This window comes from Sorex fumeus, unplaced genomic scaffold (genome assembly GCF_029834395.1).
Source record: "Sorex fumeus unplaced genomic scaffold, SorFum_2.1 ptg000002l, whole genome shotgun sequence".
NCBI lineage: Eukaryota > Metazoa > Chordata > Mammalia > Eulipotyphla > Soricidae > Sorex > Sorex fumeus.
In genome coordinates this window covers 40,385,585-40,529,763 of record NW_026606059.1, presented here as the reverse complement: position 1 = coordinate 40,529,763, position 144,179 = coordinate 40,385,585, and the positions used below count along the sequence as shown (strand labels likewise).

The window sequence follows — 144,179 nt, the reverse complement described above, 5'->3', positions numbered from 1 at the left end:
CTTGGTGATCCCTTCTTTATCGCAGCTGCCTTCTCCCCCAGCCCATAAGGCAGGCTGCCAACTCTGGAGCAATCTTCCTGGCCCCTGTCTCTACTGGCCTTGAGTGTTAGTCTCATATTATGATAATTTATATTCCACAAATGAGTGCAGTCATTCTATGTTTGTCCCTCTCTTTCTGACTCATTTCACTTAGCATGATACTCTCCATGTCCATCCACTTATAAGCAAGTTTCATGGCTTCATCTATCCTAACAGCTGCATAGTATTCCATTGTGTAGACATGCCAAATTTTCTTTAACCAGTCATCTGTTCTCAGGCACTTGGATTATTTCCATATTCTGGCTATTGTGAACAGTGCTGCAGTGAGCGTACAGGTGCAGATGCCATTTCTACTGTGCTTTTTTTGCACCCTCAGGATATATTACCAGAAGTGGTATTGTTGGGTCAAATGGGAGCTCAATTTCTAATTTTTTGAGAAACATTCATATTGTTTTCTAAAAAGGCTGGACCGGTTGGCATTCCCACCAATAATGAAGGAGAGTTCTTCCCATATCCACACCAACACTGGTTGCCTTTTTTCTTTTGGATGTGTGCCAGTCTCTGTGGTGTGAGATGAGATAAAACTCATTGTTGTTTTGATCTGCATCTCCCTGATTACTAGTGATGAAGAGCATATGCCTTTTAGCCATCTGAATTTCTTCTTTGCAAATGTTTCTATTCATTTCATTGCCCCATTTTCTGATGGTATTGGATGTTTTCTTCTTGTAGAGTTCAACCAGTGCCTTTCATATCCTTGATATTAAACCCCTTATCAGAAAGGTATTGGGTGAATATCCTTTCCCATTTCCATAGGCTTTCTTAGTATCCTGGTCGCTGTTTCTTTTGAGGTGCAGAAAATCATGCACTTTAATCCCTTGTAGTTACATTCCTGGTGCCTGGGATATGTTCATATTATAGATGAGACAATTAAGGGATATCTCCATTTTATATATGAGACAATATCTTCATTTTATTGAGAGAAATAGACTTGTGTTCACATGACCAATGATTGCAGGCTCTTTTTGCATCTTTGTGTAAACCTAAGATACAGTTGAGATGGGAACTGACTTTACATGAGAAAAATCTAAGGCACATATTTAAAGATTTCATAGCTCTATCTTAAACTAGAAACTAGAAGAATTGTTTCAGGAGATGCTAACTGTTAGTGAAATTGAGATCTTAGCTTGATCTTTGCATCAATGTAAGTGGTCCAGCAGGGTAAGGGGTGATGCATTCTCTTCAATGCATGGGATGAGAAACATAGATACCAAAGGAAAAACTTTGAATGATGTTGCAGCAATATTTTCTCTAGGGTTTCCAAAGTCTCTAAAGTAAAAGTTGTTAAAGAAGATATATTAGTTGCAAGAGAGAAGTCCCATGAACTTTTGTGTTTTGGAATCCAGCACAGCACAGCATTTCTTATTTGACATTTGATTTGATAAGTTATTTCATTTGAGTGGGTAGCTACATTCTTTTATTTTTAATAACTAACTTCTGTTAGAATATGTAACACTGATACCAAAACCAAAGGTGAGGAATAACTGAATACAAGAGTCAAGACCTTCTGGGATATCCTAGGATGATAGCAAGCCAAAAAGAATGAAATTCCTCAGAATTACTTAGAAAGAGTACTTTGTTGTTAAAGATTGCTCTGTATTTCAGAATGCACTTTGTAAGCATTTCAGATGTATTGGATCATTGTGTCCCCAAAAACACAAAAACTAAAAATAGTTTCTATTTCAGAGGAATGTGAAGTTTGTTTATAATGTGAAAAAATTATTAGAAGAGAACATTAACTACCAGTGTTTGAAATGCTTAAGATAACTTTTCATAGTTTCTATATACTTTCCAATTTTTGGTTTACCTCTTCTAGTAGAATTGAGTACATAGTTTCTAACTGTTAGTGTGAATTTGTATATCCCTTACTTTGAAATTCTATATTTAGATACACACATGTTTATGAGTCAATGTTTTTATGCTAAACTGACTCTTCTAAGATGTAAAGCTCCATCATCTCTAGGAATACATCTTATCTTGAGGTGTATTTTTACCTGATGTCTATGTAGTCTCATTTCCATGGTTAATACATGTATTATATAAATATACACATATATACTATATGCATGCTCTGTAGCACTGTCCTCCCGTTCTTCATGGATTTGCTCAAGCGGGCCCAGTAACGTCTCCATTGTGAGACTTGTTGTTTCTGTGTTTGGCATATTGAATACATCATGGGTAGCTTGCCAGGCTTTGTTGTGTGGGTGAGATACTTTCGGTAGCTTGCCGGGCTCTCTGAGAGGGGCGGAGGAATCGAACTCAGGTCAGCCAAGTTGGTCTCGTGAAAGGCAAATGCCCTACCCACTGTGCTATTGCTCCAGCCCTAATAATAATATATGCATATTAAATTTTATTGCTTATTTTATTTATTTTGAAGTGGGTTGAGAACACACCTACACCTAATTATGCTTGGAGCTTGCTGCTGGTACTGTGCTCAGGAGTCAACCCTGGATGAACTTAGGAGGTGATGCCAGGGATCTGACGGAGGCACCATATGCAAGACAAATGCATTCACTTTTCTACTGTCTTTCTGTTCCCTATTTATTTAATTTTTAACCTGCCTAGTCTTCACATGTATAGTACGTTTATTTAGTTAGGGTTGACTTTATTTCCTATACTGTATGGACAGAATCTTCCAGGGGTATATAAGCTCTATTTTGTTTCATTTTGTTTTGTTTGGGGCCACAACTGACCATCCTTAGGGCTTTCTCCTGGATTTTTGCTTAGGAGTCACTTTTGACAGCGTTCAGGGACCATATGCAGTAAGTACGACGAATCAAATCTTGCTCAATGTTTGCAAAGCAAGCACCTTAACTACGATGCTGTCTCTCCTGCTCCATGGGTGCATTTTTATATAGTATAACTGCTGTTGTATTTTAAGTCTGCTTTCCTATATTGGTCTATTTCATTTTTCATTTTGTCGTTTAAATTAAGAAAATATTTTAGTATTTTGCTTACCCTATTTCATTTATTATTGCCAAGTTTTTAGTTTTATTATTCCTGAATGCTCTAGGGAGAGAAATCGAAGAGTAGATGGGTGAGACAATAGATGGAATGATGGGTAGTTTAGCAACAGATGTTCTTCTTTATTGAATTAAGCTTCATCTTATATTTAAACTAGGGTCTTTCAGAAGTACATTTTAATTTGTTCTACCATCTTTTGTATTATTTCTACATATTACAAAATATATAGTGTATTAATATTTAGAATAAATTATATATTTTTAAAAATGAACACTTTGATATGTATTCTCAAATTTACTATTTCTTCATTCTTACCTATATGTTTATTCATTTGATAGTAATTCCCTTAAATATGAAAATTTTTCTGCATCATTTATTATAATGTGTCTACAAGTGACTTTTTTAGGCTTTTATTTATCTGAGTTTCTTTAATTTGCCTTTTATTCTTCATTTCTTTTTTTTTTTCCTTTTCTTGCTTTTTGGGTCACACCCAGTAATGCTCAGGCGTTGCTCCTGGCTCTGCACTTAGAATTACCCTGGCCATCCTCTGGGGACCATTTGAGAATGATGGAGAGAAACCTGGATGGGCCGTGTGCAAGACAAACACTCTACCTGCTATACTGTCACTCCAGCCCCAAATTTGCCTTCATTTTTTTTAATGAGCTTTCTATGTCAGATTCTCAGTTTACAGCTTCTTTTCTCCTTTTAGTATTTAGTATTCGGTAGACTGGGAACACCTGCAGGGACGATTAGAGATCGCCCCAAAAGCCTCTATCTCCCTGCCAGAGAGTCCGGCAAGCTACCGAGGGTATCCAGCCCGCACAGCAGAGCCTGGCAAGCCACCTGTGAAGTACCAAATATGTCAACAACAGTAGCTAAAATGGATCTTATTTCCCTATCCCTGAAGGAGTCTCCAGCTGAGTTGGGAAGAACGAGAGAACTTGTACTAAACAGATGGCTTAAGTCAACAGGCGGGAAGGTGCCCCACAAGCAGCTGGCCACCTGGCCTGCAAGAGTGCGCCAGCCACTGGCGTAGTGAAGAAGCATACCAGTACCGGCTTGACACCGTGGCACTGCATGAGATCTGCCGCTACCAGAAGTCCACCGAGATGCTCATCCACAAGCTGCAGTTCCCGGGGCTGGTTCATGAGATAGCATCGGACTTCAAGACCGACCTGTGCTCCCAGAGATCGGCCTTCATGGCACTGCAGGAAGCATACGAGGCCTCCGTGGTGGGGCTCTTCAAGGACACCAGCCTCTGCGCATTCCCCGCCAAGCACATCACCATTATGCCCAAGGACATCCAGCTGGCGTGCCACATCCATGGAGAGAGAACATAAAGTTTATGATGCTAAAATCTCAGGGCTGGGACAAATGGAGATGCTACTGGTGCCCGCTTGAGTAAATCGATGATTAACGGGATGAGAGTGACAGTGACAGTGACAGTGACAGTATTCTAACACTTCTTAACATTTCTGATCCCCTTGTTCCTAATAAGTTGGCTGTCATTAGCTTTGTTCTTTAGAATGTAATGTCTTTCTCCCATCTTGATGAAATGTTGTAGTGATTTCTTTTCCCCACAGCAGTTTAATTGTTATATCCTGAGACAATGTTTTCTTTGGATTTATCTGTTTGTGATTCTTTGAATTTCCTGGGTTGGTGAATTGGTATTTTTCATGTTTGGTACATTTTATTTGTACTTCTTGATATAATTTTATTCCTACTATCTTTCCTCTCCTTTTCATTAGTTCATTATAATTATATCAGTTTTATATTATGTCCCAGGTCACTAATACTTAGTTAATGTTATATATTTAATAAGATTTCTGACTTATTTTGTAGTATGCAGTTAGCAAATTCATTCAACAATTTGTATCTCAAAATTGTAATATAACTATATTTTATTTAGTTTTACTTTAAGCTTTCATTCTTTTATAAAATATTTATCTTTATTTATTGGCATGGTAATTTTCTATGTGTCTTTTACATCTTTATTATAATTGTTTTCAGATAATCAATAATTTTATTTATTGAGGATTTGTGATGGTCTGGAGTGATAGCACAGCAGTAGGGCATTTGCCTTGCACACGGCCAACCTGGTTGACTGGGTTCGATTCCTCTGCCTCTCTGGCAAACTATTGACAGTATCTTGCCCACATAGCAAAGCCTGGCAAGCTCCCTGTGATGTATTTGATATGCCAAAAACAGTAACAACAAGTCTCACAATGGAGATGTTATTGGGCCCACTCGAGCAAATTGATGAACAACGGGAGGACCAGGACAGTGACAGTGACAGAGGATTTGTGATGATCTTCATACCAAACATATTAGTTTCTAATTATGAAGTTTGGATTTTCCTATTTCTTTATATATTTCCTACTGGGTGTTATGAATGAAGGAGGGAATTAACACTGATGCTGGGACTCATTTGCCTAAAACTCAGTTATGAATAACTTTATAAATCATGGTCTCTTAATATAAAAAAATTTAATTAAAAAATTTTTTTCTTCATAATAGAATTTGAATGAAGAGTCAAACATTTAGAACTCATGGGGCTGGAACGATAGCACAGCAGGTAGGGTGTTTGCTTTGCACACAGTTCACCCTGGTTGGATTTGCAGCATCCCATATGGTCCCCTGAGCACCTCCAAGGATAATTCCTGGTGCAGACCCAGGAGTGACCCAAAAAGTAAAAAATAAGTAAATAAATTCAGAACCCATTTTAAATTTTTTAGCAGACTTTTGAAGTAATTATTTTAATTTGATTGAATTCATATAATTTACACATTTAAAAAAACTGTGTGTAAATATTTCAGCTGGGAGACGGTAAGAGTCAAGTTTTAGAGATTCTTTTTATTTACCTTTGGATTTCAGAGATTGAAGCATTTTGTGAATGAATGGGTACTGGAATTTCTCTTTCTAAACTCTCTACTATAGTTTTCTTGTCTAATTTTTGGAGAAGTTAGTAGAGGAAGGAGAGTTGGAAGAATTTTTAGGGAAGGTATTATATATTCTTCAACTTTGCTTGACTAATTCACACTTAACTGAATGGCATGTCCATCTCTCCCAGATACTGTTGGATCTCTGGGCTTCTTTTGATTTAAACTAGGTAGACTCAGTCTTTAGATATAGAACCTGCTTTGGCTTTCAGCTGTAGCTTACGGAGTACTTGTTGAAATCAGAACCATTAGGGTATAGTTGTCTTCACTATTCTTTGCAAGATCCTGTTTACTAGAAATTTCTTGTTACCAAATTACTTGTTATCAAAAGTAAATTGAATATTTTGTGCCCTGAATAGTCGTAAAATGCATGTTCAAAGCCAATGCCAGAACATTTGTAAGTTCTCTTGTCCTCTGTATTATGTTTTGATTTGGCAAGATGATCAGTGCTTATCATATGTATTGAATAATACTCTGAATTTTTCATAATTTTTATACTTTTGGGTGGGGTTGGAAGGGGCACTTGGGCCACACCTGATATTTGGTGGACCATATGTTCCCAAATATAAAACCAGGTCAACTGCATGAAGGCAAGTTTTTTAACTCATGTAGTATCTCTCCAGTCCATGTTGTATATAAAATTATTTCTAATAAGACAAGTGTTGTTACTTATCCTACTAACAAAATAGGTAATTCTGAAAGGGAATGAAAACAAAACATACATTGTTCTCTAGGGTTTGCCTTGAGACAAATTCATTTTGCAAACCATAATACCCATAAGTTGAGAGAGTAAGAGGGAAATTGTCTGTCAGAGAGGCAGGGGAGAGAAGGGATGGGGGGAGGGATACTGGGGACATTGGTGGTAGAAAATGTACACTGGTGGAGGAAAATGTACACTGGTGGAGGGATGGATGTTCGATCATTGTATGACTGAAACTCAAATATGAAAGTTTTATAACTGTGGTTCATGATGAGTCAATTAAAATATATAATAAAAATAAAGAAAAAATGTCAGAACCAAATTAATGCAAGTCAAAAAAAGGGGGAGGAAGGAGTTTAAGAATCATATATAAAATGATTCGCAGCCACGCGACATTTTATTATGACATCTTATTATCTCATTCCTACTTTGGACAAACTTGCAGGCTATCAAATGTAGCCTGCCCACACGGCAGAGTCTGGCAAACTCCCCCTTGCATACCCAATATGCCAAATACCAGTAACAATGATGGGTCTCTTTCTCCTAAAGAGCCTTGAATATAATCTTAGGGCTTGGATGAAGGAGACGTTACTGAGGCCTGCTCGAGGCAATCGACAAATAACAGGATGATTTGTGATTGTGATTTGTGATATAAAGTGAAATCATGGGTAACTTAGACTGGGCTGCTAGAAAAAATCTACAGTAAACTGGGTAGCTTAAGCACAGTTATTTCTCGCACTTCTGGAGTTACAAAGTTCAAGAGCATAAGAAGTAGATTCAGTGTATCCTGCAGACCTGTTTTCTGCTTCAGAGACGAGGGTCTTATCCTACTGTGTTTCAGATGGGAAGAGAGAAAAACTCTCTGGGTTTGCTTTCATAGGGCGCTACTCTCAATCTTGAGAACACCATCCAAGTGATCTAATCACCTCCCACCGAGCCCACCTCTAAATACCACGACATTAAGGATTGGGATTTCTAAGAATTTGAGGGTGAGCACAAATGTTTAATCTGCTGAAAAATATGACTATTGGTTGAAATGTAGTTCATTATCTACTTTGCTTCAGATTCCATGTCAATACTGTTAAGTGTATTGCTGTTTAATATTCACAGCCCCGAGTATAACTGAGATTCATTTTAGGGGTCGTTTGAGAGCACAACAGTTACCATTAACAATGGAGCTATTGATACTGCCTTGTTTTAATCAGCTTCATTATGATTAATCAATTGAGTTTTTCACTTATTAGTTTGTCCTATCAACCACTTTTTAAACAACCAGTAGTTCTTATTTAATATCTACTTATTGTGAGCATCGATTTAACAGTGAAACATGATAAATGAAAAGATTTCAAAAACTGTATTTGTGAAATCTATTGTTTAGTTGGCAAAGAAAGGCTTACCTGGTATAGTTAACCATAAAGATACTACCTTAGGTCATATAACAAATGTTATATTTTATGTAACAGTTTTATATGTAATCATAAGAAAATTGATATAATCATTAAAATAGAAAAGTTGCATTAAAGATAATGGAGTCATCCATTAATTTGATATTTACTTACAGTGTCCATGTTTCCTGGGAAGTCATTTATATTGACATTAATGTTCCTGTAATCCTAATAGTAGTCTATTTCTAGATATGAAATATGAATTGTTCAATCCTCTGGGCTGAATTTTACAAGCATGTTGTGGGGGATGGACTTACACATTCCACTGGCCATGCTGCACTTTTCAAGGTGCCCCTGCAAGCTTTCCCTGTAAGCAGCATTCTCTGCTGCTTTGTGAATCCTGTTTGTGCTGTCAGACTCTTTGATTTTATAAACATGGTTTATATTTAACCAGGTTGTTCACACAGCCTTCCCTAGGTAGAAGCACCTGGATCTCCATTTCTCTTCTTAAACCTTTTCTTTTAGGATACAAGAAATAAGACCTTCCTTGTAAGCCTGCTACAATATGGCTGTAACTAGACGGTGCTGTGCTAGGTGAGATAAGCAAGTCATGTAAATACCATATCAAAGGCTTTATATGAAGCACTTTCATATTTCAAATTTATAGATACAAAAAGTAGAATGGTAATTGATAGAGTGTAGAGTTAATGTTTAATAGGTACAGAATTTCACTCCTGCAAAATGAAAGGTTCTAAAGATTGATGGGTGGGAAACATTGTGAATAATTTAAACCACTGAATTCCACATTTAAATGTTGTTAATGGTAAGTTTTATATCATATGCATTCTGGTACCAAAAATATAATAATATAAATTGAACATTTCAAAAAATCATCTTTACATGTTGAGACAAAAGTGTTCAATATATGCATTAAATATTTTTTTATGTTATGCTTAATTTCTATAGAAAGGAAGAAAATAATGTTTTTGTGGGGTGTGGTACACAAGGTTTGATCAGGAGACCCAGGGTCCACTCCTTGGAACAGACTGCCAACCTGACCAAAGGTTCAAAGCTGACCAAAGGTTCAAAGCTGGGGCCTGAGAATATGATACTTCTTGAGTCCTTCAGTGCAAGGGATCACCAGGGCCATATGGGCGGAGCTTGGGAGCCTTTGTGGCTGCACCCATCGGTGCTCTGTTGACCTTGTGATGATGAGGAGCAAATTCACGTCTTGTTACATGTTAGACATGTTCCTTAACTTGCTGTACTAACTTCTGTTCCTAAGATGAATGTTCATCCCTTACCCATTTTAATTGAGGTACAACCATGACTTACTGTTAGTTATAATTCCTGGTTAACATTGTTTCAGTATCCACATACTTCCAGAGTGCCACTTCCTTCCACCAGTCTCCAAAGGATCTCTCCCACATTCTCCACATACTAGCCTCCAGGTAAGCTGAGTGCTCTTCACTCTCCAGTTCTGTTGCCTTTGGCCATTTGTTATTCCCTTTACTATGATTCTCTATATCCCATGCATGGGAGAGTTAATTCTGCATTTGTCCCTCTCCTTAGTTCACTCAGCATGAAACCCTCTGGCTACATCACTTAGTAGATTGCTAAGTAGTTATTTAAAAACAAAGCTAAACATAAGGGTTCTTTGACCCGAAATCACCATCACCACCTACAAAGCTATGGAAGCAGATTCCCAGTTATATTTATTCCTTTTTATGTTTCATTGGTTTTTTTTCAATTATTTTATTGAATCAATGTGAGATGCAGTTACAAAGATTTCATGTTTGAATTTCAGTCACAATGATTGTACACCTATCCCTCCACCAGTGTACATTTTCCACCACCAATCTCCCGAGTATCCTTTCCACACCATCCTTCCATTCCATCCCTCTCCCTGCCTCCATGACAGACAATTTCCCCTATACTCTCTCTCTACTTTTGGACATTATAGTTTGCAGTACAGATTCTGAGAGGTTATCATGTTTGTTCCTTTATCTACTTTTAGAACACATCTCCCACCTGAAACTATCCCTCCAACCATCATTGACTTAGTGAGCCCTTCTCTATCCCAACTGCCTTCTTCCCCAGCTCATAAGGCAGACTTCCAATCATGGAGCGATCTTCCTGGCCCTGTCTCTACTGCCCTTGAGTGTCAGTTTCATATTATTTTGTATTCCACAAATGAGTGCAGTCATTCTATGTCTGTCATTCTATCTATGTCTTCTCTTTTTGACTCATTTAACTTAGCATGATACTCTTCATGTCCATCCACTTATATGCTAATTTCATTATTTCATCTCTTCTAGCAACTGCATAGTAATCCATTTTGTAGATGTACCAGAGTTTCTTTAATCAGTCATCTGTTCTCGGACACTCTTTTTTTTTTTCAGAATCTGGGTATTGTGAATAGTGCTGCAATAAACATACAAGTGCAGATGTTATTTTTACTGTGTTCTTTTGCATCTCCAGGATATATTCCCAGAGGTGGTATTGCTGGGTCATATGGAACCTCAATTTCAAGTTTTTGGAGGAATGTCCATATTTTTTTCCAAAAAGGCCAGACCAGTTGGCATTCCCACCAACAATGAATGAGAGTCTCTTCTCCCCGCATCTGCACCAGTACTAATCTTATTAATGTGTTCCAGTCTCTGTGGTGTAAGATGACTTCTCATTGTTGTTTTCATTTGCATATCCCTGATGATTAGTGATGTAGAGCATTTTTTTTCACGTGCCTTATGGCATTTGAATTTCTTTTTTGAGGAAGTTTCTGTTCATGTCGTCTCTTCATTTTTTGATAGGGTTAGAGGAATTTTTCTTATAATGTTCTACCAGTGCCTTGTATATCCTGGATATTAAGCCCCTATTTGATGAGCACTGGGTAAATATTTTTTCCCTTTCCGTGGACTCTTTCTGTATTTCAGTCACTGTTTCTTTTGAGTTGCGGAAGCTTCTTAGTTTGATATAGTCCCATTTGTTTATATTTGCTTCCACTTGCATGGTCGGTGGTGTTTCATCCTTGAAGATACTTTTAGCTTCAGTATCATGGAAGGTTCTGCCTACATTTTTTTTCATGTACTTTATGGATTCAGGTCAGATACTGAGGTCTTTAACCCATTTTGATTTGACTTTTGTGCTTGGCATTAGACCTGAAAGAAACACATCAGAACAGGCAGAGCAAACATAGACTCAAAGTGAAAGGATAGAAAACAATCCTACAATCAAACAACTTCCTCAAAAAAGCAGGAGTGGCCATACTAATATCAGACCACATAGAATTCAGACTGAAGAAGTTTACAAGAGGCAGTAAAGGACATTTCTTAATAATCAAAGGATCTGTACACCAGGAAGAACTCACACTCCTAAGTATATATGCACCTAACAAGGAACCAACAGAATACTTAAAATGACTACTCATAGACTTGAAGAAAGACATTGATAGCAACATTATATTTATTTCTTAGGAGAGTCCCAAACCTCAGCACTATTATACAGTTTTGTTTCATGAAGACAAAAACAATGTGGGGGACCCTTAGTCCTGTGCAATAATAAGAAGTCCATGTGTCTTTCTTAAGTGATACTTGTAGCCTCTGTAGTCCAACGTTAGATGTGTTGTAGAGGCTAATTTCCTAAAGGAACAAAAAGGGATTTTATTAATACTATTTTGTATCCCCTATAAGTACTCAGAGTTTCGAGATGCCTGGACAAACAAAAAAATTGCGTTTATAATTATAGAAGAAAATGAAACTGTTGGCATCATGTCTTGGTATGATATTCTAGAGGTATTTAAGTAATACTGCACCATTCTTTTTTATTTAAAATCAATATAATAATTAATTTAAGGACAATTCTTAATAAAGTGTAGGATTTTCCTATGATATACCAATTTTACTTCTGGCTCTAGGCCCCAAAGAATTGAAAGGAAGAACAAGAAGATATATTTCTATATTTAGGTTCATGGTACCATTATTCTCAGTAGCTAAAATGTGAAAGCACTTTAGATATTTATCCAGGATAAATGAATTTGTAAATGTGGTGCATGCACTTAGACAATACATTTTCAGCTTACAAAGGGAGACAATTCTAACAGATACTGGAAAATGGACGGGCATTGAGGATATTATTTTCAGTGAAATAGGCTAGTCAGAAAAAAGACAAGTGTTATATAACTCCACTTACATGAGGTATGATGAGTAGTCAAATTCTTAAGAGGCAGAAAGTGAAATGCTGTTTGCCAGAGGCTCAGAGAAGGCAGAATGGTGAATTGTTTCATGAGATATCCAGGTCTATGGAATGGGGAGTTCTGATGGTGCATTAGTGGTGATGGTGGTGCTGGTTGGACATTATTCTTTCCCCTCTTTTTATTTCCCTTTTTATTACTGTTCCGAAGTCTGGATTTGGGGTGGTGTGGGGGAGGGGGGTGGGTCACGCACAAAGTTATGGTGCTCATACACTTGTTTGTGATGTTCATGTGGTTGTGTGCAGGAGGTGATACTTTGGCATTGAGGATCACAGAAGCAGTTCTGGTGATTGCATTTGATAGGGATAGTGGGAATCGAACTTGTAGTCTCATGATTGTAAGCCAGGTTTTCCTCCACTGAGCCACAACCTCATGCATTCTTTATGTTTTTAATACTATTATACTATGTACTTGGATATATTAATATGACTAATTATATATTAGATGTGTCTTACCACAATAAAATAAATTGAAAAATAAAAAACATTTTAGAACAACTTCCCTGTACATTTTTTTTACATTAGGTTGTAGTGAGGTCTGTGTTCCTAACATTTTTTTCTTGAAGCAAACATTTTTCATAATATCACATGTAGATATTTAAATAGCATGTAGAGAACATGTTTCTTGCAACCATTACTACTGGGGCCAAAAAAGAACTTTGGCTTTGGAAAAACACTGCTAACCAGAAGGAAATATCTTCTGATATATTTTGGATTTAGAAATCTCTTTCATTCTATAAGTTAAAAATGTTTAAAGAAGAAGGGTCTTCTACTCTTTCCCCAGAGTAACTGATTAGTTACACAGAATAAATCAAATCACTTTTATTTGTGTTGATGTTCCTCCTAAATAGTATTTCCACTCAGCTGTTGCAAGCATTTAGACAAAGGTTTCATTAAAAACTCTTGTTTGCTTTGTAGTTTTATTAATCTTTTCTAGTGCATTATCATTCCCAGCTACTGATTCACAATTAAAGTCTTAGAAAAATGAATTAGTAATTGAATCAAAGTCAGTTAATACTGTATTGATTTCAAAAACATACTTATTTAAGCCACATGTCAGAATTTGAGGGTACCCCTGCCCCTTTTTTTTGTGTGTGTACATTTTCGGGCCACACCTGATGGTGCTCACATCTTTCTCTGGGCTCCATGTTTAGGGATCACTTTTGATAATGCTCAGGACACCATATGTGCTGGGATTGAACTCGGGTCAACTGCATGCTTGGCACCTTACTTATTGTCCTATCTCTCCAGCCCTACCACAAATGGTTTGTTACAGTGTAAGGCACTCAGTGACAGGGATTGTATGTGTCGTACTACTTCAATCTTATCCTGTCTCCCAAGTTATACTTTTCGTAAATGTTAAAAAAAAATGAGCATTTGAGATGTGCAGTGCTTTTTAAGGTACTATTTATAACCAGATGCATTTCCTTAGTTTGCAACCAAGAACATTATCCATAAAAATGCAGTGATACTATACTGTAACAATTACAGATTTTACCATTATAGCATTTTTCAGATATTTCTGTTGGATACTACTTTTATTTAATTATTATTGTTTTTGCAGAGTGTTATTTATGGAGAATCAATGAACAAAAGTGATGAAATATATTTGAATAAATTCAATAAAAAATGTCAGTGTACTTTTTTTCCTAGAGGAAAACAGTGTACTTTTCAATCTACTTCAAATAAATAAATCATTGAAACATAAAAAGCAATCTTTAAGATGGCCTTACAGCTTGGGAGAAGCATTTCTGTAGGATGATTCTCATCCTTTTAGCTTGAAACTGTACCTCATGGTGTCTCACTAATAAAAATTAAAATAAAAAGAAACTGGAGATGTCCCTGGGTTATGTAATCTTACCTTTTGGAGTGAAACTGTAGTTAGGCAAATCAGCAATCTATTATTAAAAAGAAGCCATTATTAAGTGACCCCTGAATGGCTGACATTTTTAGACATTTTTGGCTAAACACATTACTCCAAAGTTAATACGTTTTGAATGAGTTGCTAGTGTTGACATTTAAACCTTCACATTGACTTCTGGGATAAAGACCATGTTATTACCTCCATTTTACATACAAGAGACACTCTTTGATGTCACATAGTAAAGGCATGAAAGTAAGATTTGAGACCAAGTTACATAGAACACCCAAGAGGGTCCAATTTGATAATCATTTTTTGATTCCTTTCCTGTAATAAAAAATAAGGTTTCCTGGATTCTGTAGAGTACCTCATCTTTTATCTTCTGTAGTCTCAAGATGAGGACATTTACCTTAGTGTATTCAGTACCTCCACACCACTTCAAACTGATAGATTAATAAGTGATGGTATAGGACATGCAGAATTCTGCAGAATTCCTCCCTCCTAATTATCTATATCTATATCTAATCTATATCTATATCTGTGTATGTGTTTACGTAGTGTTGTGACCTTCCTGAGTCCTGGAGTTCTAGATAACTAACCAGGGGTTTAGAGTTAATTAGAAAGATAGCACCTTAGCTAAACTTTTTATCTGGAATGCATGTTTCCACGAAAATGGGCATGCTGAGAAGGAAATATAAGACCTAAGTCAAGATGATACTTTTCAAAGGAGGGATTTATGAAGCTATACTAAGGATTCGTGGGCTGATGTTTCCAGACACACATTGGGAGATATAAGGGATGTTTCAGACAGTGAATGTTATGTGAAGATGGAAAACATGAGCCCGTGAGAAGGCTCAGTGATTCAGAGTTGTTGAAGATGGCATAAGAAAAAGAGTGTCAGAAGAGGTGAAAATGAAGTGGGGATTCAGTGTGTTAACCTGTCTTGATCCTGGAGGTAATGTAAAATCATTGAAAGATTGTGAAACTTGTAAGCATATAGAATACACTGAAGAAGAAAGCAGGGAAAGATATGACTTTGGTTATAGCTGAATGGAAAACAGGCTGGCTAATGAAATAGTGATTTTTGTTGCCACATGGAAAGTTGAGAATCTGGGTATTGAGAGACTATGGAGTTATGGTAATGATTCAGGTAGTATATTACAATGAAATACCAAGAATCAGTTATAAATCAATTCTTTTTTTTTTTCTTTTTGGGACACACCTGGCAATGCACAAGGGTTCCTCCTGGCTCTGCACTCAGGAATTACTCCTGGCATTGCTCTGGGGACCATATGGGATGTTGGGAATCAAACCCAGGTAGACTGCGTGCAAGGTAAATGCCCTACTCTCTGTGCTATGACTCCAGTCCATGAATCAATTCTTATTCCTGCTACCAATTCTACCTACTTTGTGAAATAGTTTGTTCAAATTTCAGATGGTTCAGTTGCTGGAATGCCATTGTTTTTAGTTACATTTAGCCTCTCAACCTTAATTAACTCAGAATGGTGTCTCTTTCTTAAGATGAGAGTCTTCCTTTTATTCTGAGTTAGCTATTATTATACTGATTATATTTCTAGGTCCCCTACCTGTTTGCATACATACCTACATTTATTAAGAACTTACAGTTATTGGAACTCTGATTGTCTTGGCTCATGCATCATTTTAGGGACTTAGTAATGTATCTATGGAAGAATTATAGAATATTGTGTCCCAAAACTGGACTTTAGAAAAGGATTTAGAGTGAACGCATCCAGGACATAATTGAACATTAATTAGATCAACCATAGATTAACCAATTTAGACGAGTATGATGTGTCCTTACAGAAATTCTATTTTTTTAATAAAGCCTTCAATTTCATTGTTATTTATGACTCTGATAATAGTTGAATGATAAGCTCAGATGTGTAGGTCTTTTTTAGACAAATTAATTTATAACTTCTACCATAGAGTAAAATTCTTACTTTTTTGAATGGTAGAAAAATTGTTGTAAAATTCTTACTTTTTTTGTAAGGGCAAAAGCCCTTTCTCACTTAACCTGGGTGTCTTTTTCATGTAGTGAAGTAACCAACATATGTTAATGACTTAGAAGATGTTTGTTCTGTGAATACAATTGGTTGTCATTAGTATTACTTGACATTAACACCACAAATTGTTCTTATGCAAACAGGTATAGTTATATTTCTATTTTGCATATTTCAGTCTTTATTCAGCTATGATATATGTGATTTCATCATATATCTTGATTTATTTTATAGATAAATATGTCTGTGAACTAGAGTCAAAGCCCTATTGATAACTTAGAGGTCTTTTTCACTTATTATATTAAAGGCTTTTAACAAATAGTACTGATAGCACAGCGGTAGGGCGTTCGCCTTACAAGTGGCCAACATGGCCGACCCGAGTTCGATTCCTCCGCCCCTCTTGGAGAGCCCGGCAAGCTACGGAGAGTATTCGATATGCCAGACACAGTAACAACAAAGTCTCCAATGGAGACGTTACTGGGCCCGCTCGAGCAAATCGACGATCAACGGGAGGGCCTTTACCTTTACCTTTAACAAATAGTACTAAAATTGATTTATTATCTAGCTCATCTTTCTCCAGGTTCCCATATTTCATATTTTTTCTGACACATTTCTTGGTTTGACAGTTCTGTCTCATATGTAACTCTCCCTAAGTCATTAGTATTTTTAGAAAAAATATATAACCATTAGATTTTTCTCAGATAAAAACACGCTAGGTTTCAGGGTTAGAGAAATAGTACAGCCTGTAAGGTGTTTGCCTTGTACCGCAGCCAACCCAAGTTCAATCTTCAGCACGCCATATGCTCCCTCGAGGCTATGCAAAGTAGTTACTGAGTGCAGAGTCAGTTACAAGCCTTGAGCACGCCGGATGTGGCCCCCAAAATAAAACAAAACAAAAAATAGTCTATGTTTGGAAATTTTTATTAAGCTAAAACATATTATAAAATATGGAAATAGAATAATTTTGTTTCCCTATAAGCAGTATGATGATGATTGTATCTCTCTCCTCTTCCTTTTCCATCTCTTCCTCCTACACCTCTTCCTCCTTCTCTCTCTCTTTGTGATGGTGGACTCTTGGTACTTGGTCATTATTGGTTGCTATATTCCTTATTAAATATTTGAATACACTGAGTCCCAAATGTCTGAGTTGCTTAAGGAGTTACAGATCTATAATTCATAAGACTTTTTTTTTCAGGTTAAATGAAATGGTGACACCAAGATAAAAACTGATACAAAATTCAGTGAATTCTCACAAGCACACCCAATCAGGTGTGTAGGTCTTTTATGACTCACTACTGCAGTCATAGCACAAAACATTTCCATCCCCAACATGTTCTCTCATGCCTCTTTACATTCAGCCTTGCCCCTTTATTCCTTGACTTTTGGTAGTAATTGATAATGCTAGCTATAGTTATAGCTTTATCTTCTCTAATATCATACAATTGGAATCATAGATTTAGTTTTCTGTTTGACTTTCTTCCTAGATTGTAATTTTTTTCAGGTTTATGTATATTGTTTCATTTTATTTACTTATTTATTTTTTGCTTTTTGGGTTACACCCGGCAATGCACAGGGGTCACTCCTGGCTCTGCACTCAGGAGTTACTCCTGATGGTGCTCAGGGAACCATATGGGATGCTGGGAATTGAACCCAGGTCACCCGCATGCAAGGCAAACGCCCTACCCGCTGTGCTATCACTCCAGCCCATGTATTTATGTATGAATTCTTTTCATTTTATAAATAGATAGTATTCTGTTGCTTGGTATACTACAGTTACTTTATCCATTCTCAAATCATTAGGTATTTAAGTTCTTTCAAGACTTTCACCATTGTGATTAAAGCTACTCCAATATTTCTGTTTTTATTATTGTGTGAAACATCTTTAAATTTCTCTGGAGCAAATATAGTGAATCACTGAGTTATAGGATGAATGTGCTTTTAACTTTATGAAAAAAAAACTGCCATACTATTTTTCAAATTTTTATAGTATTTAGAACTATATCGGAATCATATGGAAATTTCTGTTGTTTTTTAATTTTGTGATCACTTGATATGTCTTTCTTTTTAGACTTAACCACTCTAGTGAGTATTCAGTGACAGTTCTAGATTTTATTTTCCTACATTGAAGATATTTTCCTATATTTGGCATTAATTTCATTTGTTCAAAATATTTGTGTAGATAATGTCTTTCTGTTCATTTTATTTTGGTGGCTATACCTGGATTTGCTCAGAGTTCACTCTTGGCATGGTGCTCAGGGATAACTGGGCAGTACTCTGGGCACCATGCCTTGTGCTAGGGATTGAACCAAGGTTGGCTGTGTGCAAGGCAAGCACTTAGCCTTGTACTATCTTTTCAGTTCTTAAATCATGTCTTTTATAAAATAAAATAAAATAAAATAAAATAAAGCACATATTAAACACAGCTCAGGCAGGCATAGGTCGGCAGGCTGTGCTTTAGCCAGTGGTGCTCAGAGGTCATCACCAGGGCCATAAATGATAGTGTTCGTGGTGCCTATACAGTACCTGAATGAACTCAGTGCCTTGCACAGGTACTTTGCCACATGAATTATCTCTCTGTTCCCTTGTCTTTGTTGGTTTGTTGTTTGTTTGTTTTATTTGACCTTGTTTGTCTCGTGCAGAGTTTCAATATCATTTGGGTATTCATGTGAAGTAATGTATGAAAGGAATTTTATTGAAAAGAGATTTTTAAGAAAGAAGTCCCTTTCAGTGGATTTTTTTTTTGTTCTGATTTTTGGGAACTCACCCCTGAGGGTGCTCAGGGCTTACTCCTAGCTCTGTGCTCAGGAATCACTCCTGTAGGGCTTCGTCATATGGTGTGCCAGAGATCACTCCTGGGTCAGTCACATACCTTGTCTGATGTACCTTCTCCGGCCCTGGATCCACTTTTTTTGGTGGAGGAAGGGGGTTAAGTTTGTGTAGAGGGATTCTTCTGTCATCTATTGGCCTGTTTCAATTGATATGTACTGCTTGCTTACGTATACTGTGTACTGAGTCTATCTTCTCATATTCTCTGGGGAAAATGATGCATGGTTTTTCTAAGCACTCCCCACCCCAAACTCATTCATACATTTGGGAGGTGAAAACTTTGACACAGTTGGGTGAATGCCTTTGTTGATGATCTCAGTCTTGGTCTCCACAGGCAAGGACATCATCTCAGGCTTCTTTTTCCCTTTGCAGCCAGCACTATACAAAGGGGATAACAGGGGGACTCTTGATAAACTTCTGAATTGGGTGAATGAGAAGCTCTTGAATGATTTCAGAATTTTAAAAAGTAAGATTTCTGTCTGAACTGATGGCTCTAATACTAAAAGATCTTGAAAATTTTACTTTAAGAACTGCTTATGTAAGCTTTGATGGTAGAATGCCTACATTTCATTTGATAACTATCTTTTTTCTTTTCTTTTCCTTTTTTTTGCAAAGCTGGGATTATGACTTGACAGTGACTAGAGAGAGCAAATTTTATTTTTAGCTTTTTAAGCAGTAGGTCGCAACACCATATGGGGGCACGTAATTAAGTGTGGGTGACTGGAAAATTATCTTTAAAATTTCTCTTAAAATATATTTTTTAAAAATATTTATCACTGGTAACTGTTTGATTTGTATACCTATTTTTATATATCTAGATACCCAGAATCACGTAGGAATTTTTCAGTTGAGAAGGTTTGGAGTGGGAAAAGTTCCAGATAGAATTAAGAAAAGTAGAATAAACTTACTACACCTCAGATTTTGTTTTAGCTATTTCTTGTGCATTTTGGGTTAATATCTATCAGTGACTCAAAAAGTAGAATATGTTCTTTCTAATTTTAAGTGATGTTTCATATTAATCTACTATTGAGTTGAGTCATCAAATGTGATTGTAATACAAAGAGTAATGGATATGAATAAAAGTAGGTGGCAATAATCCCTCAAGAAATTATATTTGAAAATTGGAGGCTGCTTATGATATAATAGGGTACTGAATTAGTATCTAGGAAACCTATGATCTGGAACCAGTTTTAACAGAGTCATTTAGAGAGATCATGACCCACTGGACTTGCATTCTCTCAGTTGTGAAACAATCATACAGTCTGTTAATTTCAAAAATATGCACTATAAATTATTTTATTTGGATCAATTTGATTTCAACAGGAAAGACTGAAGATAAATCCAAAACCTGAAATTCTTCAAATGTGTAAACTTTATTGTTTCAAGCGTTAGAGTAAGAATTCATCATCTCTATTGCTTTCTCTGTTTAGAAGTGTGAAAAGGCAAAAGTAATGATAAATTTGAGCAGTGACAATGATCTCTGAAAGATCACAAGCAAGAAGGTAGAAAAATACAGGAATTTCTTTATCGAGCTGACACTGGGCTTGATGAAACTAAAATAGAGAGACAGCAATATTTAAAAGGAATTATAGATACAAATTTTGGGGTAAAAATTACTGATTGCAAATAGTAAAAAATAAAACTTTTGAAAACCTTTTTTAATCATGGGTGCAGTAAATTTAAATTGGGTGCAATGGTATTTTGGGTTAGATTTTTAACATATTTAATAAGTATTATTTTGTCTGGGCTGGAGCAATAGCACAGCAGGTAGGGTATTTGCCTTGCACGTGGCCGAACTATGTTCAATTCCTCTGTCCCTCTTGGATAGTATCTCGCCTGCAGGGCAAAGCCTGGCAAGCTACATCTGATGTATTTGATATGCCAAACACAGTAACAACAAGTCTCGCAATGGAGATGTTACTAGGCCCACTTGAGTAAATCCATGAACAATGGGAGGACAGTGCTACAGTGCAGTGCTATTATTTTGTCTAGTATAATTTCTGTAGGGTTGGAACGATAGCACAGCAGGTAGGGCGTTTGCTTTGCACACGGCCAATGTGGCTGACCCAGGTTTGATTCCTCCGCCCCTCTCGGAGAGCCCGGCAAGCGATTAAGAGTATCTTGCCCGCACAGCAAAGCCTGGCAAGCTCCCCGTAACGTATTTGATATGCCAAACACAGTAACAAGTGTCACAATGGAGACATTACTGGGCCCGCTTGAGCAAATCAATGAACAATGGGAGGACACTGACAATGACAGTGATAATTTCTGGAATTCCATATACTTCATCAGGCAAATAAAATTTTAATAGTAAGTAGTAAGTGATCAAAAAAGAATCACAGAACTTGGAATTCATATTTCTATTGTAATCTAGTACTAATTCTTTACGTTTTTGTTGAATATTGTTAGAGACAAGGAATAGTAGGTTCTTTTAGAAATGTTGTCTGTGAAAGTGGGCACTGTCTGTCATAGTATCATTACTTAAATAGACATTTTCAGACTTTCTTTTTATTTTTGAAGCTAGACAAAATCTAGGTCAAGATTTTCAGCCTTTCTAATAAACTTCAAGCATGTCGCTCTAGAAAAGGGATAATGATGACCGGAAAGCTGGCATCAATGTTAATGGAGTAGCACTGTAACCATGTAGCACTGTCCTCCATTGTTCATCAATTTGCTCAAGCGGCCACCAGTAACGTCTCCATTGTGAGACTTGTTGTTACTGTTTTTGGCATATGGATACACCACAGGGAGCTTGTCAGGCTCTGCTGTCTGGGCGGGATACTCTTGGTAGCTTGCCGAGCTCTCCGAGATGGGTGGAGGAATCGAACCCAGGTCGGCCGCATGCAAGGCAAACACCCTACCTGCTGTGCTATCTTTCCAGCCCATTAATGGAATAATTCTTATCAGTCATCTGTTGAGGTCACAAGTTCTGCCCTAAAATATTTTACTGATTACTCTTGAAAGCTTGCAAAATATGTCTCAATTAAAAAAAAAATATATATATATACACATATATATAGCTTAACTATTCAGCACAAGATGCAACTATTTGCCCTGATGGCATACGATGAGACCAAATGCAATAGAAAATAATGGTGAAATTTCCCACCATGGTACTTTCCTTTAGGATGCCAGATATCTAGATGACAATTACTTTCATGATTCATTCAAGTATCTTAAATATAGCAAAAATATTTATGTATCAGACAGCTCTATAGACACTGCTTTTCTCAAAGTCTGTTTCATTTACCTTTGTTAAATGGACTTGTGTTCTGGATCAGAGTCCATACCCAGACTATGTAAGATTTTTTTGTTTGTTTGTTAAAAATGAAATATTGCACACTTGGAGTGTGACTCCAATAACTGTGCCCAGGAGAAAGAAGATGCAGGACAACTAGAAAACAGGCATTTTTGTACTAGTTGTCATAGGCAGCTCATGTCTGATCTTGAGTGGCCAGACAAGCTAAGGTACCTATTTTATAATATTACTAATAGAGTTTCTGAATTTGAGGTATCTACTTTCCTCTCCAGCTATGCTATTCTTGTAAGAACCTAATCTTGTTTACTGGGTGACTTTGTGAACCAGTTGAACAGCAGATCCTGTTGGACATTTTGATTTCGAGTATGCAAAATCATGCCTGGTGTCTTGAGCTAATAGAGACTGAGCACTCTCTTTTTGGTTTGTTTTCCATTGAATGGACAAAGATGACCCTTATTTGACTGTAGAGTTTGCTAGAATGGTGATATTAGAAAGAGAATTGCCATCTACTTTGCCCATCAGATATATTATAAAATCTATTGTTTCTGTTATTCAGTGAAAACCAATTGCTTTATAGTGACATATGAATGCTTTTTTTGTAGAGTGGTCCCAGCAATGTTGGGAGCCACTTGGCTTCTGACTAGCGTTGTCACAGAGACTACACAGCTCTGAGTGTTGAATCCAAATCTCTGCATTATAAGAAGGCTCTCCACCCTTTGAGCTATCTCTCTGGACCACTGATGATACTTAAATGTTGATCATTTTTATTGTCCAGAATAAGTTTCAGTCTTTTTTTTTTTTTTACTTTAGAAATTCCTAGCTGGACATCCAAAGTACAGATCTTGACCGTTTAAGCCTTTGGATTCGAAGTAAACAAGATTCCAGAAGTCCTGAAAGGGAAATATAAGGTAAAGTACACATATCACAATGATAATATTCAGTCATATGTAACTTGCTGATGATCATGATGTAAATCCAACTCTTAATTTTTTGAGCAGAATTTTGGATATTCCTCTCCCCTCCAGATCTATTGGTCCCTCTTTCTGCTCTTCTGCCTGAGTTCTATTGCTACTTTCTCCCTCTATGTTTTTTCCTTCTCGCTCTCTCTCCTTTCTCTCCCATTCCCTCCTTCCCTCCTGCCCTCCTTTCCTCCCTCCGTCCCTCCCTCCCTCCCTCTCTCTCTCTCTCTGACTCTCTGTCTCTGTCTGTCTGTCTGTCTGTCTCTCTCTCTCTCTTCTTCCTCCTGCCTTCCCTTTCTTTCATTCTGGACACTTTATCTCTATTACTCATACCTGCCGACTGATCTGGTCAAGAGGCTACTCTCAGCACCCCTCCACAAAACCCCACCCTATTGCCCCCATTTTTGTTGATTCCCAAATGCTTACTCTTCCCCTAGACCTTTCTGAACTCACCTGGGTATGTGCTTATAGTGAGTAGTGAGTTTTTTTTTTCTAAGTGAGAATTCTTTTTCTAAGAATTCTGTTAACATTTAACCTCCTCACTTCAAATTATTAAAACCACAGTCATTGAGAGGGATAAATAAATCAGTGACAGAGAACCAGTTTCCAGAGAATATTTGTAAACATTCTCATTTGGTTACAAAATGTTTTCATATACTGGTATAGTTTTTCTTATCATACATTTAAAAACATGAAGTGTTCCAAATTCAAAACATAGCACATTAGTCTCTGCTCCCAGATATTCCCTAGGTGATTTCCAAGCATAAAACCAAAAGAATGGTAAAAGGAAGATATCATTAAATAATGGAACAAAATGACTATACCTGAGTACTATAATCAAAGGCCTGTACAGGCTAACACATACCAGTGTTATTCACTGTCTCATATCTTTTCTTTAATTTTTAATTCTCATAAAAATCAAGCAATAACTGCCCTTTAGAGTTAGAGAATTGACACCAATAAGAATAGAGAAACTTTGGAAGTCTAAATCTCTTAGCTATTCACTACATTAGTTAAATGTAGCCTTATTCTTTGGGCGTGACCAAAATATAGACAATTAATGATGATAAATTAATGATAAATATAAATGATAAATAAATTGGATAAATAAATTATGATGAGACTTTAAATAATGTCAGCTATCAGTATGTACCTACTGTCTAACAAACTGAACACTCCTACCAGTCCTTTTACCTAGTGGCCAGCCATCCAGGTCGATCTATCCAACATATTTTTAACACAGACTCTGATAATGTTATTGCATCACCACTGTGCACTACCACTTGTTTTACCCAAACTATATGCCTGGAAAAATCTTTGTTTTTCTGGAGGGCATACCTCATGCATTAACAAAGGGTTACCCCCCAAGGTATGCTGGATATGCACAAACCTCAACAACAATAGCACAAACAGACAGGCAGACAAAAAATGGGAAGAATAGCTGAAGAGACTTTTTCCTGAAGAAAACATACCAATACACAGCAGGCACATAAAAAACAGATCCTCATCATCACTAATGATCAGGTAAGTACAAATTAAAATAATATGAGATAAAACCTCACACCAGTTAGAATGACCTCTATCAAAAATGTCCAGAAACATTTTGATGCTGGTGGTGATATAGAGAGAAAGGAACTCTCATTCACTGTTGGTGTCAATGTGAACTGATTCAGTATCTATGGAAAATAGTATGGAGACATCTAAAAAACAAACAACATGTTATAGGACATGGTAATTCTACTCTTACGTGTTCTATCTTAGAACACAAAGCATTCCTTTGAAAAATACATATATGTATGTTCATCGTGGTACTAATTAAACAACCTGAATGTTCAACAACATGATAGTGAATTTAAAAAGTAGAAGAGTACATATATACAGTGGAATAATACTCAGATATATGTGTGCGTGTGTGTGTTTCTGTGTATGTATATATACATATATGTATGTATGTACATATATACATATATACATATATATATAAGATGAAATCTTTCCTTTTACTACACATGAATGGAATTGGAAGATACCATGCTAAGTAAAATAAGTCAGAAGGAAAATGACAGACTAGCTCACTCATATGTGGTACATAGACAAACAGAATAATAGACTAAGTCCAGTTAAAATAAAGAAACATAAAACCCTCACTCTCTGACAGCAGGATTGAGTTTACCACGAAAAAGGGGGTAGGCGGGAAGAGAGCTAGGAATGCGTGTAAACAGAGGTGGAGAAAAATAGCACTTTCCTGGTAGATGTGTCATGGTAATATTATTCCCCTAATTCATGTAAATATTTATACTCTTGTAAACATGTGTTGCATTATTTATTTATTTATTTATTTTAAAGAAAGTGAATGCATCCAACCTTTTGGTGGTAGAGACCAGTCTCCTACCTCTGCCCCAGTCCTGGAACTAGACTTACTCACTGATGATTAGAATCAAGTTGAAAGGCAGCAGGAGTTTTGGAGAACTATAAACACTTTTGTTGGCATGTTAGGAATGTGAGGCTGGAGAGATAATACAGTGGATTGGGTGTTTGCCTTGCATGCAGCTGACCCAGATTTCAACCCTTGGCATTTCATATGGTTCCCCCAGCACTACCAGGAGTAATTCCTGAATGCAGTCAGAAGTATCCCCTGAGCATCGCCGGGCATGATATATATATATATATATATATATATATATATATATATAATGTGAATGTGATAAATCTTCCATTTGTCTTTAGTATTACTGCAATATAGATTGAAATAGAGATAAAGGCATTCAGTGGGGGAGAAATTGCATATGTATTTGACCATAGTAACTTGGTTGTTGTTTAGGATGCTAAGGAACTGAAATCTGATAGCTGTGCCTTGCCTTGAGCTGTAATGTAACCTTTTAAGACCTTTCTAATGGTCTGACCTTGGCCAGAAAGCCCCTGTTTAGGAACTGCACCCGACCACACCCAAGCTCTCCAGAGCCTTGGCGTGCTTGTCTAATACTGAGGAATTCAGACCTCAGGGTGTTTTTGCCCTGAGCTGCATTTTCTCTCAATTTCAAAATTTTCTAATTTGGAAATTAAGAATTGTACTTGGATGAGCGTCATGATTTTCAGGCAAAGGACAGTCTCATGATTTCACAGGAAAAATTAGGCTCAACTAGTTTTATATTCCACATGAAGCTATTTCCCATTCTCTTCTCTGTACTTGTTCCTGTACTTGTTCCACAGTGCCAGACGTCATGGCAGACGTCTGGCACTGTGACTCCTGAAAGTCCCTAGTGCTCCTCTGACAAAAGATATCTTTCCATTATAATTTAAAAAGAAACAATTCCCAGTGAAAAAAATTGGTGCATGGTTGTATGTAGATTATGGTTTTCCTAACATTAAAATTATCATCTAAAATAATACAGCTACTTGTCAAAGTTTGTAGCATCACCAAATAAAAGTTCCTAAAAACTAAGGAAGTTTTATTTGACTTGCAGTTGAGTTGTAGCCTTGATTACATGCAGTGTGATAAGTGAGGATCCTCCTCCATTCGTACTCCCTGCCTTCTGGGTAACCTTTGGTCTACATGCTCATTGTTTGCCTTATTACTTGCTCTTACTATCCATCTCCTGTGAGTACCATCAGAGTGCAAAATTGGAGCCAGAAAGATAGTATAGAGGGTAGGGTGCTTGCGTTCCACATGGTGGACACCGCTTCAGAAATCCCTGGCACCCATATGGTTCCTTGAGCCTGCCAGGAATGATTCCTGAGCACAGAGCCAGGAATAAGCCTTGAGCACCACCAGGTGTAACCCTGGTTCGAAAAGAGTGCAAGTTCTGTATGTGTGTCTTATACAGATTCTTCCAAACCTATTTAAGTTTTTCTTCTGTCTTTTTAAAATGAATATTTGTCAGATAAACTTGTATTTTCCTACACTGAACTCCTATGACTGGTGGGAGCGATAGCACAGCGGGTAGGGCGTTTGCCTTACAAGCGGCCAACATGGCCGACCCGAGTTCGATTCCTCCGCCCCTCCCGGGGAGCCCGGCAAGCTACCGAGAGTATTCGATATGCCAGACACAGTAACAACAAAGTCTCCAATGGAGACGTTACTGGGCCCGCTCGAGCAAATTGACGATCAACGGGAGGGCCTTTACCTTTACCTTTACCTTTTCCCTGTTTAACTTTTTAATCAAAGGAGAAAAACATCTGATGATGTGTGTTGATTTTTTTAATGTTAGTAGCATTAAGGTAGGTTTGACTTTTTTTTTTAAGTAATCTTCTATAAGCTTCTATAGAGGCTTATATCTTAGGTAAATGGATTCTTTTTGTAATTGAGGATTCTTGAAAAAAAAAGACAACAGCAATTACACTTAACCCATTTTCAGGTTTTGATATAGAAATATGTAATTTGGCTCTCCTTCTCTACTTGAAAGTGTTTCATTGTATTGACTTAAACTGGTTCCAAGTTGTATACAGAGTCTTAGGATAAAGTTTTTTCTTAATGAATTGTTTTGTTCAAAATCTTAAAAAAAATTTTTTTCAGTGTATTGCTCCAGTGAATTGTGATCTGGGCTACATTTCCTAACTTGCTTCCTAAGCTAAAGAGAATTGGAATGTATCTTATCTTTCTCACTGTTGTGGGGACTGCCTGATCTTGATTTTTCTCCCTCCCCACCCACCTCAGGTAGCATTTCATCTCTGAGGCTGCCCTCTTTCTTTGTACTCTGTCAACAGGACAGATAGGCATCACCAAAACCTAACACAAGCTCCCTCTGTCTGGGTCTGAAATGCAAGGGGTGTGGGAGCCAGTGAATTGTAAATTGTTCTGACCTGGTAGCTCACCCAACTTTTGTTTCTTACGCTTCAAGAGGTACTACTAGGAGGATAATTGTGCTGATTGAATTGCATTGTCCTCTCCCTGAGTGAGCAGATGACAAGTAAGTGCATTGTAGCCTCTCTTTGCTTAAATTTTAAAACTCAGGTATTAATCAGGATCTGGTGGTAGAGCTGCTCTCCCCTTTGCATACAACTCTGAGAGCTCTATTGAAGGTTCTTTTCTCAGAACTGGGTTATCTTTCAGCATGAAGTGTTTAAGATAGAGATGAGATGCTACAGAATTAACTTTGTCTTTTTTTTTTGCAGTGGAGGAGAAAGGTATTGAGACAATTTTATAGTTTCCTTCATGTGTTAATTTAATAAGGGTGTACCCAAGAAATGTTTTCTATTCTCCTTTTAAAAAATTGTATTAATTTTTTAATGAGGCACCATGATTTACAAAGTTCTTCATAATTGAGTTGCAGGCATGCTATTTTCTAACAGCAATCCCATCACCAGTGTCATTCTCCCTCCTTCAGTGTCCCTTGCCAGGTCATGAAAATGTGTTTGGACTATGACTAGTGCATTAAAGCATTTGGAAAGTATCAGCCTCCAGAACCCACCAGTGAGACAGCACAGCTTTTTCTGGCCTCTGTAGGGTAAGAGTTTGGCCTTGGAGTTTCCTAAACAGCCATGTGTTTGCATTTGCTTATTCAGTAGTTCACTGAACAGCCTAGTCATGCGTATCTAGAGTAGTATGAAAGAGAGGGATCCTGCCTGAGAGAAGCAGTTACTCCGAGCCAGAGTTGTCTGATCTCATCACTGTCACTGTCACTGTCAGTCACTGTCACTGTCACTGTCCTCCTCTTGTTCATCGATTTGCTCGAGTGGGCCCAGTAACATTGTGAGACTTGTTGTTACTATGTTTGGCATATCGAATATGTCACAGGGAGCTTGCCAGGCTTTGCGGGCGAGATATTCTCAGTAGCTTGCGGGACCTCAGGAGGGATGGAGGAATTGAACTTTGGTCGACCCAGTAAGCCTCATGCAAGGAAAATGCCCTACCTGCTGTGCTATCTCTCCAGCCTATCTGATCTCAAATGATAAAATAATTTTATCATTAGACTGGGCCACAAAGCCTTTTTGACAGAGAGTCCCAGAGGGAGCTGAGGTAAGTATATCAGAGCTGCATTCATATGCCATGGCATTTCACCCCACATCCTTCAGTTCTGTGGGGTGCTGCCTGCAATACCTGAGATCAAGTTACAGTTAACCTGGTTGGTTGGAAATTCTAGGACAGTCTCCATGGGGTGAACTTGTCTTCCTCTCACTGAGGATAATGTGTTCAATAGTTGTCTGTGTCTTTGCTGGTTTGAAGAGGGATCTTAACACCATGGTGTAATGTTTCACTGAGCTGGAAGGAGATCTTTTGTCACCACCTCTGTTTTCTTTCTGGTCTGTTTTGAACTCACCATTCTTGGAGAAGAAAAATTCTGCTCTCTAGGGGAGCACATTGCATTGTACATGGTCTGGAAATTTTATTCCCTAATACACTCATCGCTCAGATTTTAAAATGGCAATTTAATTCAGTAATTTCTGTGTAATAGACTATGCAGGTGCAAAACTATTGGACAGAGGGACATATGGCAGGAATTTTAGAATTGAATTCCTTCTAATAGTGGTTGAGTCACCTGGAGGGAAGTTATAGCTCAACAGAATAGCTGCCCCATTCACCTTGGCTGAACCTTTCCTTTTGTTTTCTGCAAACCCTTTACCTTTCCTACGTTTGATTTGGGCACAAATTAGTGCATCCCCAAATTTGGAATTTAGTAATTCTGCATTCTGCATTAGTCTACCTAATGAACATAAGACATGTAAGCATTATAGTTTGCCATTATCTGAGTTAATGCTCACAGAAAGAAACATTGCTGCATGTATGTGGAAAATCAGGTGCTTCTGGACAGTCTCTCCGTAGATCAGGTCCAAAAGTCTTTTGTTTCTTCTTTTATTAACTCGGATTTCAATTACACTTATGTCAATTTAAAATATTTTTCCTTCCCCTGCTATTATAACTTCAACTTTGTTGGCATATTGATGAAATCTATTTTAGTGATAAATTAGGTGACATTAAAGAAAAAACACAATAATTTAGACATGAAAAAAATCTTAATTATGAGGTCACACCATAGTAACATAACCATGTGAATAAACACTAAGTGGAAATGTATGTTTCAGCAAGCAGAATGGACCTTTAAATCTAAAATATTATTTCCTTTTCCCATTCTTTTCCTACTGAAAGCCAAAATTTCCTCTCAATTATTTTTGGTTCCCTATTTCTGTAAGACATAGTTTTCAAACGTTACATGTTCTTACAGTCAGCATATTCTTTTTTAATGCAGTATACTCTGTACTTGATTCAGGGTATCATATCATTGCAATTATGATAAAGACATTTCAAAATCAAAGATTTTAATTGATTAAGACACATGTTTTTATTAAGCTTTTGAGAAGCATGGTTAAATACAACAGTAATGAGGATGGGGTGAAATGTCAATGGTTTACAGAAATGTAAAACATTAAACCAACCTCCCTCCCTCCCTCCCTTCCTTCTTTCCTCCCTCCTTTCCTTCCTCTCCCCTCTGACTCTCCACCCCCCACCTCCTCCCTCCAGTTTTACTGTTCTATCTCTCTGGTCCAAATTCATGGGTTTTTGACTACCTTTATGCAGATAACTTTTCTATAGTCTGCCTACTTCTAGTTTATTCAGACTTATAGTTTTCTTAGTGTTTTTACTATGAATTTTGCATTTTATTAGTAAGAACTCCTTTTAGCATTTCTTTCCGTCCTTCTCCCAGTCCCCGCCCACTGCCATTTGTTTTTGTGATAACCAGAAGACCCCACACACTTTGGCACTGATGCTTCTCATGGGCATACACCTGGTTGTGGTACCATCTGCAGTGGTACACAAGAGAGCTCGCTCTCTTGTATAGGTGGTGTATTGCATGAAGTGATATCTCAGTCAGTCGGAGGCGCAGAGACAAGACATGCGAGAGAAATGTAGGGAGCACAGAGATAACGGAGGGCCATGGTCCCTTGGGGACCGCCAGAAGTAATTCCTGAGTGCAGAGTCAGGAGTAACCCCTGAGCATCACTGGGTGTGACCCAAAAAGCAAAAAAAAAAAAATCAGAGTATCAGGGTATACATTGTCTTGTCAAAGCTATGTTCTCAAAGCTATGTTGTAATGATTAAAACGTCAGAGGAAGATATGGAGCTGGACATGTAGGCTCTACAGATTACATCCCCCACATTCTTGTGGTCAGTTACACAAAAAACAAAGAGAAGGCTCATACTGATGCTTGAAGGTCAAACCAGATTAAGGATGTGTAAGAGAGGGGAAAACTGCTGCTTCGTACTGCCAGGATAATGTATGACCAGGAGGGCATATGAGAGCAGGCTGTACTTTCCCAGATCATCCAGACTCACAAGCTTAGCTTGCTCACTAAACTCAAAGTGGGGCCTCCGATATGTTTCCTGCTTACAGGGCAGCAGCCAGAGGCTCATCCTAATGTCCTGGCTTAGCACTAAAAGTGGTGCTTGTTCAAGATCTGGTTGTAGTGCTCAGAGAAGCTCATAGTCCTGACTGTGATGTCACTGTTTGATATTTATGGTGCTCATTGAAGATCTCACACCTTTGTTGCAGTATGTGCCAGGAATCCCAGTCAGCAAAGCTGAGGACTCTGCTGGATGCCTGTGGAGAGCACCAGGAATTGGACTCATAGGTTCAGGCTTGCTTAGCAGGGGTTTTCTGCTACTGAGCTGTATCTGAGATCTGAATTGTATTTCTTCAGAGGGGGGATGTAGTTTGGTCATGCTCACACAACTCTTAAAGGTCTCAGAGGGACTCTGACTATTTCTGTCCTCCTAGATAATGTGTGTACCATCTGTATGCCACCGTTTTCTGGGCTGCCCTTTCCTAGCTGAGGGAGATGAAGCTTGAGAGAAAAAAAAAATTGTTAGCTGGGTTGTACAGTTTTGGTTCCCACTGTCTAAAAGCTATGCTTGCCATCAAACACATTTATCAAACCTCCTTGGATCCTGGGAGAAGAACTGAAATAGATGAAAAGCATGCTGTCATTAATATGCTAGAGCTTTTCTTGATTTCTTGCTGTTCCTGATTTCCACACTGGAAACGGGTCTGGCTCCTGTTAGCCTGGGAGACTGCATGACACTTTCATCTTCGTAACACATTCTTCTACCACTTCTTCCTCTTATCACCAGGAGTGGATGCTGCTTGCTCTGAAATGAAGGAGATGATTTTTCAAGGTGTGAGTGGAATATATCAGGTATAGGCGGATATTTAAAAAATGAAGTGAAAGCAGTGGGTACCTCACCAGGGAGAGATCGCAGGAGCTTTGTGACAGTTCTTTCTCCAAGGATTCAAAGTCTTGTAGATGGCTGATTATATAAACTGAAATTGTTTGTCCATTGAGTGAAACATCTGCTTCAAGGAGAGGCAGCTAGGAAATGTAAGCCTGGGATGAGCAGTGTAGGGGTTTATATCACCTTGTGCATTAACCTGGGTGGGGTGTCAAAGCCCTCGGACATATGGGATTTTGCTTTTCTGTTGTATAACTCAAGTCTTGGGTATTACCTTTGTTAGAAATTGAGCAGATGAAACTGCAGTCTTTCTGCCTTCATTTACATTCTGGAAAATAAATCCCGGACTGATTCAAAAGCCCACGACAAAAGTTTTAATAACATTGACGGTCACGGTCACGTCCTCCCGTTGTTCATCAGTTTGCTCAAGTGGGCCCAGTAACGTCTCTATCATGAGATTTGTTGTTACTGTGTTTGGCATATTGAGTACGTCACGGGTAGCTTGCCAGGCTCTGCCGTTCGGGCGAGATACTCTCGGTAGCTTGCTGGGCTCTCCAAGAGGGGCGGAGGAATAGAACTCGAGTCAGCCTTAATAACATTAAAATTTATTTATGGGGCTGGAGCAGTAGCACAGCGGCTAGGGCAATTGCCTTGCACAGGGCCAACCCGGGTTCGATTCCCAGCATTCCATATGGTCCCCTGAGCACCGCCAGGGATGATTCCTGAGTGCAGAGCCAGGGGTAACCCCTGTGCATCGCTCGGTGTCACCCAAAAAGCAAAAAAAAAAATTTGTTTATCTCTCATAGTACTGATACCAAATATAAGCTCACTGTTTACTACAGCCAAGCTCTCTGCTATTTTAAATGCATTGCCTTATTTGATCCTCATAATAGTCATAGATTAAATTCTCTTTGAGTATCTCTATTATATAGATAAGAAAGTTAGGCATAAGTGAAGTGGAAAGGCTTGTCTAAGGTTTCACAGCTGATGAGGAGTGAAGTAAGATTTGCACTCAATAAAACTCTAAATAATAGACCCTACAGTCTGAAAATTTAATATGTTTATTTATAACTTCTTCAAATTTGACTTAATGTGACTGTGTTAAATATATATGTTCCCTTTTATGAAGGATATTTGAACCAATAAACATCGCTACTATTCCTTGGCACTTACATCTGTATTTGGGGGATTTTCATAAAATACTTTGTACAGTTTGGGAATTAATTCTGTAATAAAAGAATATCCTACTCAAAAAAACTGAGTACTTAGAAGATATACAAAATACATTTATGTCGTGAATTGTGGAATTCCTGGGGCTATCTACACCACACATCAACCACCACGCTGTAATATCCCCAACATGTGTGCAACATGTATAGCAGTATGTGTAGCCCATTGTAAGCTGACTGCAACTCGTTTAAAACAAAGTCTTTTCCTCTTGCATTCTTATTTTTCTCAAGAAATGTTAATATAACCCTGACCACATAGGTGCATAAAACAGGTGTATAAATCAAACATTTCTTATAAATTTATTTAAAAACGGATTCATTTTTTCTTTTGCGTTTTTTGGTTTTTGAGCCACACCTAGTGGTGCTCAGAGCTTACTCCTGGAGCTGTGCTCAGGGATCACTACTGGTGGGTCTTGGAGGACCATATGCGATGCCAGGGATCCAATTCAGGTCTGCTGCATGCAAGGCAAGTACGATTCTCACTGTACTATCTCTCTGCCTGCCATTTTAAAACAATGTTTTTTAATGATTTGTCATGATCCCCACATTCCCATACATGACATCATCTGAGATCAGGTGTCACAGTTTAAAAAATTTTGTAACCATATACAAAATTAGAACATTTCACTCATGATAATAGTTCATGCTTTTTAAGCTTACCTTAGTGTATGAAACCTCTGTATACTAAAATATCAATAGGAAAGATAACAGTAAGGCAAATGGGCTATTCAGGCTAACAAATAAATTAAAATAAATTTCCCAGGCATATTTCCATTGTAAATGGGCAGTAGCTGGCCAGAGCAGGGCTATTAAATTTACAAATAGGGTACCAGACAGATAGTACAGGAGTTAGGGCACTTACCTTGTTTGACCCCTGGCATGACATGTGGTGCCCTGAGCACCATAAGAGTGAATCCTGAGCAGAGAGTCACAAGTGAACCCTGACCATAGCCAGATGTGACTCCTAAACCCAAATTAATAAAAAAAATTACAAAATAATCAATTTGATAATTTTGAAATTACTGTTATGACTCAATAGAATCACAAAATAAAAAGCCAATTTGAAATATCCTATCTGTCATTGAACTTCAAACCAGTGACACATTTAATGCATTGGATTTTAGGGATTAATGGGTAGTTTGTAGTCAAGTAACAGTCAATACCCAAGTAAAAATTGGGTATCTTCTCATGAATTTCATATGAGAGATGAAAAAGTCCTCTGTGCGTGAATTGAAACAATGACTGCAAACTATTTTATAAACCAAAACTTTTCAATATTAAATATGTTTTTTATAAATGTCATGGCCATGGGCCTCCCATTGTTCATCAGTTTGCTCGAGCGGGCCCAGTAACGTCTCCATCATGAGACTTGTTACTGTGTTTGGCATATCGAATATGTCACGGGTAGCTTGCCAGGCTCTGCCGTGTGGGCGAGATACTCTTGGTAGCTTGCCGGGCTCTCCGAGAGGGATGGAGGAATCGAACTTGGGTCGGCCATGTTGGCCGCTTGTAAGGCAAACGCCCTACTGCTGTGCTATTGCTCCAGCCATGTATGCTTTATTTTTAAAAGTCTTCCCATTCTTTTTTCCCAGATTTTTTAAAAATAAAATTAGTTAACTGCACAAAATTTTAAAAAACTCTGTTTAATCAATTGTAATTAGTTATAAATCAATGTTTGATAGCCTGTTACAGAGATTTTAGAAATTGGTGAATTGAAATAAATTGTAATCTGATAAGTAGTGGGTTTTGTGTAAGTCTGTGTAGTTATAATGGCTTTTACCATTTTTGTAGCAAGGAGATAGCACTGGTCTATCATGTTGTATGATGGGATTTCTCTAATATGCATATATATATATATATGATTGGGGCACCTCAGGGACACTACCAAGGATGCTCAACTTGACCATCCCACACTGTCAGTGCTACGGTCAAACTCAGAGCCACCGATATGCTAGGCATGTGCTCTGCCATTTTAATGACCCTCTTGCCCTCAAATTGTATTCTCTTAACTTCTCAGTGCTGGATATGTCAGCAGTAATCATGGATGCATGGTTATGCTTTCCTAGTTCTGGAAGCATAATCACGAGTTCCTTTATTTCTTCTTCACTCTTTTGTTAGATAGTTGAGTACCAGAATTTCTATGAGGGTAAAAGTTTTGTTTGATTTTGGACTGCCATATACTCTAGACCCAAAATTCCCAGGAGTTCTTCGTAAATTGTCACAAGTAAAATTAAGTGAACTGTTAATTAATTACCAGTTGGTCCCATCAATGGCCAAGACGCAGAGACTATAAAACCCAGCTCCTGGAGGAGAACAGCGCAGTCTTCTGCCCCCCTGCCTGGCTGTCCTCACCGGGGCCCCTTGGAGGGGGGAGGGTTGAGTTTCTCTCCAACATCCCCACGTCCCGCCCCAAGCAGAGCCCCAGCAACTGAGGACCTCCAGAGCCAGCCACGGCCATGCTGGGACCACTCTCCACACGTCCTGACGGACCTCATGCATGAACGAACTGGCAGAGGAACGCAGACATGTGGTCCTGGGGCTGAGGTCTCCAAGCCTACTCGGATTGGGACTGGGCCTTCTCCACCCAGACCCCCCATCTTCCAGTAGGTAGGCGTCACACCCACCAGCTGCCAACAGCGCGAGATTGGTCCCATCAACGGCCAAGACGCAGAGACTATAAAACCCAGCTCCCGAAAGTGTGCATGCAGCTGCGTGACATCTTATTATCTTTCCTTTGGAGAACCTGGCAGGCTACAAAAAGTATCCTGCCCACACGGCAGAGTATGGCAAACTTCCCGTGTTGTACTCAATATGCCAAAGACCAGTAATAGTGATGGGTCTCATCCTCCTAATCCTGAAAGAGCATTGAAATGGTTCTTTTAAAATCTCAGGGCTAGGTAGAAGGAGACATTATTGGTGCCTGCTCGAGACAATCGATGAACAACAGGATGATCGTGATCGTTAATTAATTTTATTAATTCAAAATTTACCTAAATTTCTTCCCCTACACTGCTAAGGACTCTTGAGCACCACCAAGTGTGATTCCTAAATACAGAGCCAGAAATAAGCCCTGAGTCCCATTGGGTGTGGTTCCCAAACCCAAACCCAACCAAACAAAAACAAAATTTTATTTATTTATCTATTTATATTTTGGGTCCAACTGAGCAAACTATTGCAGTATTATATTGGGCACAAGCCATATAGTATTTTTATCTTGTGGGGAAAAAAAGTGAATTATATTATGACTATAATACCAAAATATGAACATTCCTATAAAGAGAACATTTTCTTTCAGCTAAGAATACTTTATTAACTAAGAAAAGTAAAAGTAAAAGTTTAATAATTCAACCTCTTTAAGACTTCTAGATTCTCAGAAGTTTTTTGTACATTGTACATTCTGAAGAGTACCCATTTCATTCAAAAACAGGAACCAGTAGAAGTTGTAGAGCTGCAGGTATTAACTATCAGTTATAAACTGGACTCTCAAATTCATGTATTTTTCTTGTTACTGTATGTATACCAAGAATCTTCTTCAAGTATATAATTACTTATTAGCAAATGTGTTAACAACCAGAATAATCAGAATGTCACATATTTTTACATAATTTTTTTTCTTGGTGGTTCAACTTTAGGAGCTCCTTTAAAATCAAAGATATGAGCAAGGAAGTCCATGCATACATCGCCCCCTGAATGAGCGTGTAGACAGGTGTTGAAAATATTTATTAATCTTCAGCTTGTATCATTGCTCACATTCACTTCTCTAAGAATAACGATCAGTGCTGAGTTAGACAACCGTTGCTTGTAGTGTTTTCAATACATCTCTGATCTTAAACAAGGTTGTACCATTCTGCTAAATGATGGCTAGGGTCAAAATTTACAGTACTAATCAGAGTTTAATTGGACTATGGTTAGTTAAGTCCAGTATTTGGTTCTTTTACAGATGCTAGAGATTTCATAGTAAAGTTCTTTCTTATGACTTCAACAGAGGAGCCTTTAACATCTATGACAGATTTCTAAGACTGATGTAGTTGATAGCCAAAATATTAACATACTTCCAAAGCAGGAGGAAGTCGGGTGGAAGACTTGTAAAGAGAAAACGCTGGTGGCAGTAGGAAGCATTTTCAAGCAATATTGAAAATGTATTCCAGGAGTGAAGCTAAATAAGTGGAATATGAAAATGCAACAGATTTCATTCTTATGAAAACATACTGTGTACAAAAATCAAGGTAATGTAATTTTTTGGAAGTGGTGACACAGCTATTTGGTAAGATTTCAAGCAGTGAAATGATTCTTTTTCTTTAATCTAGAAGTCCCAACCCATCTATAGGAAAGAGCTAAGTATTAAGTATTGGATGTTGTCATCGTGGTCTGTGTTTGGATGAGATGTTTGTGGTAAGTTTTGAGGAAGACAGAGTTTAGTCCTAAACCAGCTCTGTATGGGATGTCCTTTGAAAGGGATATTTTTGTTTCCTCTGGAATTCCCACTGGATGGGAGCCAAGTTGGCTTCTTTTGCCCACTGACTGTTGCCTCAGTGTTGTCCTTGGAAACCATCTGACCTTGGTGATTCTTTTAGATATTGAGGCATAAAAGTTGATGGGAGACACCAAAAACACCTGGAGATTGTGGTTCATTGTTAAATTTTCTTCCCTTCTCTTTTTTTGTCTTATTTGAATCTAATACTGATTAAGAGGGATGCTAAGTAAATATTTAAGGGTACATTTCCTATTCATCTGTTACAGAGGAATACTATCTTTGTATAGTTTATACTTGTTTTGGTAACTGACTGCTCTCCTGTAAAACTTGAGAGTTTTTTCAGAGCTGTCTGATGTGCATAATGAATATTGAGATTTTAGAGTTTTTAAAAATAGCTTCTTCACGTAGGAGGTTAGTGTGCTTGGCGACCAATTTGAGAATTTTGAAAAATTTTAATGTCAAAGTAGGACCTAATTTAAATGTTAGTTTCTTTCAACTTCTCCAGAACAGTTATTAGCATAAAAGCTTAATGGATTCATATTCCCTAGGTTATGTATGTGCTGTTGAAATTCAGTGCTGACAAAAAAAGAAAGAACTTCAGTGTTGATTCTAAATACTTGCTTAACAGTCGTTAAATCAAACCTGAAACTCTAGACTGCTTTAAGCATAGTTCATTATTACAAAAAGTCAGTCAGTCAGCAATCAATCATTTAGAAAATGGCATTTTTATAATGTGATTTTTTTTCTATTTAGAAGCACCTGCAAGTTCTTTTCAAGAAAACATATGTGTTTATATTTTGAAGATAAAAATAGAAGCATTTTTGAATGCTTCTTAGTGCCACTTTGATTTGGAGTCATTTTTAATATTTTTAACTTAAAAAATAATATTAAGATGGGAACTGGATCCTGGTGCAGTTAGCAGAGTGCTTGCTTTGCACGAAACTGACTCAGTGTTTGATCCCTGGCACCCTATATGGTCTTCAGCGCCCTACTAGGTGTAATCCCTGAGCACAGAGCCAGTACTAAGCCCTGAGAACTCCTGGGTGGGTCCTAAAACCCAAAGCATATAATTATAGTAATAATATTAGTCACGTGTCACTTGTCATCCCCTTGATCATTGATTTGCTTGAGCGGGCACCAGTAACGTCTCCATTCATCCCTGTTTTGTGCTAGCGTAGCCCAATGGTGTACTGGGGGCTCTTTCAAGGTCAGGGTAATGAGACCTATTATTGTTACTGTTTTTGGCATATTGAATATGCCACGTGTGGCTTGCCAGGCTCTGCTGTGCGATAATATTATTAATATTTTAATAATATTAACATGGTTTTTATTATTGTTTGCCTTCCCTTATAAGTCCTTTTACCCTCACCCCTGATGTGGAGTTCTCCTGGGATTACTCCTTTTCTCCTCACGTGTCTGTGTTCTGCTAAGAGGCCTGTAGCCATCCTGACCCTTCCTTCTTCTTTGCCTATCCTCGACTCTCTGCTCTTCTTTTTTATTTTCTCTTGGTTGTTGCTGTTATATTCTTTGATATTTCCATACTGATGTATAAATCACACTTTTTATTTCTTTTATTCCCGACCACTAGATCTGACTATCTCATCTCCCCTACCCATCTTTTTTGTCTGTCTACTTCCAGATGTGGGCATTAGATTCAGCCACCTGGTTATCCTTCACCCCAGAATACCACCACACCACATACATGGCGGCTTCTATCAGTGCTTTTCTCTCACTGATATCAATATCTATGCCACTTGTTCAATCCATTTTGCTGATACTCCACTCCCAACTCAAATTCAGAATGCCATGAGGGTTCTCCCAATCTTCGATTTCTACCGGTATCTTCTCCTGACTTTTATCCTAGAGTACCATGGAGCTTCTGTGACTCAAGAGCCATCTTTAGGAAATCTTCATGAATTGTCTGAATTCCTGGGCAGTCATGCATTAATTGTGTTTTTCCATTGTTGCTTGGGTTGGAGCAAAGAACAGTGGATAGGGTGTTTGCCTTGCACGCGGCCAACCTGGCTGACCCAGGTTCAATTCCTCTGCCCCTCTAGGAGAGCCCAGCAAGCTCCTGAGAGTATCTCGCCCACACGCCAAAGCCTGGCAAGCTACCTGAGACGTTTTTGATATGCCAAACACAGTAATAATATGTCACAATGGAGATGTTACTGGGCCCGCTCGAGCAAATCGATCAACAACAAGAGACATTGACAGTGACATTGTTGCCTGCATATTTAATTCTTTCCTGCATGTTATGATGACATCTTCTATCATTAATTGGTACTGATTGCTAACGCCGCCTGCGATTGGTTGCCTTATGCTTTGGATGCTCACTGTGCCATGCAATTGATTATAGATAGATCTTCATTAAACACTAGCTCTACTTCACTATAAAAAAAATTCTCATTGACTAGATTCGGGGGTGGGGGGGGCATAAAACATGTGATTAACTGTGCCCACCCCACCTTCACCTTCTACACTTAAGGTATTTTAATTTCCTTTCCAGCCATTACAGTTTCCTTCTGGAGTTCCTCTCCTTAGCAATCTTGATCTCTTTGAGTTATTAAATGCTGTTTCACAAAGTCCCTTCATTTCTTTTGCTCTATGCTTACTTAAATTCCATAACATTCCTTTCCCTTAGCCAGGTAATTGTGATACTTGCCATTTGTTAATCAGGTATTGTGCCTGGCAATATGCTTATAAACAATACATTTATCTTATTCCTCACAATGACCTTAAAATCATTAGTATCTTTAGTATTAGTATCTTAATTAGTATCTTAATATTATTCTGTTTTTACTCTGATTTTGTTGTTCTCCTGGTACCTACTTTTATAAGGTTCCAGTGAGAATTACATGCGAAAATTCCAAATCAGCTAACACGCTCTTGTCAACATGCTAGACCTGTAGTGTGCTCAGACATTCTTTCACTGTCACTTGTGCTATTCCCCGTTGGCTGATGAGGACACTGAGCTGGCTGCCGGCTGCCTCGGCGGTGGGAGGGCGAGCTGGCATGGGCTCTCCTCAGTGCTGTGTGAGGGATTCTCGGAACTTGGCTCAAATGGCTTCTTCGATTCTTACTGACGGCCAAGCTGAAAGTCTTTAGACTTTGACTTTTTCTTGGGCATAATTGGTCACTCATTAGTAGTTAATGGAATGGAGCTAACTGAAATATAGTATTTATAAACTTAAAAAGCCCTGTTACTAAAGAAAACGAGCCCTCCACTCAGCTGGACCCATCTTCTCCCAAAAAGCACATGGATCTGGTTTTTATATAGCTTCTGAATGCCCTGTGCAGCAGAGAAGCTACAAGAGGCAGTTAGCATTGGAAGAACTGCCCTTGGGATAGTGCTGTTAGCAATGGATCTGCTGTCCTGAGCATCGCTCTTGTGCTTTTCTTGTGTTACATCTTATTTGATTTATAATACATATAAAAATAATACATCTTGTATTATTTCTGTTGGGTTTGCTCCTCTTCTCTCCCTACTGGCAAGGGGGTCATTTGGTCCTCTCTCTCTTTAAATAGACCTTAGAAAATACTGAAGCACCATACTTCCATGCCATCTCATGCTTCCTTTTGAAGATAAAACTCTAATATGTAATTATCACTATATCACTGTATCACTCTCATCCCGTTGTTCATCGATTTGCTCTCGTGGGTGCCAGTAGCATCTCTATGTGTCTCCGTTGCATGCTAGTATAGCCCAATGGCGTATTGGGGGTTCTTTCAGGGTCAGGGGATTGAGGACCGTCATGGTTACTATTTTTGGCGTATTGAGTATGCCACAGGTAGCTTGACAGGCTCTGCTGTCCAGGCAGGATACTCTCGGTAGCTTGCCAGGCTTTCCAAGAGGGAGTATGTAATTATAGTATTTATTTTTTTTATATATCTCAGTTTTGAATGACAAATTTTATCATTTTATTTTATATTTGGCTTTATGGGTCTTTTTGTTGTTGTTTATGTTTTTGTTTGCAAACCACACCTGGCTGTGCTCAGGCTTCTTACTCCTGGTTCTGAGCTTGGGGTCACTCCTGGTAGTGCTGAGAGGACCTTTTTCTGAAAATCAGCCCCAGTCAGTAATATGTAAGGTAAGTACCCTACTCACTGCACTATCTCTCTGCCCCCAAGTATTCCATTTTTAAGTAAATAAAAATCATGAAGACTTTTTCTTTTTCACTTGTTGGTGAGAAACACATTGTAAATTTTACCTCCTTAATACTGTTGGCATGTTTAATTCTCCCTGATCTTTGTTACTGCTTTATATTAGTGATATCTTTACATGTGATGTATAAATGAATAAGGTCTTGTGTCAGGAATTGTCCCTCTCTGAGCCTTCATTAACTACCTGTCCTTTCTAAACATGCTGTTTTGCATAACTGACTTTGTCTAGCACACAGAAAATGATGGCTCAGTTAAAAAATTTCTTTCAGGAATAAATCTTAGTGGTGAAATCTGAAAACAGCTTGTGTGAAGAGTCACAGCTCATTCTTGAAAAAAGAAATGCCAAGTAAGAGAAACATTATCCTGGGAAATTTCTCACTTAAGAAAAATGAGTGTTTGGCCAGGGAGATAGCTCAGAGGGTGGGCTAGAGTATGTCTTACAGGCAAAACCACAGGTACTCCTGAATGTTGCTTGGGGCCCATATGGTCACCTAGCTGGGAGTAACCCCTGAGTTCCACTAGGTGTGGCCTAGAATCAAAATAAAACAAATCACCTGAATGAGTGTTAAAACTTTTTATTTCCTGCCTTTAGGACTTATTTTATAGGGGCTGGAGTGATAGCAAAGTGGGAAGGGTGTTTACCTTGCATGCGGCCACACGGGTTCGATTCCCAGCATCCCATATGGTCCCCTGAGTACTGCAAGGAGTAATACCCAAGTGCATGAACCAGGAGTAAGCCCTGTGCATCACCAGGTGTGACCCCAAAAGAAAGGAAAAAATAAGTAAATAAAGGACTGGTTTGATAAATACTGTGTGTGCTGTTTAAAACTATAATGTTTAGTATTTTCTTTTATAAGCACAAAAATGACACAGTATTTTCTTGTGTCACCCTGAGAATACAATATTGACATTTTTCATTGCTGAGGGAGAAGTGAAGACCTCTGTATATTTTATTTAATTGCCAAATTCTTGTGTATATCACATTGTTTCTAGAGAAAAAGGTTGGTCTTAATATCTTTTTATTGGGAAAATTTAGAGGTCAGTGAACAAAGTAGTTTGTCCTTCTCAAGGATGGGCAAAACTTTATGGTACTCAGTCTATTGTGTTAGAGATGTGCAGACATATTTGTGACAGATTTAGAACTGTCAATGGCCTTTCATATTTAAACAGTCTGGGATTATTTCATGAAAAGTTCCTTTCTTAAATAAAAAGAAGTCCTTACAGTAGTTCAGCACTGGAGTGTCAGAGCTGCCTTTAATTAGGCCGGATGTTTCTTTTTAAATCTGGGTGGATGTGAATGGATAAATTAATGAATATACACTTTCTTGGATAAAATGCATTGTCATCATGCCAAATATTATATACTTTCCAGACTATATTGCATCTGTATATTATGTTTTCCAGAGTATGGTGCTGAGTGAAAATGCTCATTTCACATCCTAGTTGACTTCTTTATCTCCACTTCTCCCTCCCTCACCCTCTTTTCTTTCTCATTCATGCAAAGCATGTGGTTTATCACCAAGCACATCTCTGACCTTCGTTTTTCCTTCTTAAAGGACTATGGGTGATCTCAAAGGTGGGAGAGCATTTCTCTAGCCTGGGTAAGGTTCTCTGAATCCTAACTGCATACCTGGTCCCTGCACTGAGGTCTCAAGCCAACTCCACCAGGCTGAGCATTGCTGGAGAGGCTCTGCCTGCACCCACCCTTCCCCTCCCCCAACTCTGCAGTGTGGTCTATATTAAAGAACAAAAGAAAATAAATGAAGACTTCTTTGATGTTTACTTTTTCTTTTTCAGTATGTGGACTGCATGTTTTTCTTAGCATTCCCTAGAATCACTCAATAAGCACTTACGAAGGATGCTATATATAGTAAGCAATCAGTTATTATCTTGATGAATAAAAGATGAACACTTTTCCAAATAGACCTCCCAGAAACCTAAATAAATAATTATGATGATGTTGCTGATATTGATGTTAACATTTGTAGAATATGGTGGAAGGGCTGATTTCTGTTTTTATTGTTTCTGACAAACATTGTTTCGGCATTATTTTTAAAATAGTCAATCTGTTTAGAGATTTGTATGTTCTACCTATTTGCCAGAGTTCATGACTTTTTAGGCAAACTAAAAATTTCATTGGAACTTCATTGTTCATGCTGGTGCTGTTTCTTCTTTGTTTATCTGCTATACATTCATGCCCTTGAGGATAGTTGACTATGTTGTAAGGTACTTTTAGGATAATGTTAGCTTTATTTGAAGAGACATCGTTGGGTGATGTCTTATTGAATATGAATAAACAATAGGAAAGCATATTGTTTTAATTTGTTGGTGAAACAAATTTCTATGAACAACAGCTATTTATCCACTCACCATTCTGCAGGTCACAAGTCCATTAATACTCAGCCTGATTCCCTTTAGAGAGTCTTGCATTCAAGGCATTTTTTGTTCTGCCTCTTAGTTAAGGCTTTGGAGAACTTTGTCTCTTGCAGCTGCAGGCTGTTCTGTTTCTTTTGGCCAAGAGCTGATGTCAGCTCCTAGAAGTTTCGAGAAACCATTCACAATTTCTTTCCCAAGTCTCCTCAAGTCCCTTCTCATATTTTCTTTGTAAATTGCAACAGGCTCATCCCCTCTCAAGCATCTAATCTCTTTGACTTCTGTGCTCAGTCAGAGAAAACATCTGCTCATAAAGGATTCAGGAGATAAGATTAGGCCCATCCAGATAAGCTCTCTATTTTAAGGCTAATATGCCTTATAATTTACCTAATTGTGGAAGCCAAATCCATTTTTATTCTATGCTGGAATTCACATTGGAATTCACTGTGTCCACTGTTGGATCAGGGACCCCGTTAAAATCCTCCCTCCACAATTTAGTTAGGATGTTTAGGAAAGGCCAAATTGACCTCTTTGCTTATCATACTTAGAGACTTTGAAGGCCTTGTCCTAAGGGTTTTTGCAACTTTATTGTATTTCAAGTAAATGAGAAGTAATCGATCTTTTATGTAAAGACATGGTTTTATAGTCAGTAGGTTTGGTGTGTAATAGAGATGCATTGATTTGGAGTTGTAGTGCTAACACTCTCTTTAGTAGAGAAACAGTGGCAGTGGTCTCTAGGCTTAGTAGTAGTGGTGGTTGTAGTGTGAGAGGTGGAACCCGGGGCAAGTTCTCTGTAAGGCAAATCCTTGTCCTGGATTTGTTTCCAATAGCCAGGTACGTGAGGGCCAGTGGCTGCCACAAAGGAAGGACTGGCATCTGGCGCGCCTTCTTTTTGTTAACACAGAAGCTAACTGGACCCTGGTTAATAACTTGACATTCTAGGGCAAGGACTCTGAATTTCATGGACTAAGACATTGAGAGCCCTCTGAATTCATACGCTGAGGAACTGTTTGCCAAAGTCACTACTTTTGTCATATTAACCTGAAAACTGTATAGATGACACAAGAGGAGAAGCCAGAAACAGAAACCAACAGGAATATAAAAGTGATTGTGCCTTTCAGAGGCAAGGGAGTTTAGAAATTAAACTGTGTTCCTTGAGTTATATTAATGGTGGTAGTTTTGGTAAAATAAACCAGAGTGGGGAAGTTTAAATAAGATAAAAATCTAGCGTCCTTTTATGACCTTCACTCGCCTGAGTTACACCTGAGTCACGTGGGTTTCTTTTAGCAGAGATCTCCCATGTGCTGTTGTTTTTTAGGCTGCATGTCAGCTAAATTATCAGTTTTGTAGGGAACTTGCAATTGTGGTTGGGTTTTTGAGTGTTGTTTTAAGTACATATACTTTTTTTTAATCGTCTGAAAAACACAGCTAATCAAAGACACATGGGAGAAAACGGATACCGCAAGTGAATTTCACATGGAGTTATATTTCACGTTTATGGCCTTTGGCTCTGCCTGTTCCCTTGCTTCTTGCAAAAAGCAATACTCCTTTAAATGAGATGGATAATGGGCCTGTAACTTTTATTACCCCACTTATAGGATGTCCGTTGCTTCTGGATACCATATTTCTCTCTGTTTAAATCACAGGCCTGGTCACATACTTGTGGGTTTTTTTGGAGTCAGCATTCAAAGGGAGTTTGGTGTTTGCTTCCATTTCTTCCACTGTTCAGCTGAACAATTTTTAATAAATTAGACAGGAGTCATTTATGAGCTTGGGAACTGAGCAGTGAATGTTTCTCTTTCCATCCTGGTCCATAGTACTTGATTTGCAAATTTTTAATGTGGAGTTCTCATCATATAGAAAGGAAAATACAAAATATAAATAATTAATATATGAATGAGCACAAACTCTATAGCTTATTACTATGTAGAAGTATTTAGACTAACATTTACTTTCAATTCTCATAACTCAATGGTATGAAACACAATGTAGTGAGGCTGGAGAGATAATAAAGCAGGTAAGGAATTTGCCTTGAATGTAGCCGACCTGGCATGTAGCCAACGTGGATTTAATCCCAGGTATTCTATATATCCCCAGAGTCCCACCAGAAATGATCCCTGAGTACACAGCTAGGAGTAAGCCCTGAACACTGCCAGGTGTGGCCCAAAAGGGGAGAAAAAAAAAAAGAAAAACATAATTCAATGTGGCTACAACACAAAGAGCTCATAGAACCCTGCATCTTGATGCTGGAGTTGAAAACATAAAGATAAGATCCCGATATATTTAAACCAAATTTATTTAGTAAATTGTTTATTCATTCAATATGTTTTGGTTTGTCACCTATAGAAGAGCCAGTGGGATATTAACAGTAAACAAGGATAGATGGTTCTATCATTATGTGATTTATATTTCAATGATATGGAGCATAAATGCAAAAGGTACTTAAAATATTCGGTGTTTCGGATGGTAAAATACTTGTTGTTTCAGATAGTGAAGAGGAAGTACTATAAAGACAGGCTCTAGGGTTATTTTAGGGAGTGGCCTTGTTGGAGAGAGGTGAAGATTAGCACATCACCTTTGATTTAGGACTCTAAGATTCATTCCCCACTAATGGGGAGAAAGTGTTCTTGCTGGAACTGAGTGTGGGACAGATGACCACTGTGTAGGGTTCTGAGACTAGCCTGTGGGAGATGAAAGTGACTTCTTCTGAATGCCAGCATAATAGATAACCAGAGTCCTCCAGGTTCAAGGGACAGAAATCTGCAAACAATTACTCGCAATTGAAGCAAAGAGAAGCTTCTGGGGAAAAGGTTGCCAGATCTTACCTGACTGCAACCTCAGAAGACCTTGAATTGAGGACCTACTTAATCTGTGCCTAGACTTTGATCCACAGAAAGTGTGAGATCGCAGCTGGGTTTGCTTTTAAGTTGCAGGGTTTAGAGTTCATTTATTACCATTCAGTGGTACTCTAATCCAAATCAGGTACTGGATATCAGTGAAGTAAATTTGAGTCAGGACTGGGAGGTGTGAGCCATGCTGATTTCCCCGGGAAAGACCTTGGCAGAGGGAGCCGCCTTGAGGATGAGGAGGCTTGACAGCGCTGTTTGAGCGTTTTTGGGGCCATGTTCCAAATTGGGATCAGAGAGTTAGCTTGGAGCCAGAGTGAATAGGACCACTGTTAGATTTTGGCTTTTCCCATGCAGGGAAGGGGAAATCCTTAGAACCTAATGGACAGAGTGCCATGGTTTGATTTTCATTTCATCAGGATCTGTGTACCCATATGTGGGGTTTTGTGTTTTGGAGGGGGGATTTGAGTGTAATAGTACCACATTGGGGCTGGAGCGATAGCACAGTGGTAGGGCGTTTGCCTTGCGTGCCATGGACCAGACCAACCAGGGTTCAATTCTTCCACCCCTCTCGGAGAGCCCTGCAAGCTACTGAAAGTATCTCGCCCGTATGGCAAAGCCTGGCAAACTACCCGTGACGTATTCGATATGCCAAAAACAGTAACAACAAGTCTCACAGTAGAGACGTTACTGGGCCCGCTCGAGCAAATCGATGAACAATGGGGGGACAGTGACAGTGAAAAAGACAGTACAACACTAGAAACAAAATCCCCGTTAGCACTTCCCGATAGGAAGGATTGAGCACTCTCAGAACAGTCAGCTGTGGAGCTGGCTCCTTTCCTCCAGGGAATTCTGAGTGTCCTTTTGGTCCCAGATGAATAAGAATATTCCAGCCCTTGGTTTTATCACCAAAGAATTGTGCAATCAACCAGACTCTGCAGAATGGGATTTTCAGAAAGCCCATTGTTGGCTTGGCATAGTTTGCTACATTTCCTCATTGAGACAAATTAAAAAGACAGATACATGGGATCAGAGGACTCACTCTGGGAATTGGTAGATAGGGAGAATAAAATCAGAGTGTAAAGAAAAGCGGTAGGAGGGCGAGTGAGGCTTCTCTGTGGCAGCCCTTTATTGGATTCTGTCCAATGTTTTTACACCTAATTTTGCGACTCTGTTCCTTTTTGGCATTTAAATGGTTACAATTTCTGTTTTAAAGATTACATTTTATTTTTTAAATTTTTTTGTTTTTTTTTTATTGAATCACCATGAGATATAGTTACAGACTTACAAACTTTCATGATTACGTTTCAGTCACAGAATGATTGATAGAACACCCATTCCTCCACCAGTGCCCATTCTTCAACCTCCAATGTTCCAAATATCCCTCCCGTCACCCCCACCTGTTCCCACCCCCTCCCTCTGTGGCAGACATATTTCCTCTTACTTTCTCTCTCATTTTGGGTACTATGGTTTGCAATACATGTACTAAGAGGCTGTCATGTTTGCTCCATAGTCTACTTTCAACACGCATCTCCCATCCAAAACCATCCCTTCAAATATCACTTACTTAGTGGTACCTTCTCTGTCCCAGCTGCCTTTTCCCGCAGCATATGAGACCAGTTTCTAAGCCTTGGTGCAATCCTCCTGGCCTTTATCTCTACTGTTCTTAGAGGGTGTTAGTTTTCTATTCACTGTCACTTTCCACCCATTGTTTATCGATTTGCTCGAGCGAGCCCAGTAACGTCTCCATCTTGAGACTTGTTTTTACTGTGTTTGGCATATTGAATACGTCCTGGGTAGCTCGCCAGGCTTTGCTGTAGGGGCAAGATACTCTCGGTAGCTTGCCAGGCTCTCCAAGAGGGGCAGAGGAATCAAACTCCAGTCGGCCATGTTGGCTGCTTGCAAGGCAAATGCCCTACCTGCTGTGCTATCGCTCCAGCCCTGTTACTTTATAGTCCACAAATGAGTGCAGTCATTCTATGTCTGTCCCTCTCTTCTGACCAATTTCACTTAGCATGGTACTCTCCACGTTCTTTCACTCATATGCAAATTTTATGATTTCATCTTTTCTAACAGCTGCATAGTATTCCATTGTATAAATGTACCAAAGTTTCTTTAACCAGTCATCTGTTCTCAGATACTCGGGGTTTTTCCAGATTCTGGCTATTGTAAACAGTGCTGCAATACAAGTGCAGATGTTATTTCTACTGTATTTTTATTTATTTATTTATTTTGCATCTCTAGGATATATTTCCAGAAGTGATATTGTTGGGTCATATGGGAGTTCAATTTGTAGTTTTTGGAGAAATGTCCATGTTGTTTTCTGAAAAGGCTGGACCAGGGCTGGAGTGGTAATAAGTACAGCTGATAGGGCATTTGCCTTGCATGTGGCTGACTGACCGAGGTTCGATTCCCAGCATCCCTTATGGTCCCTTGAGCACCACCAGAAGTAATTCCTGAGTGGAAACACAGGAGTAACCCCTTTGCATCTCCAGGTGTGACCCAAAGAAAAGAAAAAAAAAAGGACAAAAAGGTTGGACCGGGCTGGAGCGATAGCACAGTGGGTAGGGCGTTTGTCTTGTATGCGGCCGACCCGGGTTCGATTCCCAGCATCGCATATGGTCCCCTGAGCACCGCCAGGGGTAATTCCTGAGCGCAGAGCCAGGAGTGACCCCTGTGCACTGCCGGGTGTGACCCAAAAACTAAAAAAAATAGGCTGGACCAGTCGGCATTCCCACCAACAATGAATGAGATTCCCTTTCCTGCCCCCCCCCACCCGCCCACCTGCACCTGCATCCATGCCAGCACTGGATGTTCTTGTTCTTTTTGATGTGTGCCAGTTTCTGTGGTATAAGATAATATCTCATTGTTGTTTTGAAAAGATTACATTTTAATAAATTTACTCAACCTGTGGACACATATTCTTTGGTATCATTTGAGGAAACATGTGCTTTTCTGTACTCCCATTAGAGTTTTATACGTTTTCTTAAAGTTAGATATTTTCACTGGCCATTTGAAGTTGAATGAATCAATTGTGCTGTTAAGTGCCAGAAGGACTTCTATTTTTCAAGGTGCCCTGGGCCTGCTAAGATCCTATCCCTTGTAAATAACATCTTTCCTTATAAATAGAGTCCCTTCTTTAACCATTTGATTCAGAGAAGACATGTTTTTTCCAGTTTTGTTCATCACTGACATCTGTGAACATGCCTTCTTAAAGAGAGACTAAACACACTTAAATCTTAATGTTTCATAATATAATGAGCAACTTCCAAAAACTTGACATCTTGTCACAGATAACAACATATAGTTCAATTGAAGGGTTGTGCATATGTAGGTTGTTGTTACTTTGATGTAGCAATTTCTATCATATATTATCTACCACTTCACACACTTCAATCTTAAATAAATATTTTTTTAAACTACAAAACTTTGTCAACCTCTGCTCTAGATAATTTTTTTCTTGGTTTTTTGTTTGTTTGTTTGTTTGTTTGTTTTATTTTAGGGCTATGCCTAGCAATGCTCAGGGGTTACTCCTGGCTCTGTGCTCAGGAATTACTCCTGGCGGTGTTTAGGGACCATATGGAATGAGAGGGATCGAATCCATGTCAGCCAGTGCAGGGCCAGCACCCTACCAGTTCCTGTCTGGAAAACATTTTTTTTAAACAAAAAATATTTTATTTGTATTATGTGATCATTGAGATCTCTAGCATTTACAAGTTGTCAAAATGAGTTCATTAACAAAATAAGCAAATGAGGCCAGAGAAATATTATAGGGATTAAAGCACTGACCTTGTATGCAGATGACCCTAGTGTGAAAACTGGAACTACATAAGGTCCCCAAGCATCACCCAGAGAGATCCTTGAGCACAGGGTCAGGAGTAAGGCCTGAGCATTGCTAGGTATGACCCCAAAACATACAAAAGGAAAATAAACAATGGTTTAAAATATAAAAGGTGTTTAACCTTTGGTACATTTTAATTTCTGTGATGATCGAGATTCATTTAATAATAAATGCAGTGTACCTAACTGTAAAACAAAACACGAAGTCACTTGTAAAGAGAACACTGGTGTTTCTATGTGAATCTAAGTATTAGGTTGCATTTTCATAGGGCTTGGTAACACTTAAACTTAAATTTTCAGGAAGGCACAATGCTTTTTTTCAAAGGTCTCCCTTATAAATTTCCCAAGATGACATGTTTATAACTTAAAGCCAAGGCTGCATTTCCTTTGACTAACATGAAGTGCAAGTAGAATTGGCATAGGTGCCAACCTGTGTTCATCCATTTGATTATGAAGATTTTAGGGTTGTTTTTTTTTCCTGAGAGGTTAATTATTTTTTTTTGTACCAAGGGAAGTTTATTTGAGCTGTTCTTTCATTTTTCATGAGCATTGGATTCTTAGTACACATTGTAAAATGAGAGGCCAGATCCGATCCCCTCTCTCCCACTTGTCTTTTCCCAGGGCAATTTCAAGATTTGGGTGAACAACTTGGACACTAAGGAATATTCTCTTCTTGGCTATCTTTTGTTCTCTACAATAAAACAAAATCCAAGGCTGGTCTTGAAGAACGTCTTGTTTTTAATAGGAATGGACTGCCTTTCTCTCCCACCCAGAACTGATAAATGAGGGCCACAGAGGGTTGTGTTAAATGCTGCAAAATCTAATTATCACTTGATTTATAGGCACATCTACACCTCTACACAGTGACTGAGGGACGAGTTCATTGCCATGAAAACATTCAGTTGATTGTGGAGCTCTGTTCCCCTCTCTGGACCCTCTGCAGTAAGTGTCTGCTTTCCTTGGCAGGAACAACTGGTCCATTCAGAGGTCCAGGATCCTTAGTGACAGGATGCTGGCTGGCATGGGTGAAGAAATGCTGGACTTGCTTATGGAGTCCCTGAGAAGATCTGAGGTGCACGGTGTGTGTGTGTGTGTGTGTGCGCGCACACACACACACACACACACACACTTACGGACACACACATGCACACACACACACGCACACACACAGAGTATTCATACTCAGTCATAATCACACAGAAGAACAAAATGGTTTTGCCAAGACTACTTAGTGACAGTGGTAAATTTAATTTGCATTTTCTTTTCCTTGGGAACAGAGCTAGAGGAATTGTTTACTGCGTGCAGTGACAATTCAGACTGAGGATTCAAATTCTTTTAAATTAAAAAAAAAAACGCCTGTTTGAAATCAAGAATTCTTCTTTTCTGCTTCTTCCACATTCTTTTCAATCACCTTGTAAAGGCTTCTGGGAAGACTTGGCAGCTGAGACTCCACAGTGTGGCATTCTGGTCAAAGGCCAGTGCAGGGGAAACTGACAGCACCTGGAGTCCACCTTCCTGGTTCATAGCCTTAGAGGAGGTAACTGACCTCCCGTCTCCTCCACTGTCTAATGGAGAGGACAGTGTTTGCTTCACAGAATCCGTACAAAGATGAAACTTTTGATGTGTTTTATTGTGAGGCCAGTCACACAGAAAGTATTCACTCTTTTGGTTGTTCTTAGTTTGGCACTAACACTCAGCTCATTTTCTTCCCCTGCTCTCTCCCTGCAGACCCTCCGAGGTGGTCCCAAAATATATAGCTTTAAATTATCACAGAGAATGTTACTAGGCATGGTTTGTCTGTGGCAATGGATCTTTTAACATTGACAAGGTTTTGAATTGTCTTGCGGTCTTATTTTTTGTTCATTAAATTCTCAGTTGACAGTCCACACCATTAGTTCCTACTTCACCTCCCCTTTCAAATTTGTGTTATACAGCTGGATGACTCCAATTTGTTCAGATGTTGAAAATTTGGTGTAATATATATTATTTCACTTCAATTTAGGTCAGAATATAATGCTGAAAAATGCATATGCAGGCATGACTGAGCACACACCACAGAGTAGCCCCAAACTAGTAAATCAAACAGAGACATCAGTCAACTTAATCCCATTTAATTTCTACAATGAAGACCAGCCAACTAATGTGTAAGATAACAGATATTTAGTATTATCTTTTCTTGTACAATACATGCACTCAAAAATACATAGCACACAGTATATTTGGGGAAAACAAATTAGTATTTTAAAAATACCTGGGAGAAATTCTGCAGAAATTCCATTGTTGAAAGTTTGTTTTAAAGAAAAGTAGCAATTACAAATCAAAAAAGTATTTTTCCTTCTCTTCCCTTCCTCCTTTAGCCAGTTCTAGTTTGCGGTGTGAGGCAGGGGTTCCCTGCTATTGTTCTTCACCTGGAATATCTCAAAGTGGTGAAGTGTTGATTCTCATCAAACAAATTATCCATCATTACAAATAAGAAGAAAGGTTTAAAAGATTTCCTACTTAGGTCACCCAAAGAATTCAGGATCAATGGGGTACAGATGAGCTGCCCAGTTGTAGACAGAGTAAAAAGAAATAAAGAACCATTCTCTTTTGGATAACCAAAACAAATCAACATATCATCTTTATAAAACCTGAAACTGACTCCACCTTATTTTCAAGTTGTTTTTGTCTTAAGCAGTAATAAACACAAATGCTGACCCTTTGGGAGACAACTATAGTCATGGGAGCTTCTTTAGTTTATAAATGGCACAAATTGCCATCACGATATCAGGTGAACTGCTTTTGTCTTTGACCTCTGAACTCCCTAATGCTTTTGCTCTAATCTATTAGGTAATTTATGCCACTTATTTCTATTACATAATATTTCTTCGATAGTAATTTAAAAGCCTTCTGGATAATTCAGTATGCAGACTCACCTGTGTGGACTTGATTCAGACTTCATGTCAAAAACAATCATCATGTGTTGTTCTATGTCAGAGAAATTTCAACTTTTCTCTTCGTTAGAGGACCCGCTTGCTGTGGAATTGAAATAATTTCTCTCTGAATGGGAACATTTGACTTAAAAAGACTATGAGTAGTTGTTTAAGAAGAATGTAACTGAGTACTTGGAATTTAAATTAGCCTGTAATCTGATTTTGAATTAAAAAAAGACACCTAAGAAAAATTTTCTTAAGGTGAATTAACGTCCTTCAAATAACTTTCAGTTTCAAAGATATTAATACTCACACTACAAAATTAATTAGCAAAGAAGTTCCTCATTCAATGTATTTATTCTCCTGGAGCCATTGGTATTAGTTATGCTTAGAAAAGTTGTCATACATAGAGAAGATGCACTTTTGCAAAAATGACTTTCCAATAGCACCCAAGATTTGCAAGCTATTCCAGTAATCCTTGGAAAAATTTCTTTTTTCCTTTCTGTGTTCATACAGTATAAATTGTTTGCCCCAAAAGAACTCTAAATACATGACACAATTTTTTTTCCCTTTAGAAACTATTCAGGTGTTCCTTTTTTTTTTCTTTTTGGATCACACCCAACGATATTCAGGGGTTACTCCTGGCTCTGCACTTAGGAATTACTTCTGGTGATGCTAGGGGAACCATATGGGATGCCAGGGATCGAACCCAGATCAGTCATGGGCATAGCAAATGCCCTACCCACTGTACTGGACTCAAAATGTTCATATTTTTAAAGGATTCTTTCTCTTTAGATATCTTCTTCTCATTAATAAAGAACACAACTTTTTTCCTGGAAAAATCTGTGAATATTAAAAATTCCTAGAAAATGACCTTTGATAAATGGAAAGGTTTCCATAATTACTATTACTGCAACATCACATATTTCAAAACTTCAGGGTAAAAGAGAGCATGGAAATAATATCTGTATTTGAAGATAGAAAAATAAAAAAATAGCGATTCCAGACACAGAAAAAAATGGTTGTTATTTATGAAAACAATACTCAAAAAATTAATGGAGCTGAAAAAAGATAAATAAGATCGAACAGGGATGGGGAGAGAGATCAAGAGATGAGGCTCAATGCCTAGGCATTGTGAGTCCCTGAGTCCCCTCGTCAGCATCACATGGTGCCTTCAGCACTGCCAGGGGTGGCTTCTACCAAGAAATAGGGGAGAGGAGTGACTTTCTCTTGGGAAAAAGAACCCAGCTTCACCTATAATTACATGGCTAACAGCAAAGATAGAATAGAGTTCAATTTGCTACAAGGCAAATACCTGTTTAACAAACCCCATTTGCACATTAATTTCATTGTGGAACTTAAGAAATTGGTCCCTAGATATGATAAACAAAAACTATCTTTAAGATATACACCCATAACTAAAAATATCTTCCTGATAGAACCATTCAGCCATTATCTATTGATGATCCATGAGATTTTTAAACTGTGGAATTTTTAAACTGTGGAAGATTTTTAAACTTGTGGAAAAGATTTTTAAACTGTGGAAGTAAAAATAGTAAGAATAGGCAGACATTCTGGAAGATGTTTGCTTTGTTTCACCTTGTTTTAAACTTGAGTCCTGCCATAGTAGTAGTGATCCAGAAAACTTTAGAAACTTGCCAAGGTTCCAATCAATCTTGAGTTATGCTGATGCTTCTAACTTTATATCCAAAGAAATTTACTTTCCATTTCCTCATCACTTAAACTTACTGGCTTTCTTTCAGACATTTGAAGCTGGGCATATCTTCCAAGTGTCTAAGAATGCCTTTAGATAAAAAGAGAAAAATATCCAAATAACTAAGGTAAGGACTATCTGAGCCATACTTAGCAATGAGCACTTGTTCCCATGCCAGCAGACATTTTCCATAATGTATTATAATAATCAGCAAATTGACAATCTAGGCTGAGTTTTTTGGTTCCTACTCTAATGGGTTGACTGATGCCCAGGAACTATTAGCACATCAGAATCCTGTTTGCTGAGGCTGCCACTTACTAGCTAGTTAGCTAAGCCAGGCTGTACCTTATCAACTGGCTTCCAGCCAGATCCTTAGATCAGGGTGTGAGGCAACGAGACTCTCCATGCTTGAGACTGCAGAGGGACTACTTATTAAATATGCACCACCCACTCTTTCTTTCTTTTCCCTGGATCAGAAAGGGAGAATACTATTTTAACACACAAGTATGTTTAATGTTTGTAATAGCACAGTCAAAAATAGTCAAGTTAGACTAGTTAATCATGCAGAGGTAAATACTATTTACATTTCCCCATATCTTTTTTATGTATATGTTCACAGATACCTATGCAAATATATATATACATAGATGGTAGAAATTTTAACAAAACTGAATCATAGTACACATCGACATGTGACTTGCTTAATAATATTTCAGTATGTTTTAGCTTAATATTCTATAATGTAACTTTTGAATAGTTGTATGATATTCGATACTTTTACTTATATACCATCTGTCCGGCAAGCTACCGAGAGTATTTGATATGCCAGACACAGTAACAACAAAGTCTCCAATGGAGACGTTACTGGGCCCGCTCGAGCAAATCGACGATCAACGGGAGGGCCTTTACCTTTACCTAACTAATTGACTGTTGTTGGAAGTATTTTTTCTGCTAAAGGATAATATAATAAATACCTTCCTTTGCTGATATTCTCAGAGACCCATAGAAAATAAATGATTACAAAAACAAAAATAAAACTGTACTTTGCCACCAAGTTTTTCATCAAGGAATGGTAGAATATGTATTCATATTATATTAGTTATTTTCCTTAAAAGAGGTTATTTTTTCTAATAACATTAATATTATTTAGTTTGTATGTTTTAATTTTTTCTTCAACCAAGCAGAAAGAACTTATATAATGTTTACAAAATGCTGAAAGCCCTGTGAATACTTTTTTGTAACTCATTAAATCATCCTGATTCTCAAGTTACAGATGGGAAAATTCAAGTATAGAGAAGTGAAATAATTTATACAAAATTAATATCTGAGAAGTTATTAGGTTGAAATGACAATGTGACAGGTGAGAAACTTATGATGGTGACAGCAATGATTTCTTGCATGGAATATTATTCAGGATATATCCCCCCAAATTGTGATGTAATCCTTTAGAAGATAGCTATCACTTGGCCTCTACTAGATCACCAAATTTCAGAATGACACAAAATGAATTCCATAGCGAATTATATTCTGTTTTTCTATGTTTGCATAAAAGTCTGTTTCAAAGTTACTAACGCTAAATCATTTATGAACATTCATGCCATACATACTTGAAGTTCTTCCATAAATCATTTATTAAAAATAGCAGCATGCATTACTCATGCAAGATTATATATCTTGATTTTGGAAAGTAAGTCGAGGGATGCATTCAAGAACTGGTGAAAATACTATGCAAAATTATTTAAAATTATAGAACACTTAGGCATTCCACTTCAGAACACATAACTATATTTGTCCTTTTATTATAATTTAATGTTTTGTAAGAATTATTCCATGATCAAGAAAGATAAATCATCCATGAACCTCTCAGTAGGACAGATAATATCTGTGAAATAAACATTTTGGTGTCCTAGAAAATTTTTGTCTCAGTTCAAGAAAGGTGGCATGATTTGAGAACAGAAGAGAAGCTAATAAGCTTAAGATCACTTTAAAACCTAATTCATAGCTTTTGTTTGATGATAATCTTATTACTAAAATATGAAAATCATTTGCTCAACCCATTGAGCTCTCTCTCTCTGGCCCTGACTTATTAATTTTTATGTGTATCAACAGATAGAGTTTTAGTGATAAGAAGAGTTGAAGTAACAGTGATTTGAGTCTGGAGTTCCTAAGTAAGTATTATATATACCTGGATCAGTTCCCTTATCTCTATAATAAGAATAAGAATAATTAAACTTTGCTAAAAGCATTTAGAAGATTCTCAAAGCAGAACTGGATATGAAATTTCCGTGTCAATTAAAAAACTCCATTGCCGTATAACCATTGACATTGTCAAGGGTCAGTCATCAAGTTTATCAAAACTCTTGGTACTGTCTGAGAATGACCTCAAAGCAACAGTCTTCTTGATGTTTACTAAAATGAAAAAAGGCTTTGAAAGAGTCACTCAACATCAAGAAATATTGATAAAGAAAATTAAATAAGTCACTGAAATAGCATTAAAGGAACTAACGAACACAGCAGCAAGCCAATAGCAGCAGAATGGAAGAAGTCAAGAACCAAACACACAATCTCAAAAATAAAGTTAATCTATCATCAATACAAAGGTAAAATAGAAAAAAATTTTAATGGAGAAAATACAAAGCATTTAATGGACAATAACAGCAGAACAATTTCTGAATCATAGAGATTACTGAAGGATTGGAAAGAGGGAAAGTAGAATAATAACTAGTAGAAGAAATAATAGCTCAGAACTTCTATTGTCTGAGGAAGGAGAACTGTGCGCAGATCCAGGAGACCTAATGAATGCAAAATAAAATAAACCCAAACAGGCCAACTCCAAGACAGTTGAAATCAAATGGCAAGAATGAGAGAGAGAGAGAGAGAGAGAGAGAGAGAGAGAGAGAGAGAGACTACTTAAAGGCAGTAAGAGAAAAGCAAAATCTCTAATTACAAGGGAAATTAAATAAAATTTACATCAGACCTCTCAAATGAAACTAGAAACAAGAACACAGTGTAATAATATGTTCAAAATACTGAAGGAAAAGAACATTCAACCAAAAGTCTCCTACCCTGCAAGAATGTAACTCAGGTTTAAGAAAGAGACTAAAAACATTCTCAGACAAACAGATGCAAAGAATAGTTTCCTACTAGGGGGAAAAGGCAGCTCAGATAGAGAAGGAAGCGCCAAATAAAGGGAGTTGGGAGGGTCCTCCCAGGATGGGAGATGTATGCTGAAAGTAGATGATAGACCGAACATGATTGCCACTGGATGCCTCTTTTGCAAACCACAGCACCCAAAAGGAGAGAGAGAACAAAAGGGAATGCCCTGCCACAGAGGCAGGGTGGGGTAGGGAGGTTTGGGGGGTGGGAGGGATACTGGGATCAGGGGTGGAGGAAAATGTGCACTTGTGGAGGGATGAGTCTCGAAAATTGTATAATTGAAACCCAAGCATAAAAATTTGTAAGTCTACAACTGTACTTCATGGTGTTTCACTAATAAAAATTAAAAAAAAAGAATACTCTAGAAAAATGAATTGTCTCCTAGAAAAACAAACAAATGTCATGGTAAAACCAATGAAATGAAAATACATGTAAAAACTCAAGCTGGGAAGAATAGGGTTTAGGCCTCACGCTCTGCATCCTCGTACTCTCCAAATTCTGCCTCAATTTCTGGCACCACATGACTTCCCAAGCATCACTAGGTATAGTCTAGAAGACTCAGAGCCACCTCTGGGCATGACTCTGGAGGACTAGTACCACCATAGGATCCAAGGATTTCCACATTTATGACCATAGCACTGAACTGCAGGTTAGGTTGGCTGATTTTTGCTGGGATGAATCCTTAACAACCTTCAGAGCAGTATTTGGGAGTATTTTTCCCCCTGGATAGATAATAGATATATAGGTCCACCTGCAGAGTGGTACTAAGATTTCAAACTAACTGATGCCCAATTTCAAAATGAATTTTCGCCATGTCAAAAGTTAAGACCTAAGGAAAGATAATCGCCTTCTTCTCTCATAGCATCTGTATCTGTCTTAAATAAAACTGACGTGAGACAAATGTATCAAATGGCTTTTTAATTTTTTTTTAACTTTTGAATTAGCATCCTGCTAAATGAAAAGTAAGACATGATTTCATTCAACTATTCCATGTTAGCCTATATTTTGGCAGCCTCCAGGGAGCTGTGCCTTAGGCCAAATCACTAAAGCCAATTCCTCTTGGAGTTTCAGCTTCTGATAATGTTGACTGCACTTTGATAACTCACATGGACTAAGTTTCCAGTTATCACATGTAGGAGCCGTTTTCTTAAGCAGAGTTGTCTCCCTCAAATTTCCCCAGAGTTTCTGCCTGTATCTACATTTCCCAGTTTCTTGCTCCTGAACAGACCATGGATTTCTTTGCTGTTTCTTGAAGTTTATGGGCTCTGCCATTCCTTTCACTAATTTATTTCCCAGTTTGTGGTGTATAAAGATTGAAGAAGATAGTTCAGGGCTAAGGCACTGGCCTTGCATGCTGCTGATCTCATTCAGTCCCCAGCACACATGGTCTCCAAAGCACCCTCACAAGCCCAGAATAGGAAACCCTGGAGCACTCACAGACATAGAGCCAGCCCCCAACACCCAGTAATACTCCTTTTCCATAACTACTGACCCCCTAGAAATATTTTGTTCCTCAGAGAAAATCAATCATATCTGTTATGTATGTATATGTGTGTATATATATGTATATATATATATATATATACACACATATAATCTTTTTGTAAATGTTTTCTAAAAAAATCAAACTGACAGAAATTAGAAGTTTGCATATTGTCAACTGACTTGAACCTCAGTGGTAGAACAAAACCTGTCACTGTCCTCCCGTTGTTCATCAATTTGCTCCAGCAGGCCCAGTAACGTCTCCATTGGAGACTTTGTTGTTACTGTGTTTGGCATATCGAATACATCATGGGGAGCTTGCCAGGCTCTGCCGTGCCGGCAAGATACTCTCAGTAGCTTGCTCGGCTCTCCGAGAGGGACGGAGGAATCGAACCTGGGTTGGCCATGTTCAAGGCAAACTCCCTACCCGCTTTGCTATCTCTCCAGCCTTGAGAATTACAAGGAAGAAATTTTACTGATTAAAGTATTTAACTAGTATTATTCCAAGACTTTTTGTGTTATTAAGAAGAGAAAAATAACTGTAAGGGAAAATAAATAAGTTGGCTGCAGTGTGGGGCTGGAGTAACAGAACAGCGGGTAGGGCATTTGTTTTGCACACGGCTAACCCAGGTTCGATCCTCGGAATCTCATATGGTCTCCCAAGCTCTGCCAGGAATAATTCCTGAGTGCAGAGCCAGGAATAACCCTGAGCATCACTGGGTGTGACCCAAAAAGAAAAAAAAATTGGCTGCACTGTATATGATGACTCGTGCGTTAATTTTCATATACATTAGTTATTTTAAATGTAATTAGACTTCTTACTATAAATTTCTTCTATTTATACTCCTGGCACAGCATATTTCAAGTGTATATAATTTATTCTGTATTGATAATCATTAAAGAAATGCAATTATAAACTCATAATTTCCTGAAAATTCCTTTTGTAATGGGTTCATACATAATCATAAGATATAATGGTCATTACATATAAAAAAGAAGTAGGTGAACTCATTTGTGTTACTGTAGTAAATAGTAATAATGGTTCTCTGTGATTTATCATGTCTTCTGTCAGCTTGTCACTATCAATTATTTCCAAATGTTTTTTCTGGCAAAACTGTACAATAAACAACTGTTCAGATCATTTTTTCAGTAGTATGATCCTAGAAAAGAATCAGTCACAGTGGAATATATGTTAAGAAAAATATGCAGGGGCTGGAGTGATAGTGCAGCGGGTAGGGCGTTTGTCTTGCACAAGGCTGACCCAGGTTCGATTCCCAGCATCCCACATGGTGCCCCAAGCACCTCCAGGAGTAATTCCTGATGCAAAGCCAGGAGTAACTCCTGAGCATAACCGGTTGTGACCCAAAAAAAGAAAAGAAAAGCAAGGATCACTACTATTGGTAATAGCTTAGAACTCAGAACTGACTCTGCACCAGACCCTATGCTATTTATAGATAACTAAAATAACTCCCCCAAGTGACTCTTATTGCCTCTGAAAGGTAGAGAAATCCATTCATTTGCACAGTTAGAGAAGAAGAAGCAGTAGAAAAAAAGATATAAATGTAGTTTGCACCTAGTGGACTCACTGTTATAATGCACACTTTTTTGTTTTGCTTATTTGAGTTTTTATTTTGGAGCCACATCTGGTAGTGATCAGAGATTAATCCTGGCTTTGTGCTCAGGGATCACTCCTGGCAGAATGGTGCGGGGGGATCAAACCCTGGTTGACCACATGCAAGGCCTACAGCTTACTTGCTCTGGCCTCTGGAATGTACACTTTACACCTGTGTGTGAACAGGTGAAATTCTGCAGACACACACACCTGGAACTTCCAGGAGAAAGTCCAACTTAATTTACCATTAAATCATTCAAGAGCAAACGTCTTAATAGTTTTCACTTTTGTGATGACTTTCGACATCCCTTTTCTGTCTCCAACTCTGAATTATTATTTATCATCGTAGACAACAATAGCACTTGTGACACCTTGACTTACGCTTTTCTCACTGTGGATAGGAACTTGCATGGTATTTCGGACCATATTGAGAGACTAATTAGCACTTTAGGACAAATAAGTAGCAAATTGCTAACAGGGTAAATAAAGCGAGACTCAGATTTTATAGTACTATCATTAATATGTGTGTGGTATTGATTTTATTATGTATTCCTTAGTGCTAGAATCTCTTAGGTTTAAGTAAGCTGGTTGTATTGTACATCCGTTTAACCATTCTGTTTTTCTAGTTTGGAGGAATAACAAGAACACACTTTAGAAATCACTCGCAGTTTATAAGGTGATGCATTAATCCTCCAAATGACAGGAAATCAAGATTTTTGTCTATGGGGTTTAAGTTATTAAAATTGAATTTGCCCGTGTGCTTTGCTCCAATAGCTCTGTGCTAGCAAACTCTCGCTATAATTAGATTAGTAGCCTGCTAAATGCTGGTGACAGCCTGCGCCTCAGAGAGCATGTGCTGGATTCTGCATGCGCCTCTCCTCATTGGTTGCTAGCATTGCTGCTCGCCGGTTTGATAGGTTTCCACAGTACTCTTTATGCTGCATTGGAGACATAGATACAGAGATACTCTCCAGTGTTCTTGCCACGATGGAGGTGCTTAGCTGGTAATGTTAAGAAGGAAGAAAGCACAGAAGCAGGCGTTCGTCTTTGTTGTAGAGCACGGCAGTCATCCACTGCTAGCTGCAAGAGGCGATCAGGGACGAAGTTTCAGTTCATGGTAATTACTTTGAGTCTTTATCTCGCAGGAAAGGCGCAGCCATGCATGAAATGAAGCTTGTTCATCAGGTCATCTATTTCACTTGATCTTGCTTTAGTTAATAGCATGCTTACTCTCCAGCATTCCGGACTGAAATATATTCTCCCGGAGAAGGCTGAGCTGGTAAACAACAATCCCGCTTTATGCAGGAGTGTTATTTTTACCTGAATTCCAGAGTGCATGTGCTGGCGAGTGATTCTTATTGGTTCTCTTCTGTTTTGGAAAGCCTGATGTTGTGTCAATTTGGGTGTCTTTCGAGGTGCTATTCAGTGCCCGGTTGACTTTGTTTGCATTGAGCCCAGACTCCTGAATAATAAGCAATTGAGGAGAGTTTGGTGAAAACCCACTTTAACTAGGACAGTGCACGGAGGCTCCTGTCGACGCAGTCTTAGCAGAAGTAACATGCTATTGTTTCTTCAAAGACGTGTGCAGCCTTCATTTTGAATGGCTTTCTTTGTCTCACCTTTTGTAGTTTTCACTGAGCCTTTTGAATTTAGAGGATGTTGCCATCGCTCATTCTGCCCAAAATATGTATAGGTGTGTATTCAGCCATGCCAAAGAGAACATTTTTGCCTCCCGTGCTTTGTTTATCAAGGACAGAGCTGGCGGAGTTGAAAGGAGATCTCGGAAAGGTGGGGTTCTTCCCACTTGGACTAATGTTTGACAGCATTTAAACATGTCTTTTGTCACTTGCCTGAAGGAGCTTTCAAATCAAACAATAAACAATCTTAAATTCGGGACAATGGGTTATTAAAAACGAAAGAATATTTAAATGACCAAAATGGAGCTTTACAAAAAACAAACAAATAAACACATGCAATGGGACTTTTTGCTACTGGATGGACTTTCCGCCAGATAGAAAAGCCCCCTGTGACCAGCAAGTCTTCAAACTTAAAGATTGAAGCTTTTACCGTATCACCCCACGGACACCGCAGAAACTTGTGTACTGAGTCACCAGTCACAGGGCTGGCTGACTGCCACCATGCGTCTGGGATCAGGGGAGAGCCCTGGTAGTGCTATCTGGAAGCTGTCAGGGACTAATCCCCTGCTCCTGGAATGCTAGATGTAGTTTCTCAAGTATTTTGCTAAAGAAGAACTCTTTAAAGTTAAGTCTGCATACTTGTTAAAGGAACTCACACAGTATAGCCTTCGGTAGTGGGTCACTTCAGAATACTGGGCTTCACCCCTCTCCCAAGTGTCTCCCTCTTCCATCTCGATGCATAATAAAGTGCCCAAATGATATTCACTGAAGTAACAAGTTTAAAGAAAAAAATAATATTGTGAAAATCTGTCATGTATGGTATGCAATAATAGAGTGTTGTCTCCAATAAGATACTTCCATAGCTTTCCTCAGGATACAGTGTCTCTGAGACTTCCAGAAGCCTGCAGTGTTTCAGTTTGCAGGTGCCACCTGTGGTGAAATGAATCAAAGATGGGGTCTCTACTTATAGCCCTTCCTTCCTATCTGGGCTCTTTTTTTGAACTAAGCCTCATTCAAGGCAGAAAGTTGCTTGGCATTGTGGGCAGCTAGGTGAGTGAGGGCAGAGTTTCGCTCTTCTTCAGATTTCCACCCTGCACCTCTGTTTCATGCTTTCATTTCTTGCCTGGCTGGCCTGCCTCTTTCTGCCAGGGACATGGAGAGTAAGCTTTTCAACAGATAAGTGAGTCAAGTCAGAGGATCCTTTGCAAAGAACAGATCCAGACAATTCCATAATTGTCTCTCCCTCTCCTTCCCTTAATCTCCTGAAACGCTTTCTAAATTATCTAAGTTTTAGGCAGTTTCTAAGAAGCAGGGCTGTCTTCAAAGTAAACTATTGTCAAACACAATTTGCACAGGTTAGACTGTGAGTTATAGCAACTGTGGTTCTAGCAGATGGTTGTTTTCAAAGGTTGTGTCTTAAACACTGTGTGTTTAGAAAGGACTTATTTTAAAATGTAAACATAAATGGATTTGTCTTCTATATAAGGAACAATGACACAAAACCCCTTTGACATATATGAAAGGGACATTTTCTCACTAGTTCCATATAAAATGGAAGTTTTTATGAGGTGATAAAACTGCATTTTTAACTTCAGATGAATATTTAAGCATATTTTACTATGCTGATAGGAATTTTTGTATACTTCTGATGTAGAAAAACAAAGATACGTTTCTTGAGCACTTTAAAATACTGTACTCCGTACTCTTTATAATTGTATAACTCTTTATTGATGGGACTATAACATTTCTGACCAATCAATAAAAGGTATATTAGCATGAACTCCACACTCAGACAATACCTTTAATTTACCTTATCTCAATATTAAGTCATTATCCGATACAAGTGATACTCTTTACTTTTCATTCTAGTGACTTTCAATCTTAGCAAAAGAAAAAAAAAGTAATCATTGGTTTTGAAATGTAAAGACAACATGTAGAATTTTGACATGCCATAAGGCAACCATTCTGACAACAACAGCAAAAATAGGAGAAAAAATGAGAAATCTTTTGTTTGTTTTGGTTTGCTTTTTTGGAGGTCACACCGGCAATGCACAGGGATTACTCCTGGCTCTGCACTCAGGAATTAGTCCTGGCAGTGCTCGGGGGCCATATGGAATGCTGGGAATCGAACCCCAGAGCCAGCCTCGTGCACGGCAAACACCCTGCCCACTGTGCTATCGCTCCAGTCCCAAAATGAGAAATCTTTGGTTCGAGTTCAGGATAATAAACTATAGATAGCTTTGTGGCCACTCACTTGCTATCTGTGATATCAAGAGAACTAAAGGAGATCTGTCATTAATAATTGATAAATATTTCAGGTTTGACCCACCAAAGTTTTCCTGGACTGAGAAATTTTCTGAAGAAGCACTTGGCCTCTCCTCTCAGTGTACTTGTTTTCCTTCACGATTCCATTCCATATCATTGTCATCTATCATGCAGTAGGTTCTGTGCTGAGTTTTGAGAAAGAAGACACAGATCTTATGAAGGTGCTGAGGTAAATAGGGAAGGCTTCTCATGAGAGAGAGTAATATTAATCCAGAATCATTTTTACACATATCTTTTTCTTTTTTTTTTCTTTTTGGGTCATGCCGAGCGATGCATAGAGGTTACTTCTGGCTCTGCACTCAGGAATCACTCCTGGCAGTGCTCTGGAGACCATATGGGGTGCTGGGAATCGAACCCGGGTTGACCGCGAGCAAGGCAAACGCCCTACCTGCTGTGCTATCTCTCCAGCCCATACACATATCTAGCACCACATTCACTACTTATATTGTCAGGTGGGGATTCGTGTGGCACACTGATATGTGCCATAATTTATATTGTCATCTTATTTGTGATCATGAATAAATTTAAACTATTCTTCCTTCCATTCTCTCTTCTTACAATACAACACTTATTGCCTTAAACTATTTTAATTTTAAGGGTTTTTTTATTAAATGGATTTTGAAAAAATAATGCATCTAGTTATTTAAAAATATACCTTAAGGGTAGCTCTTTGCACTTACATTACCGTTGGATTCATAAGTAATTTAGTGATTACTTTAGAAACTGTTTACATTACCAAAAATTCTCTTTTGCTGTTTAGTGCTTGTTGACTCTTGAGAATCATGTACTTTGTACATGATTATTAAGGGAAACTTGTCAAATTAAGGCTTGCATTGTTTTGTTGATGTTGCTGATGTTGTCTTTATTTTTATTATTTTTATTTTTACCACTTTATTTAAATACCAGGTTTACAAAGTTGTTCTTGATTTGTTACAAGCATTCAATATTCTAACACCAATTCCACCACCACTGTCACCTTCTCTCTCTCCATCACTGTCTCCATTTTCCCAACCACCCCTCAAGCCTGCCCCCATAACAGACCCACAGTATTTTATTTTAGATTGTTTGTTACCAGAAAATGGCTAACAGAATGATCAAAAATGATTTCTATAGAAGAAAATTTGTGAAAATTGTTGTAGCTCATCATGGGGGCTATTAAGTCCTTATCTGAGTTTATTATACCAAGCTGTTGTTAGGGCTTGCGTTATTTTTAACCTTGCAGTTAGTCTTACTGGGGTAAAAGAATTATGATTGAATATGGATATATTTTGAATCCCGCCAAGTTCGAATGAAACTTGTAAGGATCACGTGTTTGCTTTAGATCTTAACACCAGTAAAATGCACGCTGGAGTACAGATACTGCAGACTCTCCAACTCCTGCAATGTTTACTTTGGGCTTCTACTCTTACTTTTTCCCAAGCCCATTATTCTTACCCCATTCATTCTGCCTTGCTGAATTGAACGTTTCTCTTACAAGCTGATTGCCAAAGCCAGCATTGCTGAGTCTCCTGGTCTCCAGGAAGTAGCTTCCTTTCTATTTCCTCCTGTCTCTGATTGTTCTTCCTCAGTTTCCTAATTGTCTTGCCTATTTTTAAAAGCAGACATATTCTGCATTTTGCCTTTCTTCAGCTCTCTGTTGGTTGGCTAATTTATCACTGTGGACTCTTGCCCCTTCTATGCTCTCCGGATCTCCTTCTTCAGAACCTCTGCACTCGTCCTTTCCCATGTTCCTAGCATGTGCTCATCCTCCCCCATGTTCCTAGCATGTGCTTGTCCTGCCCCATGTTCCTGGCATGTGCTCTTGACTTGCTCCCTCTCTATGTGCAGGCTTTTGCTCAACTATTGTCACTTTCTCAGTGGAACATTCTGAAATACTGTGACTGTTGTATTCTTTGGTTTCTTTTTTTTCAGTCATTCCTCTCTGGATTATAAACCCTAAAGTCAGACATTTCTGCCTTAGTCCCCACTACCTAGAAGAGAATTTGGTTCAGAGAAAGCATTTGGTCAATACTGGAATGAATGAAAGAAAGAAGGAATGATTGACTGCTGGCACAGGAGTCTCAAAATGCAGGCGAAGGGAGCTTGAGGGGAAGTCAGGAGTTCAGCCCCAGCCAGCTAAGTGCTTTGTGCCCAGCCCCCACCCTGAGTGGGCCTCTGTTTCCTGTTTTGAAGTGGGGATTAAGCTCCAGATGGGGACAGAGGCCCTTTGCCAACCTGCCCCACCTTGGGCAGACCCAAACTCAGCTGTGCTGAGCTGATGTTCTAGAAAGGAGAGGAAGTACAGACCTTTATTTATGTGCCTTCTCACAATCTGATGTTTATATTCTTCTTTCTCTTTAAACTGTGATCAGTGGTTCAGTGTCTCCTAAAAAAAAGTCAAAATGAGTCAACACTTAGCTTTTCAATGAAGTATGTAAAAACCGATATATTTCGCCTTGACACTTTTATCTGTTTTTTTTAAATTATCAGTGAATTTAAAATAGTTTCTGTTACTATTCATAGCTTGCCTATTTTTGTCAAATAAAAAAAAAGCCAGAACAATGTTTCTTTTTCCTCTATTTTTAGATACTTCATGATACAGAATGTACTCTCAGAAAAAGAATTCCCTGTGACTTCAGTCTACTGTCCATAAAATACTCTTTCCTCTTTCAGTAAGTATATTACTCTGCTTTGATCCATTCTGAGAAGGTATTGATTCTCTTTGAAAACCTGTGTCATGGTTACATTAAGACAAAGAGGCTGAGGTTTCAGATATTTTGCTGTCTGGCTAAAAGGTGGGGGGAAAATCTCTGCCTTTGAGGTCGCCAGCAGCAATGCTAGTAACCCCAGTCACAGGGATTTGCTGCTCCAAAGAATTTCCATGATAAGCTTTGTACAAATGTCTCTCATTAAATACTGCTTTATATTTATTAGTAATCTGTCAACTATTTAGAGGTGCAAGGATTTGAGCACAGTATTTAACAACAGTCTTATCCTCCAGTGAGAAGAAAGTTATAAGTGGTTGGGGGAATGTGATGGTTTTTGTTTGTTTGTTTGTTTGTTTGTTTATTATTGAATCACCATGAGATGCAGTTACAAAGCTTTCATGTTTGAGCTTCAGTCATACAATAATTGAACACCCATCCCTCCACCGCTGCACGTTTTCCATCACCAATATGGTGTTTTTAAGGAGACCCATGGGTGTAGAGTCAGCAGTAAGAGCTTTGGAGGGGGATGGTGGGGTGGGAGGGACTTTCTGGGAGAAATGGCTTTCTAAGGAAAACTGCACTGACAGCACAGAATCTGTCTGTCCAGGCACAAGCTCTTACCTCTTTAACCATGAAAGAGGTCTGTGTTGGGGCTGGAGCGATAGCACAGCGGGTATGACATTTGCTTTGCATGTGGACAACCCGGGTTCGATTCCTAGCATCCCATAGTGTTCCCCAAACACCGCCAGGAGTGATTCCTGAGTGCAGAGCCAGGAGTAACCATTGTATATCATCAGGTATGACCCAAAAAGGGAAAAAAATGAGAAAGAGGTCTATGTCTTTCCATGGGGGGATTTTGCCACTTCACAGGCAATGCTTTGACTTCTTTCTGGCAGCCACATGATGAAGCCTGGAAATTTCAGAGAGATCAACCCATCGTCCTGAGAAAGAGCTAAGGGAATACTATATGGATAGTTCCAGTGCCCTGCGGATGCTAAGCTGAGCGCCTCAGACATGGCTGCCTAGCTGCATCTATAGGACTACAGGGCACACAGTAAGTGGCTATTTCTACGCTCAGTGTCCAGGCCCGTGGACACTAAGAATGGTTTGTAGCCTCACATTGACTCGGAAAAAGGTATAGACAGTTTCTCCCTTTTATAGTTCTGAGAACTCTAGAACATCTAAAGAGGAGCTGAGGAATGATTTGGGACATAAGAGACGACTCTACAGTTAACTCATGTCCAAAATCACTTGAGCAGTAGATAGCAACCTTCATGAGCAGTCTCAACATGATGGCGTGTATGTATTTAGGGGGATGATGTACTTTGATTTGATCGGCAGCCTTTCTTGAGCTTCCTTTTCAACATCTACGTAGAACTTGCCATTGCCTGTGTAATATAGGCCATGCCTTGTAATTTCTTATTGTGATAGTAATGCCTATTGCCTGGGACATTGTTAGACAGATGTTTTTGTTTCCCAGGAAGCTGAGAATCTAACTTAGGCTGACAAGTGAGAACCAGCCTGTACCAGGTGGTTCTCTGCAATCTGTGGGATACCAGAGCAATTAAAGTAAAAGCCAGCAAGCACCCCTTAGTGTGATATTCCGAAATCCATCACTCTTATCACCACACTACCTTATCTTCTTATTTCATTTGTAACAAGTTCTGATCCTGTTGGCTGGGAGGAATTCACTGACTCACACACCCAAAATTCTGAATGCTTCTGAACATAAAAGTTGGCTGGGAAATACCTTCCAACTGGGTGTACATTTTCCACTCTGCTTGACTGAACACTGCAAGGGGGTTCCTGGGATGCAAAACTCTCAGAGTTAAAAACAGGGACAATTTCCCAGAAAATCAGAGTCACCATCATTCTCAACACTCCATCTCAAGCACACAGCTGTGTGATGTTAATGCTCACCTAATTGGCTGCTGACCGCAGTTGGATTTGAAACCTTTGTTAAAAAAAGAACTGGGTGCATTGGGGGAGTTGTATAGACTTCAGTTCTAGTGCTTATCAACCCTGAGAATGGACATTACTTCTCTCCGCTTCCCATCGTGACAAGTAAGAATAATAACAAGCCGTGGGGCTAGTAAAGGTAAAGTAAAGCTACATGATGTAGCTCTGATACAACTTTGACATTAGAAAAAACGAGGACCCTCCTTTCCTTCTCCAGACCAACCCTCTAGAAAAGACATCTTGTTCACAGACACAAAGAACTTGACTTTGGTTAGTATTCTCATTGAGCTGGATCATTCTTTTTTTTGGGGGGGGCGGAGGTGTCACATAAGGCGATGCACAGGCATTACTTCTTGCTCTGTACTCAGCAATTACTCCTGGTGATGCTCAGGGAACCATATGGGATGCTGGGACTCGAACCCTGGTTGGCCACATGTAGGGCAAATGCCCTACCCGCTGTGCTATCACTCCGGCCCATGGATCTTTCATTGGACAGATTAAAGAAGAATTGATTTGGGGACTTACTAAATGCAACAGTGGTTGATCATGAGTAAATATTGTCACATCAAATTCTCAAATAGCATTGGGTATGGTGCACAAGTTCCAAGTGTTGTTTATAAAATTTTATTTTTTCCAGAAGAAAGAAGCATTTAGAAAATTCTCTAAGGAATGTTGTGAAAGTCATAATAGCTTTTGTCTTATCCTACAAATATTTTCCACTATTGCAGCCTAGTATTGCATTTAAGTTGATTATAACTTGTTCTTTCTATGAAGACTTACATGCTGTTATTTCCAATAACATTTCACACTATTCCTCCATACAGACGTTTAAGATGATAATGCTTTTAGAGTACAAGGTGGGACCTATTTAAATGCGGACTCTTGGGTTTTAAATGTTTTTTAAGTGATCATGAATTACAAACTTATTCACGATTGGGTTCCAGGCACCACAGAGTGTTCTACCACCAGTCCTTTCTCTCCGCCAGTATTCCTCATTTCCTTCCCACCCACCAAGCTGCCTATATGACAGGCACTTCTTATAACTTTTGACACTGTGGATTACAGTACTGTTACTGATAGGGTTTTATGTCTAACACTTTACCACTTTCAGTAACAGCCCTGCCCCCACCACCCAAGACTCTCGACCAAAAGTGTTTCTTGTTAGAAGAAACTTTACAAGAAAATTAAGACCTGGAAAGAAGTGTGTTTGGGGTCTATTTTTTGAGTTTTTGCAGCCTAGAATCTAAGACCTTCTGCAAGTGTCTGTGCAAATCATCTCTAAAGAAATCTACATGGGATTGAATTTTGAGAAATTATGTACAATGTTCCCTTTGTTTTGAGTTTCTTGTTATTTTAATCAGACTGAGGTAACTGGCAGTTTCTCCTAGAAAGTTATTTTTTTTAAAAAACCTTCTCAGTTCTAAGAGTTAGTATATCACTTGCCTTGCAACCGACCCACATTGGAGCCTGGGCCCCAGAAAACACCAGGATTGATCACTAAGTGCAGAGCTAGAAGTAGACCTTGAACACAGCCTGGCATAGCCCCCCAAACTAAACAAAACAAATAACCCTACGCACCCTCCCCTAAAACCTTCTCTGTTCTCTAACATTGTGAATGCTGGATACTTGAGAAGTTGGAACAAAATTACTTGTAATACTTTCTGGGGTGTCTGTTATATGATCTTGAGCAAAATGTGTGCTCGTGTTCCGCAAACGCATTTTCTGCCCCATTTTGAAGTTTCCTTAATCTGGTCCTTCGCAGCAGACGATTTGTGCCTTGTCCAGGAATCAGAGCTCTGTCTTTCCCACCAGCATCTCTGACTTTTCCCAGATCAGCTCTTTGCCAGTGAATGACTCAGTGTGTGGGTTCTGCCAGTGTCGGTTGTGGTTCTTCTGAAACCATCTCAACTGACATTGAGCAAGGTCTGCAGAACCAGGGAGAGCAAGCCAGGAAAATAAGATTCACCTTGCTGCCTAACTAACTCCTGCTTTTTTTAGAAAAAAAAAAAAGTGAAGGGGAATAGGCCAGAAAAATAGCTCAACAGGTTCAGTGCTTGCCCGGTACTGCATATGTTTTCCCAGGCACCACTAGAAACAATTCCCAAGCACAGAGCTAGAAATAGGCTTTAAATTGCTGAGTATGATGCAAAGGCAGAGTAACAAACTGACTCCCCCCATTTCCCCCAAAATGTCAAAGCGGAGAACCACCGTTCTGAGAAAAAATGCAATTAGATTTTGTTTTATCTTCTTTATTCACTGAAGTATTTTAGATTTAATTGATAGTTGTCTCTAAAATAAAACATTTCCCATACTTAGGATAATTCTATTTTCCAGGTTTTTTAATACACTTAGTGTATTAAAACTTGACAGGCCACTGATGATTACAGTCTTAATTGTTAAATTCCCAATTAAGTTATGGGCATATTTAAAATGCTTGTTTTTAATCAATGAAAGAAAAATACTATCAGATACTGCATGCACATAGTTTTCTGATGTTAATTATTAACAGCTATCAGTTTATTTCTAGGGTAGCCATTGCTTTCTGACAAAGATTCGAAAGAAAGTTAAGGTCTTCTGTGGGATGCCTGCTAGAGTGTGTTCTTATTTATCCTACAGAGAAGGAAGATTTGGCCTTTATTGTATAGACGGAGGTCAATTATACCAAACAGAAGCTATAGGGCAGAATACATAGCAGGCATGAAGCCCAGCCTCAGTCCAAGCCCTCCCACCTGTCCCCTCGCTAGACCTAACCCGCCACTTGATTTCTTTACACAGAATGCAAAGACTTAAGAATGAAAATGGAAATGTGGCTCAGGAATAGTGGATCGAATTGCTGAACGTGGAAAATAGATGTCTGGTGGGTTGTTAGAATGAGTCCCTACCTACCTACCTGGAAAGATTGCCTTTTGTGTTGTCTAGAAAGCAGCCTTCCTTTGGAATACGCAGAGAAGTTCAGAGAGATTTGATGCCCATCAGAACCAAATTCTTAGTGTGCTAGGAATATCTTTCCCACCGTGATCTGGCTACCTGTAATAGCCTCGTACTGCACTCTGCTCTGAATGCTTGTGTTCCTCCCTAAGAGGAAATACTAATACCTAATGTGATGATCTTTGGTGTTGGAGCCTTTGGGAGGTGACTGAGGTGAGTGTCCTTATGGAAGAAGCTCCAGAGAGCCTTTTTTCACTCCGTCTACCAAGTGAAGACTCCGGGAGAAGTTGACTGGCAGTCTGCGGCTCAGAAACATAGCTCGTACCAGGAGGCAACTATGCGGGCACCCTGATCTTAGATACTGGAGTTGTAAGAAGTAAATTAGTGCTTATTAGCCACCTAGTCTATCATATTGTGATTAAGAAGCCCAAAGAGACTAATATCCTTAAGATAAAAGTTCGTTAAATATGCAGTTCTGTTACTTTTATGTGTCTAAGTTTCAACTGTTACAGGAAACCTGGCCCTACTTTTAATATACATTTTATCTTCTAAAGGAAATTTCTTCTATTCAGCAGGAAAGATGATACCTCTGTCTCTGTGTGTTTGGGTAGAGTTTTGTACATACCTGCTTTGTCCATTTCATATAGCACTGGTCGATGTCCTGATATTTCTCTTGCTTTTACTTGGGTGCCATAGATCTAACGCACTGTATAACCTGTTTGAAACAGAATACATCATCCTCAAAGAGAGTTTTCACCAGAAGGGGGGATGGTAGGTTCTTTCCCTGCTGTTCATGAAAGCCTCATGGAATGACTTCTGGCTCTCTATCAAGTGTCCTGTTCAGAAATCCAACCCTGCTGACTTTTCTTTGTTCATCATGCACTAGTTGGCCACCTCTTCATTATCCAACAACTATACAACCAGCATAGCCTCATTCTAGTCAGCATGGTCAGCATGCTCAGAGACCAGAAGAAAAGCAGAAGTTCATTTTTAAAAACATTGGTTCGGGGGCTGGAGAGATAGCACAATGGGTAGGGTATTTGCCTTACATGTGGGGACCCAGGTTAGATTCCTAGTACCCCATATGGTCCCCTGAGCACCACCAGGAGTAATTCCTGAGTACAGAGCCAGGAGTAACCCCTGTGCATCACCGGGTATGATTCAAAAAGCAAAAATAACAGAAGATAAAATGAAAGCACTTGTTCATCTTGCTACTTTCTTGCATAGAAACTTACTTTTCTCCTAGTTATCTGTAAGTCAAATTTAAATTCCAGAGCCTAGCGATCAAAAACAAATTTTAACAAGCTTTCTATACGCGTTCACATTAAGCATTCATTGCACTGTTCATATTTTCTACACACCTGGCTCATAAGTGCCTCTGTGCTGCTTCATGCCTTTTCATTTTTCTCCCAAATTCTGCAACTCTGTCAAGGTCCATATCATAGTTATATATGTTTTTTCCTTCTTAGAAAATGGTTTTTTGAGAAAAATCCAGAATTTTGGCTGGTCATTACTCAAATAAATTTATGACACAAATCTTGTTGCAATACAGCGTATAACATGCACAGATTGAGTAGTCTTGAATTTTTTTTTGCTTTACTTAAACATTCTATGCTTCTACAATTGCATGATAAAGTCACTGAAGAGATCTCTTAATACAAGTAACACAAACTTACAATTGTTTGAAATGCTGAATGAATGAATGAGTAAATCAGTCACCCATTCTAAATCATAGCATCCTGGACAATGCAGAGAGTTGTGAGAACATTAGCTGGGTGGAGATTTTAGATCGTTTTGCACCACTAGACTCATACATCTATGGACTGATTAACTTCCTAAAGAGAAACAGAGTTATTTACCAATCCATTACGCCCTTCATGCAAATAGAAATTTTATTCAACAACACAAGAATGGAAAGCTATTTGCAGTTCTTAAATGTCCATAATAGAGTGACAACTAAATAGACATGTAAGAAATACAATCAAAGGAAAATAACAGTATCTCCTCTGGAAGTAGTGCAGACCCACTGATAGAAGCATGAGTAGAAATTTAATCAAAATCCCACTCAATTTCTTAATCAGAATCCCACTCAATTTCTTTTTTTCTGGATGAACTTTTTTTTTTTTTTTTTTTTTGCTTTTTGGGTCACACCCAGCGATGCTCAGGGGTTATTCCTGGCTCTGCACTCAGGAATTACTCTTGATGGTGCTTGGGTGACCATATGGGATACCGGGGATCAAACCCAGGTTGGCCGCATGCAAGGCAAATGCTCTACCCACTGTACTATTGCTCCGGCCCCTGAGAAGTTTTTCTTAAATCTTTATATATTCTGAATTCTGTGTGACATAGTTTCTATCACTCTATGTGTACAGTCATATTCTTCCTCTTCCTTCCTTCCTTCCTTCCTTCCTTCCTTCCTTCCTTTCTTTCTTTCTTTCTTTCTTTCTTTCCTTCTCTTCTTTTGTTTTCCCTCCCTTCCCTCCTTCCCTCCTTCCGTCCTTCCTTCTCTCCCTCCCTCCCTCCTTCCTTCCTTCCTTCCTTCCTTCCTTCCTTCCTTCCTTCCTTCCTTCCTTCCTTCTTCCCTCCCTTCCTCTCTCTCCCTCCTTCCCAACCTCCTTCTCTCTCTCTCTCTCTCTCTCTCTCTCTCTCTCTCTCTCTCTCTCTCTCGTGTATGTGTGTGTGTGTGTGTGTGTGTGTGTGTGTGGTAGGAAGACAAGCTTTTGGACACATTCAGGAATGCTTAGGGCTTACTTCTGGCTTTGTGCTCAGTAATCACACTTGGCCATATGTAGTTGTAAGGATCCAACCAGGGTCAGTGACATGCAAGATAAGCTCCTTAACCCTTATACTATCTCTCTCACTCCATATACTCATTTTTTTTTGTCTCTGAGAACCCAGAACTTTTATTATGATTCAAGTTATAGTAAATCACTTTTGTCTCCCTGTGGTAAATTTTAAGCAATTTGAGGGTAAGAGTTTTGTCTTACAAATTATCTTTAGAAGTCTAGTACAGAATATTTTGCAAACTTTAAAGTATAATGACATAATATTTAAGTCATATGTAACTTGCTGATGATCATAATGTAAATCCAACTCTTAATTTGTTGAGCAGAATTTTGGATATTCCTCTCCCCTTCAGATCTATTGGTCCCTCTTTCTCTCTTCTGCCTCAGTTCTATTGCTACTCTCTCCCTCTGTTTTTTCCTTCTCGCTCTTCCTCCTTTCTCTCCCATTCCCTCCTTCCCTCCTGCCCTCCTTTCCTCCCTCCCTCACTACCTCCCTCTCTGTCTCTCTCTGACTCTCTGTCTCTGTCTTTCTGTCTCTGTCTTTCTGTCTCTGTCTTTCTGTTTCTGTCTCTGTCTCTCTCTCTCTCTCTCTCTCTCCTTCCTCCTGCCTTTCCTTTCTTTCATTCTGGACACTTTAGCTCTATTAGTCATACCTGCCGACTGATCTGGTCAAGAGGCTACTCTCAGCACCCCTCCACAAGCCCCCACCCTTTTGCCCCCATTTTTGTTGATTCCCAAATGCTTACTCTTCCCCTAGACCTTTCTGAACTCACCTGGGTATGTGCTTATAGTGAGTAGTGAGATTTTTTTTTTCTAAGTGAGAATTCTTTTTCTAAGAATTCTGATAACATTTAAACTCCTCACTTCAAATTATTAAAACCACAGTCATTGAGAGGGATAAATAAATCAGTGACAGAGAATCAGTTTCCAGAGAATATTTGTAAACATTCTCATTTGGTTACAAAATGTTTTCAGGGCTGGAGCGATAGCACAGCGGGTAGGGCGTTTGCCTTACACGCAGCCAACATGGCCGACCCGAGTTCGATTCCTCCGCCCCTCTCGGAGAGCCCGGCAAGCTACCAAGAGTATCTCACCCGCAGGGCAGAGCCCGGCAAGTTCCCCGTGATGTATTAGATATGCCAAACACAGTAACAACAAAGTCTCATACTGGAGACATTACTGGGCCCGCTAGAGAAAATCGATGAACAACGGAAGGACAGTGACAAAGTATAATGAATGTTTCTGGAACTCAATAAGACTAAATAAAATTTTCTTAGTAAAGAGTAAATTCACTGTTAGTTTCTACCTGACTTTTCCACAGCCCTGAGGACTGCATCTTAAAACATTATATGGCAGCATGGGGGTGCCATAACTGGTGGTGTTAATAGAGTGAACAGCATTGAGAGAGAGAGAGAGAGAGAGAGAGAGAATGAGAGAGAGAGAGAGATTCTACTCATGGAGAACACAGGAAACAAAACAGGCACAAAAGAAGAAAAATGAGGTAAATTGAGTTTATAGTACATCATAGTTGAACTTTGTGCTTAAAATGAACAGAATTTGGGCTTAAAATTGACATAGTCAAAGTAGGGAGCAATCAGGGTGTAATCAACTTTAGCAGAAGGGTCTTTAAATTTGAACTCCTCAACTGCCTTTAAACTATGGTTTTGTTTACAGATCTCAGTCTAGATACAATTTTTTAAAGCTCAAATTGAGTGTCTCCTACAGATTCCTGGATTCACCATTCAGAAACTCAATTATTTGTGATTATCCCAACTAAAGTAATTGCCTTAATTCTGCTATTTAGGGGATACACTGCCTCAGAAGACCACACATTGGGCCCATGGAGAATAGAAAATGAGTTACTGCCAGCCCCACTGCTCACACTCACCCGGGCTTCTCAGTGTGCCCATGAAAGGAGGAGTGTGGTGGAAGAAACCTTCCTGCCCTTCATACACTGATTCAGTGCCTTCATGAAAATTCTCAGTCATTTTTGTGAAGGGACAAGATTGTTATGTTTAAGAAATCATTCTGAGAAAGAGTTTCTGCTCTACTCATCCTGGGATTATAGACAGTGAACTATATCCCTGGTGAGATGAAAGAATATAGCTAATCCTATTGGCAGGTTAGAGCAGTGGTTCCCAGATTTATTCAGCCGACTGTCCCATTTTGAGAAAACTAAAAATTACTCAATGTCCCCTGCAAATCTACCTTATTTACTCAAACAGTGCCTCCCACATGTACCTGAGGCAACAAACTGTCCCACCCTATTCAGTCAGGTGCCTACCTCCCTCCAACCCCAAGGATAGTATTGCTCATTTTGGAAAGAACTGGGTGAGACTAGAATATATGAAAGATTCCACTGCTGAACATTGTACTCTCATCTTTGGTCTGTTGTATTAGGCCGCAGATTGCTCAATGAATGCCAGTGTCTGTGTATCCTCAGCAGCCTACCAGGTATTTTTTTAAAGGGTCAGGACTTTCCTGGAGGTGTGCTGTAACCAAAACCTCCCTGACATGTCAATTTTATAATGGAAGAAAAAAGAAGGATGTGGAGGAATATATTTATGGTGTCCCCTCTTGTTTAGGAAACACTTTTGCAAACACTGCTTTAAAGACTCGGTCTACTGTCAAGGTGGTCTCCATTGTCAAGTGTCTGTCCAGTTAGATTCAGTCCAATTCCCTTCTGTCCATTTTTCAGCTGTATACAAACTCAATTTTGAACACATGACTTTCCATTAGATGACTGAACTCTGCACCAACAATTACTTTTCATCTCTTGGGCAAAGAAGGGCTTGTGCCACTTGCCCTATTCTCTGGATTATTTCCCATGCAGTTGCTCTCCATAGTACAGCAGGTAGGGTGTTTGCCTTGCACACAGCTTACCTGGGTTCGATTCCTCTTCCCCTCTCAGAGAGCCCGGCCAGCTACCAAGAGTATCCCACCTGCACGGCAGAGCCTGGTAAGCTCCCTGTGGCATATTTGATATCCAAAAACAGTAACAGGTCTCACAATGGAAACGGTACTGGTGCCCGCTCAAGCAAATCAATGAGCAATGGGAGGACAGTGATACAGTGCTACAGAAGTTGTTCTCAAGTGCTGGTCGAGTGCAATGACATCATTGCTAGTGTGTCCTCCACTCTGTAGCATTAGATCCCAATCAGAGCAAAGATGCAGCTCTGGGGCACTCTTTTTAGGGATCTCAGCATGGTCACTGGAGTCAACGGCAGGAATCATGCACAGCTTTTCCACCCAGCGCACTGCAGCCAGACTTCTCTGTACTGTGCATTTTTACTTTTTACTCGCTGACAGAAACACTTGAGAAAAAAAACAGGATTTTACTTCTTTCGTTCCCCTAGTTTTATTTGCATTTTGCTTGCGTTTTATTTGCAGTGGTATTGCCGTTCTTGGAGTAATTTGTCAGGGAACTTTGTCCTTTTGGAGGTCATGCCCATTCATTTAGCGCACCGAGAAGTCTCGGGAAGCAGACACTCTTAGAGATATAATTTAAGATTTTGCCCATTGACTTTTTTGTGAACCAGGGAAAAATATTTATTTCTTGAACTTGGGCCTTCGAAAAGTTTCATGCTAGCAGTTTTAGTGCTCTGAAAGTGTAATGAATTCTCCTGGAAGACTCTTCACTTTCTCCCTCACCAGGTATTTATTTTCTTTGCTTTGACCCTTTCACCAAGCTTGTGCCTGGGAGGCACCCGGCTGCAGTCGGCTTTTGTCTATATGTTTCACCTCTTCTGCATTCTTTGAGTGCTGCCCAGTTGCACATATGAACACCACTGTGGTGTTCAGTACCAGCTTTGCACAGTACCCTACTCATGTCCTCCCCCAGTGATCTAGAGTTCAAGGCCTCATTTGAAACCCTCAGAGTATCTCCTCTCTTTGTCTTATTTCTTTTTTTTTAATTGAATCACCATGAGATACAGTTACAAGCTTTCATGTTTGAGTTTCAATCATACAGTGATCAAACACCCATCCCTCTATCAGTGCACATTCTGCACCACCAGTCTCCCCAGTATACACCCCTTTCCAAATCCTGCCCTCCCTGCTCCATGACAGACAGTTTCCCCCATACTCTTTCTACTTTTGGGCATTATGGTTTTCAATACAGGTACTGAGAGGTTATCACGTTTGGTCCTTTATGTACTTTCAGCATACATCTCCCATCTCGAACGATTCCTCCAACCATCATTGACTTAGTGATCCCTTCTCTATTCCAGCTCCCTTCTCCCCCAGCTCATAAGACAGGCTTCCAGACTCTCTTATTTCTCTGGAGAGTGGTGGGAAGAGAGATTGGTGCAACACACTGCATCCCTCTTACACTCAGGGATACTCCTGGCTTAGTTCTTAGAGGTGACTCATGCCAGTGTTTAGGGTGAACTTATGGTTCTGGAGATCAACACCAGTTACCCACATGCAAAGCCATATATTCAGCCCATTGTGCTATCATTCTGACCCCTCTTCTTTTACTCTTAACATTGAAAAATACAAAGAAAAATTAAGTATATCTGTGATCTTCTATCTTCTATCAAAATACAGGAAATTCAAATTTCAGTTGAAAATATTCTGTACCAAAGCTACAGCAGCATTTTAGGTTTTCTCATTGTGTCTTATTAATGATACTTGACATTTTATGTGTTTGCAGGGTATCTTATTAATCTCAGATACAACTGCTGTATTTCGAAGCACTTTATGATTAGTAGACACTTGCAACCAATCGATCTCTTCTTTTTAAGATGATTGAAACCCAGTTTTGAAGTGCCGTCTGAAGTGTGCTTGTATTTTAAATGAATGAGTAGCCACTTTATTGGCACTTAGCCTAGCACTTAAGTAGGACCATCAGGTGCATCCTAGGAAATTTAGTAGAGACTGCTACTTCTGCTTTTATTTTGTTATGTTTTGTTGGTTAGACCACACCTGGAAGTGGTGTTCCACCTGGAACCCCAGGGGCATGTGATGCAGAGATTAAATTTAAGGGCTCAGGCATGAAAGCATGTACTGTACGGCTGAGCCGCATCCCTTGCCCCAGCTACTCCTGCTTTAAGTGTGTCCATCATTGCTCTGATGTATGCAGTGCTCTCCAGACTTCTCCCTGGAGTCTTTTACCTCCTCCTCACTGATCTGTCATGGATGGTGATGATCTAAAAGTGCATTTCAATGCTGGTATTTATCCCAGGGAAAATAGTGCCATGCTCATCAGTGAGTAATTCTATGATAAAGGAGAAGATTGTGGGGTGGTGATCCGATTTATATCTTAGAGTAGGGGTGGGCTCTCCAGGGGCTAATGCTGTAAGTCATTGAGGCCCATTATCTCCCTTAATTCTTGAAACAAGCAGGCATTGGGACATGGCAGGTGACAGTAAGGTGAGATCCGAGCCCATGTTTGGCTACAGATCAGTCCTCCTGACATGCCTTGTCCAAGTGTGTCGTGTGATGGGTTTTGTGTGCCAGGTGTTTCTCAGTCTCTCGAGACAAATATGCTCTGATTTAGAAACCATATGCTTTCAGCAGATTAGATTTACTAACGTCTCTCAGAACAAACTACTTGCAGCAGGTGCCAGCCAAGAGCTTCACTTTGGTAGTGGTCCAAAGAGACCAATTCCTTCTGTCACCTCTGTCCTCATCTGGGAGCCCTTGGCTGGATCTCCAAGCAATCTGGCTCTTCAGTGATATTGCTTCCTATCTGGTTCACTGATTTGATAAAACAATAGAAATTCACCTCCTTTTTATTGGGGGGGCACACCCAGTGATGCACAGGGGTTACTCCTGACTGTGCAGTCAGGAATTACTCCTGGCGGTGCTCAGGGGACCATATGGGATGCTGGGAATCGAACCTGGGTTGGCCCGTACAAGGCAAATGCCCTAGTCACTGTGCTATCTCTCCAGTCTCCCCCCCCCCTTTTTTTGATCAACAGACCTTTACATTTTTCAAAGCACTTTCATTTCAAAACCCTTCAAGGATGAGACAGACCATCAACTTAGCTTTATAGATGATGTAATGCACACAGAAGGGGAAAGTGGCCTCTCAGAGTTACCTGGTTCATAACTGGAAAAGTCAGGATAAAAACCCATCTATCATCTTCTGCATAACAACTCCAAAACGAGATCTCTGCCTGCTAGCAACATTCCCTTTGCTCATCAGTAGAATGAGTTGATTAAGATTTAAAATACACTCCAAACTCTGTTCCCTGGAGATCTAGGGGTTATGAGGATCATGGGGTATTGAGAGTAGAGGCTTCCACCAGAGCCCTCTTGTATTTTTCTGCTTTACATATTAATGTTCCACATACTCCTTACTTTAGGGAAAGCTTCTGCAGCTAAAAAATGTTTTGAAGACTACTGAATGTCAAGTTCTTATTACATTCTAGGCTCTGGCCCTTAGGGACCAAAGCAATTTAAAATATCAGTGAAGTGACGTTAGCACTGTAGCACTGTCCTCCCATTGTTCATCGATTTGCTAAAGCGGGCACAGGTAACGACTCCATTGTGAGACTTGTTGCATTTTTGGCATATCGAATACGCCACAGGGAGCTTGCCAGGCTCTGTAGTGCGGGCAGAATACACTCGGTAGCTTGCCAGGCTCTCCGAGAGGACAGAGGAATCGGACCCAGATCTGCCATGTGCAAGGCAAACAAACGCCTGACCCACTGTGCTATCGCTCCAACCCAACTGAATATAAACATGAGAAAAGACAAGTAAATATGACTTTGATTGCAAAATTAATTTGCAGCTTATCAGGAATATCTATTGGGTGAGACCAGGAGACATTTGCAGAAGTTATATTCCCTAAAATCAACCCAATCCCAGGCACCTACTTCAAGCCCGACCACTGTGTTTTGGAGTCTCACTGCTCTCCTTCCTCTCAGATCTGTTGTGCACACCCTGAAAAAAGGACACAAGTGGGGCTGGAGCAATAGCACACTGGGTAGGGCCTTGCATGCCTTCTGCACGGCCGACCCAGGTTCCGTTCCCAGCTTCCCATATGATCCCCCGAGCACTGCCAGGAGTAATTACTGAGTGCATGAGCCAAGACTAACCCCTGTGCATTGCTGGGTGTGATCCAAAAAGCAGAAACAAAGAAGACTACAAGTGATTTTTTTTTAATTTTGCTCCCAGCTCCTTCCCTTTTGCTGGAGACCGTTACATACTCACTTGGGAAAATGATTTCTTGGCGCTGTCCGTCTGTCTCTCTTGCCCTATCTTTCACTGAGTTGCCCTCTGTGGCCTGGAGCTCCTCTGACTATCAGAATGAGCTTGCTTCATTCTGTCCCGCTGCCGCTGCAGGAATCTGCCTGGGGGGCAGGGGTGAGGGATGTCTTCCAGAATGTGTGGACCCTGAGACAGCCCCACAAACTCCTCCCGGGTGCTTTCCTTGTCCTCCTACACTGTCACTCTACACGGCAATAGACCCTCTTCAGTTCACTGTTTCCATTTTCCGCTCTAACCCAACGATGCTGATGTTCTCACTGTTTGAATAGCACCTACTTTGGTATTCATCCCTTAGGAGGGACCCAGGAAATCATTACAGTAAAATTAAGTGAAAAGATAAACTTTGTCATGGCACGTATTTTGAGCAATGCACAGCTACCCAGACTGTGTGTTTCTATACCTTCAAATAATTTCACAAATAACCTTAAAAGATAATTGCAACTTTTAGGATTTCTTTTTAAATTAAATCTCATTGTGATACTGGCATTCACTGAATTTGTGTAAAATAATGAATCTCCCTACTGCCTTACTCACTTCATAACTGTCATTATTTTATTGACTTGCTGAATTTCTGATTCCATTTGGTCCAGAGTAATGCTTTAAAGTTATATATCTTGTTTAGAACAATTACAGTAAAATGGCATTTGCAGTCAAAATTCTTAGTTATCTTTCATAGTTATACTTTTGATCCAATGAAACATTCCCTCTTCCTTTCTTCATACTTTATGGGTCCCCCCCCTTGGAAGAGATTATAACATAAGGATTACATATGCTTCATTTTTGTGGAATGTCTGGAAACATTTATTTTAATACACCCAGTTACATTTCTATTATTTTTCAAACTTAAGGAAGGTGGATGAATCTTAGTTGACCTTGTGCACCAGAGTTTGTAGACAAGTTCCAAGAACCTTGGGCATAGATTCAGAATAATAATGTTCTCAGTGGTGGTACAGCCCCCTCCTCAAGTGAGACAGGGAGGGTGTGAGTTCTAGCCATGTTCCAAGGGGAAATGATAGTTTGCCTCAAGCCCATCAAGAACAGATTTTCTGCTTTTCATGCTAACTTTCTGATCAGAGGTCGTACAAGTTGAAACCCATGCACATCATCTCGCGGCCTTGTAAATTTGATCCCTTGTAAATCTGTGACATTTTCCCTTGTTACACAGTTTTATATTCTCATGTACATAAATACTGCCTCTGACAGGATCAGAGCCTAGTGCCATGAAAATTCCTTTAGCAGTCATGAAACCACTGCAATAAAGCTTTGAAGTTTCAGGATGACAGTCAAATGGCCCAACAAAGGGCAGGGAGAAGCTGAAATAAAAGCCTTTACAGACGAGTGGTTTTATTTCCTATCAACTGTGGTTTGCCTTTTTGCATCATCCACATGACTCGGTGCACTTCAGTGTATAAGGACCCTAAATTATTTCATCACTTGAAGGTCAGCTGTGGCTGGGCTTTCATGTCTAGAGTTCTTAGAAATGGAGAGATCTCTAGCCACTTTATCGTTTGCTTTGGGGATCAGTTTCGATATTGAGTGCTTGTATTTGACTGCTGGTTGAAATGCTTGAAATTTGCAGTCCTTGAAATAAGGACCCTGAGATTCACAGTTATTCAGTTTTGTGGTTTGATTTATTTGTGAGTGACTTTAGTTTTATGGCTTGCCTTCTTACTATATATATATATTTTTTTTGCTCAAAGTCATAAGTACTACCTAATGCACACTGCTTTTTCTGCTTTCTCTCTCCCTCTCCCTCTCTCGTTCTCTCTCTCTCTCTTTAAATTTGTAATGTTTTACTCCTAGCTTCACATACAGTTCCTCAAATATTAGCCTAGAGTAAGTCCTGAGCACAGTACCAAAGGTAGACCCTGAGAACCAGCAGGTGTGGTCCACAACCCCCCTCCCCCACGTTCACACAGCCCTTAATTTTTAGATCAGGAGAACATACAATAAAGCATTCCATAGGAGCAAAAATGCTCCTGAAACTAAAACTAAAATTTTTTCTTCAAAGACATTTTTACTACTATGGTATATTTTAGGAAATTTCATTCTTTTTATATCTGAAGAATAATTTCTTCCTTTCTCTCCTAAGTGTGCTATGCATTACTTCAATTCAGTAGCAGATTCCAGTGAAGAAGTTATCAAAATAAAGCCTATTCTACCTGCACAGTCTGGAGGGGTTTCCATTGAGTTTCTTGCTGCATATTATCTCTTCACTTAGGCTCAAAGTTGTTTCCATGAGGTCTAGCAGAGGACACAGACTAATTTCTAATGGTCACAATATAATATGGTTAACTAGAATGATTAGAGCATCTGCCATGTACTGGATGACTGCTTTGGTCTTTGCTCCTTTTAAGCATTTAGCTGGATTTTCTCACTTTCTCCTCACAATATGGTTCAAATCCTTGGGACATACAAGGACGTTTATATGTACACATACCCTACAGACATCCCTGAAGGCTGCTTTCTGCCTGCAAGGAGCCCACTTTGTAGATTTGGCCAAGCCTTCATCTTCCTATGCAAAGGTCCTACTGTTCAGTTATTCCCTTCCTCACCATACACAGTCTCTCTAATGGGTCCAAATAATGTCCTTCTAGAAGGTGAATGCAGGAAGACCATAGAGAAGACCATAGAGAAGAACTATTTTGTGCTTATCGCTCTAAGCAGGATTGTATTTGAAGCTAGACAGAATGAAAAATTTTCCTTCTTGAAACAATTAATCTCCAATAAAGTCTTCAGGAATTGTTAGCACACAGTTTTGGGTTACAGAGCATCAGCCAGACCGACTTCCAGCTGGAATAGAAGCCTCTTTCTCGTCCAGAGCACATCGCATCTGTCATAATTCACTTTTCCGAGTGAATCTGCTGAGCAGTAGCCACTCTTTGCTCTTTGTCATCTGGTAGGATCTTGCAGTTTTCTGACTTCCTGGGTTAGCCCCTTTTGTGTTTCTGATTCTGTGTACAAGTTTTATGATCAGGCATGCATGCATTAACAGGTGAATGCTGATACGTGCCACCAGTGGCTCTTGCTTGGATGTGGCTTTATTTATACAAATTGCAGCACCAACATAAGTGGGTTTTAAAGTGAAATCTATGTATGACTTTATCACCATCCTCAGTCCTTCAAAGGTCATTGACAAATTAAAGGGGAGAGAAAAAAAATAAGCTTAGGTAAGGTAACATCTCAACATTACGCCATCTGCATTCTCCTAAAGATAAAAACCAACCAAAAAATAATAGATGGAGATTATAAAAACCCCAAGTGTAGATCTTTTACCTTCCCCTATGTTGCGTTGGAACTATTTGACAAGATCCCTACTAGTAACAAGTAGTCTGTTACCATGTATATACACTTAGTAGTTTGTAAACCTTTCTAGCTAGTTCTAGACTAGTATTAAATAAATTTATAGTAAATAAAAGATTAACTATCTTTGAGTAGCTGCAATTATTGAAATAAAAATTTCGTGTCTAATAAATGTATTCATCTCAGCTGCAAAGTATTGCTTTTAATGTTATTAGTAAGACTTCACATAAGCACAATCTCTTGCCATTAACTGAACAATATTATAGTTGGAGGGGGCTTGACACTGGATATTTTCTGGGATGATATAATTTTATTTCATCATACTTTGTTTAGATGCTCTTTTTATTTTTCAAATCCCAGACTACTTGTGGAGATATGCTGCATTTACCAAGTCTACTGCTCCTGTGGGCTGGAGCCATAGCACAGCAGGTAGGGTGTTTGCCTTGCATGCAGCCAACCCGGCCTACCTGAGTTTGATTCCTCTGCCCCTCTCGGAGAGTCGGGCAAGCTACCGAGAGTATCTCGCCTGCATAGCAAAGTCTGGCAAGCTACCCGTGACATGTTCTATATGCCAAACACAGTAACAGCAAGTCTCACAATGGAGACATTACTGGGCCTGCTCGAGCAAATCGATGAACAGCGGGAGGACAGTGCTACAGTTCTACTGCTCCTGTGAAGATCAGATGTCCCCTTTTTCTTCTGTGTTCTTTTGACAGTAGGTTGTGTATGTCATCTCTATATTCTGCTCATTTTTTAGTTTAAAACCAAAACTAATATATCAAGGAGTTATATAGAAATATTCAAGGTTATTGAATAATTTTAGCCTGCTTAATTTTACGTGTAACTTAAAAATCCATCAATTTAAAAAATTAGACACCTAATTTTTAATATTTAAACACATATTTAAAACTTGGAGGAAAGTGATTGGTTTGTCAATTGCTTTTTGGGTTCTTGCTTCATATATAACTTAGTCATGATCCTGTCTCATATCCCTTTGTCAAATTTAGAAATTCATGTGTACTATATCAATATGCTGACATTTCTTATTACTAAATATGTATGGTGTTCAGTTTCTTAAATGTAATAGATGTGAAAACAGTGTATGTGTGCATGTGCACACACTATAGTGTCTCCCTTTCAAAATAGATCTCATCTATATTCTTCAGGAATTTTCTTAAAAGGTTTAAATGTGTTTTCTTTTCCATCATGTAGAATATGCTTTCACATAGAAGTGGGCCTAATGACTGTTCGTTTGGGGGAGACTCATTTGCATTTAACATTCTTTTGTTGATTTTCCTCAGTCTCTTTCATATTTTAAGATGCTTACTACTTGAGAAGCATCACCTTTGGATTTAGTGACTTCATCACTTTTGGGGAATTTGGTCTTGCTTTTTTCTTGTTTTCTGGGGTGCTCTGTCTTGCTGAACTTATCTCTGCCACAGATTCTTTCTCTTACCCTTTCATTTACCTACACTCTGACTTAGATTATAGGAAAATCTTTCGGAAGTCAGGGACCGTAAACTCTTTTCCTGATGCTGTGTAGTTTCTGGCACTTACACATTCACAAACTACTGATCCTGAAGTGTCACTTCTTACTCTGAGTCTAGTGCTTTCTCCTGTACTTGAAAATGAATGATCATCCATTTTGTATTGACTTCTACTTCTATAAAGTGAATTTTGAAGGGTGGTGGCCTCCTTCACAGAGGACCATTTCCAAATTGTTATGCATTGCTTCTCTTCTCCATTGGCCACATATCACTTATTACATCCATTTCCTACAAGGCCTTAACAAAATGTCCCCAACTGAGTGACTTTAAACAACAGATACTTATTGCTTTACCATTCTGGAGCCCAGAAGTCAAATTCAGGATGTCCAGGGTTCATTCCTTGCTTGAATCCTCTCCCCTATCTTCTGATGCTTTCCTGGAGAGTATTAATGTGCCTTGATTTGAAAAAAACCATCCCTGCTTGTCTCTGCTTTCATCTTCGCATTTCATCATTCTCCGTGTGTGTGTGTGTGTGTGTGTGTGTGTGTCCAAATCCCCAGCCTTCTTCATGAATGCACCGGACAGATGAGCAGCCAGCCTGCTTCATCATGATTTCATTTTAGGTAATTATGTCTGCTACACCTCTGTTTCCAAATAAGGTTACATTCTGAGGTACTGGGGATTAGGACATCAGCGTGCAAAATTTAGAGGGACACACTTTAACCCATAGCACGTATCACTGCAGTAGAACTTTCTATAGACTATAGATGTTTTATATCATAAGTCTAGTAGGTAAATTTATAAATAGTTCATGTGTTTGTATCAAACCACAAATCAAGCACAGTTAGTGTGGGTGCATTTAATAAGTGAAGTCTTGAGCATATTTATTCCTTGGCTAGCTTTCCCTCAGCATTCTAATATGTATGGACTTGGAGGGTCCATTTATTCCTAATCATGCTAGCTTAACCTGATTTAAAGAATAAATTAATTGCATCTAAGCTTGTGCCAGAAATTGTTACTCCAGAACAACTCTAAGCATTTTTCGAACCTTTTCGTCACATGTTAATTTCATTTTGATCCAAAAATAGCCATGACGGTAAGGAGCATTTACTTGAAGAAACCACAGCATATCATAGTGTCTTGTTAATTAGAGTTATATTGATTTTCAATCTAGATAAACTGACTTCCTCTGAGATATATTTTTTCCATGTTTCAAACATAATTTCTCTATGGTCCTTTATTACACTGTTATGTGACCATGATGGGATTAAGTCAGCAGCCAGTATGATTGCCATAGTTCTAAATGGCAAATGGCATCTAGTGGTTCACCTCTGCCCCTGAGGTACAAGTGATCTTAGTTGGATACTGATGGCATGAGCTTTATTTGGTCCCTCAATGAGACTCAAAGGTAGTATGATGGAGCAATAATATACATTCGTAAAGATAAAATTCACATTGATTCTGCATGATTGGTGCTCAATTGCTCCATCCAAAACTTGAGAGAAAATCTCCATTGTCAATACTTTGGATTATTTTTTAGACTACCTTCCCTTTCCTTTTGTTCAACAGTGCTATATTGCTTTATGTACCAACAATTTTCAAGAATTTATTTACTGTAAAGTGAAACAAGATTAAGAGAAACTACACTACAAATAACTTTGTTGTGGTGGTGGTGGTGGAATTGAATTAACTGCCCTGCCTCAGATGCAGACATGGAGCTTAGATTGATAGAACTTGAAGAGGTACCACAAAGCAGCTAATGAATATTTCCAAAAATCCATTTAATTCTGTGTTAATGTGAAAAATCAGTAAATTATCCACAGCATGCAAATATCTTGTAATTGTAATGGTAGAAATTTACCTTTGTTCATATAATTTGATCTTCGGTAAAATAACATCGTCCTCATGAATGGCTTTTCCTTCAGATTTTTTCTGTATTGGCCAATTTAATAATATGTTTTTAAATGTAGCAAACTACATGGCTCAAACAGACTGTTTCTTGGAAGGGTAATAGTTAGGTTAGAAAGGAACACCATTCTTTCTCTTCTCTGAAAATTTCAATGGACGTTCCTTTGAACAAGATACCAGGGAAGGGAAAAACTGGAAAAATAGTTCATACTTGATTAAGAGAGAGACTGAGATCTCTTTTATAGTATACAAAATTGATTGTAATTGTAAAATTCAACCTATAATAACTTTCTTGGAACTTTCTATGTTGTGAACTATGTTTAATTGGTTTTGAAATAATTTATTCAAGGTTTTCCTGCTAATAATCTTTATCTTTATATTCTGGTCCGGTCCAGTCCTCCCGTTCTTCATCAATTTGCTCAAGTGGGCCCAGTAACGTCTCCATCATGAGACTTGTTGTTACTGTGTTTGGCATATTGAATACGTCACGGGTAGCTTGCCAGTCTTTGCCTTGCGGGCGAGATACTCTCGGTAGCTTGCCGGGCTCTCTGAGAGGGACTGAGGAATCGAACTTAGCTCGGCTGGGCTAGCTGCGTTCAAGGCAAACACCCTACCACTGTACTATCGCACCAGCCCATTATATAAAATAATATTTTTAAAATAATTCTCAGATGGCCTGACTATTTGCTTAAGGGATGGGAAAATATTTCATTAATGGAGAAAACTAAAGTTTATCTTCTACTGGGAATCTGGGTTCCTTTTTAATTGATTGACTTGCACCAGCCACATTATATTACTGAAATAGACTAGGCAGTGAATTTTAATACTAGCATCTTTTCAGAAAAAGATGTGAGAACTTCTATCTATTGGTTATCATTAACTTCACAGCCTGAGAGCAGTAACCAGCAACAGGAATGCTGTGGAATGACTCTGTCTTTGAGAGAGGGAGAGTAAATTCAGAAACTTGTGATTTTACTGTAACTGCTTCTAGATTCATACTACTTAAGGTAGAAGAACAAGTTCTGGAGCTAGACACACCTACATTCTGTCATACTTCCACTATCTAAGGGGAGATGATCTCCATGAGCTTGTCAGCTTTTGTTAATCCCAGTTCTCTCATGGTTGTTTGAATTGAATGAGACAATAAATGGAAAGCATTTATTATATCATACCATTTTGTTGCTCTTATGAGCCAATTTTAAGTGCATTAGATAAAGGGTGCTTAATATTTTTCAGAATGTTTTGTTTTTTTTCTAAGTTCAGATATCTTTTCAACCTGAATAGTGTACAAAGCTTAGAAATTTGATTGCTGCCCCAGCATAAGCAAATATAGAATATTGTAGCCCATGAAGTTAGAGCAAAGGTGTCTAATGGATTTGAAATGTTCCCAGTCATTTCTGTTTGCTCACAGGAAGCATGGCATTTCACTTAGATGTTTTAGTTAAATAAAGCCATTTGCCCAGCAGTTCAAATTTCAGTTATTACTATGATATATTAGCTGCAATTGAACAACATGCCATCTCTACAACTAGTTCTCAGCCCACACTGCTGCGTCAAGAGTGGGTGCTCATCATGCTTATCAGCTAGTCCCTCTCTTCCATCATCTGTCTCAGTACATCTGCTACTCAGTTCACCCCCAAACAGGGAAGCATGTAGTTATGTTGTCTTTGTCTTCAATGGTAATAATTTGTAAAATTGGATATTTTAAAGTGGAAATTGGTCAACCAAAAGCAAAGTTCAGAGATAGGGAGATATTCTGGAAGTAAATCCAAATCAGAGGCATATAGGAAAGTGAGCTGATCGTGGTATTGTTGACATGCCATTATTTGAGAGGTTTGATATACAGACATGAGGGACAACATGATGCTTGGTAACATAAGAAAGAAAGTGGTTATGACAGAGAGGAAGATCATGTCTGATGTCATCAAATACTTCATAGTAAAGTCATTCAGGATTAAATAACATTGTCTATAGCACTGTCGTCCCATTGTTCATCAATTTGCTCGAGCAAGCACCAGTAACATCTCTATTCATCCCTATCACGTGCTAGTGTAGCCCAATGGCATCTGCTCACTCGAGGAACACAAAGTGAGACTTGTTATTGTTTTTGGCAATTCGAATACGCCATGGGTAGCTTGCCATGCTCTGCCGTGCAGGCAAGATACTCTTGGTAGCTTTTCGGGCTCTCCGAGAGGGACAGAGGAATTGAACCTGGGTCGGTCACATGCAAGGCAAATGCCCTACCCACTATGCTATTGCTCCAGCCCCCAGAATTAAATATTAGATGACAATTCAAATTTAGTATAACAATTCCCAAAGTCATGGGAGAAATGCTCATTGCATATTATTTACTATTGGCGAGCTAAAGAAAACAAGCATTGATCGTTAAGCTATTCTTGATGTTTTTACAAAGAAAAAAAATCCTCATTTTGTGCATTTGTCAGTTATATTCGTATAAATTATAGTTGTTTGTTTTCTTGTACATTTTATGGCCAATAATATTTAAGTTAACAAAATAATTTAAAGGTCATAGAACATCATAAGCATTATCATTAAATATTAGACACATATTCCATGGTTTCAGCTTACTTGGCTCTTTGTAGAGTCATAACCCCATGGAGCTGGCACCATGTGTAATGAAAAATAAACAGAACCTGCTGCCATTTGTATTTTCCATTCTTAAATATCAGTTCACAAATACACTTTAATAGTATCATATTTTCTAGCCTATTAAAGATAATTCTTGTAGTAATAGATGCCTTATTGATTGTAGAACTTCTCACTGAAATATTTGTTATTTTTAACTTTCAAAGAGTCTAATTGAAGCTAAATATTTTCTTGTGTTTTTTTTAAACCCTTTCATTTTATGAAAGGTTTGTGTTTTGTTTTTAATTTTGTAGGGTCTTTGTCTTCATTGTAAAAGAGGGTCCCGCTGACAGACACCGTAGGCCAACAGCCCAATTGCCCCATTACACAGCAGGTTTTAGTGGCATGGCCGCAGAGATTTCCAGAATTGCCATTCATATCAGCAGTCTCCGAGGGGTGAGAAATGTAGCCTTGTTTGCAAATTGAAGTCAGCAAACTATGGGGCTTCACTGTGCCCTTGATAGAAAATGTGCAGCCTGTTTTGATCTTAAAGAATCTTAAATAATTAAACTTGTATCATTCAGAAGCCTTATAATAAGGACCTATAATTTAAAGCCTCCAAATTGGGTGCTTTTGAAAGATGTTAGTAGAATGAATACTAGTCAGAGCCTCTGGATTGTTTCAATGCATCAGATCCTGTGCTATGGTCTGTGGAAGAGAAAAGAACCTTGATTAGAATTTTGGAGGATGTCCCCAGTGTCCCACATTGTCTTATTGCTCCCTGCATGCAGGGCCTCCCGCTGACAGCATGCTTGGTCACAACCAGGAACAAATAGCCATGTGGAGGGAATGTTTGTACTTTGAAAGGTTGCTTTACTCATGCTTCCTGAGAGAAGCTGGTTTCCACATAGTGTGGAGTAAATCTCAGAGTGGGCAGATTGACTTTCTGTGCTGCCTTTTATAATTTTTTTTACGAAAGTAACCTTTTGCGGAGTCACAGAACAAGCAAACAAGTTAGCTGGTTCTTTGGGCGATATGCACTCTGTATCCATGAATTTCTGTGTTATTTATAATGGCAATGGCTCTTATCATAATTCATCTGTTTTACAAAGAAAAATATTTTTTGTTTTGCCTTTGAAACATGTTCGCCTGAACCAGGGACTGCTCATTGTAAGGATCCAGAAGATGTAGAGCTGATGAAAAATTGGGTCAGAAATGATGATTTTGGTTTTGGCTCATACCTGGCAGTGTTCGGGACTTACTCCTGGCTCTGCACTCAGGAATCACTCCTGGTGGGGTTCCAGGGACCACATAGGGTACCAGTGATTCCATCCCGGAAGGGCATGTGCAAAGCCTATATTATTTCCCCAACCACAGAAGTGCTGATTTTGAAGATATTTTATAAATTATAGAATTTCAGCTAATTACTTATTTTTCCATTTACCTCCATAAGCAAGGGCAGTTTCAGGAACAGAAAAATGAGGAATATATGAACCTGAACCAGCACTGGCACAGTGTGGTGACACGTACCTACCCTTGTAGGCAGCTCCAATGGCACTTCCTTGTTTCAGAAATGCACGGAGAATCCCCCTTTTAACTTTTGGGTATAACTTGTGGGTGGAGCTTTCTGGCACCTTCAGGGCAATGGATGACTTGACAGTCACTTGCTATAAATGATCCCCTGGCCAGTGATGCCCCTGTTCAGCTTATAGTAAGCTCACGTTTCGACTGTCATCTGAAGGTATGGTGTTCTAGGACCAAAAATCAAAACACAAACCTTTCATAACATGAAAATATTTCAACAAAAATGCCAGAAAATATTTTTTTAATTTCAGTTAGACTTTTTGAAAGTTAAAAATATTCTGTGCCAGACATAAGGCTGCAGCTCCAGGTCTTCCTTCTCCTAAAGCTTCCTCCTCCTCCAACAGCGAGTTCCCACCTTGCCTAGGTGAATCATGGCTTCAGAACATTCCTTTTACCAGGAAGATTTGCACTTTCTGAGTCACTTTGCCCCTCTTTCTCTCCCTTCCCAGGAACTTTGTTACTTTTCCTTCTGGGTTCCTCAACTTCTTTGTTAACCATGGCTCTGCCTATACTTCAGTGCCTGTTAGACCCAACAACCCCTTGCTGCCTTGTAACAAACAGACTCTAGTCAAAAAGGAAACAACTTCTTGTTTAGTGTGTTATTCCCAAAGAGAACATTGGTTTGAGACTACACCTGACAGTGCTCGGGGCTTACTCCTAGCTCTGTGCTCAGGGGTCCTTATGAGGAAGCACTGTACCTGACATACTGTCTCTCCAGCCCTCCCAAAGGGTAGAATTTAGAATGAAGCAGCTTCCCCTCTTTTATCTCCTATATAGCACATCCTGTATTGTATTTATTTCCCTCCCACCCAAGGCCATACTCCTCTTTTATCGCTTTCATCTGTTTATCTCTCCCACCTCCTCCCTGGACAGTCAATCCTGTGCTTTGCCAACAGCTCTTGTTCCATAAATAAAGTTTATCAGCAGACCAGATGAGTGAGTGAATGGAAGGTTGAATCAGTTCCCAGATAGCTACAGAGCAAGAACAGAATCAGCAAGAAAGCCGAAAATCCAATTTTACGTAATTAACATAATATCCACAGGAGTAATATTCTGCTGTACAGATTGGGCCGTGGTGAGAGTCTATGTTAATAGAACTCTTAAAGACCCTAGGGCTTAATTACTTACTACTGCTCTCCAAAAAAAGGCCACAGCAATTCTCTTTTATGAAGGGCCCTGAAACTGGTGCTTTCATTCTCTACTAAATACTCTTTTGGTTATCGGATGAGGGGGTCTATGACGGCATCGTGGACAGGCGAGCTGGTTGGTATTGGAGGGAGGCAAGGGTGTATACTCTGCTCAAACTGAGAACCTCAGTGCTGCAGCTGAAGGACAGACAGGGAGATGAGTCAACAATCCTGGACAGTGGCAAGATGCCCGGGTCCAGAATGGGGAATTCATAGGGCCAGCAGGCATCCCCACTGACATCAGAAGAGCAGAAGGCTGTGGAATTTCCAGCGTGGGTCTTGGAGCCAGCACTATCCAGCCTGCTGTGATTGTTGACCTTCGTCTAATAACACCCCACTGCCCTTGACTCATTAATCTGCCCTTCATACAACTAATTTATTTGGGGAGTGAGTCAGGCAGGCCTGGAGAAATCCCTTAGAAAACCACACAGCTCTAAAGCTGCTATCCAAAAGAAGTGTACTATGATTTGGGAGCAGAAGTTAAACTCGTTGTCTACTTCAATATGATACCCTTATTTCACATTGAGACTCCTTAGAATTGTTTGTCCAAGAAACTCTTCAAAGCAGATGATTATATTATCATACTCATTTGTTCAGATGAGGAAATACACTTCTTAATCTTATTTGCCCAAAATCAGAAAGTATGACTGCAGGTAATAATTAGAAAAATATATCAGTTTATTTACAAAATTCATGGCATTATGGTACAGTTTAATTAGTGAGCAGTAATAGGAAACAATTAAAAGGAAAAAATTTTAACTTCTTTTTGGAAAACCCATATCTCAAATAGCTCAGAAGGTGATTATAATTGAATTTGCCATGCTAAGTTATAAAATATGAAGAAAATTTAGTTTCATTTCAGCAAAAGTAATTGTATTTCAAAAGGTAAGTATTTCTTATCTGGTATCATGTTTTGGGATTTTGAGTATTTTTTATAACATCCTTTCCTGTACTATAAATATGAACTCCTGACCAAGGAGTCCTTTCATTCTAGTAAAATTATTTCAAAACTTGATGTGGAAGCTGGAGAGAGAGTACAGTGAGTAAGACTCTTGCCTTGCATGTGGCCTACCTAAGTTCGCACCCAAAACCCTGCCAGGAGTGATCTCAGAGCAGAGCCAGGAATCAGCCGAGTACCACCTCATATGCCCCTCACCCCAACAAACAAAAAACCCCATTGATTTGGACTACATTAGTGGTCTATTTTCTTTCAAATGAAGAGAAACAGGATACAGATCAGATTTTAAAAACTAGAAAGCTTTTTAAAAAAAAATTTGAAAAAAAATATTTATAGAAAGTCATTTATATATTTGGCATGTGAGTATTGTAAAATTATGCCATTTTAAGAAATGACATAGGAAGCGAAATATTATGGTGATTATTCCATAAATAGAAAGTAAGTCTTTAAATAGTTATGAGATGCTCTAAGAAAATAGATTCCAGATTATAATAGGACAGATATAAAAATCTCATTATTATTTTGAAACTTTACTTTTATGAAGTTAACATCAATTTCTAATTCTATAAAACTGACTTGATTATATATTTTTACTTGAGAGTGATTCATAAATTTTGTTAGGAAATTATTGTACTTTTGAATAATGTGAATAATTTGATCTTTATAGAAATAACTTTGCTATGTATTTCAGTAAATTTCTCAGTATCTCTCTCTCTTTTTTTTTACACTTTTTTGGGTTACACCCAGCAATGCACAGGGGTTACTCCTAGCTCATGCATTCAGTATTATTCCTGGTGGTGCTGGGGGACCATATGGGATGCTAGGAATCAACCTGGGTTGGCCACATGCAAGGCAAACGCCTTACCCACTGTGCGGTCGCTCCAGCCCCTCTGTAGCTCTCTTTTGCCAAGGTTAACAACTCTTTTAATACAAACATTCATTTTTTTACCAAACTTCATGATCAGCTACGTGTAAGTTTAAAAATTAATCCTCTATTTGAAAAGTGACTCTGAGTTTAATAACATGAAATCAACTCTTCACTTCTAAACTCTACATTCAATGCCATTCACCTATAATTGACTTGAATTTAAAAAAATTAAACTATTTTAACTTTAGTAGAATTGAATAATTCCTAGCAATGTGTTTTTTAAGATCATATCTGTATGGAAATACCATGACTTAATGTTTTTAAGCAGTCTTTTAAAGTTTCCTGCATAAGGAGACAAAGCTCTGATCAGTGGTGGTCTATTAATAAATATCTGTCTTCTGGACATAGGTCTTGAGCATGTGTGTGTGTGTGTGTGTGTGTGTGTGTGTATGTTTCCTTAGGAGAGTATACTAATTATAATGACATTTCTCTTGATCACTTGACTTCCCGTTAATCATCGATTTGCTCAAACAGGCGCCAGTAACGTCTCCATTTGTCCCTGTCACGTGCTAGTGTAGTCCAATGGTGTCTGCTCAATCTAGGAACACGAAGAGCCTCAAAACCTATCATTCAGGTCTTGAGGAAGAAGTCTCTAGCAAAAATATAATGAAGAAGACGTTTCTCTAGCATTGTGAAATATATTATATGTGAACCTGAGTAGGCTAAATGAAGGAAATAGGGGTTGGAGTGATTGCACAGCGGGTAGGATGTTTGCCTTGCACCCAGCTGACCAAGTTCAATTCCCAGCATCCCATACAGTTCCCTGAGCACTGCCAGGATTAATTCCTGAATGTTGAGCCAGGAGTAACCCCTGTGTATTGCCAGGTATGACCCTGTAGCACTGTAGCACTGTTAATCAATTTGCTCGAGCGGGCACCAGTAACGTCGCCATTGTGAGACTTGTTGTTACTGTTTTGTCATATCGAATACGCCACGGGTAGCTAGCCAGGCTCTGTCGTGCAGGCAGGATACTCTCGGTAGCTTGCTGGGGTCTCTGAGGGGGACGGAGGAATCGAACCCAGGTCAGCCGTGTGCAAGGCAAACGCCCTACCCACTGTGCTACAAAAAAAAACAAATAAATAAATAAAATGGAAGGAAGGAAAGAGGGAGGGAGGGAGGGAGGGAGGAAGGAAGGAAAGAAGGAAGGAAGGTCAGTTTCCCTTGGTTTCCCTAGATTTTGTACCACAATATGTTCGGTTTTGCTGTTCTCTTTTGTCCATATCATCCTTTGAAATTTTTTTTTAAAACTTTAGGTTTCATGATTTATAATACTGTTTTTTTGTTTTGTAATACTGATAGGGCTTCTTTGGCAAAGATCTTTAATGGCATTTTATACATCTCTTCATTCACTATTACTTAGCATTCATGTTCTTGACTAAGGCTTAGGAAGCAAAGAAGATAAATGTCGGAGAAAAAGTGTGATTTCTTAGTGTTACATCTTTTTTTTAAAACTTATGCTCGTCCGTAGCCTCTTTTCCCTCTATTCTGTGCTTTGAAGTAATTCACTCCCATCCTGCCCTGCCATTAATGTCATCTGTAAACATAATAAGTTTGCTCTAGCCTGCCCTTTGGGTCTTCTATGCGTATGCCCAGTCTCTTAAGAAGAGAAAGAGTCACCAGTAATGCAAAGACTGATATTTGTACAGAGAGACAGTATTTTCCCAGATTATTGTCATAGTGTGAGAAGAATTAAAATCTAATCAATCTAATGACCTATCCCCTCTCTATAACAAGGAGTTGTTAATCTGCCAGAATTTCTTCTAGAAGTCATAGTTGCTGATTCTATTAATGGATGAAGTTATACTCAAGTTATATATTTATGGTATTATGAGCAAGAATAAATCACATGGCATAAATTCTCAGAATTTTCTTTGAAAGTGGTAATTCTGTAGAGTGTTTAGAAAGAGAAACTGTGTTCACCCCCAGGTTCTGTGCCCTCCATCTTCCCAACCAGCCTCATAGCTGCCTTGGTGACTTTATGTTCTTGCGGTGAATGAGTCCATGCTCATCTGTCTTCAGCCCCATGCCCAGGATAAGACTCTTCCTCTTTTTCTCAAGCACCTACAGGGGATTTTCCTTCTTAGTTGCTTGAATGAGTTAAGGCCGCTTCGCTGTCTCCAAAGTGAGAGAACAGTCCTTCAGGTAAAAGTTGCTAATATTCAATAAGGGTTAGTTTTATTTAGGTTTGCACTCCTAGGAGTTAGGTATTATTTTCATCTCATTTTATAGATGCAGATATTGTGAGACAGAGAACTGAAGTATCTTGAAGAAGGCCATTCTCTAGTTAGGTAGCACTGTAGCACTGTCCTCCCATTGTTCATTGATTTCCTCGAGTGGGCACCAGTAATGTCTCCCTTGTGAGACTTGTTGTTACTGCTTTTGGCATATCGGATACACCACGGGGAGCTTTCCAGGTTCTGCTGTGCTGTTGGAATACTTTCAGTAGCTTGCCAGGTTCTCCGAGAGGGATGGAGGAATCGAACCCGGGTTGCAAGGCAAATGCCCTACCCACTGTGCTATCGCTCCAGCCAAGCAATATTTATAAATCAAATAAGTTCCCTTCCAGACTTCATGTCCTCCTGCCTTCTGATTAAAGTCACACAAGACCCTGTTTTCTTTGGTATCAGTTCTTTGGAGTCTCTGGTTAATGTGGTCTTCTCCAATTATATTTTTGTTATTATCTTTTATAAAAATGTATATTTGAGTGACTGTACATTTTGGGAAAATGCACCTTCCTCAAGATCTGTGACTTATCTTGAAAGTTTTCTGAAATATTCATTGCTCATCTTTTCATCCTCCACCCCATCCAGTTTTTTAAATGTTTCTTGGTTTATTTTCTATTTTCTTTAGAAATGAAAAAACAGAGTTATCCTTGCAAGTGCTTTGTGTGATTATGCAACATTCACAATACAGTCTTCGATAAAAAATAGCTTTTGCATACACACATTCAGAGGCTGAGCTGTAGTCATGTTGGAATATTTTGGAACTGGTGTTAGTCTTCTGTCTCTGCTGACCCGTAGCTTCCCAGGTGCAATAATGATCACAGTTATTAATATAGTGTGGGGGCAGAGCACAGCTGGTAGGGCATTTGCCTTATGTGCGGCCGACCATGGTTCAATCTCTGCTTCCCATATGGTCCTCAGGTACCATTGGAGTAATTTCTGAACACAGAATTTTACTGTGGCTGAGCTTCGCCAGGTGTGGCCCAAAAACTTTAAAATAAATTAATGTTAGCAGAGTAGCATCAGAATTGGAAGCAAAAAAGGCCTGAACTGCAATCCTCATTCAAGTGCTTGGTAACACTTTGGCAAGTTCATTGACATATTCAATGAATAGTTGTAGAGTCATGCCAAGTTTTCTCTGATGAAACTTAATTACTAGTATGGGAGATGAGTAGGTCTTAGTAAATACATGATAATCCTGGCACCATCCAGTTCTCTCTACCCCATTTCTGTCATTGAGATCTAGACCCTTTGGTCATTGCCAGCCGCTGCCAACTGGCCCTTTTCTAGCTAATTTAGCCTGTGCCAGCAGATCACCCAGGGAGCCCTTTCCTACTTATGAGTCCAAGTTCTCACTGACAAGTTCAAAACACTAAAGTGTAGCCCTTACTCTGTGGGGACAGTCAAGTCTTTCAGTGTTCCACATTCTCAGAGTGATTATACCTAATAACTCACCCACCTAATAACTTTATATATGTATGTATATCTGTATGCATACATATATTGTGTGCATATATATATACATACATATATATACACATATAAGCACTGTTACCACTATCCTCCCATTGTTCATTGATTTGCTTGAGCGGGCCCCAGTAATGTCTCCACCATGAGACTGGCTGTTACTGTTTTTGGCATATCAAATACACCACAGGGAACTTGTCAGGCTCTGTCATGTGGGCAAGATACTCTCGGTAGATTCCCAGGGTCTCCAGGAGGGGTGGAGGAATCAAACCCGGGTAGGCTGTGTGCAAGGCAAATGCCCTACCCGCTGTGCTATCGCTCCAGCCCATATATACATATATATATGTGTGTGTGTGTGTGTATGCACACACATACACAGTTATTATACTTAATAACTCACTCACTTCTCTTGCCAGCCACACAAGTGCCTCTTAGCCTCCAACATCTTTGCAATGACACTCTCACCTCCTTCCAGATTTTTTGAGAATTTCCTTTTCAGTGAGCCTGTCTCTGAACGAAGACAGTCTCCACCGATGCAGGCAGAGGTAGCATATCAGTTGAATATGCACATTCTTTAACCCTAAAATTTAAACTATGTGGCTTTCTTAAAGCTTTTGCAAGGGATGAAATTAACCATTTTGTAGGCCTCGAAAGTCCCCCTCTTCCTTATTACTGGAATCAGATATATCATGACAGTAAACCAAGAGATTATCAGAGTGACTACTAATCTCTTAGGAAGAGATAAAGAAAGGATAAGTAGATGACTTTATTCATGCTTATTCAAAATATATTATGATTTAGACTTGTAATCCTGGAGGTTGAGAGATTTAACAGACTGTTGTGCACCACGGATGGCTTATTAACCACAAATCATTACAAGCTCTCCTTGATATGATGGCTACCATATTTACCAGGGATGCTTTACTACCCCCAAACCATTACAAGCTTCTTCTTAATGTGATGGCTACAGTACTTAGGGACTTCTCAGGACTCTGCCAAGGAACTACCTCAGGACCTTAAAAAAAATTAAAAAGGCAGGTGAGAAGGACAGAAAGTGCATGTCTTTGGATGTATGCAAAGAAACTTTTTAGTGAGAGGTTTATTTTATAGTATTTTGTCCAGCTCTGTCCAGAATCCCTTCATCAGGAGAAAAAAAAATCAGTAGTAGGTAAACCTTTTAGAACCTAAATAAAACCATTCTCTGAGTCTAGCAAACTGAGGGTCAGAGGAAGGGTTGATAGGATTCTGTGTGGTGGTTTCTTGTAGGCGACTGGACACAGATATGAGAACAATGAGTCATCTGTTCAAGTTAACTCCCCATCAAGACAGTTCATGAACCAAGCCAGGGTTTACTTACAAAATGTACAGAAGTCTGAGCACAGACTCATAGAACTAGTGCCAAAGATAGGGTTCACAGAACTCAGGATGTTTCGACCGTCTCAAAGCCTTGCTTTCTTGGTTGGCTAAATGGTGGCCAGGAGGACCATTCAGCAGGAAGATCAATCACCTTCAAAGGCAGTGCCACCTCCTTTTACCTAAACTGCAGCATGATTTTCTTTAGAAAATTATTAAGCATTTTATTAACATCCTAAGGCATCAGTTTTTTCATTTGTAAATAAAGAAGAGTAATGGCCCCTACTCCATAGAGTGTATGAGCTGCCTTGTGAATATCTTGAAGCAGCTTCCTGTGCTAGGAAGAACAGTTCTGGCATATAGTATGCAGAAATACCTGGGAGGTATTTCTGTAATCATTATTATTTTGTAGTGCTTGTCTAATGAATATGTATATTAACAAACATAGTCTGTTTCTGTAACCAGAAGGAACTTTTGCAAATTTCTTTTTTTAACCTGCTTTAAAATAAATAGACTTAGTTTTTCAGATTCCTTAGAAAATGGAGAGATTAAATGCAGAACAGCACTTTAAATCAAAATGTATCATTTTTATAAATAGATAAGGAATACTGTATAATCTTTTGGCTTCCTAGACACATCAAGAAGACTCTAGAGTAAGAGCTCTAGATGCAATATATATACATATTTAGATGTAATATATATGTATATACATACAAATATGTGTAGGTATATACATATATGTATATATGGTACATTAATGTCACTAACATTAAGTTTTAAGAATATCTAGTTACCAGTTTCTTTTGATAGTACTACTTCAGTGACAAGGAACTTGAGACATTCCTTTCTCTTTCCCAAATTTTTGACCTTTTTCCATATATTTGATGAATGAGTGAATTGTTTCCTGAAAATACAAGTTCCCCACTAATCTGAGTAGGGCAATTGACAGAGTCCAGGAATAAAAGCAACAAACATTAACCAGTAAACTGCAGGACTTACTAGCAATACACAGAGAGAGTACCAACACATTCCAGGGCCTGTGGAACTCTCCCATCCTGAATTGGCATCACCTTCGCGGTATAGGGAATGGAATGGGAGTAACAATGCTGACCTGACAGGATGATTGGTGGGCAGGTTCCCTTGGCAGCTAGCATCGGTGGAATGCTCTGGCTTGGTGGCTTCTAAGCAGGGTGCCTTGCAGTGGGACAGGGGCCAGAGTGAGGGCAGGGAGGACAGAAGCATATTCTGTACTACCTTCATTACAAACACCTTCCAGGCTGCTTAGATTTAAATTCCAAGAAGTTCTCTTTGGACATAAAAACATCATTTCAAAGTACTTGTATTTTATATATAATAACTCAGACGGTAGTTTGATGCCACCTAGAAAAGGCTACTCTAAAACAAGTAACGATACTATTAATGATGAATATTTGAAAAACATTCAATGATATGGCTGCTTGCGGCCTTACTATCTCATTTTTAGATTCTCATTTGAACATTGCCTACAGACATCATTCTTCTATATTGCCTTAAGCATCTAAAATTAATATTATTCATGATATTTCTGAACAAGTAAGATAATACAAAAAAAATGCTGTGATAAGTGCTCGTCTACAAACCAGATGTCTCAGCCTGGCTGCCCTAAAATCCAGTTTGTAGCATCACCAAAGGAAGTTGTCTGTGTGCTTTTCTGTTTCTTCATTTATTTTCTCTTCATTTGAGATAAGGACAATGATGTTTTGTGGTTTTTTTTTAATTGAGACAGTCTATCTAATACAACTGATTTTCTTAATGGCAAGATAACAGCTTGCAGAGAACCCCAGGACTGATGACAAGAAAGTACCCCTACCTCAGGACTACTAACAAGACAAGGAGAGTGAGGGATGATTCAGCCTGAGAGAAGGGAGCCATGTCACGCAGGCTCCTTGGGGAAAGTAGCAGTCACAGGCCTTCCATTGATTGCACCCTTGGAAGTCAGAGAGCCAAGAAGACCTAGAATGTCATTTCTGTTGATTTGCCCCAAGGCTAGAAAGGAGATGCAGAAGCAAATGAAAGATCTTTCGCATACCCAGCATCTCATAGCCTATAAGGAAGAATGAGCAACTCTAGAGCTCCAGAAAGAGATGAGTGTCTGTCACCATGTTGGGGCTTGTGATCGTATTCAAGATAGCACTTTGCCTATAATCCTCTGAATTTCCACTATGTTCATTCCAGAGGGACGGCATAAGCCATCAGAACAATGGGTTGAGATGCCCACCGAACAACCACCCTTTTCCCCCATAATGTTAAAACCCCCTCTTTACTTCTGAAAAGGAAAAAAAAATCATGTTTCCTTCCTTTTGAAAAGAAACCCTTCTCTTAAAGAAGGAATTGCATATGTTTATTAAGAGCTTTTCAGAGATTGGTTGAAGCAGTGCTTTTTAAACTGCCAGTCCAGACTGGTGCTGGTCAACACAAATTTTATGCCAGTTCCCCAACCCCCCCAGCCCCCCAAATTTAATGTCATTTAAGTTATTGTGGTTTCAACCCAGACTCTGGGTACTGCACTAGGTTAAAAAAATAAAGTAAATATCACTCCATTAAAGTACATTCTATACTTTTTTTAGTTTTCTTTTTAAGGTAGAGGTTATATTTGTTTCTGGTTTTGTTTCTTAAAGCCACACCTTGCAGTGCTGGATGGGGTTAGTGACTGTGTTGCTGAGGATTGAGTGCAGGCCACCTGCATGAGAAGCAGTGCTTCAGCCCTTAACACCATCTACCCAGCTTCAGATTACTCTTTCCCTCCCTCCCTCCCTCCCTCCTGTCCTCCCTCCCTTTACTCCCTTCCCTCCCTTCCCTGCCCCTCTTCCTTCCCTCCCTCTTTCCCCCCTCCCTCCCTCCCTCCTTCCTTCCTTCCTTCCTTCCTTCCTTCCTTCCTTCCTTCCTTCCTTCCTTCCTTCCTTCCTTCCCCCTTAATCTCTCCCTTCTCCCCCCACTTTCCTCCTGCCTCACCCCACAACATATACAAAACACACCTGGCAATGCTCAGGATTTGTATACTCAGTGATTCTCTTCTGGCAGGGCACAGGGCATATATAATGCCAGAGACTCGATTCAGGTCTGCTGCCTGCAAAGAAACCACCTTAGTCCCTGTACTATCTCTCCGAATATTTTACTTTTTCTGTGGATCCTTGTAGTCATTCTGTTGCCGTTGCTTTATGGCAACTGCAGTGGACTAGCTTTTTTGGCTTACTTGTTTTTAGGGATTTGTCAGTCGGACTGACCTGTGGAACTTGGATTGGTGATACTCCCCACTGACTGTTTTTTGTGCCTGTCATCATGCTCAGTGTTTAGCCCCTGCTCTCTCATTGAAATCTGCAGTCATCTAATATGGTAGGCTATGATTGCCTTTCTTGCACAGTCCAAAATGCTCACACTCACGAATGTGGGTAAAAATTTCACTTCAGGGTCACGGGGACCAGGAAAAAGACAAGTTTCTTCCAACTTCCAGCTTCATAGTCTGTCAACATTTAAGTTCTCACTGAAAAATTGGGCAGAATATCTGACCTCTTAGAATTCAGTTCCTCACTCAGGGACACCAAGGCACATGATTTCTGAAGAAAGAGGACTGTATGACACAAAAAGTCTGAGCATACTGAAAAAAAGAGAGGCCAACTACATAAGCCTATTAATATTTTATAGCTCTATAAGATAGCCTGTACAACACATGCTGTGTTCTCACTGTGATTGCTTTAGGAAGTCCTTATGTAACTTTTTTTTCTGGGCCCATGCCTTTTGATCTTTTTTATCTAGCTTTCCTTGACTGAATTTCCTGTAAACTGCTTTAATAGTGAAGAATGATTGAGGATGTAGGATTAATAGCGTTCTCACTGATTTTCATAATCTACTGCAAGCAATCCTAGGCAGTGCACTTCAGGAAGTACTCTGACATTTCAATAGTGATTTTCTTTCTCTAGTTAATTTCTGTATCAGTGCTTGCATACTCCTGGCCCTTTTTTGGTTCTTAAGAACAGGTGGCCCCCAGAATTCAAAAGGAGATAGTGCCAGCCCAAATTTTTGAGGGTTTTTTGTTTGTTTACTTAAGAACTTAATTATGGAGTTGCAGCAATAGCACAGCGGGTAGAGCATTTGCCTTGCACATAGCCCATCCGGGTTTGATTCCCAGCACCCCATATTGTCCCCCAAGCACCACCAGGAGTAACTTCTGAGTGCAGAGCCATGAGTAATCCCTGTTGACCGCCAGGTGTGACCCAAATGCAAAAAAAAAAAAAAGAATTTAATTATAAATAGTCCTGCATGCTGGGCACACACATTGAGATCAATGAAATTCCTAGAATGAGCAAACAAGGGTGGAGGCAGTGGAGCCTCTCAGGGCCTAAGGACTGAATGAGAGTCATTTAAAACACCGGTGTAGAGGCCGCAGTCACAGTTAAAGTTGTGCAGTGTGACGTGGTATAATAAAGAGAGAGTCAGTGGTTTGGATTTTAATCTCATGGGATATGGAAGTTGCCCTGGATGCATGTGATAAACATTTTTCCTCTCTAGTTACCCTTTGCTCCTTCAATCACTTAAACACTAATGAAGCACTCTGGGCTTAAAAGAGATGGTGTGATGCCCTCCTGGAATTTGTTTTCTAGTGCAGGAACACAAGGCTAAGATCTCAATTAGTGGCAGTTTGTGCATAAAAATAAATACTGTAGTAGACTTCTGGGCATACCGTTTTTAAGTGGTTGCTTGTCTGAGAAAGGAACTTCTGAAACGCAGGTTCAGTGAGGTAAGAGCGTCGGTCACCTTGGTCCACACTGAACCACAGCACATATAACTCACATGTCTCACCGACATAGCAGCCTCACCAAATCTTTGATTTATTCCAACACAGGCCTGAAAATCTGATAGATCTCACCCATCTAACGAGAGGCTATTTGAATTTTAGTTGTTATAGGGGGTCTCCGATTCCCAAATAGTCATCTGAAAACATTCCATAAAATTTGAATCTAAAAAAGTCATCTGTACTATATGCAAATATACTGTAGCACTATTTTCATGTTTCATGATTTTTTCCTCTTTAAATTTCCCAAGGATTATAACAGATAGCAGAAAATATAGAGAATATCTGGCTTGGTTTTTAGGTTTCTTATGAAAACATGTGTGATAGCTATACATTCCTGATCGTATATCATAACCACAACTCTTTCTTATAAAAAGTGGTTCTGCTTCATTATTACTAATGGAATCTTTTTGCCTTACTGTATGGTATACCCAGTAAGGATTTGCCCCCAATGCTTCAGGATTTCTGCCATATGCCTGTGAGTAATAACTCACTAATTGCCATACACGGCACTTTGGAGCACTTTTTCTTCAGAGTCCTCTGAGGACCGGTTGCTCTCAGAGCTGCTTCATAGCTGCTATGCAGTGACTTATTGTCAATTTAAGGGTAGAACTGCCCCGGGCTGCTCATTCTGGGAGAAACCTCTTTCTTTTTTTGCATTTTTTTTCTTATTTTTTTTCCCCTTTCTAAGTATATTCTTCTATCTTGTGAAGCAAATCCTCTCTATGCTCCTAAGTAAAAATGCCTGGGAGGTCTAATTTTGATTCCCTCTACATCTGAAGTGTCTTTATTCTGATCTTCTGCCTATGCATAAAACTAGATTTTTTAAAAAGCAAGTATTTCCTTCAATTTGTAAAACATTGCGCTATTGTTTAGAGCTTAGTGTTGTTTTTAAGAAGTTCAACGCCTTCTTAAGAAGTTCAACACTGTTCTAGACCGGGCGCGTGAACAATTTTTCTCTCAAAGTTCTTACAAATTTGGGGCCTGGAGCGATAGCACAAAAGGTAGGGTATTAGCCTTGCACATAGCTGACCCAGGTTCCATTTCCAGCATCCTACATGGTCCCCTGAGCACCGCCAGGAGTAATTCCTGAGCACATGAACCAGGAGTAACCCCTGTGCATCTCCAGATGTGACCCAGAAAGCAAAAAAAAAAAAAGCTCTTACAGATCTTTTTTTGATCTGAAATTTATCCAGGAGGAAACTTCTTTCTGTATTATTTGAATAGCTGTTTCTGCCTCTGGATTCCTTATCCTTCCATCTGATCAACTCTTTGGAGTTATTTCTTAAATTATCTTTTCTTCTTCCATTTCTTTCATATTCTCTGTTTCCTCTGCCTAGAATTATTAATTAAATGCTGGATTCACTAGATGTATATTCTTCGTTTCTTTTCTTTTTCCCCCTATTTCCTAACATTTTGTCTTCTTTTTGTGTTTGGGAGTGGGCTGTTTGCTTGTTTTTCCTTACTATCAGTGGTATGTCCTCGCTTGTCAAATCCTCTGGTGGAATCTCTATTTCAATTCAATATTTAATTCTCCTTGCTTCTTTCTTGCCTTTGTATTTGTATTTATATAGTACTTGGTTGTTTTTGAAGGCAGTAGCTTCTCTTACTTCTCTCAGTGATTCTCTAGGCATTTTGAAGTGTTCTTCAAATGGGCCTGCCATCTTGTTTTCATCCAGGTTGGTTTTTTTTTGTTGTTGTTGTTTGTTTGTTTGTTTTCTGTTTTTTTTTAGTTGGGTTTCTGGTTTTATCATAAGAAATTTAGTTGCCTCTAAACACTTTAAAGGAAATTTGTAAACTGGGTTCTGAGTTTGTGAAAGGGGAGCTATTAATGACCGAACGCACTGAACTGCATTATATGCTGATTTCCTCAACAACAAAAAAAAATATTGCATTATAGAAAGCATCCTGAGTCCCCATCTGGCATAATGAAAGCTGGGCAGATAAAGCCAGCTACCTGGCTGCTGTTTAGAGTTTTCATGTCAGCCCAGTGCTGCTTTCTACGCATCCTGCCCTCCCCTGAAGTCCGTGGGGTACTGGCAGAGCTGGGGGAAGGGCTGACCTTGTGCCTTGTGGTGATGGAGAGCTCAGCCCCTCCAGGACTGTTCTGGAGTTTCACAAGTTTCATGTTTCCAGCTTTTTTTCTAACCCTCATTCTGGGCCTGTCCAAGTCCACTTGCCCTGACTCTTTGGTGGGAAGTTCTGGAGAAACTGCACTTACTTTTCTTCAGGATCTTTTACCAGATATGTAGAGAATAACTTTATTTGTACTCCATCCACTGTGTTTCTCTTGATTTTGTTTTTAAGATCCTTATTTTCAGCTGGGCTGGAGCACAGCAGGTAGAGAGTTTGCCTTGCATGCGGCCAACCCAGGCCCAGCTGACCCCAGTTAGAGCCCAGCAAGCTACCAAGAGTATCGCGCCCGCAAGGCAGAACCTGGCAAGCTACCCATGCTGTATTCAATATGCCAAAAACAGTAACAAGAAGTCTCACAATAGAGAAGTTACTAGTGCCCACTTGAGCAAATCGATGAACAATGGGAGGTGTAACAGTGCTACAGTGCTATTTTCAGTTATTATTATTATTATTAATTAGCATTTTACAATTCAGGAAACATGGTTACAATGGTGCCAACTTTTTTTTTTATGTTTTTGGGTCACACCTTGCGATGCACAGGGGTTACTCTTGGCTGTTGCACTCAGGAATTACTCCTGGCGGTGCTTGGGGACCATATGGGATGCTTGTTTGGCCTCATGTAAGGCAAATGCCCTACCCACTGTGCTATTGCTCCAGCCCCAATGATGTCAACTTTTTTGTTTTAAATGTAGTTGCTGTAGCTCCACCACCACCAAAATGCCTAATATCCACCATCACCGTCCTGAGGTCATTTCTAGTCCACTTTTTATCACTGCCTACCACTCCACCACTGTTTGATAATCATAGTTTTGTGTTTCAGGGCCAAGTGTTTGTCATCATTTAAAGTAAAGTAAAGACCCTCCCGTTGATCATCGATTTGCTCGAGCGGGCCCAGTAACGTCTCCATTGGAGACTTTGTTGTTACTGTGTTTGGCATATCGAATACATCACGGGGAGCTTGCCAATCCCTGCCGTGCGGGCGAGGTACTCTCGGTAGCTTGCCGGGCTCTCCGAGAGGGGCAGAGGAATCAAACTCGGGTCGGCCATGTTGGCTGCATGCAAGGCAAACGCCCTACCGCTGTGTCATCATTTAGTACTGTTTATTCCCATGTTTTGTTTTTCTCTATACCATAGAAAAGCAAGATCATCTGGTACTTATCCTTCTCTGACTGGGTAATGATAATTCTTTTTGCCCTTATTTTGCCCTTCTTATTACTTTTTTCTCTTTTTAACAAGGTTTTGAGGATGATAGGAAATATAACCAGTCACATTACCATCAGGAAACAAACAAAACTATCTGGAATTACTCCTTTTTAAGTTTAAAATTACTTTTTAAGTACATATTTCACACTGACCAAAGGACAGCAGTAGATTTTGTTAATATTGTTCATATGATATTTTGATCATTAGAAACATGTTTTCAGAAAATACTAAATTCTGTAACATGAGAACATGGTAGGTTTAAGATCTTCTACATTGTTAGTTGTGTCTTAATTGATTGACACAATTTTTACTTTACAAAGATTAATTAAGAAAAAATTATTTAGTTGTGCCAGGTTTATTTTCGTAGCTGTCTTATTAAGAGACTCTGAGATATTTTTTCCTATGTATACTTCCTTTGGAAGACAGAATACAAGCAGATTTCTAACTGAATAGTGTTTGTGAGTAACAGGATTTAATTTTGTTCTATTTATATAGAAAGTGTGTTTTTCTAATTCTTTTCAGATGAGAATACGAAATCCATGTTGGAAAGAGGGTGTTTTCGTTTTTTTTTTTCAGGTTTTTAAATATTTCACATCTCTTCTAATCTGTATTGTTTTGTCTTTTTTATATATAGTTTAGTATTCTATGCTGTGTGGGGGAGGTACAAGGTTTTATCCATTATCAGAGTGCTAACCTAGGAAGAGTTATTTCATTTTTCCTAGGATATATGAAAATGGATAGCACCAAAAGAAAGAATTAGGCTCACATTGGCCTCTAGAACAGTAATCAAGATTGGTCTCTATTTCATACATTATAAAGTACTAGCAGAACCTTGAAAACCATATCAATTACAGCACTCGGTCTTACTCCGTACTAAAATGAATTATAGGAGATGGTCTTTTAATTCCCTTCTACATACAAAATCGGGCTGTCTAATCCCAAATTCCTTGTAAGCAAAACATAGTTGCCAGTTGCAAAGAGTCATTCTAATCACTTTTTTGCCTCCCTTTTTTGCTCATAGTCTTATTTACTTTTTTAATTTTATTTTGGGCACAATGATTACAATACTATCAATGATAGTTCTTGCATTGTTTATCGAAAACAACCCATCCTCAAAGCCGAAGGATCAAACAGGTCAATTATAGAGATTAGAATTCTGTTTTACTTTGCATATGCAAGTTTTTTCATTAGCTCTCTTATTATCTTTGCTTCTTCCAATGTTTAAATTGTAGAAATGTCATTAAAACCTCTGTCTTAGTGACATATAAAGGGAGACTGAAAATCACTTGATATCACTTAACTTCCCATTAGTCGTCGATTTGCTCGAGCAGGCGCCAGTAACATCTCCATTTGTCCCTGTCGCGTGCTATGTAGCCCAATGGCATCTGTTCGCTCCGGGAACATGAAGAGCCTCAAACGGATCGTTCATGATCTTGATGAAGAAGTCTGACCATCTTGTAGGTGGGCGGCCACGCGGTCTTTTGACATCCCGTGGAATCCAGTTGGTAACAGCTCTAGTCCAGCGGTCGTCTTTAAATCTCATTACGTGACCAGCCCATCTGATTTTCGACACCTTGGCAAACGAGACAGCCTCCCTGATTCTTGATCGTCAACGGATAGACGGATATCAGAACTCCGGATTCTTTCTCTCATTTGAGTGAAAAGTGATATTCCCAGCATAGCTCTTTCTATTCTTCTTTGGGAGACCTGAATAGCGTTCTCATCCTGTTTGCATAGGGCCCAGGTCTCTGAGGCATATGTTAATGCAGGAAGAACAGTGGAATCAAAGAGATGTGCCCAGAGCCGGATGTTCTTCGTCCTCTTAGCTATTTCTTCGACGTTCTTAAAGGCGTTCCAAGCCGCTCTCTTCCTCCTGCGCAGCTCAGGTGCCAGGTCATTTGTCATGTTAACTTCTCCACCTAGGTACACATAGCTGTTGCATTCAGAGATGGTCATTCCATTGAGAGCAAATGGGGTGTCAGGAACGAGGCTGTTTCTCATAAACATTGTCTTTGTAATATTCAGCTGTAGTCCTACCTTTCCACACTCACAGTCAAAGTTGGCCAGCATTTGTGCCGGTTGGCTGATGTTTGGTGTTATTAAAACAATGTCATCAGCAAAGCGGAGGTGGTTTTAGTTGCCGACCATCTATCTTCATTCCCATTCCTTCCCATTCCAGTCATCACATGATGTTCTCGAGGGTGGCACTGAAGAGTTTCGGTGAAATGGTATCACCCTGCCACACCCCTTTCTTGACATCAACAATCACTTCTTTGTAGAATGGTGAGATCCTGGTAGTGAATCTGCAATACAGCTCATGGAGGATCCTGATGTATTGGGCTTGAATGCCCTGATTGGCTAGAGCTTCAATGACTGCTTCCATCTCAACAGAATCAAAGGCCTTCTTTAAATCAATGAACGTTAAGCAGAGCGGCATCTTGAACTCCCGAGAAACCTCAATGAGCATGGTTATCGTGTGGATATGGTCGAAGGTGCTGTATCCTTTACGGAACCCGGCTTGCTCGCATGGTTGTCCTTCATCTAGTGTTCTGCCAATCCTATTTAGGATGACTCAAGTGAACAACTTGTAGATGACAGACAATAGGCAGATCGGGTGATAGTTGCCAATGTCATGGATGTCTCCTTTCTTGAACAGTAGTACGGTCCTGCTGGTTTTCCACTGGGATGGAACCTTGCATTCAGACAGGTAGCGAGTGAAGAGCCGAGCCAGTGTATTGATGAGTACTGACGGCAGGTTCTTCAGGTGTTCAGGTCTGACTTTGTCTGGGCCAGGTGCTGTTTGTTTCTTAACCAACGAAATGGCGTGTCAGATTTTGGAAGGGAGAACGTTGGGAACGACATCCATCCTGTGGAATTTGGTATGTCGGCAAGTGGACGTGGCTATCGAAGAGATTTGAGTAGCAGTCATGGATAATCTTCTCCATTGCCGTTCTGGAGGATGTGATGGATCCATCAGGACGTTGGAGGGCAGTCATCTTGGTCTTGTAGTTGGCGAAGGACAGGCGGGCATTACAAATACTTTTCTCGGCTTCTGCCACATCTACCAGTACTTCTGCTCTTCTCTCTTTGAGGTCTTCCTTGATCGCATCTCTGCACTGCTTTGTGAGCTCGGACATTAGCTTGGGGTTGCCTGAGGCATGCGCCAAACCACGCTGGCGAATTAGCTCAAGAGTTTTCGAAGATAGGCGATTTTTTGTGGCTATCTCTCTCTTGGCGTTCCTCGCACATTCATGGAGGTGCTGAACCAGTCGATCGTATTCCTCGTCAATGTTGTCAACAATGGCATCTTCCCATGTTGCCGCAATAGTACCAAAGAGCTCCCAGTTGGTGGTCATTCTGGGAGTTCTCTTCTTAAACACTGCATTCTTTTCTCCTCGTTCTGTGAAGTAGAATTTTGCACGAAGGAAACGGTGGTCTGATCCCGTTCGAAATTTTGGGACAACAGCAACATCAGTCAGGCAAAACCGTCGATTGAATATGATGTGGTCTATTTCGTTGTGGAATCGTCTACCGGGAGACTCCCATGCCCATCGTTTAGATTCTGCCTTCTGGAACTGTGAGTTACCATGAATGGTCTTGGTCGACATGATGAACTCAGACAGTCTCTCACCCTGTTCGTTCCATTCTAGGCCATGGGTCCCGATGTGAAGTTCTTCAGCTGATCTTCTCTGTCCTATCTTGGCATTAAAATCACCCACAGTGATCTTGTGGAAGGTGTGAAAATAGGAAAAAAATTTCATGAAATGACCTGAGGCAATTTTGAGAAAAGTTGCAGAAAATATTCCCTATTGCTGCTGCTGTTTTTGTTTTGCTTCATTAATTCTAATTTCCACTTTTAATGGAACTTATATTTTCAAAGCATACATTTTTTGTAAGATGTTGCTAATCACTTTGTACACACATTTCCATGAGAATATAAAACTACTAAAGACTTCAGAAACATTAAGTGTAGTATAAAGCTGGTTGCAGAGGAACTCTGTAGAATGATGGTGGGAAAGCTTACAAAGAATAAATAAACAACCTATTTTAACTTTGATAGACCAATAAGCTGATTTTGGCCCTGTCCAAAATCATCTTGATGCTGTCCTTTTTATTATCAAGGCAACATGGTTTGTAATAGTATTAATACTTTTTTTTTTGCTTTAGGCATGCAATATTATAGCACCATACTCACTACCAAAACATCAGTATTCCTCCATCACTGTCCCTAGTTCCTTCTTACCTGGTCTAGCCTTCCTGCCTCACCTCTTTTGCATCCATTGGTAATCTCAGTTCTGCTATTAAACTAAGTACTTGATTTCATTGGCTACTATTATGTTGCTTTGTTTATTTTGTGTACCACCTATAAGTGAGATTTAGGTATTTACTTCTGATAAATTTTGCTTAATATGAAACCCCATAGTTCTGTCCATTTTGTGGCAAAATGCAATATGCCATCCTGTTGTAAAGCTAAGTAATATTCTATTGTGTTCTTTTACCACAAAGTCTTCATATATCTGTGTATATTTGTCATTGGCATTTGGGTTGTTTCCAGATCTTAAATAGCACTACAGTGAGCACAGGTGTGCCTCCAGAATGTGAAGGATTTATATTTGAATGATCACTCTGGTCCCTCCTACTTATATTTGAATCCTGTATTAGCACCCTGATATATCTTAATTGTAGTGCAAAATCAAAGCCAGAAAGATGACCTAAGCAAAATTGCCTTGCAAGTGGCTTACCCAACCGACCCAAGTTCAGTTCCTCTACCTTCGATTTCTCCACTCCTTTGGGAGAGCCCGGCAAGCCACCCAGAGTATCTTGCCCACACGGCAAAGCCTGGCAAGCTCCTCGTGAGGTATTCGATATGCCAAACACAGTAACAACAAGTCTCATAATGTTACTGGGTCCGTTTGAGCAAATCGATGAACGACAGGAGGACCGTGACAATGATCTGTGTGTGTGTGTGTGTGTGTGTGTGTGTAATAGCTCTGTCATTGACACATGTAATTACACATAACCAAATTAAGATCTATTATAGAATACAAAAGACAGTCCTTTTAATATACCTTTACACAGATACAAATACTCACATTCTCATAGCCATCCCTAACTCTTGGCAACCATTTACCTATTATCCATCTTTATGATTTCAGAATGTTATGTAAGTGGACATATGTTATGTAAGTATGACTCTTTAATAGTGATTTCTTTTCACACATCCCAATACATGTAAGATATATTCAGCTTGTTATCTATATCAGGAATTTTCTTTCATTGCTGAGTTACACTGTAGTATGTTCTAATTTTTTAATTCTCATAAATAAAGCTGATGTGAACAAGAACATACAAATTTTTACGTGGGTATAGTTTTCACTTTTCTGAGATAAATATCCAGGAATTAATTTTCAGTTGCTGCCTTTTACATTATTTTATATTTGGGTGCTGACGGCTACACCTCACACTTCACACATGTAAGTTGTATGTGTGCTTTAATACTGAGCTACATCTTTGACCCTTGTTAATTTTCAAAAAAAAGAAAAAGAAATAAACTACCAGTGTTTTTCCCAGAATGGCTTTATTAAATTATATCCCCATTATCAATGCATACAGCAATCCATTTTTTTCTACATCCTCATCAACATTTGTCTGGTGGCAGTACTTTTTAAATCCTAACTGCTTTAACAAATATGCAGTGGTAATCCATGTACACTTAGTAAACATCTTTTAATATGTTTACTTCCTCTTTTCTAAAATGTCTCTTCATATCACTTTCAATCACTTAATCACTTAACTTCCCGTTAGTCGTTGATTTGCTCGAGTGGGCGCCAGTAATGTCTCCATTTGTCCCTGTCACGTGCTAGTGTAGCCCAATGGCATCTGTTCGCTCTGGGAACATGAAGAGCCTCAAGCCGATCGTTCATGATCTTGACGAAGAACTCTGACCATCTGGTAGGTGGGCGGCCACGCGGTCTTTTGACATCCCGTGGAATCCAGTTGGTAACAGCTCTAGTCCAGCGGTCGTCTCTAAATCTCATTACGTGACCAGCCCATCTGATTTTTGACACCTTGGCAAATGAGACGGCGTCCCTGATTCTTGATCGTTGACTGATGTCAGAACTCCGGATTCTTTCTCTCATTTGAGTGAAATGTGATATTCCATAGCTCTTTCTATTCTTCTTTGGGAGACCTGAATAGCGTTCTCATCCTGTTTGCATAGGGCCCAGGTCTCTGAGGCATATGTTAATGCAGGAAGAACAGAGGAATCAAAGAGATGTGCCCGGAACTGGAGGTTCTTCGTCCTCTTAGTTATTTCTTCGACGTTCTTGAAGGCGTTCCAAGCCGCTCTCTTCCTCCTGCGCAGCTCAGGTTCCAGGTCATTTGTCATGTTGACTTCTCGACCTAGGTACACATAGCTGTTGCATTCAGAGATGGTTGTTCCGTTGAGAGCGAATGGGGCATCAGGAACGAGGCTGTTTCTCATAAACATTGTCTTCATAAGATTCAGCTGTAGTCCTACCTTTCCACACTCACGGTCAAAGTTGGCCAGCATTTGTGCCGCTTGGCTGATGTTTGGTGTTATTAAAACAATGTCATCAGCAAAGCGGAGGTGGTGTAGTTGCCGACCATCTATCTTCATTCCCATTCCTTCCCATTCCAGTCTTCGCATGATGTTCTCGAGGGTGGCACTGAAGAGTTTCGGTGAAATGGTATCACCCTGCCGCACCCCTCTCTTGACATCAACGATCACTTCTTTGTAGAATGGTGAGATCCTGGTAGTGAATCTGCAATACAGCTCACGGAGGATCCTGATGAATTGGGCTTGAATGCCCTGATTGGCTAGGGCTTCAATGACTGCTTCCGTCTCAACAGAATCAAAGGCCTTCTTTAAATCAATGAACGTTAAACAGAGCGGCATCTTGAACTCCCGAGAAACCTCAATCACTTACAAATTTGACTATTTTTTTTGAAGTTTAATTTTGGGGAGTTTCATCTATTCTGTAGATGTTAATTCTCATCAGATGTGTCTTGCAAATATTTCTTCCAGTTTGTATCTTGTCTTTTCATCCTTAAAATAAGGTCTTTATACCTACCCTATGAGGTAGTTACTGTTACTATCTCCATTTAATAGGCGAGAAAATAAAAACACGTGGGGGGAATGTTAACTGTCCAAGGTCATAGTCACAGAGTTAAAGGATGTGGAAGCAAACTTAAAAGTAAATCTACCTGCTTCTGAGGATTTTGTGTGCAATACTCCCTATCCTTGGATGTTTTTGCCAGAGAAAACTTTTTCAGAGAATCGTGCTTTTGGAAAATTGCTGTTATTTTTACATCACTTTGCCACTTAGCTCCCAGCAAGAATATGTCTACTATAGCATTTCAGTTCCACTAATGGCTCTGAATGCAAGTATTGCATTAAACTACCTGGCACTAAGGGAATATCAGCTAGATTATTTTCAGAATAAATTTATATTTATTTTTAATTTAAGAATTTTTTCCCATCAGAGAACAAAAGTATTGTCTTTTGTAAGTGAAAGAACTGGATTTTGAAACAACAACATCACTTCTTAGTTGTCAAGAAAAGAAGGACAATAAAAAGTGAAAAGTTGAATATAGAATCAATTGAGGGGGCTGGAGCAGAAGTACAGCGGGTAGGGTGTTTGCCTTGCACACAGCCAACCCGGGTTCGATTCCCAGCATCCCATATGGTCCCCCTAGCACTTCCAGAGCCAGTAATTCTGAGTGCAGAGCCAGGAGTAACCCCTGAGCATCGCCAGGTGTGATCCCATAAGCAAAAAAACAAAACAAAACAAAACAGAATCAATTGAATATAGAATCAATCTTAGACCAAAGATTTGAAGTGAGTTACTGGAATAATTTCTAAAATAGACAATTTTTTTTGCCTTTTGGGTCACACCCAGCTATGTTCAGGGGTTACTCCTGGCTCTGCACTCAGGAATTACTCCCGGCAGTGCTCAGGGGACCATATGGGATACTGGGGATTGAACCCGGGTCAGCCACACGCAAGGCAAACACCTTCCCTGCTGTGCTATGGCTCCAGCCCCTCTCAATAACTTTCTAAGAAAATTTTATTTTACTTTCAGGACTGAGCCATAGCACAGTGGGTAGGGCACTTGCCTTGCAAGTTTGATCCCTGTCATCACTTATGGTCCCATGAGCCATACTAGGAGTGATCCCTGAGTGCAGCATCAGGAGTAAATCCTGAGCAATGCTGGATGTGACCCAAAAACTAAAAATAAATTTACTTTGAATTATAGTTTGATAAAATAATGAAATAGTTTAGTGGTTTAGTCATACATAAAGACTAATATATTTCTGTTTTCAAGCTAATACATGTGTGCTTCAATTATTGAAATTTTTTCGGATACATTCTTGAATACAGGAACTCTCCGACCTTTAATTCTAGAAAGAAATGGGAGTTTATGGTGCAATATAGGAAGGAAAGAGATCAGTGTCTATAAGACTTTGTCTGTCTTTGAAGTTATTAAACTAAAGAGAAAAATCTATTCTCCTCCCTCTAGAAATAAATTTTTAAAAGAATGTGCTAGAAGAGTAGGTTCCCTATCAGCCAATGTAAAAAGAAAGTGCATGAAATAAGGCATTTATTGGGAGATATAGATTTCATACCCAATTTGGTTTCTACATCTATCAATGCAGAAACAGTGGCTTCCTGTTACTGGTAGATCAGATCCAAGCTGTAGGATTTAATGATGATTATATGAAACTATAATTTGTCACTGAACCTTTCATAAAGAATTTGGGATGACAAGATCTCAAAAGTAAACTGACTTTTCATGCACCTCTGTAAGCCTAATGTTAGCGCACTCACTGCAGGAACATCCAGCTCTTGATGATGGCGTCATTGATTGTCTCTGTCCTCCAGGCACCCACAACTTTCTTCATTGCCTCACAGATTAACCCCATCAAGCCCACAAATGAACCCTACATGGTGATTTTCTTGGTCATCCCATAAACTCATATATTCTATATTAGAAGCCTTTTATATGATGAAGGATGAAGACCTAAGGGCCATGAGAGAGATAAAATTAACTGCAGTGAAGGCCTGGAACTACTAGGACAATGAGGAAAGAAGACAGTTGGCTTGCTGAGATATAATGAGGTATTTATCCATCCTTGGTCTCCCAGGGGGATGTCAAGGTAATAACTGACCTTCTGCCACTGCTCCACTCCTGTTATTTTAGAGTTGTCACAATCTCTTCCAGTGTCACAAGCCAGTTTTAAAAAAGTCCCCTAAATCCTTGTGACACCTCCTATTAGCTATTATTTGCCTTCTGGGTTAAAAGTTTTGGGTCCCATTTTTCTTAGTCTGTCTGGAAACATCCGCATGATGTCTATCTCCTGCTAAGGTTTCTCCTCCGTTAACATACACATTTCCTGTCATTTCTACTTTCTTAAAGAAAAATCTCTTCTGACGGCACTCTTCGTCTTCCCGTCACCTCTTCTTAACATTCCCGGAGTTAGCCATCCGTGCCTCTTGTCCCCTGCTTCTTTTCTCCCCTTTGGCCTGATCCACCATGCCAATCACATGATGACACTCTGCTTATTAACATCAAGAGTAACTTTTCCTCTTGCGAGATTCTTACTTTCCTCTTCTTTTAAGTGTCTCTTCTTATACATATTGATTAATTGTGATATATGTAGCTCCATATAATGTTCACTTCCTGGCATGTGGTAAATGCTCAGGATTGTGAGTGAGCAAACACTATCGATGCTCCCTTCCTGCACTCGCATCGTTAGTCTTTCTTTATTGACCCACTTATGTGTACCTCGTTAGGGGTCCATGTCTCTCTGGACAGGCGGATGATAAGAAGTTGTCTTTCTCATATTTAGTAATTCTTCACGGACTGAGGATTCATGACCTTCTGTAGTCAAGCCCAGAGGTGGGCTCAAGCTTTCTGATGATGAGGTCAAATTCTATGCAAGTAGGTGATGACGAGGCTGCTATATTTCTGTTGTTAGAAGAGAGTCTCATTTCCGAAGCAAGATATTACAGTGATTATTTTCCACTGTGGACTTGGTAGTGAAATTTTGAGAGTCCCTTAGAGAATCCTACTAAATAGCTTTTATTGTCACCGCCACAAATTGGATTTATTGAGCCTATTCTTTTTATATGTTATGAATGCCTCCTCACACAGCTTTCAGAACATCCTCCTGCCTCTCACACCCCCTCACTGTTTTATCCTTTGGCACAGCAAGTACTGTTAACTACAGTTTCTCCCTACAGTGGATACACAGATTTTGCCACTATAGCAGGAAGGAGGTTTTGTGATGAAAGCAGCCTGGGGCTTGGCACGGATGGGGAAGGGGTGGAGTGGAGTTCACAAGCTCAAAATCTTTCTGTCCTTTCTTTCTGGTTGGTGTTCCGGTCTGACCCCTCTTCACTCCTTAGAGCACCATGTGTCTGTGACTGTTCAGGGTAGTATGCAGCCACAGTTTAGTCAACAGGCAGATGACATTGACAACACACTCCTTCTGCAGACTAGCTTCTGGGAAGTCACACAGAAACTGAGACTCAGTTTCCTCATTAGCCAAATGGCACCACAGGGCAAACCAGCTGTACAGAGCTGACACATCAGATAAATAATAGGGTGATCCTATCCATTGTAAAGTCTGATAGAGAAAAAGTCACCAGTTCCCTTTTCCACTTTGGTTGAGGCATTTTTCTTTATTAAAAAGGTATCGACTTACAACTAACCAAAATAGAGGGGCATGGTATCATTTTAAAGGGAAAGTGTGAAGGAATTAAGTGGGAAAAGCACATTATTTTTGGAGGAGTAGACAAGAAAAAATAGGCAAATTCTAATGAAAGATTTGTATTGTGTGGTGAAATGTATCATATTTTTTAAAAAAATATCATTATCTATTACTGTAGATTTAGATGATCATAATCTTTTCAGACCCTCTTGTGTTCTGGCTTATCTTTTTATTCCCAGCCGGAGTAAGGAGTTGGAAAAGTATGCAAAGCCTGTGGATCATTTTAGTTTCCATTCCTTACTTTGAAACCAAGACACACTCCAGCTGAATGCATATTGGGTGAAGGTTTCTTCTGTCAACCTGTATCAGCCCTGTGTTGAGGAGCATGTGTGAAGGCAGCCTGCTCAGGTGGCCCTGGTTTGAACAGGAGGGTTGTTTTTCACTGGATAAGGACACCGAGACAATACCAAGAAGGAAGGATGGGACAGAGACTGAGAAGTTAGAAAAAGCTTTGAAGGGAAGTTGGGACACATCCTCTGACTTGAAAGATGCTGGCAGAGGAAGGCATAGAATGGAATCGAAAGCAGGTATCCAGAGAGAGTGATGCAGAAGGGTATGCTAGTTACAGGTTAGGATAGATAGAACATGACATGTCAGCACAGAGATCGCTCTCTCAGTCTGTGCACCCTCCTAACGCTGAATCTGGTCCAAAGACTCCGAGTCCAAACCACCCAGCAAAGCCAAGGGCTGGCCCTCTGTCTTCCGCTGCCATTCCAGCAAACTCAGCAGCAGAGCTGGAATAAGCCTGGGAAGGGGCGGGGGGATTGGGGTGAGAGAACGTCCTAGTCATTTTGAATTCCTTGTTTCTTAAACCCAAAAATATTTCAAGTGCAAACTGTGATGCAGCCTTACCTTTAAGCCTCCAGGCCTTGAAAATGATTTATGTAAGTTGTGTTAAGTGCCAAAAATGGAAAAAAAAATGTTCTGCGTAAATAGGTGGTTATAGACTTGTTTTATTTTTAAAATTATTTGTTTCCCAGTTTAGACTGAGTCTTTAAAAATGAAAAGGAAAGGAAAAAAATAAAACAAAACACCCAACTTTTGTCTTTCTGAATACACTTGAGGCAAAGAACCACTTAGTTCTAAGAACTGCTGTTTTTCAAAAGATTTCAAATAATTCTTGACAAATGAGATCAACAGTATGTTATCCTTTTTAAGTGGAGCTACTTCTGCTTGAAAACCCTACCCTGTATTGATTTTGCTTGGTACCGTATTTGTGTGCACCATAAGCACAATTAGTGCTAATGAGTTCATTAATTTGTGAATAAACAGTGTCTGTGTGTTTGTGTGCTATTGAACCATGCTCTCTGATCATAAAGAGGCACTTGGAGAGATTCACATTTATATAGTGTGTTCCAAGTTTCACTTCTCAGGTTTTTGTATGTTTGTTTATTTGGCAGTCGCAGGAATTGAACCCAGGGCATCACACATTCACAGCATGTGTTGTAACACTGAGCAACAATCCTGACCTCTGTATGTTTCAACTTTTTAATCTCACATCTATATTACACTATAAGATGATGTACTACATTTTCTACTGAGTGCTGAACAATTCAGTTCAACTCTGAGAATTTTAGTGAGTGATTGCTATGTGCATGGCTGTGGTGGGGGTTGGGGGGTTCTTAGTAAAAAGAGAAAGACATTTGACTACTGACTTTATTTTATCCAAATATTCTGTGTAGCAAGATGGAGTTAATCCAGACTTACATTACTTATTCTATGTTTAAAGTGTATATCTCATTAGTTTCATCAAAGTTGAACTACCTCTAAAAGGTCTGCAGACAACGATATAAAAAGAAAATTAAAAATTAATGGAATCCAGTTTATAAACATGTTATCTTCTCTGGCTGTGCATTAAAGCTGAGTGCAAAGAGCATCATTATTTGATTTAACAAAAAGTTAAAGAGATTTCATTTCCTCCTCAACTATCTGGGGACTGTCTCTACTAAGCAGTAAATGACTCAAAAGAAGAAAGAAGATTTTAAAAATCAATACATAACTAATGTGGGTCCCTGAAGAATACAATATATATATATATATATATATATACATATATATATTTATATATCTTGCCTGCAAGGCAAAGCCTGGCAAGCTACCTGTGACGTATTCAATATGCCAAAAACAGTAACAAGTCTCACAATGGAGATGTTACTGGTGCCTGCTTGAGCAAATCAATGAACAATGGGAAGACAGTACTACAGTGCAGTGCTATATATTTTATATAAACTAAAAAAATATATTTTTAATGTAGTGTTTCTTAAGAGTCAGAATAACAGTATAACATAGTGATGTGGCCAGCGCATACCTATATGGACCTGATGTGGAACCTGCAACCACAGAGAAGTTGAATACGGTAATCAACATCTCAGTGTTTTAGCACACTGTAAAGTGGAGCAAATAACGCTTACTTTAGGAGGACTGGAATGATATGGTAGTTCAAAGGGTCGGGTACACAGCTGTTAGGGGTTTGATCCTAGACCACATGTAGTCTCCAAAGCCTTACCACAAGTGATCCATGAATACAGAGCTAGGAGTAAACTCAGAGCAAAGCCAGGTGCAGCCCAATATCCCCCACCAAATTATACTTGCTTTAGAGGTACTGGATGGACTGAATTTTTAACTATTATAAATGGATGTATATATCTTTTTCTTAGATCAACACTACACATCTGTTATAGAACATAACTTATATAGCCTTTTACCTAATACATTTCCAACAAACTTCGTTCCTCCTTGCCCCCATACATTCTGCTTTATCAACCAGAGTGATTGTTAAGAGGACTTGAATAAATATTTTGCATGTAGGAGTCCAGGTTGGATCCCTGGAACCACATGATTCCCTGAGCACAGCTGATGAGCAAGTCTGGGCACTAGCCAAGAGTATTGTCCCCTCAACACAGCACAGTTGGAATTGGTTCAAAAACAAAACACTGCTTTACTTTTTCTCTCTTCAAGTATAGCTGGTTTCCAACTTTATTTTTATCACATTGTAATATTTATTTCAGAGTAAATATTCTTTTCCCCAAGACTGTTAACCAGAAATAAAAAATATTTTCCAAAACGTTACGTTTATAGTGCCATCCAAATATTTCTATTGTGCCTACATACCACAGCTGCCACATACTGCCTGTTTAGAAAGCAAAGTACAGATAATTAACACCGATGTTGCTGGAGAACTGGACGCAGGGTCTCCATACACACTTAGCCTTGGGTCCCCCAACACACTGGCTGGACCCCCTGTGCATTGTTACCCTCTTCCTTAGAGAAGGGGGAATTAGATTTAACCTCTGACGGGGGTGTCATTACAAGCATCGATGACATCCCAACATGATTCCAGGAACTCCTTGAACTGTGAGGAGAGTCAAAGTCATTTGAATCAGTTGTTTCATTAGCTAAACTGAGGGACTCACTAACTTTAGCTGCACATGTACTGGAAGTCTTTGAAAATCTATGATTTGAGAGGACTGCTCTATAAAAGAGGACAATGGTTCCTTAAACCTCCGTATTCATTTAGAGTTTCATCTATTCTCATGTCTGAATCTAGAATGAGTTAAGGCCCTCTCCAGAACAGGAAACAATGGCCCAAAGTTGAGTCATGTTATTGTTGTTTGGTAAGACAGACTGTCTTCATGGATTTTTATTAGAGATTCCCTTAGCCATACTTTTTAATTACTTGTGGTTATTTTCATCCAGTACCCAGTCTGTAGATTTCCCAATGATTTTTTTAGCACTAGCTAAGCACACCATTACTTTCTGTAATCTCAGGAGAAAGGTGCAGCTCTTTCTTATTGATACACAGTGCCATGACCTCTCACAGCATTGATTCTATGACTTGGACCACAAAAGAATGTTAAATCAGAGTAGAGTTTTTTTTTCCCACTACTTAATTTAATTGTCTCAAATAGGAGGAAGGCATTTTAAAGACCATTTCATAATGATTTTATTTTATGATAGATTTACTTACAAATAAAAATGATGTCTGAATGGTTTTCTAAACAATGTGGCAGAATGACATTAAAGAGTTCTTCAGGGAACTGAAATCAGCCCTGCCAATTTTCCCCTACCAACTTTAGGTTTGATTTCATTTTTAATAATGGCTTTATTATTTACTTCAGCCGATTTCACTCACATAATGTTTGCTTTGAAATTTGAAACCACATATTTTCTTTGTAACTCAAATAAAAATGGGGTCATGTGAGTGACCTTTAGACAGAAACTGCACAGTCAATCCACTTTGACAGAAATAGCACACATGCTATCACTTGAAAGTAATAGAATCATTTTAAGACAAAACATCTTTCAGTTACTCTAAAGCTTGAAATCTAATGACCGTGATTACCAATGCCAAGTTACAAACACTCAGCGGATGGAATTTAATAATAGTTTACATTTTCTGTACAAATATGGTGCCAACTTCCACACCGAGAACATTCAGTGTGTCACCTCCTGGAATTCTCACTTCAACCCCATGAAATGTTAAGAATCCTGACTACCAGAGTCTTATAACTGAAGTAACTGAGGCATACTGAGCTTGACTATCGTTCTCAAAGTGACAGAACTCTGGGTGTGCCAGAGTTGTTCACCCCTAGACTGGGTCTCAAATTGAAGTGGGGCACCCAATTGACAGAGATCCAACAGAAAACTTGAAGGGGCCATTTCAATTTATGGCCCGAATTCATTTGGAGAGAAACAAGAAGTGGGTGTTCCCTTTTTCCCTTTGCTCTAAGAATTCGCCATACTGTATTCTCTTTTTCTTTGACCCTAGTAGGAAATCACAGACAAGACCCAGAATCTCTTCATCTTCAGTAATTGAAAGCCTTCAGATCAGCTTCAAGGCCCTAGTCCAATGCCTTGATCAAAACCTCAGACTTGCATCAGTTTAAATTAGCATCTTCCTCTCCCATTTCTAACCTCTGTTGACTTACCCCTACCCAGTCCTTTCTCATTCTAGCTCCTTTTCTGCTGCCTAATAGGCACCATTTTTAACCTCATCTCTACATCCAAAAGGATGTAGAAGTTTGTAGAGTGTTGGGGAAATGACAAACTTCTTGGTGGTGCCACTTGTAATCTGGTACCATCTGGGCATGGTAGGTTTCCGAGTTGCTTCTCATTTACGTTCTTTGAAGATAGAACCGCCTCTCCTGCCAGAGGGCATTTGTAACCTTCCTCTCAGCGCCAGGCTACATGGCTTGGGTTCAGCACAAGTGGAGACACAGTATTTAGTTCCTTTAGTATAACCTTTCAGTGTAACCTTTCCCCACGTAGACATGTGGGCACAGAAACCCACCCTTCCTCCTGCCTGCGCCCGGTGGTTGGAGAGTCCAGCGCATTCTGCCTTTAGACTTCTCAGACATGGCACAGATGAGTCTGTCTCCTTTGCTCCTCAGCTCCACGCACTTATAGCAGGTCTCTTGATCGGCCTCTTTAGCCATCCCATTTGTGATGAGGGAGGTGTAATTGGCCCTTCTTCTAGATTTTCACTCTAAGCAAAGACTTGAGACTGTCCTGACATAATTCTCTTAAGGTAAAATATCTCTCTTGCCTTTATTTGTTTACCCCTCTGACATCAGGGAGAGACTGTTGGTAAGAAGTCGGTCCCCTTTTCCTTCACTCCAGGTGGCCTCAGTTCATAGCGCCACCTGGAGGATATCTCCATGCCCGCACTTAGTTGTGCAGTGATACCAAACCACAGGTATGCATTTTTCTTGGAGTGCCACCTATATTGGGGCACATCCCAAAAGATTCCAGGTTAGACATGTTTTGTTTTGTTTTGTTTTGTTTTGTTTTGGGGGGGTTATGTTTTTTAAATCTCGATCCATAACGTTGTTTCCCATTTTCTGGTCATATGGAATCAATGTTCAAAAGATGTTTAAAGGCGTTGCTGAGAAAGCAGGTTTACCAAACATATGACAACCTAAAGCAAGGAATTTTATTTTGCTAAGTAGCACTTGAAGATTGACTCTAGTCAACAGTAGGAACATACCATAAATGACTAGGATATTGGAATCAATGGTTCAAGATTGCTGGAGAAAGTATGTGCTTTTTCCAAGAATATACCAAGCGACAGTCATTGGGAAAATGTATTTCCTTTGCAGTTGATTGCCAACTGCAGCCTCAAGGTCAGAAAAGAGGAGATATAGTAGAAATAAGCAGAGTTATAGAAAGTGAGGGATTGACCAGCAGATAACAAAGAAGAAGGCTCAACACTCAGTGATTGAAAAGTGCAGGTCCTGTGAAGGTGACGCTTTTGACTTTAATGTTCCCAGGTTTGACTTAATGCTCTAGTTTCTCGGTTTCTTTTTCACTTATAGTGTGAAAGCTGTCTTTTTGATACATTCTTTTGTTATGCCCCCATTTACTTTTTCAACCTTTGTTTGTTTCCTTCAATTGTGTGTTTTTTGACAAGTTATTCTCAAAGTATGAAGGGAGTTAATAAAAGTATTAAGAAAGGAATAAAGGGGCTGGAGTGATAGTACAGCGGGTAGGCGTTTGCCTTGTACGCGGCTGACCCGCGTTCGATTCCCAGCATCCCATATGGTCCCCTGAGTACTGCCAGGAGTGATTCCTGAGTGCAAAGACAGGAGTAACCCCTGTGTGACCCAAAACGCAAAAAAAAAGAAAAAATGAAAACAAAGAAAGGAATAAAACAGAAGCTATTTGAAAACATCACACCCTAATTAAATAGAATTAATGTTTTTCCAATGAAATGCTATAACTTTCTTTAACCAGCACAATGAATCATTGTTTTGAAATATATAAGTATATTTTGCTCTACGTATAATTTTTGTGATACCCATCATATTGTTAGCTATACACAAAGTTAAGAAAATGACAAGTTTCCTGAAACCTGATTAGTTAAATTTTTTTTCAGAGGGATGAGTAGATGTGCAACTGTGCACAGCTGGTTTAGAGGTTCTGCCATTGCTCTGTTTGACTCGAGACTGGAGACCAGGGGGAAAGCATAGAAGAATGGGACAAATTGTATACTTCCCCAAAACTCAATTCTAAGCAATCAGAATGGAAGTCCGGATGAGTTCTTGGCATATATTCTCACTATCACACCCAGTTTCTCTCCAAATCTAACCTATTACAACTCTAAAACTCTCATCTCTTGAAATCATCTTCCCTTCTCTCCAATCCCAAAGATACCCCCCTAGTAAGGGTAATGGGCTGGAGCGATAGCACAGCGGTAGGGCATTTGCCTTGCAAGCAGCCAAAATGGCCGATCTGAGTTCGATTCCTCCGCCCCTCTCGGAGAGCCCGGCAAGCTACCGAGTCCCCATGACGTATTCGATATGCCAAACACAGTAACAACAAAGTCTCCAATGGAGACGTTACTGGGCCCGCTCGAGTAAGGGTAATGTGAGTAAGAAGTCTTTCTTCCCCTTAATAAACTTTTTCAAATCCCTACAGTTAGGTAAAATTATTTTCTCATTTTAGAGCTGGGAAATCTGTGCCAGAAGATGTGCAGGAAGTCACCCAAGACCACTCAGGCATTCTAGTCCATAGGCAAGACTATAAGGAAGGGGTGACTCTTCAGAGCCTGGCTTCTATCTCCTCTCCCTCCTTCTTCTGGTCATCTCTGCAGCTAGTCTTGTTCTTTTCTCTTATGCCCTCGTTGTGACTTGGTCATTTTCAAAATTACAAGCCTAACCTGCCACTAATGCTTCATTACCCTTTAGCACTCGCAAATTACTCTTTGCATAAAATCACAATCCCTTTATTCCTTCTTTCCCCTTTAAATCTCTAAGAACTATCTCCTCATGTTCTAGAATAACCATTGGTATCCTGGGGATGGAGAGACAGGACTTGCAAGCAACAACCAGGAGACCCAGGGTCCACTCCCAGTAATTCTAGAGTAACTGGTTTGGACCACAAGGCCCACCCCAGTGGTGCTTGGGGGTCACAGATGACACATCTGATAGTACTGGAAGACTGAGGACAATATGGAGTTACAGAGATTGATCCAATGCCCAGTGATGCAAAGCTGATACCCTTTGTCTTTTCTGCTCAATTCTCATCAGTAGTCTTTTAAGTTTCTTGAATGTACTGTGAATTCACAGAGAGCAGTTCTGATGATGAGTGCCCTGTTCTCCACACATTTACTGCAGTCCAACCTCTCAACCACTGAGAAGAAGGAGATCCTTTGTGATAGTTCTGCCAGAGTTAGCATAAGAATTATTGTTAATGTTTCTCACATGTGTTCTCAATCATTGCTCTGGGCTTGGGTGGTGTACAGGTAAAAGTACATTGACAATCGCTGTTGCACTGTTGTTTAACTCTTTTCTCCAAAATTCTCATGACTTCTAACCTCGCATCCTGCACATATGTAGACTATGCGTACATCACTGTCATTGTCCTCCCGTCGTTCATCGATTTGCTCGAGTGGGCCCAGTAACGTCTCCATTGTGAGACTTGTTGTTATGTGTTTGGCATATTGAATACGTCACGGGTAGCTTGCCAGGCTTTGCCATGCAGGCGAGATACTCTCCGTAGCTTGCCGGACTCTCCGAGAGGGGCGGGGGAATCGTACTCGGGTCAGCTGGGTCAGCCGCAGGGGGCCACGTGCAAGGAAAATGTTCTACTGCCTGTGCTATCACTCTAGTCCATGCATACATTCTAATTGATGAATTAAGCACAGCCCATAATTTAATAAGCACTCCTAAATTTTGAGTACATTCTTTCTCATTTGAAAGAATTCAAAGGTAATGTCAAGTGAAACTTCACAGTTGTACTTAATGAAAAGACTGTTCCTCTTATTTTTAAATAGGGGAGTCCAATACGAGGGTAACTTCAAGTCAATTGGAATCTTATGCCCCCAAATACAAAGCAGTATTCCATGAGTTAGAGAATGTGTTTGTCACCTGACCTGTCAGAAAACTAGATGAATCCTGTTTTCTAGAACTACTAACCTCAGAGGTAACTAGCTTCTTTTGCTGTTTGCCTCCAAGAAGGTTTGAACTGGAGACATTTTTAAGTTTACTAAATCCAACACATTTATTTCCATAGATAAGATTTAAAAAATAAAGATGTGCGGTGACTCAGAGTTAGACAAATCAGATCTCTCCCTTTAAAATGTTGTGTTTTGTTCTGGTTTGCTTTCCTTCTTAACTACAACACTTTGAGAAATTGCTGATTCTCACCATTATTGAGAAGAGTCCCTGAGTGAATCTGGAGTCGTGTTTGGTCCAAACAGCCTCACACTCCTTCCTACGTAAAATATAAAGATAAAGTAGCATCAAGCATCATTTGCATCTTTTTCTTTCTGCTCACGAGAGCTGCTTGACGCACAGTTTTATGATCACGAATTTCAAAAGCCAGGGAGTTTAAGCAGAGTGTGTCAACAGCAAGCCACCTTTTCCATGACAGTCCAGAGCTGAGGACAGGTTCCTGCTTAGAGGTCACAGTGACAGAGGCCTTTCTGGGGGCATGATGGCCCAGTTAGAGAACCTTCGGCCTTTCACACAAAGTGTGTTTATTGAGGTTGTTCTTCTATTCATAACTTCCTTTCAAATATTCTTAGACCCAGCTTGCAGAGTCTCCCCAAGACTGCACATTATATACAGGCCCTTGTCTTTAACTAACTGGCCCTCTAAGCAGCTGCATATTTGAAGTTAGAATTTAGGCCACTTTGATTTTAAAACCTTCAAGTGCTTAGAGCCAGAGGGGCAGTACAGCATGTAGGGCATTTCCGTACATGTAGCCAACTGGTATTGGGATTTGATCCCCAACATCCCATGTAGTCACCTGAGCACGGCCAGGAGTAACTCCTGAGGCAGAGTCAGGAGTAACCCCTGAGCGTTGCTGAGTGTGCCCCCCAAAGTTAAAGACAACAACATAAAACCTTCAAGTGTGGGGACTGGAGCAATAGCACAGAGGGTAGGGCATTTGCCTTGCATACGGCCTACCAGGGTTCAATCCCCGGCATCTCATATGATCCCCTGAGCACCTCCAAGAGTAATTCCTGAGTGCAGAGACAGGAGTAATCCATGAGCATTGCTGGATGTGACCCAAAAAGCAAAAAAGAAACCCTTTAAGTGAACTTGGGGACTGCTATTCCCATACCTACACTGTTCCACACTGTTTCTTAGGAGGCAAGAAAGTTTGACTCCTTACCTCGGTGCTCTTCTGTACTCATCTGTGGCTAACTCGAAAAGAAGTTGGCCCTTCGCCTTGACCTTCGCCATTCATCACCTGGGACCACTGAAGAGTGGGACATGTTTAATCTGAGCCTCACCCTAAATCTACTCTACAGGAGTGTCCTAAGGAGACAGGGACAGCTAAGTTTGAGAAACACCTGGAGAGTGAGGGGTACAGACCATTTCTACTCTTCATCACTGTGCCCACTACCCACTGCCACCCAGCTGGCGTTGTGCCATGTGGACCTCCCCAGGGGACTCACATACACATGTCACCTGAGCCCCATGGCCATCAGTAAGAACCAGCCACACTCTTGTGGTCTTAAAGCCCCATCGCAATCTGGGTTGCCATTGACATCATCACGTCTAGCCTGATTCAGAGAGTACCTGATGCCTCAGCTTCAAAGACTTTGTTTTTCCTATGTATCTTTTTTTTAAAAAATTTATTCTTTTGGGGCAGGAGCAATAGTACAGTGGGTAGGACATTTGCCTTTCATGCAACCGACCCGGGTTCGATTCCCAGCATCCCATACGGTCCCTCAAGCACTGCCAGGAGTGATTCCTGAGTGCAGAGCCAGGAGTAACCCCTGAACAAATAAATAATAAAATTTTATTCTTTTGCTGTTTGCAATTTTACAAACTTTCATGATTAAGTTTCAGTCATACAGTGTTCAAGTACCCATTCTTCCCCCAGTGCACTTGCATGTTTATTGCCTTGGTATCTTTTTTAAAGGAGAGAAAAGGGGCTGGGGATCGCTGGAGTGATAGCACAGCAGGTAGGGCATTTGCCTTGCACACAGCCAATTCGGGTTTGATTCCTAGCATCCTATATGGTCCCCTGAGTACTGCTGGGAGTAATTGCTGAGTGCATGAGCCAGGAGTAGCCCCTGTGCATTGCTGAGTGTGACCCAAAAAGGAGAGAGAGAGAGAGAGAGAGAGAGAGAGAGAGAGAGAGAGAGAGAGAGAGAGAATGGGGTAGAATCTCACAAAGGGTTGGTGAGTGGAAGTGTCTCCTTTGTTCTGGCTTCTGTTCTCTCTCCTTAGCCCACAAGTCAGAAATCCAGCTGCTTTGGATAACGCTTTCCAGTTTGAAGTCCCACACAACACAAATCTGTTTGAAGGAAGGTGAAGCAAAGGTAGAAGGACCGCCTGCACCCATCGGTGCCGGTCATACCTTGGAGGCCTCTCTGGTTGTCAGAGACCTGTGGTGAGGCTGTGTCTGCAGAAACTCACATGTAGGGTGATCAGATTCCTGACATTAGGATATAGCTCTGGATTTCCAAGTTTGCTGCCTACTATTTGATTTTTTTCATCATATTTGAAAGAGGCTTTCTTTTTGGTGATTAAAGTAGGCTGAAAACTCGAAAGTATACCTAATTATTATCCTTTAATATCCAGACTTTTTTTTTTTATTTATCTGGTCACACCAACCAACTCTTTGCATTCACTTTTGATCTTCCAATCTAATGTTCTCTCCACACCTCAAAAGAACAAATTCAGACATTAAATTCTGATTATGGTCATTTCTAAACAAGTGTTGACTGTTATTAAGGAAGTAGGAAATATCAGTGGATAAAGGGAGGAGGGGTAGAAACAAAAAAAAGAAAGTGTAAAGTGGTTACAAATAATTATTGTTTTGCTAACCATGCTTTTTTTGTTTATGTCATGTGTTCACTGGTTTTAAGTCAAGTCAGAGCTTCTTAAAGTTGGGGAGGGAAGGACTAGGGGTGTACCTTGAGGAGTGGAAGTGAGTCTAAGCCTTTTTACCCAGGTTCATATCTTTGCTTCCATGAAGAGAAGGCAGTGTAAAAAACTGGAGCAAGGGGCTGGAGCAATAGCACAGCGGGTAGGGCGTTTGCCTTGCATGCAACCAACCCGGGTTCTATTCCCAGCATCCCATATGGTCCCCTGAGCACAGCCAAAGGTAATTCCTGAGTACAGAGCCAGGAGTGACCGCTGTGCAATGCCAGGTGTGGGAAAGAAAGAAAGAGAAAGAAAAGAGAAAAGGAAAGAAAGAAGGAAAGAAAGAAGGAAAGAAAGAAGGAAAGAAAGAAGGAAAGAAAGAAAGAAAGAAAGAAAGAAAGAAAGAAAGAAAGAAAGAAAAAGAAAGAAAGAAAGGAAGAAACTGGAGCAATACTACAACAGCTAGGGCAATTGCCTTGCTGGTGACCAAGCTAGGTTTGATACCCAGCAACTCATGTGTTCCCCTGAGAAAGGATTACGCCCTGAGCATCTCCTGATGTGAGCCAAAATCTTTAACAAAAATAAATTTGAAAAAAAAAAGCAGTGTGTAAGGAAGACAGTGAACTTCCTTTCTGAAGGATATTTCCTAGAAAACAGATGTACTAATTAGTCTTGTAAGCTGAGAGTTTCAGTTTTTATTTCATGTTCCAAACAGTACTAGAGCCTGCCTTAATACAGATGGACATGCTGGAAGGCTGAGTCAGTAGTGGTGAACACTTGTGCTTCTGATTCGAATATGATGGAATCAGAAGAGATGGTGTCACACAGGCCAGCAAGTAATGCTAGTGAATATGATCTAATCGCTACAAGATCTTATTCAAAGAATGGGAAGTGCAGGAACCACAGAAAAGTTCCATCATGTGCCACTATTCCCATGTGACTTTTAGAACTGAAAACAACTCTACTCATTCTTTGTTTTGAAAACAACTCATTCATTCTTGGTTCAAATTGAAGTCACCTGATTTTTAAAGGATGGAGGAAATCTTTTCCAAAGACCTGTAGAGGAGATAAGGCCCCAAGAGAAAGAGCACAAGTTCTGTCTCCCTTTTGCCAGCTGGACCAAATCTCGCTGCAGGAGGTTTACTGTGACCCTCAGGTACAAAGCTAAATGACCGCAGATCTCAGTTCTGTGCTTACACCAAACTTTCTGTCACGGTCCTCTCTGGATACATGTCCAGTCCACAGGAGACATTGAAGATATTTCCTATACTCAGGAGTAACCTGGCCTCTCTAGGCCCTTCTCTCCGGGCCCTTGGGTATAATCGGCCTGGCTGGCTCTGTCAGCATTGGAGGAGTGTTCATCTCCCTCTAGGAAGCCCATTCATCTTGCCAGTGATGGAAACCCGGGTGGTGTGTGTGTGAGCAGATGCCCAGGCTCCACAGCAATCATCACCCCCTTCTGGCATTTCATTCAAAATATGTTCAAGGAAACAATCTCACTTAATCTTCCTGAGAGGAGGTGGTTTTAATAGAACCACACAATTAAAGGAAATGATTATGTAGGAATTGCCTTGGGGGCTTCTCAAGACTTGCATTGGAAACTATTTTTATTAGAACAAATCCGTTTGCAGATTCCCAAAACTCCCTCTCACAAAACGAAGGATGGGTTCCATTTAGAGATTACGAATTTTAGAAGATATAAAATATCTGCCCCCCACGCCTAGGTTTATGATTAAAGTGACAGCTCATTTTCTTACCATGAGTTGATCTTTGAGTACTATCAGTTTGGTTTTTTTTTTTTTGTTTTTTTTTTTTTTTTGCTGTGTTACTTGACTACACTACTCTGAACATTTCTAATTATAACCAAAGATACGGGATAAAGATCTTGAGCCAATTCTTTTGCAATACTGATGTAATGGTAATGTTCTCTGTCGACTGCCAAGCAGAGAGTTGTCGTGGGGAGAAAAAATGTTTTCTTGGTGTATTAAGCAGGAAGACTCCTTAGAGATTTACTTTGGGCGCTTTGATGAATGTTTTATCATGGTGGATTGCGGGTGCTCAACCATTAATCCCACTTCTTTCCCCTCTTCCTTCGTTTTTATGAGAGTTCAAAAGAAAATGTTCCAAGTACTTGTTTGTGGCGCGAGATTGAGAGACTGGGAGGAAGGAGTGAGAAGTTTTGCTTCACTGCCAAAGAGATACATTGTCATTCTCCTAGGGGGTAGCCTAACCGCAGAAGCGGGATTGCTGAGGCTCCCACCGGTGTGTAATACAGATGGGGGTAGATTCCAGACTTGCAGAACACCTTTCTCGCTTCCCTAGTATTTCCTGGGGAATTAGAAATGCTTCTAAGAAATGCTTCGCGGGCGTTATCTGGGGGTGCCGCTCACCCACGTTCCGGGAGGCGGCTGGGAGAGTTCTCGGGCGGGAAACCTCCGCCCCGGGCTGCCTGGCAGACAACCGGGACCTGTCGGTCGCGGGGGCGCCGGTTCGGATGCCAGGTGCGGGCGCCCCGGGAGGGCATCGGGGCTCCGGGAAAGCTCCCGGTGGGGGCGGCGGGGGGCGCCGGGGGCGTGGCGGGGGCGCCGCGGGCTCTCTGGGTTGCTACTGCCGTGATGTCACTCGCCCATCCTCATCCGCGGTTGGTTGTTTTGTGTTTCAGCTCTGCCTCCGGTGCCACACAAAGACCTGGCGGAGACTCCCACCTCCTTCTTCGGGGAGAAGAAAGGCGGAGGCGGCGTCGGAGCAAGATTCAAAGGAACTTGTGGCTCGTGGCTCCCCCCACCCCAACCCACCCACCCACCCCCGCCCTCCTGGGGGAAAGTGAATGAGAGCCACGAGCAGGGCGGTGCAGGGGCCGTGAGATGAGGCTCTGCTGCTGCTGTAGCCGCGGCTGCTGACGCTCGGCTCCCAGGCTCCCGTCCGCTGCCCGCCCCCCGCCCCCCCCCCCCTTTGTGCTCCGTGTACATGTGTCTGTTCAGCGCATCGGGAGGCGCGCACCAGAGAATCCAACACGGCTGCCGGGGAGCGACCACCCACCATGCCCACGGAGACCCTACAGACAGGTAGCATGGTGAAGCCGGTCAGCCCCGCGGGCACCTTCACGTCGGCCGTGCCCCTGCGCATCCTCAACAAAGGGCCCGACTACTTTCGCCGGCAGGCCGAGCCCAACCCCAAGAGGCTGAGCGCCGTGGAGCGGCTGGAGGCGGACAAGGCCAAGTACGTCAAGAGCCAGGAGGTCATCAACGCCAAGCAGGAGCCCGTGAAGCCGGCCGTGCTGGCCAAACCCCCCGTGTGCCCCGCGGCCGCCAAGCGCGCCCTGGGCAGCCCCACGCTCAAGGTGTTCGGCAACCACGCCAAGACAGAGAGCGGCGTGCAGAGGGAGACCCTGAAGCTGGAGATCCTCAAGAACATCCTCAACAGCTCCGAGGGCTCCAGCTCGGGCTCGGGCCACAAGCACGGCGCGCGCAACTGGCCGCCGCACCGGCCCGACGCCACCGACCTGCACCGACACTCCTTCGCCGAGTCCCTGAAGGTGTACCCCACCCAGGGCCGCGGCAGCCCCCAAGAGAGCAGCTCCCACGTGGGCAGGAGGCTGCTGGAGCAGTCCGCCGACTCCTTCCTGCACGTCTCGCACAGCTCCTCGGACATCCGCAAAGTGACCAGTGTTAAGCCCTTGAAAGCAATCCCCTGCAGTAGCTCGGCGCCCCCCCTGCCCCCCAAACCCAAGGTGGCCGCGCTGGCCACCATCAAGTCCCCCGAAGCCGACCCCCCGGTGGAACCCGCCTGTGGAGTCAGTCGAAGGCCCTCCCTGCAGCGGTCCAAGTCGGACTTGAGCGACCGCTATTTCCGCGTGGACGCAGACGTGGAGCGGTTCTTCAACTACTGCGGACTGGACCCCGAGGAGCTGGAGAACCTGGGCATGGAGAACTTCGCAAGGGCTAATTCCGACATCATCTCGCTCAACTTCCGCAGCGCAAGCATGATCAGCTCAGACTGTGAACAGTCTCAGGACAGTAACAGCGACCTTAGGAATGATGACAGTGCCAATGACCGGGTGCCCTACGGCATCTCTGCCATCGAAAGGAATGCTAGGATCATCAAGTGGTTGTATAGCATCAAACAAGCTAGAGAGTCGCAGAAGGTCTCCCACGTGTAAGAGACGCTGCGTGCAGAGGAGGGAAGGGGGGGTTCTCTGTGCATCCGCAGTCGTGAAGGTTGTGAGGTCTCCTTGAAGTGTTGTGAGCTTCTCCACGCTCTTTGTGTTGCTTGTTGTGCAATGTTTTCAAGTTGCATGCCTGTCAACATGGGGACTGACCTAGCTTCCACTCAACCATCTCTGCAGAGCCTGGCTGAACACTCATCTGCCAACCGTTTCGGGCCAGAATCTAATTAGGGCTTTGATCTTAAGCAAAACTGTTTACACACACGGTATACAACTTCAATATTTATGTGGTTCTTGTGTTTTTATATCCCACGCTATTGTGTCTTAATTAAAAAGTTTTATCAACTGGCTTTTAAGTTGAGAGCAGAATCTTTTGAAATAACAAGCCAATTTGCCTATATGTGAGACCAAAATGATTGGGGGGAATATATGGGCTCTGCTACCTAACAACATGTTGATGATGGCACAGAAGGAGGCGGGGTGGGGATTTCTAGGGATGAAAGTGGTGAACTTGCCGTTCATCATTTGCATAACGAAATTCTCTGCCACTTGCTAAAATAATGGTTGGGTCAGCAATGCTATGCTTTTTGTGGGCGTGTACATGTTGGTGTTTTGTGTAATACTGATCCTGAGGAAAGACAATCAGATACAGTGAAAGTGATTCAATCTAGGAGGTTGGGTACTTGGGGGGGTTCTGTTGCTGTTCTGATTTAGATTGATTCAGAAATTTTCTACTAGCAATTTTTGGAAGGGAATGCCCACCTCAAAATTTATACTGAATGTCTCTTTTATTAAAGTTGTTGGGCTGGGTTGTTTGTTTTTTTTTTGGGGGGGGTAGGGTGGTCAAGAATTCCATGTTGATTCTGATCCCCCCTTCCCTTTGTTGTGTTTTATTTGAAAGAGGGGTGTGGGGCTTGTGCAGGTTTGAGCTCTCTGAAGACATAAACACAAATGGAAATACCAGCCATATCAGTGTAGCACCTCCATTGAAAAGTGAATGCCTTTGGTAGCCCAACCCTGAGCAGTGCAATTGTGTTGTCTTGCCTATGTTATTATTCTCTCAGGCTGTGGACCTTTGTTACAGCTCTAGGAAACTGTAGAAACATGACACTATGTAGCTTTTCTACCCATGATCTAGTGCTGCATATCACTCTGTGTGTACCCCCCTCCCCTCATAAACTGTCTTACAGGTGGTTTGTCAGCTGTGCAACAGCTGACACTTGTGACGTTGGTAGCAGAGAGGTTGAACGTGCTGTGGTCTGCTTCATTGCTCCTGTAGTCATGTTCTCAAGTCCTCAGCAGCACTACCTTAGACTTCATCAGCTGATAGGAAACTTTTTATGGTGTAAATGCTGTAAGACTTTGTACATACTTCAGTTGTTATGAAATCTTTAAGAAAAAAAGAAAAGAAAAAAGTTACACTAATAAATAGCTCTGGTGCAGGCACTCATGGTGATGGTTTCTCTTTGTCCTTTCCTTTGCACCCTTCACAAACATGTCACTTCGAACTGTGAGACAGAAGCGGAGCATTGGTCGTTTCAAAGAAACAGAGTAAATTTCATGAACTCATTTTTACCATTGCACAATGATTCTGATTCAGCAGCCTTCTTAATGGTAGCCATAGCGATGTGCTTTTGCTAAAGTGGTTTTATTAAGGATCCTAAAATATGCTGCTTCTTCTTTACTTAGTTCACACTTGGGTTATTTTTATCCTTTCATTAACATCAGGGTTTTCACCTCTTCCTCAAGACTTGTCAACTGTAAATATTTATGAGTTCTTAATAATGGACGGAGCGATAGCACAGCGGTAGGGCGTTTGCCTTGCACGCAGCCAACATGGCTGACCCAAGTTCGAATCCTCCACCCCTCTCGGAGAGCCCGGCAAGCTATCGAGAGTATCTCGCCCATACGGCAGAGCCTGGCAAGCCACCCGTGATGTATTCGATATCACAAACACAGTAACACCAAAATCTCCAATGGAGATGTTACTGGGCCCGCTCAAGCAAATCAATGACCAACGGGAGGGCCTTTACCTTACCTTACCAATAATGGACACATATCTTTGAAATCTGTAGTTCTGTTTCATATTTGTTCAAGCCCCAAACTATTAAGACTGCCTGTGTTCCTGTGTTTCTTCACTCATTCGCTCATTCCTCTTCAATGGGTTATTTGTTGAGTGAGCTCTTTTGCCAGACCTTTCTGTAGATAGATGTTCCAAATCAGTAACTCTGTCCTGCCTGCTTAACCTTCACATTTATTTTAAGCTAATGATCCCACTTGGTAGATGTATCTTATTTATTATCCTAAAGACATGGAATAAGCTACCGAGAGCTACCGAGAGTATCTCACCCGCACGGCAGGGCCTGGCAAGCTCCCCGTGATGTATTCGATATGCCAAACACAGTAACATCAAAGTCTCCAATGGAGACGTTACTGGGCCCGCTCGAGCAAATCGATGATCAACGGGAGGGCCTTTTTTACTTTAAAGACATGGAATAGTCAATGATTATTTATTGAATCAATTCATTTGAAGATGATCATTTCTTCAAAAGTTCCATGTAGCACATAAAGGTAAAAGAAATGATTGTTTTAAAAATGTTAGTTTCAAAATCAGGTAAAGGTAAAGGTAAAGGCCCTCCCGTTGATCGTCGATTTGCTCGAGCGGGCCCAGTAACGTCTCCATTGGAGACTTTGTTGTTACTGTGTCTGGCATATCGAATACTCTCGGTAGCTTGCCGGGCTCAGAAATAACATAATTACCAAGTATTACAGTCCATAAGTATTTTTCTCCAGAAAATAAGATTTGGTGCTTGATTTTTATTGCTGTTATTGTTGTTGTCTGATTAATTTTCACTTTAAATAGGACTCTTATGTCCCAGCAGAAACATTTAGAAATTCAACAGTGATGACACAATGTGTTCAAGATAATACAGTGAAAATGTGTGAGTGTGTGTGTGTGTGTGTGTGTGTAAATATAACATGGTTTCTTCCCCCTTCATTTGGGTAGAAATTTCACCATTTAAAATATTTGTTTGTTACTTAATGTTTGTGTATTACTCTTTCAGGGAGTATAAAATGAAATAGGTGTTATTTTCTAAGGTATCCATTTTTTTGAGGGAGATAATTCTTAAGTTAGAATTATCACTGGCTATGCTGTGTTAGTCATAAATTGCTTGAATTTTCCAACATTTCAAAATCATATTCAATCTGTATTCAATAAACTTGTAAATCATTCCTTGATAATTTAATCTAATATTACATTGCCCATCACATCAGTGAACAAATGTGAAGCTTTGGGTTCATGTGGAAGGTAGGAACACATTATTTCCCTTTTGTTCTCAAAATCATGGTTTCTATTTGAAGAACCACTTCAAATACTTAAAATTAAATCCTATGAGAGAGATTTTCTAATTGTGAAATCCCCTTTGTAAAATTTCCATTCTATTATCACATGGAAGTATCTGTGTGTAATGAGAATGTTGATGTGAATACTAAGTTGTTACAAAATTCAACCTTTTTTCTCACAATGCAGAATGAAGTCCATGTGCACTAGGTAACCCTGGGAACTGATTCTTTCAAAATAACATAATATTTTAAGATTTTCTACCAGATCTACCCCTCTGTAGTTATTTTTTAATTTACCCTCTCTTCTCTTGCCTTCTTTTCCTATCCTTTAACTTTCTAACTGGGAGACTCCCTCCCCTGAGAACCAGTCACCCATCTTGTTTCATGCCAGAGATACCATCATCAACCTTGATCAAGTCACTCATTCCTCTATAATCTTAGCTTAAGTGTTTCTTGTAAAATTATTTCTAATTTCTAAACACACTGTTATGGTTCTCAGACTCTTTTCTTCCCTATGACCACTCAGCCTAGGCTTCTATGCTCCAACCAGATGGAATTTTCCACTGGGAACTTTTATACTCCTTCATTAGTAATCTTTTGCTGCAGAACGTATTTCCCCTAAAGCCTAGCAACTGAAAATGTTACGGATTTAGTACTTCAGTTTCAGTGAATCAGAAATCCTAGAGTGGCTAGGCAGAAAGTTCTGATTCAAGATGTTTCATTAATCTACAGACAAGAGGTCAGCTGGTATAAATCAACTGAAGATTTGACTGAGAGAATTAAGATGGTTCACCTGTGTTGGTGTCAGTCCTTTTTATCGGTATCTGGGTTTTACCAGAGAGAGAGCAAAAAGAAAATCACATGCCCTTTATGATCCAGCATCTTAAGTCACACATTTCTGCCAGTCAGTTAGACACATGTTACTAAATACAGACAGCCCTACTCATGGGTGGAGGATGAGGGGTAAGTGAGTCTTAATTTAAAGGAGGAATATCAAAGAATTAATAGACTTGCTTTAAAATCACCACTATTGGGCCAGAATGATAGTTTAGCAGATAAGGAGTTGTTCTTGCACATGGCCCACCTAGATTTGATCCCTGGCACCCCATATGGTCCCTCAAGTCCACCAGGAATGATCCAGGAGTCCTGAGCACTGCTGGGTATGAACCAACCCTCAAACAAAAAATAAAGCACTATTATTGAGGTTCAGTAACTCATTTTATAAGGTCCTAATACCTTCCTTTCCTTCCTTAACCTCAGGATTTTCCATAGCTGTTAATTGGCAAGGGGTTTTTGTTTGTTTGTTTCTGTTTTGTCTTTTCCCATTGGTTGCTAATATTTGTCATGTCCCTACACCCAGTCTTCCCTTGCCTGGTTTGTGCCTCTATAAATACTTAAATGAAATACCTTCCTCAAGACATCTTATTTTCTGCCACAAAAAGCCAATCCTAATAACTTCACAAATTCTGGTAATTATGTCAAGTGAGCTCCAAAGCTAGGCAGAACAAAGCCCATCAGTCAGCCCAGAGTATATCTTAGGTGCCTAAGAAATGCAGACTATGTTCTCTAGCCTATCATGTTTAAGTTCTATGGTAGTCAGGCTGTAATTATCACAATGAATTCGTGGAGGTAGATACTATTTCATTTTAGAGTTGAATAACCTCAGTTTCGTGGCAGTTACCTCTTTAACCAAGTATCTAAGCAGAAGTAAGTGGAGAAAAGGATTTGAACTCAGCTCTGTATTTCCAGTTTTTCTACCCTACAGTCCCCACAAGACATAGAAAGGCAGCTTTTTTCTAGAAAAATGAAAGTGACTTTAACATCATTTGATTCATATTTTCGGAGAGCCCGGCAAGCTACCGAGAGTATTCGATATGCCAGACACAGTAACAACAAAGTCTCCAATGGAGACGTTACTGGGCCCGCTCGAGCAAATCGACGATCAACGGGAGGGCCTTTACCTTTTACCTTTTCTGTTGCCTCAGTATAGAATTTCAGAAATTTCACTCTTACCTAAATAGTAACCAATAAAACTTAGAAAAGGACTTCAGCTGTCCCATTATGAGTAACACAGCCCACTGAGTTCAAAGAGACAAAGCTGTTAGAATTACATTTTTCAGTTTTGAACGTGTTGTTTTCAAACCACATCCTGCGTCTTTGGCTCAAGGATTTTTAGAAGGCTAAATGGTAAAGAAAAAATCACAATTTAACAATCAGGAAACAGCTTTATAATTTGATGAAATCAGCAATATTCTATTCTCTCATCCTTGAGGAATTATATGGTATGTTCTGATGAGGAGATGCATTGAAAAGGGAACCAAAAAAAACTTGAGGAAATTAATCAATTTCTTATCTCATTGAGAACAGACGATGAATCTTTCCGCTATTTTGAAAATGTCAAGTTGCCATCTTCCCTGAGCCCCATTATGTGACTGAGTTGTTTTAGCTCCCACAGTACCTTCCAAGAGCTGTATCGTGGCACACCAAAGACTAGCCTGCTGCTCAAGCTGCCTTCATGGAGCATTTCTCCGAGTATTTGGCTCACTTCCCCTTTGGGGGGAAGAAACTCAGTAGAAGGAAAAGCAAGGGAAATTCAGCAATCTTTTGGTATTCCATCCTCCAATACATCTTCCTGAAGTTTGCCTCCATTCTTTCATATGTAAAATGGGAGGGAAACTCTCTGATAAATGTGTCTCTTGACTCCAGTCTCTTATCTGAGCCCTCTTTGGAGGAACATTAGGATAAACAGCAAGGACATGAGAATTCAAGGACAAGATTGGATTCATCCTGACAAACAGGGACAGCGGGATGGAGGCCAGGTATCTTGCTGACTGTATTTTATGCACCCAAGAAAGTGTCGGACGCGGCAGGAATAAGCTGTAAAGTTTAGGGGCCAAAGAGAGAGTGTGTATATATGTGTCAAGGGCCTTGCCTTGCATACAAATGAGCCAGGTTTGATATCCAGCACTGCATATGGTCCCCTGAGCACCACCACGGGACAGAGCACATCCATGAGCACAGCCTGAGGAGTAAGCCCTGCACACCCTGGATGTGACTCAGACATACACAAAATGAAATTTATTAAAAATTCTCTGAATGGAAGGAATCTCCAAAACTATGCACAGAATGAGATA

At 39.8% G+C, this 144,179-nt stretch overlaps 1 protein-coding gene, 1 long non-coding RNA gene, 1 other non-coding gene and 1 pseudogene across 3 annotated transcripts; all 4 read left to right on the top strand.

The window, feature by feature from the left end:
- Nucleotides 1-3,940: 3,940 nt before the first annotated feature.
- On the top strand, nt 3,941-4,400 carry LOC130022113 (uncharacterized; annotated as a pseudogene).
- Nucleotides 4,401-63,155: 58,755 nt separating this feature from the next.
- On the top strand, nt 63,156-136,286 carry LOC130022485 (uncharacterized). Its single transcript, XR_008792271.1, has 3 exons — nt 63,156-63,340; nt 68,751-68,836; nt 136,198-136,286. It is a non-coding gene; the product is annotated as an uncharacterized LOC130022485 (long non-coding RNA).
- LOC130023232 (small nucleolar RNA SNORA43) lies at nt 69,852-69,995 on the top strand. The gene has a single exon (XR_008792427.1). It is a non-coding gene; the product is annotated as a small nucleolar RNA SNORA43 (small nucleolar RNA).
- Nucleotides 136,287-136,427: 141 nt separating the features above from the next.
- Nucleotides 136,428-139,154, top strand: FAM110B (family with sequence similarity 110 member B). Its single transcript, XM_056135088.1, has one exon. It carries the CDS (start codon nt 136,576-136,578, stop codon nt 137,692-137,694), a length of 1,119 nt encoding a protein of 372 aa, XP_055991063.1. The 5' UTR covers nt 136,428-136,575; the 3' UTR covers nt 137,695-139,154.
- Nucleotides 139,155-144,179: the final 5,025 nt, after the last annotated feature.

Excerpts from the sequence above, each read along its gene's own strand:
- FAM110B (XM_056135088.1), top strand. The coding sequence starts at position 136,576 with ATGCCCACGGAGACCCTACAGACAGGTAGCATGGTGAAGCCGGTCAGC.